At 40.4% G+C, this 142,953-nt stretch overlaps 8 protein-coding genes across 13 annotated transcripts in view; 5 read left to right on the forward strand and 3 right to left on the reverse strand.

The window, feature by feature from the left end:
- Window positions 1-39,114: 39,114 nt before the first annotated feature.
- LOC138215804 (gamma-crystallin M2-like) lies at window positions 39,115-41,135 on the reverse strand. 2 transcript variants are annotated; one of them, XM_069178209.1, is made up of 3 exons: window positions 41,109-41,135; window positions 39,484-39,726; window positions 39,115-39,393 (listed from the first exon to the last, which is right to left on the reverse strand). In XM_069178209.1, the coding sequence occupies exons 1-3, from the start codon at window positions 41,133-41,135 to the stop codon at window positions 39,115-39,117; spliced, it is 549 nt and encodes a 182-aa protein (XP_069034310.1). The 2 variants fall into 2 exon arrangements, with proteins under 2 accessions (XP_069034310.1, XP_069034309.1); XM_069178208.1 differs by lacking the exon at window positions 41,109-41,135 and adding an exon at window positions 39,821-39,853.
- A 155-nt stretch (window positions 41,136-41,290) lies between these two features.
- Window positions 41,291-49,519, forward strand: inpp5e (inositol polyphosphate-5-phosphatase E). 3 transcript variants are annotated; one of them, XM_069178204.1, is made up of 11 exons: window positions 41,291-41,373; window positions 41,946-42,808; window positions 43,904-44,027; window positions 44,142-44,239; window positions 44,326-44,450; window positions 45,837-45,956; window positions 46,118-46,225; window positions 46,458-46,619; window positions 46,726-46,841; window positions 47,032-47,168; window positions 48,402-49,519. In XM_069178204.1, exons 2-11 carry the CDS (start codon window positions 42,012-42,014, stop codon window positions 48,532-48,534), a joined length of 1,920 nt encoding a protein of 639 aa, XP_069034305.1. In that variant the 5' UTR covers window positions 41,291-41,373; window positions 41,946-42,011; the 3' UTR covers window positions 48,535-49,519. The 3 variants fall into 3 exon arrangements, with proteins under 3 accessions (XP_069034305.1, XP_069034307.1, XP_069034306.1); XM_069178206.1 differs by lacking the exon at window positions 45,837-45,956; XM_069178205.1 differs by lacking the exon at window positions 41,291-41,373 and having other exon boundaries at window positions 41,796-42,808.
- Window positions 49,520-49,567: 48 nt separating this feature from the next.
- pmpca (peptidase, mitochondrial processing subunit alpha) lies at window positions 49,568-56,858 on the reverse strand. Its single transcript, XM_069178207.1, has 13 exons — window positions 56,780-56,858; window positions 55,506-55,711; window positions 55,331-55,410; window positions 55,161-55,243; window positions 54,962-55,056; window positions 54,788-54,888; window positions 53,466-53,729; window positions 52,253-52,345; window positions 52,048-52,166; window positions 51,870-51,960; window positions 51,579-51,641; window positions 51,347-51,491; window positions 49,568-51,260 (listed from the first exon to the last, which is right to left on the reverse strand). Exons 1-13 carry the CDS (start codon window positions 56,824-56,826, stop codon window positions 51,091-51,093), a joined length of 1,557 nt encoding a protein of 518 aa, XP_069034308.1. The 5' UTR covers window positions 56,827-56,858; the 3' UTR covers window positions 49,568-51,090.
- Window positions 56,859-61,986: 5,128 nt separating this feature from the next.
- Window positions 61,987-78,444, forward strand: LOC138191462 (uncharacterized). The gene is made up of 19 exons (XM_069138304.1): window positions 61,987-62,073; window positions 65,166-65,322; window positions 66,095-66,246; window positions 66,791-66,944; window positions 67,271-67,463; window positions 67,725-67,819; window positions 68,005-68,191; window positions 68,403-68,500; window positions 68,590-68,743; window positions 68,825-68,943; window positions 69,827-69,994; window positions 70,175-70,288; window positions 71,742-71,788; window positions 72,084-72,198; window positions 73,214-74,336; window positions 74,446-74,600; window positions 75,301-75,373; window positions 75,472-75,673; window positions 76,954-78,444. The coding sequence occupies exons 2-19, from the start codon at window positions 65,178-65,180 to the stop codon at window positions 77,443-77,445; spliced, it is 3,786 nt and encodes a 1,261-aa protein (XP_068994405.1). The 5' UTR covers window positions 61,987-62,073; window positions 65,166-65,177; the 3' UTR covers window positions 77,446-78,444.
- A 3,902-nt stretch (window positions 78,445-82,346) lies between these two features.
- On the reverse strand, window positions 82,347-94,892 carry ptgs1 (prostaglandin-endoperoxide synthase 1). Of its 2 annotated transcripts, XM_069139052.1 has the most exons (11): window positions 94,810-94,892; window positions 94,639-94,716; window positions 92,533-92,649; window positions 91,901-92,041; window positions 91,205-91,348; window positions 90,954-91,135; window positions 90,695-90,778; window positions 89,031-89,277; window positions 86,558-86,844; window positions 84,579-84,726; window positions 82,347-82,897 (listed from the first exon to the last, which is right to left on the reverse strand). In XM_069139052.1, exons 1-11 carry the CDS (start codon window positions 94,814-94,816, stop codon window positions 82,548-82,550), a joined length of 1,785 nt encoding a protein of 594 aa, XP_068995153.1. In that variant the 5' UTR covers window positions 94,817-94,892; the 3' UTR covers window positions 82,347-82,547. The 2 variants fall into 2 exon arrangements, with proteins under 2 accessions (XP_068995153.1, XP_068995154.1); XM_069139053.1 differs by lacking the exons at window positions 94,639-94,716; window positions 94,810-94,892 and having other exon boundaries at window positions 91,901-92,036; window positions 92,533-92,574.
- Window positions 94,893-109,046: 14,154 nt separating this feature from the next.
- On the forward strand, window positions 109,047-118,870 carry lhx6b (LIM homeobox 6b). Of its 2 annotated transcripts, none has more exons than XM_069138253.1 (9): window positions 109,047-109,223; window positions 109,853-109,983; window positions 110,589-110,720; window positions 110,995-111,116; window positions 112,882-113,099; window positions 114,734-114,834; window positions 115,018-115,113; window positions 116,098-116,269; window positions 118,688-118,870. In XM_069138253.1, the coding sequence occupies exons 2-9, from the start codon at window positions 109,981-109,983 to the stop codon at window positions 118,768-118,770; spliced, it is 927 nt and encodes a 308-aa protein (XP_068994354.1). In that variant the 5' UTR covers window positions 109,047-109,223; window positions 109,853-109,980; the 3' UTR covers window positions 118,771-118,870. The 2 variants fall into 2 exon arrangements, with proteins under 2 accessions (XP_068994354.1, XP_069034671.1); XM_069178570.1 differs by having other exon boundaries at window positions 109,049-109,223; window positions 112,879-113,099.
- An 8,245-nt stretch (window positions 118,871-127,115) lies between these two features.
- Window positions 127,116-134,787, forward strand: krt1-c5 (keratin, type 1, gene c5). The gene is made up of 9 exons (XM_069178538.1): window positions 127,116-127,187; window positions 127,820-128,226; window positions 128,604-128,686; window positions 129,590-129,746; window positions 130,691-130,855; window positions 130,942-131,067; window positions 132,346-132,563; window positions 133,617-133,645; window positions 133,738-134,787. Exons 2-9 carry the CDS (start codon window positions 127,828-127,830, stop codon window positions 133,851-133,853), a joined length of 1,293 nt encoding a protein of 430 aa, XP_069034639.1. The 5' UTR covers window positions 127,116-127,187; window positions 127,820-127,827; the 3' UTR covers window positions 133,854-134,787.
- Window positions 134,788-137,388: 2,601 nt separating this feature from the next.
- The window catches only part of LOC138191584 (protein shortage in chiasmata 1 ortholog), a 16,739-nt gene continuing 11,174 nt past the window's right edge, over window positions 137,389-142,953 (forward strand). The window contains exons 1-11 of the mRNA XM_069138479.1: window positions 137,389-137,411; window positions 138,253-138,328; window positions 138,454-138,583; window positions 140,517-140,607; window positions 140,694-140,869; window positions 140,974-141,136; window positions 141,227-141,341; window positions 141,405-141,546; window positions 141,624-141,704; window positions 141,923-142,052; window positions 142,375-142,469. Of these exons, the coding sequence (XP_068994580.1) occupies window positions 137,389-137,411; window positions 138,253-138,328; window positions 138,454-138,583; window positions 140,517-140,607; window positions 140,694-140,869; window positions 140,974-141,136; window positions 141,227-141,341; window positions 141,405-141,546; window positions 141,624-141,704; window positions 141,923-142,052; window positions 142,375-142,469 (1,222 nt within the window). The remainder of the gene's footprint in view (window positions 137,412-138,252; window positions 138,329-138,453; window positions 138,584-140,516; window positions 140,608-140,693; window positions 140,870-140,973; window positions 141,137-141,226; window positions 141,342-141,404; window positions 141,547-141,623; window positions 141,705-141,922; window positions 142,053-142,374; window positions 142,470-142,953) is intronic.

The raw sequence follows: 142,953 nt of genomic DNA on the forward strand, positions 1-142,953 counted from the left end.
GTCTCATTAGTTGGACAGGATTGCTTTTACCCATTAGAGCTTAAGGGCTAAAATACTTTGAAGACATAAACAGTGTGGTGTCCAGTATATAATCCAAAGGATCTGGTCCATAAGTATATAGTTTTATTATGTGTTTATTTTAACATCATCCCTCCTCTGCTGCATATATTTATGTTTTATGTTGTTGGTATGGTGTTTAAAGGTTCAGTTTGTACAAAATAGGCAGATCCATTGGCAGAAATGGCACATATTATATGTCTTTAATAATGTGAAAACATCTGAAAGTAAAATTCAGTGCATTTTTGTTACCTTAATGAGCCCATTATAGCTACATAAGGAGCAGGTGCCCTTCCCTGACACACACTTTTTTGTGCTGCCATGTTTCTATGGTCGCCCAGAAGGGACAAACCAAACCGTGGCTCCAGAGAGGGCCTTTTGCATTTGAAGAGACTTTGTGGCCACCATAAATTCTCTTACTTGCTTGGAAGGTAAGGTGAGGAGTATTCATTTAGTAGCAATCGCTAACGTCACTGCTGGTTATCACTAAATCCTTCACCCTGTTCCTTTTGATAGTGAAGTTCAGTGAAAGTGGTGTTGGCTCAAAGGACATCTGACGTGGTGTGCACATTTAAAAAAAGAAAGCCCATCCAATCAATAATTATTTCAATTAAAAATGGATGTATGAATGTTTTTTCATGAATAAAAAATATTAAAATACAATAATGCCAAATAAATACAGGGTCATATGAAATTGTTACTACCAACAAATTGTTGAATGAATGAAGAAAAACTGGAACTGAATGATGTCAATCAGGCAGTTGGCGAGCATCATGACGCAGTAGCCAATCTCAGTCATAAAATATACAAGGCATTTAGGTTGACTGCAAATGAATTGCAATTAAATTACACAATTACAATTATTTTCATAAACCCATCTTCTAATTTTCTGTTGCTCCGACTTCCTCATTCAGAGTTACGTCTGCGCATTTGTTCACAAAATATGAAACAAGGTGGCCACACCTCCTTGTGCCCCCATCGCACCTGTGCACAGGAGGTACCCGCACTGTGCTGAGGCGGACGAAAATAGGGAAACAAGTCACTTCGAATTTCCGCTCCAATTGAGTTTTCATCCCATATCCTAACATCAACCCCTTAAACACCAATGCTTAGAGAAATTTGAGTGCATTTTTTTTAGTGGTAGTCTGAGGCAGCGACTGTATATGGAAAGTGGTCCTTAAGGGCACCAAATCAGGCACACATAAGCAGTGGGCTTAACGTCATCATTTTTAAGGATCTTCATATTTTTTCCACTTATTAGTACCAAATTCTTGAGCAACACTTTGGCTTTGATTTTTGTCTCAAAACATTTGTCAAAACTTGTCTTAGCTGGTCATCATCGATTCTATTATTTATCCTTTGATTGATAAATCAGCAAATACAGAATATGAATTTCCTGCACAATGAACTTGACAATACGAAACATGCATTATTAAACATGGCCAGCGGCTGTGCTGTGTGAAGTGATGACTCAGTTTATGCCTTCTCTTCCTCCTAGAAAATCACATTGTTGGAGAAGAATTGTCTGCTGAAGCTCGATCAGCTCTTTTGTCTGTATTTCCTCTTTCCCAGACAAAACTGGTGTGTTCAGGGCCATACCTTTAACACCAGTAAAAAAAAATCCACCTCACATCCAGCACAGACAGTTCGCACAAGCGTTGTGTCCAAAGCATACCTGAGGGAAGGAAAATAGGCCATTGTATTGCAGTCATATTATTTCCTTAGTGTTTCAAACATGGATTGATGTATCCTGGTGTTGCTGTATTGTTCTTATCAGGGAGGAGGGCTTACTGGCTTTAAAGTTGAATTGTAGATTATGTTGCCCAATATGAGGAAATGCAGTCGAGGGTCCGTGGCTCCTGTTTTCCTGCAGTAGTAAGGATAAGGGAAGCTGAGCGTCTAGTACCAAAAGTATTGATGGGATAGTTTGGAAAACTCTGCTCCAACATACAATCTGAAGACTTTATGCGGAACCAGCAGGTGTAAAATCAAACGTAGAGGCAAAGATTTTATTTTACGGTCATAGGAGACATAAATCATTTTTCGAAGGCTCTCAAAGCGTTAATCAGCACACTTAATCAGCGTCAAAGTGACAACTTTTCTACTCATAAATTGCCATTACATCGAGTCCAAGTTGTGTGGGAAAAGCTCATTTATATATGATTTGGCAGTTAATAATACAGAAGTGCCTGAAAACGAGACACACATCAAGTCTACTGTTCACTGTAATTAAACCCAATCAGGTTATACAGTCAGTGCACAATATTTTTTACCCTCATACAACTGTCTTGAATAGACCAGTGACACAATTACACAATTAGAAGGAAATGCTTTTCATCTCCATCACTTTGATGCCTTTATCTCAGGAAATGCAGATCAGTTTGTTGTTGTTGTTTTTTTACAATGAGATTGAAGTTAAAACCTGGCTGTCACATCCTTCTTATTTTTTTCCCTCAGGTACAGATGCCCGTTTTCTCTCAGTCTTCTAATCTGTCTCTTGTCAATCAACCATATCACAACCAGGCATTTGGTCACTTCATGACAACCGAATCCATCTCTGACAACTGAGCAAACTCCATCCAGATGTAACGATGTATGTTGACCTTGAGGTAAATCTATTTTGTCAAACAGTTTTTAAACAGGTTATTCTTAAACATTTATTAGCATTATGTAAAACCTACAACGTGTAGCTAGAAGTGCTGCTCATTGTAGGTTATGAAGTTAGAAAAAAATGTCTTGGAAGGGGGGAGGGACATTCCTCCAATTTAAATGTGGTTGTCTCATTTGTGTGATTTGCCAGTTGAATTTTTTTTTACCTGTCAATAGCTGTCTGAGATTGCTCTTCTCACCACTTCCTGTTTGATGAACCGTTGTTTACTCTGCAGTCAGCAGCAAATTGAGATTTTTGATGCTAAAGATCATCATTATTTTGTACCAAACTGCAGCCTGATAAGTGTTGTGTTTTGTATCAAAAGCAACTCTACTATAGTAATTCATTTGTTTATAGATTAAGGCCTCACATTTAAAAGATATGATCAGTTTGTAAAATATGACTCTTTGTTACATATCAAACTGGTATAAACTACCAGCAGATCGAGGTGCGATCAAAATTTTTTGAGACTTTTCCTGTTGCTCCCGAACAGACAATGTATACAATGTAATGCACATTGAGCAGGAGGAAGTGATAACTTTCATAAGTATCCGGAGTTATGTCACTTGATACACATCACCACCTATGTTACATGTTTTTGTGACCACTGGTACAGGTGCATTCCTGATTTCACCACGGACCCTAGGACTAGGACTAGGGCATCACGTTTTTGGGGAACAGGAACAAGTTGCAGGGAGCCAGATCTGGTGGGAGTAACAAGTGTGTTGTTTTCCGAGCGAGAAACTGCTGTGAGAAGGTGCTTTGTCATGTTGGAGCCCAGCTGCCACCACGCCACAGTTCAGGTTGTTTGCACCGTATGATTTTCCACATGTACCTTAGAACGTCACAGAAAAACTTGCCGTTCACAGTCTTAACCTGGAGGATGAATTCACAGTGTACAACGCCCTAGGAACCTGGTTTTGCTCCTGACTTGACGTGCCCCCTTCAGTCTTGTACAGTGATATTTCTGCCCCTCATAAAACGTCAGTGACACTCAGGGCACCTTGCCCGACTCATCATTTCATTGCTGTAGATTTTCTGTACCTGTACCATAGGTCACGAAAACATGAGTAACACAAATACTGATGTTGATCAAGCGACATAATTTGGAATACTCCCTGATGAAAGTTATTGCTTCCCCCTGCTCCGTGTGCATTACTGTGCTGCGCTCCATGTGTGCACAACAAGAACAGTCTCTGAACTGTTTGTTCGCACCTTGTATAAACTATAGTTCGCAGCACTTCCACCAGCCACATTAAGAAAATGCTTCGGTAAGGATTAATATCTTTTGTACACTAATGGGGACCACTCTGCTGCATAATGAGTACTTTTTATACTTAAAGTACATGTTGTTAATAACCTATTTTGTACCACAGACTTCTACTTGTAATGGAACATTCAATAAGAAATCCTTGTACTTCTCCAAATGCTTCCACACAAATAAATTCCAAAGGATAAATGTGATGGTGAAAAAAGGAACTTTTGATGGCTCAACTTAGAACTGGACAAATCTTTATCACTGATCAAATTAAATATAGTTGTTATTCCCTCAAATCTTTCCACCTAATGGGAATATGGCCAACCTGTCACAGCTACTGACCCAGCAAGTTAAAGTGCCATTAGGACTGTTTCCTCTCTTACTGCTCATTAAGCTAATTACACTAATGGTAGCTGTTCTATGCCATTAACAACATACATTTGTCACTTTTATGTCAGCTGCAGCTGCTTCCCAGTATTGTGGCGCTCTGGCCTCGTAAGCACAATGTGCGGACAGCTAGATGCAGTGGGTCAGTGGTTCTCCGGCCCTGAGTAAAGAGTCGTGTGAGGTCCAGAGACCCTGGTTCTGTTTTTGGACACATAATCACAAACAGGAAGTCCCTCCAAACTAGTCACACAGCACCACTTCCTCCCTTTGTTTACCAGAGGGAGGGGGCGGGGGTAAACTCCCAAAGACAAAGTTGCACCAATGTTTGCTGCTCCAGCTCCAGTTTGCCCCTACTGCTGTCTTGTTGTGTCTGAACTTGGTTTCTTTGTTTCACTATGAATCTCTACTTTTTTCTTCACCCAATCAGCTCTTTGGCAAAGTCCCATTCAAAATAAAGATAAAAATAGAGTTGTTTAGCTAGCAATGCCAGAGTCACAGTAATGTTTTTTATGTCAGTGGTTTAAAATTTTAATATTTCCCATTCAATGAAACAAATAAATAAAAAGTGAAGCTACACAGCCATAACCAGAACCGAAGAATCTTCACTGTCTTTATCTTTATTTGAAACATTTGTAACTTTATAAGCAAAAATCTACTTTTTCAACTCTTCTCATACCTAATAAATAGTAAAGCATTTTGTTAAGTTATAAAGAAGTTCTTAACATTTGCAGTACCACTGTGAAAAGCCTGAAAGTGCTTTGAATAAATCATAGCAGCTCCTGAGCGCATTTGTCAATAGAACTTAAAAAAAAAAAAAATACGCAGCATCTCTTGATACTCCAGAAAAAGCCAAGAAACAGGGACATTACTTCCTGGATACTTTGGTCAAATTATTTATTAAAATTGGAAAATTGTGTATTTTAGATGAAAAATCTTGAAAAAAGTAATGCTCAAAGTGATTAAACTTGACAAAAACACCAGTTTCACACTAAACGTTACATGTTTGTGTGGTAGAGTGAACTGAAGCACAATCCTAGGATACTTTACATCTGGATCCAAGATGGGACTGGAGACTACAGTTATAAAGCTTTTCATTTAAAGATGTAGGTGCAGTCAATGCCATCGAACGAGACTGTCCTCTTGAGAAAAACACCAGCATCCATGATTTCTGAAAATCCCCTAAATCTACCAAAACAAAGTCTTCTAGTTTATACAGACATCATGAATCGAGTCTGTCGGGAGCAGCAGAGGAAGTTGGGCTGAAGATATTATAGAGCCACAAAGTCTGCAAAGTGAATAACTCTGGGCTTTGATGGGTAAACAATACACCAGACTTTAATGAGGGAAATCAGAGTTAAATACGCCAACATTCAATGGTGGTAACCATGACAATGATACTTCCCTAAACCTAACGACGCAGTAATTTGAACCCTAAACAAATTGCTCTTGTACCTTAAAGCTTTTAGATCATTTTGTTTTAAAGACTTGTTGGAGAACTCAGATGAACAAAACCTTGCCTCTACTCTTCTGTGGTCTTGTCAAAACTTTAACTTCATGTCAGAGCTGGAATGTCATTGGACATTTGTATCAGAGGTCAGCATGTTTGGATTAAAACAGCTTAGTCAGCTGCTTTGTGCAATGCTGCCACTAAACACTTGTGTGAAATAAGTTATCATACTGCGCATCTTGCATTCAACTGCATAGTTATAAACACTTGAGAGACCTTAAGTGGAGACAGCAATCATATCAGCAGCTGAAACAACTAAAACACTCCAGAATCATAATAATACACCGTACAGTTCACTTGTGAACAGCTCCTCTGGCAAAGGAATGCATTTATCTTGTTGTGGTTTAAGAAGAAGCGTGACACCTCCGAGCCACAGTTCCCAGGCGGAGAACACAATTCCTTTGTTCCCCAAATATTTGATAACTGCAGGGCGAGATCACACTCCCTCTACATACCACCCTGCATTACCTTAATGTGCACCATCTACTGTGAAAAATATTTCTCTGTTTGCATCGTGTGAAGTCTCAGACTTTATTCAAAACTTTATTTTTGCAAGAACATGCAGATTAATGAAAAAACAAAGATCAGAGGCTGTTTTGAGGATGTGAAAGCTTCTCAAGGGGATTATGTGTTACTTTAAATGTTAGCTTCCCAACATTAGTGCAGCCAGGAAAAGTCTGCGATTGAGTGAGTTTGGGAACTACGTGGCCTTTCCCGTATTAGGATTTCACAAGGGAGTGTAATTCCACTTCTCCCCCATCCATCGCTTCATCCATCATTCATATTCAGTTTCTCCCTCTCACTTATAATCTCTTTTACCTTTTTGTTTCTGCCTCTGCCACCTTGATGTCATTCCCTCTGCCCGGCCTCACCCCTTCTCTCCTTTTTCACTCTGTGTTTTCTCCTTTTACATGTCAACTTCCTGCCAGCAGTACTTCACTCCCACACACCCAGTGGCCATGCCATGTGTCAGAGGCCCAGCCCTGATTAAATCCCAAAGGTGATTTCAGAGACTTTAAACCACTTTTCTCGCAAATGAAACACAAAGCTTCCAATGAAATATAAAAATAGATTACAGATGCAAAGAGATATAATTAACAAGCACTGAAAGGCCTGCTTTGTTGCTTAAAAAGTCCCAGAAAAGAGCAATGGCATGTTGGCAAATATTGACAAATTTAGAAGTCATGCACCCACCCTCAAACGATAATCCTGATTAATGTCATTGTGGTTTTGATCGTTTGCCAAAAAAGAACCCAGAAGTTACTTTTGCTGCACAAAAACACATTCAGTGATGCCAAATTTTACAACATGATGTCATCAAAGGGCACAATACTCTCCAACACTGAATCACATCCTGAAGAATGACGGCCACCACCTCAAATTAAAGTTAGGTGCGTCAGCTTTTCCCAGTCGAAATCCATTTCTCTCCAGTTCTGGCATCCTTACTTTTCTTTTTTACACAGCCCAACCCCTCTTGCACACATTTTTGAAACGTTAGACAGAGAAAGGAAATGGAGCAAAGAGAGGTAAAAGTATAACATGAGCCGCCAGTGGAACCTGTCTGCTCAAAAGTCAGGGTGTGGTTCATCACTGCAACTTAAGGACAAATATGGTACGAATGAAACAGCCTTCATTTAAAATCCAGATAGTGTTTGTATTTCTAAATATAATATTTTTAAGGTCGAAAAACAAATAAACATGTAATTTGTTCTTTGTTTACTTCAGTAATAACACCCCCTACTTTAGTGCTCTCTTGGTGTTGTGATTTTTTTTTTTGTTACAGATTAATGCTATGATTAAGGTAATATATGCCTTTGACACAGGAATTAGTTTATGATATCACTTCAGCTCAGGTACGCATACAGTCACAGGCAGCCTATTACCTGAAGGGGCGACACTGCACCCTACTCACCTTGTTGGTGTCTTAAAATGGTTTATTGAAACAGGATCAAGGCTTTGTGCTTTCAGTCAAATTGGACTCTAAATTTAGCCAGGGAAATCCAAAATATGGTGGCAGAATTTTCACTTAGTCCAATGAGTGTTAAGGGGTTTGAGTGCTGGTCCATCCATCCACCCCAACCTCCTCCTTATGAGGTTTAAAACACAATGGCAAACTTTGTGTGGACTGAGGGTATAACGTGCATGCCCACCTATGTCAAGTGTCGTTCACTACAATGTACAGAAAATGTACAAAATATGGAAATGGAAATTACTGTGGTGACACAGTAAGCAAACCAAACAAACATCACCAAAACAAACACAAATAATTTCTGTCTACAGACAGGACAATGATAAGATGGGCAAAAATATGAAGTGCCTTAAAGTGGAATTATTTCTCCATCCTATTTTTGAAGATCACCTGTGAGTTTATGTTGAAATGTACAGCAAAACTTTGTCAGCTCTGCTGTCAGCCATAAAGATGTTTCTGTGTTTCTGTGCAGATTTAATGAACAAGGTAGCATATGACAAAATGCAGTCACACGTCAGTCATCAAGATTGGAGTTTATTATATGTCCAAAGCTGTTTTTCCTCTTTTGATAAATGAAAAATATCCACATTAGCTGCAGTATTTACATGAACAGTTTGATTATAAAGTACAGTTTTTAATCATTTCCCCACCCTGCCTCGTGCCATCTTCTCTTGAGCATCAGCACCTGCCATCAACACACTGACAGGTATCGAATGTGATAACTGCTCTCCTCTGATGTAGCGGTGATACGGGGGGATGTGATGAGAGAGGCCAAAGTATCACCGTGCAACTGGGACAGACTGGCTCCATGACCCTGTGGGATTGTGGGTAAATATCTGCAGCCCAGTCATGGGAATGAAATAGCTCCATGTCAAGTTTGTGAGTCGGGGTTACTGATATGGACTTAACCAGTACGAGGTCACCGCTTTGGCCGAGGAGGACTTTCTGTCCTTCTCTCATTAAGGACTTTTGAACTATTTCCTTCCCCGTTTCTGTCCCCGGAAAACAGATACATTTACTCCTTGTGTTCCTTTCACCGTTTTTCCCACTGGAGAGCTTTATAAGAAAATATTTGCTGGGAAATTACTGTTTACATGAGACTTTGATGCTCTCTGGGTTTATTATTATAAGATTTATTGTCTCCTCCAGACCTCAAAGTTTGGACAATATAACTGCAAGTCCCCAATAATGTGCGCGAGTGTGTGCGCTGCTTGTTTGTGAACATAATCACTTAATTACAGTTTGTGTGAGAGAAGTAAGGGTGAGGATTAGAGCGGCTCAGTGTGTCACTGTGTAATGTCTGCATGGGAGCACTGTGGGAGCTCGTGACACAGTGCCACACAAAGAGCGAGGAAACCCGGAGTCGTGTGGGACAATGCAGCACCTGAGGGGTTTGGCCCGACACTACGGAGGAGGAAGTGACAGAGGGAACAAATTCACACACCTCTCATTTACGTATAGTATAACACTTCTGAGCTGAGTGAGGGGGCCTTTGTTGCCGTTCTTTTTTTTTAAATAATGGCTGCTAAAACATCTGGATGCTGATTGGCTGGAGGGTTTGGATTAACTTTTAGTAACTGCACAGTTTAACCTATGACCATGGTGTTTGTTTGCCATTATGAATTAATGCGACAGTATTAAACTGTAGGTCCAGAAATTATCCTTAACTAAAGAACTTAGAACTGGAATTATGTGTGTAACCACAAACAAAGACTGAACAAAACCTTGATCGAGTCTCAGTGAGAATTTAGTTAATGTAATTTTATGTGTGCCATGTTTGAGTGAATCTGGACATCAAGACCAAGGGAGGAGGAAAGATTACTTGAGGCTGAAGTTCAGAATGTGTGACTTGTGTGAAAGCTGCATATTGTACAGTCTGTGCTGTACAGGCGGACTCTGGTTCAGATCAGAGGTACTTGGGTGTGGTACAAATCAGGAGTTAAGTAAAATACAAAGCGTGTCCGTGGGCGTCATGACGTCTCCATTACTCAACTGTCTGTCACTTTTTAAAACATGGCCATCACTAACAATAAAGTTCATGAAACATTTGGAAACACAAAATTAATTAAACTGCACATGAGCAAAATACGGTGTGAGGGCCAAAACTGGCCCACGGACGTTAATGAAGCAAAATATGAAATGAAAATGAGTCTGCACTGCTATTCAACTTGATTTCAATGGTGGGCACACTGATGCAGGAACTGACAGTTTGTACCGCAACAACTAGACGAGACAGTGTAACATTGCTGTAGCAACAATTTTCTGTACTTCTGTTATAACTGACAGATTTTCAAGCTTTTCCTGGAGCCAGATATAATTTGTAGCATCTAAAAACATGAATGAGAATAGTCTCAGACAACCTGAGTCACAGGCGACTGTCAGCTGGCTTGACTCCACAACTTTTCCCCTCCAGTGTTCTAAAACTGTTTCATCTCATCATGAATTTTTGGTCTGAACTGGACTTAATGGTAAATATCAAATTGTGAAAAATTGTAAATCGGTCTGCTTGACGTGTTTCATCAGTAATCTATGCAGGGGTGCATATCAAACAATTGGTTAGATATAGGCTACTTTAAAAGTTGATACTGCATTTAAGTGGATTGTTTTAATCTTTTCATTGTAGCCTCAGAGTCACCAGATTGACATAGAGCTGTAAAATGTAGCCTGTGCGCTGACTGAGGCTCATGGCTTCAATTTTCTTTGCTCTGATATCAGTCTGCTAACTCTGCTCGTATTAGTGTTTTTACAGCCACTCCGAAGGGCGGACCAATCAGCGTCGGTGGTTAACCGCAATAGTCCTGCTCCTCCTTTACTGTGATTGGACGACTGGTGACAGTGACAAAGCGCATTGGTAATGTAATTCAAAGCTCAATAACCGGGGCAAAAATTTGTATTACATCAAATAGAAAAATAAAAAATATTCCATTAAAAACAAAAAGGCCGGCAGTGATTAGCATTGTTGCCTCACAGCAAAAAGGTTCCAGGTTCGAATCCGGTCCTGGGCCTTTCTGTGCGGAGTTTGCATGTTCTCCCTGCGCCTGCGTGGGTTCTCTTCGGGTACTCCGGCTTCCTCCCACCATCCAAAAACATGCACCTCAAGTTAATTGGTGGTTTTACAAATTGCCCTTAGGTGTGAATGAGAGCGTGAATGGTCTTTGTTTCCGTCTGTCTATAAGCGTTGGCCCTATGATAGACTGGCAACCTGTCCAGGTGAACCCTGCCTAAAATATCGATAAGTTAGTTCTTGTACTTTGACACAATGACCCAGGACTTCTGGACTGGCAAACAGCCTGTTGCTTGTTTGTCATTCCTGCCAAATTCATGCAGTTTAACACAAGTTAACACTGAGTTCATGTTTCAAATGAATTTTCCAATGTGGCCCTTTACTTACTTACGTCAGATTGGCCCTCTGGAATAAAATGTCCCCCACCCCTGAATTAGACGTCATAGAGGTCATAAAGTGGGTCCAGTGTCCTCCCTGTCTGTGCATCCAAAGCAAAAACAGCAGCGTCACATACGTCAGCATCAGCTGAACTGTGTTAATAGGATTTAGCACACATTGCTACTGTGTGTGTTTGTTGCATGGGTGATGTAAACGTACTCGGGCATGAAGCATTGATGGATGGAACATTGCAACGAACGTCAGTAAGTTTTGCACATTTGGCAGCTTCGTTCTGAACTGCCTGAGCGGCAACTTCCCAGCACCTCCCTCACTACATTGTCTTATTTTGACCTTTTTATTTTTTTTTTTGGCAGATGTCTATTTCATTAATAATAATAGTGAAGACATTTTGTATTAATATAGAATTATACAACATAATTTTGAAACAAATAAAAAGTTATATTTCAAAAAGTACTAAATACAGTATACATACACGCTACTTTTGTGATTTTCTAAAATATTACATGTGTTGGATAATATAACAGCCGGCGGATTCTTTTGACAAAATGGATGTCAAGCATCAACAACATGCCGAGCCGACAGTATCGCCTAACGCGTTGCTTTTCCCAGCAGCATATACACACGTCACAGGAGGTAAATGTTGTGTTTTCTGCGATTAAGCGCCTTTGTTTCTTGTTTGAAACAGGCTTTCTGTTCCCGGTCTCACCTGCAGGTCTGCAGGATCAAAGATATCGCATGCGTTTGTTCAGATTTCCCTTTTCACTTCCAAAAAATTCAGAAGAACTTACATAAATTACAGACTACAAACTGTTTGCTTGTGTACTTAATCCTGCTCTTAAAAGAAAACAGCTATTTGAAGCTCCCTTGCAATTCACAGGCTACTTAAATATCCCTTCCGCCTAAACACAGATGAAAACAGTTGTCTGTATATTTAGACCTGGATGTCCCCGGCTGGTGCTAATGACAAGACAACCTTATATCGGTGGGAAATTTATTTTCCACCTGGGCTCCATAATTGAGCGGCATTAAGTCTTAACCTGCAGCTGTGAGAAAGTTCTGGAGAAAAAAAGCTTTATTACACCTTTGGACTGCTAATGGCTGTAAATTGCTCGTCACTTTCAAGAAAACTTGGACGACTGGAACACAAAACAATGCATCATTGAAAAGGATGGAGTATTTTCCCAACACCATCCTTCATGTCTTGCACTTTCCTTTGTCACTGAGCACTTTGTTCAAAAACATCAGTAATTATTCCCTGAAATGTTTGTTCTCTTGTTTTCCTGCTCAGAGAGACCTGGGGCCTGTTTCACCAAACCTAGATAAGGGATTAAGCCGGGATTTTCTGGGTATCCTTAATTAAGCCTTGGTTTGGTTTCACAAAAGCAGTGGCTCATAAATTACCATGGAGATTTATTATATGAAACTAGCCTGGTCGAGACCAGGCTAACAGTCAGGCTTACTTCATCCTGGTGCCTTTCAGTCAGTGTTTACTCTGATCAGAAACCAGTTTCTTAGTTATTCCCTGTCAAAGGGAAGTTTTGCTATAAAATAAATAATAAAAGAAATGTCCCTTTATAAAGACTACTGTTTATATTATTACTTGAGGTTTGATTAATATTTTATTGCAGTTACTGAGATGATTAAAAACAGATAATAAAGTTTCACAGGTGTTTTGAATTAAGTCATGAAGGCAATAAAGTATTAAAACATTAGTGTTTCTCCCTTTACAATCGCTGTCCTTGATGACGTCATCGATGATAAAACACATGCGGGCTTTCTAAAGGAAAAGGTTTTAGCCTGGATATCTCAATTCTGCTTTTGTGAAACAGGCCCCTGGATGAAGGCATTAAGACCTCAACATGAGACCATAAATACGATTTTTTAATTCTAATTCTGTGGTGACTTTTATAAAGAAATATGATTTAATTATTATCTGGACTTTCTGGTGTCCAGAGCTCACTTTGACAACCATGTTTGTGGCTGTTTATTCTTTGAATTTGTTTACATAACATTTTTATGACGCAAATATAAGATACATACTGTACAAAACAAATTTTTATTTTCACCTGAAAAAAAGTGATTTCCAGAGTTTTGATTTGTAACCTCTGATCATGTCCGACATGCTAATCAAGAGACAAAATTTGTAAGTTACTCATGAGGGTTAAACCTTCCTCCTGCTCCATGTACGTCATGAGCGTCATTCGCATGCAACAGGAGTAGTCTCAGAACGTGTTGATCCACCCTCATATCGATGAGGGATTTTTAGGGACATGTCGGGTTTGATCGACATACCTCTGGGCTGCAGTCAGGTTGCCGGTGTAGGTGGGCGGGCATATGTGTCCTCGGGTTACCAGGCAGATACACCACTTGCTCTTCCAAATATGATCACCTCTGGCTCCTAAAAATCAAGATGGCGACAGCTGAGATGCCAACCTTGAGGTTTCAAAACAGCAGTTCACAAGCCAATGAGTGACATCATGGTAGGTTGCTGCTTGGTGGCACCGCCTGGATGGAAAGTGTTAAAATGTATTTTTATCTTGATTGACTGGTTTAAGGAAACCAAGTGTACATAAACTTACAATGAATAAACAAAGACATTTCTTCTGGGTCGATAACCCTCTCACAGTCACACCTTTCGTTGAGCTTATATTTGCATTTCATTTATGTTAGTCTAGTTTACTTACACTTGGTCACAATGCATCCCACATTCAAATATATGACACATTTCTTAGTTTAGATATTTTGTTGGTTTCTTTAGAATGTACTATTTTTTTGGTATAATTAGATTTGGAAAATATTAAAATAAATCTGTCATTCCAGGATTTGTCCGGTTTTAATTAGTTGTAGTTCAGCTGGTAGCGTGGTGTTTGAGTGTTACCCCTTTTGTTTCGAAGTGGTCTGATAGCCAGTATATATGTTCCCCAATTTGTCTTGTTTATCAGCTCAATTGGATATGTTAAAATTATTGTGTTGATGTAGTTCTCTTTAGTTGATCTCTTTTATAGTACCAGAACTTTGGTTCCTCTTTTGTAAATTGTTTCTTTTTTAGTGTAAATAAAACCTATTTTTTTAGAGAAAATATCTATGACTTATCTTGCCTGCGAGCTCGGTCCCTCACGTTGTAGCTTCAGTAAAATGTTTTAACTGATCATAAACTTACAATTTTTAACGTCAACTGTTTTCTGGAGAAAACTCCTAAATTACTTTTACACAGATGAAACACGTTTGATTGTAAGGACTTCAATGGGACTCACTGTGATCGTGCAACAGCAAACACCACTGAAGAAGGATCTGGACAGGTGCACAGTGTAAATGAAGGAAAAGAAGTTTTAAATGCACCGATAGCTACGGCATGAGAATTTTGTACTTGGAAAGATCCACTTGAGCTGTGAGTTTAAAACGTGCTGCTCAAGACACTTATGTTAATTCACTGATTGATTGATATAATCGAATATTGTTTTGTTTTTGTCAACATTTTTTCATTTGGTTTCTTAAAAAATTATGTTTCAGTCTTAAATGGATGCTGAAAAGTGATAAACAAAACTACAGATTATTTTTCAGTCATCTTGTTTGTGGTTGTTTGGTCCACAGCCAAACAACCACTGGCATTTTTTTCCAGAGATGCTCATATGACCTCACATATGGCCTCAAGTCCCTGGTTGACGTGTCGAGTTCACATCGCTGCGCAACATCTGCAAGAGGCTGGAGGTGGAACTCAAGTCTGGAATGAGCTGCAGGGCAGGAAGTGGGCTTATTCCCAGCACAGATCTGTGATCCATACAGCACAACACAGCAGCGCAGAGAGGTCAGCAGAGGAGATTCCAACCAGCTCTACAAGACAACAACTATATGTTATTGCAAACATATTTTAACTATTCTACATGTTCATGGCTGATACAGTTAACTGCTAACATCAAACCCCTCAGGTCTTCCAGGTCCAGGAAAAGGTGACCGTGAGATTTACACCTACAGCAGCTTCACAAACTCTTATCAAGCCTTTCATCAGTTTCCCACACTGCGTCCGCTGCTCATGACGTCCCCCCCCTCCCACTCTGTTTGTGACTGTGGTGTAAATGCTGACGCTGTGTGATGGAGTGTTTTGCAGCCTGCATGAGGTCAGGAATGCTCTGTACTTTCTCCGAGCCCAGGTACATACGGAGACCGACACACTCCCGCTGTGTTCATCTGACACCTGTCGTCCTGTTTCATCCCAGTTGACGTTTTGTTTCCCCTCTTCATTCCTGTAGCACAAAGGAAAAAAACCCAGAAGGTTATTGACTATTGTTCACCAACCAAACCCATATCTTTTTTGGTGATATTTTCTTTTTTAAGGGGGACAAAATTCCCTCGGAGGCAGCCTGGGAAAAACTACCAAATGAGGAAATAATATTCATGCTTGTGTTCACAGTGGTTTTCCTGTTTCCTATGGAGGTTTGGGTTTCACAGTGTCTTGAGTCAAACCGTTCTCCTGCAGAAATGGATTTAGATTTTTACATTTTGCATGACAACAAGCAGATATTTATCATTGATCGCATTCTGTCAAATCCTGTCAAAGCATGCATTTACACATTCATATGGTTTCGTTTGATGGTGGTAAAAAAATAAGGCAGTTGATGATGTCATCAAGCAGCTGGAGGTTTTGCATAACATAATTTCATAAAACTGTTATGTGTGTATGTAAATATTTTGATTAGTATGTGTTTGTGTAGCAACAGAACAAACAAACCCTCAGCCCCTTAACTGCAGGGCAACAAACTCATAAACAAAGAGGGCTATTTTTACCTTCTGTCTGTCCATTCGGAGTCACTCAGCTGGAGCTGGAATGTCCAACAGGAACAGATCAACCCTGCAGCACCGACAGTTCAACCCATATTTACTGCTGAAGGCTCAAATCACCCGTTTTCGATTTTATAGTATCTTTACTTATGACATCATTTCTACAAATTAACTTCAGTCTACCGTTGTTGTCGTTGCATTACTTTTTTCATCAATCTGATCTTACAACCGCTTTACATAGCAACATGAACGAATGCAGACAAGCAGATTCAAGAGTCTAATTTATTTCCATAATCTTCGAAAAGGAATTAAAAACTGATGGCAGATATGGTTGGAAAAAACACATTCAGAAATCTAAAACTGCCCAGCATGCAGTCAAAGACTGCTAGCAACAATGTGAAGGATCAACCTCTATTTCAGTGGTATTATGAGCTAAACTTTGTTGGCTGCACTCCCCTAAAACCCCAAACAGAGGCCTAAATAAATGTGAGGCCTCCTTTTGGTCTTGGTGAACCGGTCATTGCGTCTGTCTCCACCTGCTCTCCTCTGGGAACAAAGGCTCTTATTGTGCATGGATAGACGATGTTGAGAACAACGAGGCGTCTGCACTCTGACACTGTCAAGCCGACGATGGCGATGGCCACACAGGCTGTCGTCCTTTCATCGCAATTATGTTCGGTCCTTCTTCCTTTCTATCTTTCTCTCATCCTTGTTAACACTGTCTATTTTCTCTGCCCTCTATTTTTTTTACGCTGTTTCTCTTTCGATCTTTCAGCGCCTTTGATGCCCCTTGTTGTGTTTTTTATTGTATCCCTTTTATCAGTTTGCTTCACCCTTCCTCCTGTGTGGGCAAAGAGCACATGACTGAGATCAACTCTGCCTCCTGTATCATTCATCACAGATATCAGCATGAGGCCCATCTGCAGCACGATGCCAATTAAACCGGCTGTGCAGTTAAAGGGAGATTCAATAAATTTTCCTCTCCAGCTGTCGTCATTGATTCCCAGCAGGTTTGATCAGGCAGCATGGGTAATATTGTTCACCTGCTGTGTCTCCCATTAAAGCACAGAGAAGTACCGGACTTTAATAAGATGTTGGATTCATTTTGTAACAAATGAGAGATTTATTACCTGTTGTGCAGTGAGTTAATAAAGCCCGCAGATTCCCAGAGGACAGATGGAGAGAAACAGTGGTTAAGGAGGTTGTTAAGGAGGTTTGGAGACTCTACCTCCACTCAAAAATAGTTTTTTCTTTTTGTTCCTACAGTTGAATGTTTAATCTTCACTGTAAACTATGTTCACTGTGTTTGTAGAGTTTAAAACTAGAAAGCTGTTTTCACAATCATCTGCTCTGGGGGAACGTTCCTCTGTGCTCAGTGAAAATCTGATTTTGCTTCAAGATCTCTGAAGCAAAAGAAACCTGAAAAATAGTTTACATGTATAGTGAAGCTTTAAAGTCTCAGAGGAGTGAGTGTCTCTGACTTCAGGCTGTGTTGCAGCTCAATCCAGTAGGGAGGAGCAGCTACCGGAAAAAAATTCAACCCGACTTCAGACTCGTCTCATGCCTAGAAATAAACCCAATTTTCGTCAGTTCCACTTAAAGTTTCCGTTCCACTGCCGGTCAGAGAGAAAAGAAGAAGAAGTAACCGTGTAATTACATCATGGCAGATGTGAGGTGAACCTGAAAGACGTCGTCGAGAGTTGTCCAATCACATCAGATAGAAAAGCGTAAAACAACACAGATTCGCTGCCAATAAAAGTGGGAGGGTCCATGGCGCACATCTCTGCGACCTGTGAAAAATCTGAAACAGCCAATTGAAGAGCAGCCTCAGGTCACATGGTTGGCAAAAGTTGACGGACTTGTAATCACTCTCATTTGGCCGGCGGCCCGCACAAGGAAGTATATGTATTTATACAGAAATGAACTAAATACAATTTGAAAACTGTTATTATTGAAAGTTCACAGGTGTTAACAGACAACCAGGAGCATATTATGAGAAAACCTTGATTATATAATCAATTTATGTTTTGCATGTTAAAGTAGTATATTTTTTCTGTCTACATTGGTGGGGGTGGTGCCCCATATTAACAAACCGCCACTGGACTTGGTCAGATTATCAGCTCTAAACTCAACCAGAGGTGTTAGCAGATTTGATAGTAAGGTCTTACAATTGAAAACAGGTATGCAGCTGATATCATCATAATCCACTGTACACAGTACAATGTATGAGGTTTTTCTGTGTTCTCAATGAGGCGCTGTTTCAGTGTCAAAATTCAATGTTAATGGGAAAATAATGTTCAACATAAATTTTGTACGACAGTCTAACCAAATTCCCAATTTGGACTGTTAATTGTAAATAAATTAGGTGTCTGTTTTAAACATGGATAGGATTGGAAACGTCAATAGTTCTTGTGAAATGAGTTCAGAACATATCCGTTTTAAATAAAACAGGTTGGTCTGCAGGTTACCAAAAGCAGCTGTACTGTGTTGAGGACTTGGTTGGATTGAGGTATCATTGGTATCGATAGCATAAAAATAGTCACTACATTAATGATTTGGAAATTATATCAAGTTGGGCCTAATATCAATCCCTGAGGAACACCTTCATTGACAATCCTGAGGATTTGTTTTATCAGCATTTCTGCTCTGAACTATTTCAGATTATGTAAAATGTCTGTACAATCTGCCCTAATTAAATTTTCTCAAGCAAACAAAATACTATTCTATCATGTTCTTATGATCACTAGTTGCACTCAATTATATAGACATGCCAGAAGAGACCAAATGGACTTAAATGTAAAATGATTTGGTTTGGCTCATAGCATCTAGTTTCTTTGTTTCACTGTCATGATCTTGCATGTGCAAATAAATAAAAATCTAATGAACACAAATAAAAAATATTGTTGATTGTTGGCTGGTAGAGGCACGTCATGCCCTTCATCCACCCCAAACAAATTCTTCTGAAGTGTTGCTGCTACACATTTCATGTGGGGATTCATCTGCCTCGAGAGGATGAAGTGTGGTCGCCAGAAGGTTCAGGATTTATTTTATGATTAAGGCTTGGTTTTAGTGATAAAGTCATGGTAAGTCATGCTGAGTTGTTGCTATGTTTAGGGGAAAATTATATAAGTCAATGGAAAAAGTAATTGTACCTCTCAAGTAGGCCTGTATAAGTATAGGTCTGTGTGTATGTGCCTGCTTGTTGTTCCTGCACCGGTTCCTTGTATGTCGGCGACCTGAATGAGGACATTGTTCCTGTAGCGATATGGTGTAATTCAAGCTTGATTGTGTACCAGAGTAAGAATCTCCGGAAAGTATATCGTTTGTTCCCCCCCATTGAGATCCCGCCTGTCAGGGGGAAGCCAAAGTTGATTTTACTGCCAAACGGTGGCAGACAAAAAAACAACACTGAAGATAAAAAAAGCTAGACTTGAAGTTGATTGCATGAGGTTGGTTTTGTAAAGTTGTGAACAGTGCCTGTAATTTTTTTCAATGTGATCCACAGTAAAAGTATTGTAAAGTGATTTTACTTTGCAGTTTTAGGAGTTTTTACAAAGTCACATTGAAGCACACCAAACAAAGAACCAAACAACAACAAAAATCATAGCCAGGTAATATCTATAATGCTACTTAGCATACAGCAGGTATAAAAAAAAAAAACCCAGAAGTTCTATATTTTGTCTCAGCATGTTCTGATGTGCAAGAAAAACTTTACAGTTTTTACTTCAGAAGTTTCTAAAATCCTGAAATTCCCAGCAAAAATACATGTGACTTGACATCGGTGGCTTCAGAGTTACAGCTCTGGATGTACAGTCCCACTCTGTGTTACTAATGTCTCTCAAACAGCAACCCTTAATAACTGACGTCAGGTCAGACGTGTCAGATCTGGCAGCAGCGCTCGACTCGGCTTTATACCGCTCAACACATCATCTGTCAGTCTCCGACTAAATGCCACGAATGGCTGCTATGACAGACATAAAAGGGACCAGAGATCATGTGTGTCGTCTGCAGACGGACTGACACGGCTGATTGGTCTTCGCATTTCAAATCACATATCTCAGCGCTCTGTTTTGAAGGATTGGTTTGGCTCAGCTTTGTCTAATAAAAAAAAGAAAAAGAAAGATCATTGTAAATTTGATACTTTTCAGTCAAATTCACTCACTACAGGAAATATCCATCTCACAGATACAACTGGAAGCTCCAGTAAAAATAAGCTTGAGATGTATTGTTATTGTTGAAACCCTCCAAAAGTCAAGAATAAATTGTAATCAATCAACACGAAAGCAAATATGTCATTAAGAAAGATTTTGTGATATAATCAAAAGCTCCAGAAGAGCTATTAATCCTAAATGCAAAGCATGGTTTGAGTTTTCTTGTGTAGTCGTGTAGTAAATTAATCTTAAATGGTTATATTTTGGTGTTCTTCCAACAAGTGAGTTGGTTATTGCATGACATCTTTTTGAAACTTGAGCCATTCAGAGTAAAACCTGCTCTATGAGACATGAGCCTGATTGGTTTTAGATATCTCCTACATATCTCCTACATGTAGCAATAATTTCACTCAAAGTTTAAAAGTATTAGTTAGTTAATTCTAAAAATGATTAAAGTTTGAAATGAGTCTGCCGGTCCCAGACAGACCATGTGTTAACTGACTGTGACAAAACACACTTTGGCATGTGAGGCACCGCCTGCGTATTCCCCTGACTGTGACACGGATGAGCTTTGTGAAATCTGAGCGAGGACAAGCATGTCTCATCTATTTGATGTTAATTTGCCATGGGTCCAAGAAGAAACACTATACGTTTATGAAAAATCAGCTGTTGTTGCCCAGCAGTGCAAGGCATTGGGGGTTGCGGTGCTGTGGTGGCATGGTGGGGTGACACCTCTGATGTGATGTGAGCTCGTTCACCTGACCCTTAGAAAACAATAAATACAAATGCCAACGTCAGTGGGCTCTCCTTTCTTTCATTTTTTAAAAATTTCATTTACAGAGATTTTCTAGATTTTCTGGGATGGTAATGGCTCTGTTAATATGTCCACCAGCAAAACACTAAACAAGAAGTTGATTATGTTAGTTTTGCTTTCTCACCAATAAAATGTTCCCTCTTTCACTTTTACATGATGCTCACTCTAAAAGATAAAACACATTTTGAAAAAGTTGCCCTGTGCTCAGCATGTACAGCCCACTTGATACTCAGATACTTTTGGCCAAAGTGTGAAGTGGCGCGCGTATTGTTGCAATAATATTGACACGGTGTAAAAGAAAGGCAGCAGTTAGCTGTGAACGTGTGAAGGCGGCCGTGCTGCTGTGAGCTTTGGGCAGCAGCCGGACAATGTGTTTTGGCCACCGACTGGAAGACATACATGATGCCGACAGCTGCTGCACATGCATGTGCGCACACACTCGCACACAGAGGTCTTAACACACACAGCATGCCATTGTTAACAGCTGGCAGGGGTTTAAGTGCTGCATTACTCCAGACACGCAAAGGGAGGGGAGATAATGTGGCGTGGTAACCTTGACTGTCAAAACTGGGATGTAAATGCAACAATGTAACACAAATGCCCATTTTGTTTGCAACTGATACCTATAAATCACGTGTAATCGTGTAATCCCTGTGTAACTGTGAGGGAGTGTTAGAGCACATTCATGCCAACATGTTTGGAGAAGTGTGCAAAAAGTTGGCACCATTTATTTATGTGTTTGGAAAGAAGCCATTTGAACTTCTGTTGAAACATGAAACACAATGTATGTTCAGTTTGTTGTGAAGATGAATGTAACACACGAGAGTATACAGGAAACAGTAACTTCGAATACGTGTCATGACAGTTACAGAGCAAAAGAGCGCAAAGCTGAAGTCAAGATAATTTTACGGAAAAGCAGGTTTAACTGATGGTTTTAAAACTGTTTCTACACCTGTTTTATCTGCTGTGAAAATCTGATTATGTAAATTAAGGAAAAGATCCCAGACAAGTCCATTGTTCTTACTTAAAATTATAGAAACTCTAACTGGACTTTAATATGAGTATCTCTTTCTTTTTACATCATATTCTGTTTTCCAGAGGTCAAAGCGTTTCTGCAGCAGCGAATGCAGCTGAGCAGTTTAAAACAAGGTTTTAGGTTGAAATAAGACTTAATTTTCCTAGAAATCATAGTGAAGAAGTAAACAGCTCTGTGTGACAGAGATTCAGATGCATCTCTACTTTATAAATAAAGCCATGACAGTATTGAGAGGGGGATGGTGAGTGGTTGATAAGACTGGGGGGGTAGAGACACTCAGAGAAAGACAGAAAAAGATTAGGAGGCAGGAAAAATATAAAAACAAACACAGTAGTGTGACAGAGTCAGGGAAACGAGTGGGAGAAGTGGGGTCCCAGTCAGGCAGAGCGGGTCCCAGGCCAGCGGAGGGACCAGTCAGAGCATCGGGGGAGGGCTGGGTGGAGATGAGTGAAGTTCCCATGCCCTGGAGGCCCCTTGGGAGAAGTGGTGGCAGATGTGACGTCTGGGACCCGACCACCCTCCTTTCATCTCTGCCTCCCTTCCTCCCTGGTCTGGACGTTCTCCTCTCCCCATCCTGGTTTGTATGCTGCTGCCCGTCTACTGTGGACAGGGTACTCGAATCCATCATTCGGCCTTTTTAACTCGATAAATACATACACAACAGACACAACTCTCATTCTTATTGGACAGGAGTGAACACCACCCTGGATGCTTGTCCAGTCAGAAGATATCGGTCTCCTTGTCTCTGAGGAATTGATCCAACAAAAGGGTCTTATTCATTTTTCTGTTCTGTTTCACTACAAGACTGAATCATTTATTTTAATTTTTTATTTTCATTCAAAATAACATTGATTGGTAAAAATCTATTGAGGCAATCACGTAATTGGGATTTTTAATTTACAGAATTTCAAATAAATGTGTCAAAGGGAAATATAATGGACCTTGTAAAATATGTCTAATATGTTCATTATGTTGTCTGTTGTAAGTGTTTTTGTTTTTGAGACTTTTTGTATCACTATTAACACCTTAAACGATAACTCAGGAATATTCTTAAATGAAAAGATGAGCCAACTATTTTTTTAAACTGTCATAAAACCAATACAACCTGTTTAAATGCAAATATATGAGTATAGACTTTTAAATATGTTCAATTACATATGGCCCATCTTTTAATATGTAAATTAGGGGAAGTCATTCACACTTCATAATACAGAGACCGATGTTTGTTTCCTATTTCAAACCCGGCCCAGCATCACACCAAAGTCTGTAATACACCCGTCAGTCCACGAGAGGACACCGTGTTAGTGTGATGTTTTGCCGTGAAAATTACACACATGTAAGACCAGGGTCGATAGAAGGAGGCCATGTGATGGTGGCCATGTGATGGTGGTCATGTGATGGAGGCCATGTGATGGAGGTCATTTGACGAAGTACAAAAGTGCTAAAGTCTGAGTAAGGAAGCAGGTTAGATTAATCAAATTCAGGACTTCAGGACTTCAGGACAAGAGAAGGGGTCGAGTCTGTGAGAATGTGACATGGATTTCTTGAAAGAAATAATTTTCTAACTCTGTAGTGGACTAACAGGTGTATTTCACACCTTTTGGTGTAGCTTTGCTGTTGCAATATTGCTACATCATAAAGTTTATCTGTGGCTGACAGACAAATTAAAAATATGATTGTTTAATTTCAAGGGCTTCTTGGATTTTTATATTAATAAGATAATATTGATTAATACTTAATTTGATGATTAATAATCTAAATTTAAAAATGTTTTTAAGCTGTTCTGAATCTCTCAAAGCCCATACCTGAAGAATATCTTCAATTGATAATTGAAGGAAACAAATTTTAAATGAATGGTTAAATCCAGGTGTAAATTTACACTTTAAAAGGTAGTTAATTAGTTACTTTCACATGTTTGGAATTAAAAGACAAAATAAGGGATTTTTAGCTGCCAGAGAAAGAGGTTTCATAGTGTTGGGTAATTCTCTTGTCTGAGAAAAACTGGTAAAAATTGCAGTGAAGTGAACAGAGTTGTGAACCAAGAGCATGAGGAGACCGATGATAAAAGAGATCAGTGGCTAAAAAGAAGACCAAGCTCAAGAGTTTGAAAGGAAGTGTGAGGCTGCAAAGACACAGACCTGTGGAGAAGATACAGCAGTAGAGAAGGAAAGGATCAGTTTTTCCAAGAGTCTGTCAGCATGAGACAGCTGCGAGGAGAGGCCTTTATCTCACTAATGCACTGTATTACAGAAGGCCTCTGGAAAAAAGCCCTGTGTCTGTGCGGCTGGATGAAAAAGATCCGGATTGGATGCCCCCCTCCTCTGAACAGATTAGGACCCAGAGAGCAGTCACACATCTGTAGCCGCCACGATGCTCTTTGAAGCCCCGCGAGAGGCTGTCGACACCCATCAAACATGGCAGCAGGACTGCGGCCTCTGACGCCGCATCAGGGGACAAAATCTGTGGGTTTGAAGACCGCCAGCCGGCTTTCTTTGAGGCCTCTGATGATCTGTAAATAAACACGTTTAAAGTCCCTGGCTGATAAGTGCCAGCTCGCTTTGTGCCGGGTTTTCTCTGGGAATTAGAAAAAAAAAAGGAGAGGAGGTGATGGAGGCATAACAAATTAAGCGAGGACTTCCTGGATGGTTGGAAAACAAGTGCCGGGCCATTCAGGATGATAGCATCAGGAATAACAAATAGGAAGTGACCTCAGATCCTCTAGGAAGGAGTTACTGTAAGACGGATGCTTTCGGGTCTTGGGAGACATCCTCCTTCTAAGACAAGGATGTGAGTTTGTTTTTAATCCAAGCAGGAATGTATCAATGGATTTACACACGATTTTTTAATGAATATAGGCCTACTACATCTTGATTATGATAAGATAAGAGACAGAAAATTGAGTTGGTAGTTAACTCCTGACAAAATCACCTTCATTTAATGTCAACCAGGAGCTTTTGAAATGATCATAAAGTCTTCATTGAGTTAAAACCAAATAATCAAGCTCAAGGGAATGCTCACAATTATGGCTTGAATATCGCCATGACAACTGATCATACTGCTGATTGATGGTCTGATAAAAGCTCCAGAACAAGATGTAAGGGGACCCTGAGTAGAGATTGATTTATCAAAAGGTTGCTGCCACCATAAAAAAACATGACTTGAAATTTTTGTGGCAGGAAACTTTTTCTTTTTAAATTCAAGAACTAATTAGAGCATTGTTGAAGTTTACTGTAATGGTTTGTATGAGAAATTTACAAATATTCTTCAGTGAGTCAGGCCACACATGAACACATTATTGAGGTGATTTTCATTTTGACCTGCAGGTTAAAGTAGGTCAGCAGGTAATTAATGATTCACTCTGGGATATGTTAGTCGAAGCAAAGAAGGAATCTTTTTTTTTTTTAATCAAGAGGAGAAACAGGGGCAGAAGAAAATTAAAGAAATTGCTGGATTTTTTTTACATGAAATTTGAACATTAGTAAGGGTTGCAGGCTACTAAATGTTAGTTAATGTCATTCTGCCAAATATTAATTTAATATGTACAGTCAGAAATCGGTGAATCATTTGTGACACCGCTGATTATGACCTCTGATTATGAATCCAATTTATAAATTTACTTTAAAAATGTCAGTTTATTATTGTAAATTTTTCATGCATCTCCCTTCTTTACTGTGGCAACATATCTTTATTTTACAAAGACAAAAAGAGTGGATGTGCTGCTGAGTCTTTGTTGTGTTCACAACAGGTGCTCTGAAGGAGTACTGAGCTTATTCCGTCTTGTGAAGGGCTGAAATAATCACAGTCCAAAATGTAAACGGCCTTGAAAACAATTAAAGTCACACATGTCTGATGAAGGTCTGATGAAGACCTGTGTGGGTTGCAACACATCGGTCATTTGAAATACATATTTCCACACAAAATAAAGGGATTAAAATTTTTCACAAACCCTACAGTGTGCCTCGGATTGTTTCGAAGGAGCATTTACATTTTGACTGAGACCATATTACACACATGCAATGAACCCTTTTCAAGATGGAATAAGCACATCTTTATGTTACCAAGTGAATTCAACCTTGATGTATAAAACTAAGAAAAAGAAGAGTACCAGTGCGTCAGGCGGACGTTTAAAGACAATTACCTATTTTTTGCTGCTCCATCTCCCTACTGTGTACGCTGTATTGTCATGAAGCATCCTCTCTCAGGTTTTCTATTCACAGGCCTGTAAACTGTGCACCACACAGAGAGCTCTTCCCTATTGGCCCTCGGGTAAGCCCCGTCTCTACAACACCTGTTACACTTTCCAGGGAGGATGTCCTCTCATCCCCCAGCCCCTGACCTGCACACAACAATACACACAACTCTATACGTCTCTGAAACACAACACAGGAATATATAGTGTTAAATTTAGATCTCAGAGCGCTCGTCCCTGTGGAGCACCCATCTGATACCATTGTCCCTGGGTATATTAACACCAACACTCACACAAAGCTAAATCTGTGTGCACTGCTGGGGGACAAGGTAAAGGGGCCAGACAAAGGGTAGTTTCTGCACCATGGTGCCTTCCTCTCTGCCTATCTGCCTACAGGGCATGGCTTCCCTGTCACTGAAACTGTGATACCAGAGCAAAGAGAAAGATCCTAGCGGCGTCTCAGATCTGTTGTCGACAACGGGTCAGAGTTGGACTGATTTGTCAGGTTTTGTTTGGCTTTGTGAGAGCGATCTGGTGAGTGTGCTGTAGAACAGGAGAGTTTAGAGAGTGAATAATAGCGCCACTGCCCCCCTCTGATCAAGACAGGTAGTGAATAGACTGCTGTTGCAGTGGTGGTCAAAGTACTCAGATGATGTGATTTACTTAAGTACCAATACAACAATGGAAAAATAATCCAATAAGTATATATTTCATGCATTTCAACTACTAAAGAAAAAAAAATGCATTCATAAAAAAAAGATGTAAGCTATCAAAAGTAAAAGAATTCACGTGACTGGTTTATCAATATGTATGACATCATTAGATGATTACTACTGATACATCAAAGTAGTATTTTACTAGTATTTAGTAGTTGGTGGTCAGCCAAACGGTCACGAAGTAAATCTGAGGGTTCATAAGGTGATTAATGAGAGTTTTGAGAATTTTTTGGACTTCTAATTCAGAACTATTTAATCTTTAATTACTCTGTAAGATGATACGTTTACTTCCTTGAAATGCCTTTTCATTTAAACTGACATCTGAAATGTGTATTTTTTTTCTTATAAGAGATCACAAGCTGAGAATTTTGGGAATGAATGTTTAAATTATTGCTAATGTATCATATCTATACAATTATTTCATGTTTTTTAAGGTAAAATCTCACAAGTAGTCACAACATTGACTGTAGCAGCAGTTCAAAGTAAACAGTGCAACATTTCCATCTAAGATGTCGTACAGCAGAAATTTAAAGCAGAATGAAATGGAAATACTCAAACAAGTAAATGGAATTCTGCTTTTGAAAACGACACACTCCAACAATGTTTTTCAGATATGAAAACTGTTCCAGCTCAAACAGAATATCCGTCATAAAGTCTCTGACATTTTCCTTCTCAGGTCAAAGAAAGTTAGACAGGCTGCTTTCATACACTGGGTGGAAGACAATCTTTCCATTCGCTGTATTTTTCAAGAAGCTATCGGGACGGCGGGCAGCAGCAAGGTGCATCCTGGACACGTTAGTTTACACCCAGACTGCAGCTGTGTCAACAACGTGGCCCACGCCTGATACTCTTAATCTGTTAGTGTATTACAGAGGGCAGAGATAAGACAAATAACAAGGTTTTAATATGTGCAAACTCTCTCAAACTTGAAAATCTGTGTTATAACATTTGCAAAATGTAGGCACAGTAGTACTTACAAATTACATATGTACGTATAACTGACAGTTAATATCTACTGTGATCATCATCATCCTCATAAGGGTTGGTATGTTCCATCCAGACGTAGGCGGAGGTATAATTAAATTACTTTAAGTGGCTCCTCTCTTTAGACCATATGGAACTGATCTGCTGGTTATATTAAAGGGCCTGGGCTCAAGACAGAGGTCAGAGGTGTGCCAAGTGTTTACCTTCTAAACTAGCTTAGTGGCTGATGTGGCAAAGGTCAGGGGTTGATCCAGTGAAGCAGACTCACAGGTCACACAGAGTATCCTCGGTTCTTCAGTTCCTTATTTAAACAAAGCCAGGGAAAAACGCAGTAATGCAAACAGAAAAAGTTGACATTTGCAAAAGTAGGTTGGTCAGAGACAAGTCCGGAAATAGCTCATCAAAATGCTATAATTAGTACTTTTATACAAAGAAAGGATATTTGTGACAAACCCACAGAGAATTATCACCAATAAACAGCATTTTAGCCCCTTTCAGCTCCCTGTTTTCATTTTACAGCCCATGACTCAACTGTTTTGGCTTCAGTCTTGTTTTTAAAAGTCACAGTATGCACTATACAGCAGCCACTGTTGCTGGTCAACATTGTGTATCTGCAGCTAAAGTGCCAGATATTTCCCTCAGGAATTGGTGGAAACCAAAGCTGAGCTAAAAGCAGAGTGAATATTGGACTTACATTCATCAGTTTGCCAGAAACTTCACTCTAAATGAAGGATAATGTTGCTCCATGTCAGCTGGATGACTGCTATCTCGTTCCCCCGATCAGCTTGAAAGGTAATATCATGTTGATGTTGTGTTTTGATTGTCCAAAAAAATTGTCAAACCAAAAATAAAGATCATTAAAGAGTTAGCGAATTATTAAACAGTGACGTAATATTCTTAACACAATAAACGCTTAAGTTACAAATGTTGATTTTTACTTTTTTTTATGTTTATGATGAACAATCCTTCATGCTCAACTTAACTATTCATGAAACACCATTCAGATTTTCAGGGAAAGAGTATCTCTATAGCTAAAATAAAAATCTGCATGTGAACAAAAAAACTAAACGAACAACTTTCCCTTCATTTTTAATACGTTAAACACTATCAGCCTTTTTAATGTCGGTGCTGATATCACACTGGACCTTCCACTTCATTAAAAAGTCAGCACTCAGAGTTCAGTGTTTGACCCTATACTGCTAACCAGTGCAGTGCAGGGGGCGTGTGTGTGTGTGTGTTGGTGCGGTTATAGTGTACAATACAATACAATAGTCCTGGCTTTCTCCCACTACTGCCACATCCACTCTCCATTCTCCACTTCCTGGTGTTACGAGCAGACTGGAGTCAGTGTTTGTTTCTCTCCCAAGCGTTCCAACTGCAACAAACACACGGACGGAGCCAGCGAGGGAAAACACACGGAGGGAAACACGCCACGCCAGAGCTCACATTCCTCCTGCAGAGCTGACTTGTTATCAGCAAGGGCTGGAAACAGAGTGGGAGATGGTTCAGTGAGGCACAGGAAGTAGATTTGGTGTTGGGGTGCGATTGTAGAAAAAAACCTGAGATAAGTCTGAGCAGAGTCAAATTCCAGATAAAAACAAAAAACTTATCCAAACTGTTCAACAGCTATAACTGTTTTGGGAATTAGGATTTTACATAGAAAATACACTATCTGACCAGAAGTATGCAGACACCCAAATATGGCAACACCCAGTAACAATGATGTAATATAACCGTGTACATTTACTCAAGCACTGTACTCAAGTAAAATATTTAAGGTACTTGTACCTCATTTTATTTTCATGCCACTTTATATTGTGGGCTTCTAATCATCTACACTCCAGTATGAAATACTTTACTCTTTGCTCTGCTACTTTCTTTTGAAAGCTTTAGTTTCTAGTTTCTTACAAATTAAAGAAAATGTTGTGCGTTGTTATAAATTAAACTAACAAAGGGTATAATAAATGCATGAATAGAACTGAAGAAAACTGCCCATCCATAGATGAGTTGTTTTGAATATAAAAATGTCCAAATGGGCCATTTTCCCTTCAATTATTTATTTATTTGTTTATATTATTTTGACGTTTTTCCATAGTTGAACAAAGGCAGTGTTGTGAAAGTGTCTCTGTGACATTGATATGATATGATATGATATTGTCATGTTGAAACAGGAAACAGCTTTCCACAAACAGTTGCCACAAGGTTGGACTATTGCACACTATTGGGCATGGTGGTGCAGTGGTTAGCATTGTCGCCTCACAGCAAAAAGGTTCCGGGTTCGAATCCGGTCCTGGGCCTTTCTGTGCGGAGTTTGCATGTTCTCCCTGTGCTTGCGTGGGTTCTCTCCGGGTTCTCCGGCTTCCTCCCATCATCCAAAAACATGCACCTCAGGTCAGGTTACCTGGCGCCGCGCTAGTGGCAGCCTGCTGCAGCAGCTCCCCCCTGAGAGCCCCCCTGCTGTAGCAAAGAAATTTCCCCTCGGGGATTAATAAAGTGAAAAAAATAAAAAAAAATAAAACATCATTGTGCGCTCTGGCAATAAGATCCCTCATAACTGGAAGAAAGACTTTGAGATAAGATTATGAAAAGTAACCCCAGATACAAAGCTGGCAAGCTTCTATGTTGGTTTTATTACGTGTGTAATAGAGGGTTTTGTATATTTTTTATTTTTATGTTTTATATATCTTATGTTCATGTCTGTTAGTGTTGGATGACAAAGGAAGCTAACGGACAGCCTGTGAACATAACATTGTATTACTTTATAATTATTATTTGTTAAAATATAAAATGATCAGTTGTAGGATAATTTCTGAAAATATACGATGTTATAGTTGTGACCTTGGAAATAGCAGATTCTAGTAAGTGTTCCTTGGTTTAAGATTTCTTTGTCAAATCAAACTGTTAGTCAGCTATATAATGAGATTGTTGCATGCCTTTACATGTTATTCCATCATTCATAATAATATTATTTTGTATAAATAGTATAATCAGGAAACTACATAAGTTATTTATTCTGTACTTTTACTTTGAAGGTAACTTTTTAATGCGTGACTTTTTCTTGTAATGTAGAGCTTTCAAACAGTGTTCGTTTTACACCAGTAAAGAATCAAACTAGTACTTCTTCAATCACTGCTAAACTCTGTGCTTGTGCACATAAAGCTGTCCAGACGTAAACGGTAATCTCCTCTTTTACAACAAACAGAGAAGACGGTTGTCTGCATGTTTATTCCCATATGTGTTCATGATCCCTCTTGCAGTAATCTGGATGTGTTCTTACATGTGTACAAGCCTCCACTCAGCCTGCTGCTGGAGTGCCTGAGGCCTGTAACATGTGCCTGCTGTCTGTTGGTTGGAGATGCTATCGTGTGATTAGTGAACAGTATGTTTGTTGGCACATGTCCACTCTGTGTCTGATAGCAGTTACAGTCGTCACAGCTGTGAGCTGCCCTGAGGAGAAAACCCCTGCACCTGCCTCTGTTTCTGCCTAATGTAAACAGGTTGTGTGAGCAGGAGTACATGCAGTTATTTACACAGATGAGATCAAGTTGTCAGGGCACGCTGAGGCCATTACACCAGTGGACAAAAAATACTTTTTCCTGATCAGCCAGTCACATGGGATCACTGATGCAAATGTGTGTGAAATGAGGCAGGAGATTGGTGTGGATTACACATGGCATGTTGGATCCAAACATCGTCTCTGGGGAGGATTCAGACGCTGTGACTTATGGTTTAAATGACAATGAGGTCGACAGGAAGTTTGTAATTAATGACCAAATACCTGAAAACTAAACCTACTCTAATCAGCCTCAGCATTGTTTAGAGTCAATTGGCAAATATGATCATGTTAACCAACTAAACTAACATGGTAAACATTATACCTGCATGTCATTCAAGCAAGTTAACAATGCTGACATTAGCATTTAGCTCAAAGCTGGCACGTGTTGACTCTCATCTGGTTATGCCTCTCATTTTCATATTATAAGTTTATGCTGTTTTTATGTTACTGTATCATTTATTATTTCATATTACAGACTGCACTACTGTTTGTCTAGATAAAAGCTTTAATGTCAAATTTAAACTTTACCTTGTAGGAAATGCTGCAGGTCTTTATATTTGAAACAGATACCGGAAGTCGTTCAGCATTCAGCCGACCAACGGTGTAATTTAATCACTCAGTTACACAAACTGTATCTGATTTCAGATACATGCACATGTAAACTGCATTTGTATAGTGCAGCGTTTGCAGCAACAGCAGCAGCTGCCATTTTTTATGATTTTTGAAATAGGTTGGTGGTCCCTCCCCTTTAGATATGGCAAATATGGCAACCGTTGAGGGTGGGAAGTGTCCAGTGATTCACACTAAAATTAGTTTTACCATAATGAGTACAGCATCCAGGTGCTCATACACTACATACATGCAATATTTAATAATTACGTGTGAAAAAGTACACACTCAAAATAGGAAGTGCAAGTATGGAAGTACACAAATTGAGACACAAAGGGCCTGAATTTACTAAGACCTCAAATAAAGGGTACTAAATTGGTGCTTGTTCAAAAAGTTTGCACATTTATTTTGTTCCTGTTTTGCGGGTGATTTACTATAAGAGTAATTGCGTCTTTGATATCAGGTGCAAATCGCTGTATTTAAATGAGAGGTTTGCTGTGTTAAAGTGATTCCACCCGTTCGAAGAGAACAACCAGGAAGAAAATCTGATCCATTTAAATTAATAAACATAAATAGGGCCTATAACAAGCACAAAACGCTATATCGGAGATTATCAGTGAGGAAGTCAATGGGAATAACAAAAAGATCCATAGATGAACTTATGAGAAGATGGCAAGATATTAGGAGGGAAAAAACGGCTTATGATAAAACGTCAGCAAATAAAAGAGGAGGATGAGATCAAACACCAATCAGCAGGTCCAGATCTTTCTGTGATGAGCACGTGACTTTTCATTCAGGGCCTCGCGAGTGCTCGTGAACCTCATGAAGACCTGTAAATTCTGCAGGATGCATTCAGGACCTGTGACAGCACACTTTAATAACGGGACTGGGTGGGATATCCAAGCAGCGACACGCTGGATGGACCCAAAGGAAAGTAAATGCAGCGTCGTAAGGAGTTTTTTTTTAATTGCTGGTATTGTGTGGCTCCTCCTCTTGTTGGCTGTCAGTCATGATTCAGTTAATCCAATCACTCAAAAATGTCATCTGTGGCCAGACGAAAAGTCTAAATAATTTTTCCGTCTTTTAATTTTTTTCCCCCACGAGTGTAAAACACGTTCTCCACGTATTCTTTAGTTTCTCTACGTCTCCTTCTCACCACAATAAGAGCAGCCGCGTCTCCTGATGTGGCCACCTGATTAATACGTTCCTTTCAGTCGTACTAAAATACATTCAATCACTTCTCCTGCTTATACTTTCAGGTTTAGTAAATATCATTGCGGGTGCTAAGTGTATATATTTGCATTTCCCCTCTCAGTATTTTGCACCTTCAAGTAAAAACGCCCAATATTACATATGCATTCAGGCAAACATGCAAAATGGACAATGTGTGTTAAATTGCACATTTGAATGACACTGTCCTCACTGCACGTGGTTAGTAAATCAGCTGGGAATTTTTTTTGCGGGTGGTGTGAAGTTTGCACGTGCTTTTACACACGCAAAACTTTAGTAAATCAGGCCCTTTTACTCATTCAGTGACAGACATTTGCATTTCTAAGACCAAAGTGGTCACAGACAGACAGAACAAAATGACCCTGCTATGGTGGTTTAAAACAAGGGAAACATCAGGCCTCTTATTGCCTGAGTTTCTTTTACAAGTTTCTTTTACAAAACTACAAAGAGCCCTCATTTATTTTGCATCATCAAACATAAACTCCATTCCTCACAACAAGAAAATGCCATCGGTGCATCATTGGAGAAAACATTTAGATTTTTTCATCTCAAGATTTGCGCTTGCTGTGTCAAGCGATTTTCTGAATCTCCGCAGGCCAGAATCAGGCAGGAAAAATGGAAACCTGCCAAACAGAGGCTCTGATTTTCTGAATTCTGCCTCAGGTTAAAAGACAATGAACTATAGCAGGCTTTGATCTGAGTTCATATCCAGGCAGAATAACGATGACTCCTTTGACCGCAGCTAATGATGTCTGTGGTGCGTTAGCCCACTGCAAAGGGGGATTTGTAACCACACGGGCACCTTTAATGAGTTTTATTTGTTTTGTTTTATCCCCCTCCACCTCCTACTCACCTCAATACACAGAGTAATGATGAGGGAGGGGTAGTGCTGGTTAAGAATCAGCCGTCTCCACACCTTCATGGGGCTAATTATACAACCCTCTGGAGGATCATCTCACAGTTTCACCTAAAGGAAAAGAGATTCCTCCTCTTCTCTAGGCTCATAATTCTGTATTAACCACCTTTGTTAGTCTAAATTGGAGTTTGTCTGTCTGCATGCATGTTGTTCATGTGGATGGGGCTAATTTTGCTTGGCATTTGGATGCTAACTATTCCCATCCACATGGCTCACACCAGTGTGCTGCTTTATTGATGCACTGGTATGAACACAAGGTAGAAGCTCAAGACATGCAGCAGCCATGAATGTTGCACTCTGATGACACATTTGTTTAACATCAATAATGTTAATTAAGTCCAGTTTTCATTGTTCATTTGGTTCTTCTGAATAACTTGTTGTCATCAGGCAGTCTCATTGAGATCAAGATCAAACCAACCAAAACACAAGATCAACACAGATGGAGCAGATGTGGCTTTATAGGGCAGTTTTGTTAACAAATTCTTTAGCTTCTCATCTACTTTGGCTTTTCTCAGCTTTGTTTTGGACAGGAAGTGGATGATCAACCTGTCTGAGCTCATGAGCTAGAAGAGGCTGCACATTGTTTTTTATTGGGTCTAGATGAGAGCTGGAGAGATGCAGGTTAACCACCACAGTTACCTGGACGCTGCTGACTGAGCTGTTGATTCTCAGTGGGATCAGCAGGATGAGCTACAGTTGACCCTCTGTACGAGGCTCATTTGATTCACATGGGATTCTGTTTAAACTGTAGTTTTTGTTGTGAGAACAAGTTTTAAAACATATTACATCCCTACAGTCCACCTGCACTGATATTTTCAACCTCTTCCCAAGGCTGCATGGCCATGTTTTTTTAAATTCTCGTTAGCCTTGTTGCCCCCAATTGAGACCTTTTATCTGTTCTTACAGTTTAGTGATATCCCGCACATCACTTTCAAAGCACTAAATGGACTCGCTGCAAATTACATTCAGGATTAATTGACCCGGTCGTGTATGTGGCACTTGCTAGGTCTCATTTGGCATCAATGGGATGAAGGCCGAGTCTATGCAGTGAGATGTCCTCCAAAGTCATTCTTAAGTTATTCTTTTATAGAAATACGATTTACTAATCTTTCTTTTGATTGTTTCTTCGTATCCAGCCAATTTCATATTTGATCAAATTTCTAACTCTGTAGTGACCTTCAGATCATGTTCACATCATTTGCCCTTTTAATGTCTTATTTTAATTTGCCTTTTATTTATTTTTTTGTAAAATACTTTGGTACCTTGTTTAAAAAATGCAATACAGATCGAGTTTATGATAGATATTGGATATAATGAGCCAGTTTAATTAAAAACACCTTTGTAGTCTGTTGATGATTGTCATGGCCGATATTCTGGCGGTGGCTCAAAAGGTAGAGAAATGGGTTTATGACAAGGAGGTTTGATAGATTAATCCTTGGACAATTGAGGATATAAAATACAGCGTGCACTAAAGTACTTTTACAAAATATCCTTCGCAGTATGAGTATACTTTTTGAAACTTGAGTAAAACTTTTACAACTTTTGTGTTAATGCTGCATGAAACTAAAACACAGCTTCAGAAAGTCTCCAGGGCTCAGCATTAAACTTTAATCCATCTGTCCCACTTCAGAGTAATTTTCAAACACTCTCAGAAGTCATAATTACTGACACAGACGTTGCCTGGAAAGTGTGTCCTTAAATAGTATCGGTCAAAGCACTTTCTTCACACAATACTCTCCCTATCTCGCTGTCGGACGGCAGGTCCCAGTCCATCCCCTCCTCATTAAGCATATGTCTCATTTTCCATTTCAGACATGAGATAGCATAGAAGTGCACACAAAAGCACTATTTTCAGGCCCTTCTGCTCATCTCGTCTGAAAGTCTAATGAGAGCGGATCAAATATAACTGACACCGAGGGGAGACAAAGGGAGACGTAGCCCTGGGTGAGAGATGAGGCGAGGCAGAACAATGGACCTGAATGTGCCGCCACTGCGGCGGTACTGAGCAGGACTGGAGAATGCAGATGATTCTGTAATGAGGGATTAAGTGGTGGATTATGGGTCTTTATTAAGATGTTTCTGATCCTCATTAGGCTGAATCTTGTATCAGAGCATCGATTCCCTGCTCGCTCGCTGGATTGGCTGTTCTCTGGAGGAAGAGGAGAGAGGAAAGAGAAAACGAGTGAGAAAGAAGGATAGAGAGACATGTGCTTCCAATATGCTCCTCTGAGCCATGGAAACTATATATAAGAGATAGGCACTGATTTACAATTATATCTTCCGAATGTATGCGTAAACTGTCTGTATTGTGAAAAAATGTTTTGGGCTATTTTAAACCAGGACCCACACAGGTAAAGAAATGCAAAAAGAATGAACCAAAGTCTCCTGAATATATGAGTACGTCATTATACAACCTACAGCCAGGATTTATGCTCATAACTCCAACTACATTCATAGTCTACAGGCATACTGACATTTCTTTGACCCTGTATTCAAGCACAGTGGTGGTTGGAAGTCAGTGTTGAAAGATAGTACTGTATTTGTACGAGGTTTCAGGTTAGACTGCAGGTCAGGATGAGTGATGTATGCAAATTATATGTAAATCATTTATCCATTTTATTAAAAAATACAAAAAAAATAACGTCTCCCCTTTAAGCCAAATTAGTATCATAGTTCAAACTGAAAACCACTGTCACTAAGTAGAAACAGCAGAAAAGCAGAATTGTAATATAATGAAATAATAAAATTGCAAGTTCACAGTCAACCAAAGATAAGTAAATAAAAAGTCAGAGGATCAATGTTGAGACATTGTGACTAGTTTTGAGCCAACTGTTCAAATTAATGTTGGAATTTTTCACTGAATAAGTGAAATATATTTGCCTACTGATATCATTTATGAAATTTAATGGGAAACAAATACATGCACGAAATTTCATAGCAATCTGAGATACGCCACAGAGAACCATAAATGTTGAAATAATGACAGTGGAGGGAAACAAAGACATCAAAGTCAATAGGATTCATCGTCAAAGCAACATGAATGCCTGCACAAAGTTTGATTGTAACCCATCCGATCTCATTCAGCTATTGTGTTGGAACAGGCCAACTACGCTGCCAGGCCGCCTCCTGGTTGTTTTACTGCACCAACCGGTCAAGTTGCAGTTTACATCCACACCTGTCCATAATCATGTAGTGAAGACTTTGAAGAAATATTTTATACAGTATGAGTTCACATGCTTGATCAATATTGCTAATTGACAGAAGACAATACTTCATTCACCCAAGATTAATGTCGCTGCTTTAGTATCCAACCAGATGTGAAATATGGTCAAAATCTCCCCTTCTGTTCCTCAGTTATATTCAGTAATGGCTTTTGATGTCACAGTGAAGTTTACCTTTGACTTTTTGGAAATAAAATGTCATTACTCCATTATCTTATCCTGTTAGAAAATTGTGTAAATTATGTCATTATTAGCAAATTAATTCTTTAGGAAACAGGTTTTGTGTGGTCATGGTGACCTTTGGCCACCAAAATGGTATCAGTTCATTCTTGAGTTCATTTGCATTTTGGGGAAAAAAAACAACTTGTTTTGGGGGTGTGTCTGTTTGATTGACAGGCCTGTGGTGCAGTCAGGGATGTAATTTTGTCGGGCTTCCATTCAGATTGAGTCAGATTCACTGTTCACGCTGTCTCAATTATTCCAATATTTATGTGACAAGAATGGAGACACAACAGTTTGAATTCCACTCACATTTAGACTAAACTTCCTCCAGCTTAGAGCAACAACTATTACATCTTATTATAGCAAGAAGGCAGCAGTTGGAGCAGCATGTCGTTCTCAGCTACAAAACAAAAGGCTTCACACAGCCAATGACCAACTTCTGATCACTGCAGCCAAGGAAAGCCAGGCTTCTCTAAATGTTATGTCAAGTGAATGTGTGGTGAATGTGTGGCGTTTGCTTTCCTTGGTAATTTTTTTTTTAAATGGTTAACCAATCGGAGTAGCAACTTAAAATTAAATCTGACATTAGCTAACACCAAAACTAAGGCTTCACATAGTGAGGAAAAGAGAGATTTGGATTTTCAGCGTGGAAAATGATGTCCACGCGGCAGCAGAAGCAGGTTCATATTGTGGCAGCTGGCTGTGACATTTCTGGTAGCAACTCCAGCTGCCACATACCTAAAACCTTGTGCTCTCTGGGGCAATGCATCATCTTCTTACCTGCATCCATGTTTAACTGGGAAGGCCAGAAGGTTCAAGAAAGCTCGGTCCAGCAACATGAGCTGATCATTGATCCTTCGGACCTTCAGCAGCCTGACAAAGAAGAGGTACAGAGACAGAAATTAGGCTGGCATTAATTTCTAGCTGGATGGTAAAAACCACAACAAAATGTCTGTACATGAATGTGCGTACATTTGTGGATCAGCCGCTCCAAATCATCAGCTGCTCGGCAGAAGCTGGCCAGTGCATGTTTTAGTGGTTCTGAAACAAGACACAGCTCATTTCATCCTGTCTAGTTCACCACAAGGATCAGAAACAGATCCTGCTTCTGCTACATAAAGCATGTTGGTTAATATTCTAGACCAAGACAGTGTAACTATAAGTATAAGAGTATGTATTACTTGGCCCAAGATGGCACAATGCCTGGCACTAATACTGACAGTTTGACTTTGTTCTCGACATTTCTACTTTTTTTCATAAAATGCAAGGTGCCTCTAATTTATTTTCCACCATGTGGCCCTGATACGCAGTTATAGCCTCCAGCTATTCACCCTGTGATTTACAAAGGAAGTCGACACTGACCATCTTTGATTTGTGTAAACTGTGAATTGGAACAGAGCAAACAATGACTTCAACACAGCAGCAGTTCAGTTTATGACAGCTTTATTCAGTGCAGAGAGAGTCTAGTAGCAGGAGTCGGTGATGCGCCTCATGCTCATGAACCTCATGCCGCTCATGCCCATGTTCATGAAGTTCCTGTACTCGCCGGGCCTCATGTACATCATCCTGCCTCTGTAGTGGGCCTGCTCGTACATCAGCCAGTGACCGTCCATCACGTTGCAGGACATGCAGTTGGACATGCGGTAACGGTCCATGATGTTGTCGCAATCGTCCATCAGCTCATTCATCATGCCTCCGAAGTTCTCCCTCTCGTAGATCCTCATCCTGTAGGATCCCCTGTGCTGTGGAGCAGAAGACAGAGCGGGTTCAACACAGAACATTTCAGTGTCAGGTGTCATCTACAGTAAATCTAACCAGGCAGGAGATCTCACCATGGGGATCATACGGCAGGACCTGATGCAGTCGCTCATGCCCATCATGCTCATGTAGTCAGCGTACTCGCCCCTCCTCATGAAGTACTGGTTGCCCATGTAGTTGTTGCGGTCGTACACCATGAAGCAGCCTCTCTCCACCCTGCAGGAGTGGCACCTGCTCATGTAGGAGGACATGTCGGGGCAGTCGCTCATGCACTCATAGGAACGACCCTGGAAGTTCCTTTCCTCGTAGAAGATGATCTGTGGGAGAGAGACTTTGGTTAGCAAATGGATTTGGTGTCAGTTACAGCACCAGGAGCCACAGCGCGCCGAGGTTTAGAAATGGAAAACGTACCTTGTTCATGCTGTTCATTCCAGTGGAAGTCATTTTGCTGGTAAATTGACTGTCGCTGCTGCGGCTGCTGCTGCTTGTGATGCTGCTGTTCTTGCTCTTGCACCTCTCTGTACCTCTACCTGGTTTAACCCTTTGCTTTTATACCTGACCCACGGACAGGCCCTTTGTCCAAATTCCCGAAGCCAGCAACAATGCCATCGAAATTCACAGAATATGGAGGGATTGTCCACATTTCCAGGGGCCAGTGAGGTCAGGGAACCTTTCAGTGGCTATTTCTCATACAATGAGGGGTCAGAGGGAGGGTGAAAGGGTTAACAATCAGAGGGCACACCTTGATAGGGTTCACTCAGTGCGACACACACTGGTGTGTCAGCAACAAAATTTGTTCCTGTTGTTTCTTTGTTCCTGACACAGTGTGTAGCATGATGGAGTGCCTGTGGAAAACGTCTATGGTTTAATTAAAACACGCAAGGAAACTTTTAAAATGAATGAGGTATTTATAGTGCAGGAGGGCAGGGTTGGTGAATTGATTGATTGAAGTGATGTTTGGATCCATTAAACAGATGTCATGCGAAAAATGTAAAAATATTTAAATTATGGTACATAAGTGTGTGTGTGTGTGTGTGTGTGTGTGTGTGTGTGTGTGTGTGTGTGTGTGTGTGTGTGTGTGTGTGTGTGTGTGTATTGCTATCATACGTAAAAAAAACATATTTATGAGGACAAAGACTTTGTGAGGACATTTAGGCTTGTCCTCACTACTTCAAAGTGCAATTAGAGGGTTGTAACTTGGTTTTAGGGTTAGTGTTAAATTAGGCTAGGGTACGGGTTGAGGTTAGGCATTTAGTTGTGATGATTAAGGTTAGGGTAAGGGGCTAGGGAATGCATTATGTCAATGAGTGTCCTCACCAGTATAAAGAGACAAGCATGTGTGTGTGTGTGTGTGTGTGTGTGTGTGTGTGTGTGTTTGCAAGTGTCTGAAATTCATCATTTATTCTCTAACTTTTATCCTCAGACTTCTTTTTTTCCCTGTACATTAAAAGTAAATAATGTCATGGACGGTGAGGTTTCTTCTCCATTAATCCTGACAAATGTATGACTCCAAACACTGGAATTGAATTAAGAGAAGCAAAAACATAAAACAGTCACATTAGGAAGGTAAAGTGGTAAAATATTTTATTGGGACGAAGGGGTAACCTACGAAAATGCAGCCTGTGATTTATTCCCTTATTTTGTTGTATGAATCCTATCAAATACTAGTTTAACTTTCATAATACAATTATGTACCAACAGGCGCCTTTAAGCGTTTTATTGCCATGAATCCAGTTAGTCCATGACGGACGAAGTGTTCAACCTGTACGTATTCAGTTTTATTCCAGAGGTGGGCAATAAACGCGTTGGTGTAATTCCTCCTCTCGGCCGCGGGGGGCGCTGTGAAACCTCGCGGACTCTCATTCTGACTCTCTTGGTTACAAACTCTGTGTTGTCAAACGTTGCTAAGGAAATCAAAGAGCTACTGATTAATTAGCCACTCCGAAACCAACAGTTCACAGAAGGTAACGTGTCTTCAGGCTGATGAAGGTGTAAGACGTCGTTCGTACAGAGGAACAGGAACCACCGACATCACCTGTTCATTAATACGATTATTAAAACGCTCGCTTTACACGTTAGTTAGCGCGGCTAGCTTCTTTGGGTCTATTGCTACTGTTTTGATAGCATTTTAGCACCGCTAAGTTAAATCAGCGTGTTATAATGAAAACTTATTGTTTAAAGCAGATGATGAGTTAGTTAAGAACATGATTCAACTTGTGTTTGTTTGTTTTTTAGTTCTGCGTCTAATGTATACGTCTAAAGTTCACAAGAATCCAGACAGCTCATCTTCAATGATCTTTGTTCGCATCAGTATTCAGCTTCAGTTAAGTTGTGATCTCATCACTCGTGTTTCATGATTCGTGTTTCATGATTCATGTTTCATGATTCGTGTTTCATGTTTCATGTTTCATGATTCATGTTTCATGATTCATGATTCATGATTCATGTTTCATCGTCGCGGTGTTTGTCGTGTCTGATGATGAAAGAGGAAACACGAAGGCCTCCACGTTTCACTGAAACATATTCAACTCTGCAGGTGTTCAAGCCGCCGAGCGATGACAGCTTGGTCTGAGACATGAGGACATGAGGACATGAGGACAGGATGACGGAGAATGGAGAGGACTGCGCCCTCCTCCGCGTGTCCCGCGGGGCTCCTGGTGAAGGAGACTCCGTCGTCAATGACGTCAGGCCACCCGCGACCTCCCTGCTAGATATCAAATCCCACAAGGAGCACGGCGATGACCTGACGCTCACTGCTCGAAACGCGGGGGGGGAGGTCAGTCCGTACCAGCCTCGGCCCCCCTCCGTACCCAGGCTGTCCAAGTCCGGCAGAAGTGTCTCCGTGGAGGAGACCGTGAGAGCCAGGAGGCTGAGGAGCAGCCAGGAGAGTCTCAGTGACCCAGCTGAGACCGGATCCTCCACAGACTCGCTGAGAGAGGACCGAGCGGTTCCGGCTCCAAGCCGGTTTGTTGTCAGCGGCGCCGCCGGCGTCAGGAAGGACTCCAACGCGAGACCCCGGTCTGCTGCTACGAGAGGATCCCCGGTCTTCAGAGACAGAGGGAGCAGTCTCTCTGAGTATGAAAGGAGGCCGCGCAGCCAGCAGAGTGACCCCACAGACCGTCGGGGGATACCCGGCCTGTCTCCCGTGCAGCCCTCGGGGCCGCTGCCTGCTTTGGAGAGGAGCTTTGCGTCAACCACTTTGAGGGCAGCTAATAGGATTGACAGGGATTGTTTGGATTATGGCGTGTCGGCCAGAGAGAAGCTCGGAAAAAGACTCCACAGGAACCTGAGCGACAGCCGGCTTCTGGAGAACATGGGTTCGGACAGTGTCTCTGTCAACTCCATGAGGTCCACCTACAGCGTGCTGAGCCCCATCAGTCCCCAGGATGTGAGGAAAAGGTACAGTAAGCATAGGAGACCCTGGAGATGATGTAATCCAGTTGGGTATGATGGCTTTTTTTGTTAGGCTTACTCCCTCTGGTGTCTGAGGGCTATAAGATGCTGGTCTCTTTTAAAGGGTATAGACGTAGGCCAGTGACGCCGTGAAACTAAATTTAGAAGTCAATCTCCATATTTGTATCCTTTGAAACTATAATACAGTCATGCAGTAGCACATATGTCTTAATTTGTGTGTCGGGATGAGATCTGCCAGGCTTCTATTCTCTGCACATGTACGACATGAGAATCAGATATGATATCTCATATCCACTACACTCCACTATATTAGTTTTTTTTTCCTCTGGGTGGGGCCGAGTCGCATCGCACATTTGGGTCAAAAGCAGTAGTTTGTGTTTGAGCTACGCCGACCGTTCATTTTTCCAGAATCATATCCTCCAGACAGTTTTCACTTTGAGCCTGTAGGTTGCTCACATCTTCAAGAGAAACAGGAACATAGCAGCGTGGAGGACGGTTTACGAGGAGATGCTCGATCAGCACAGGTTTTGACCAGACGGAGGACATAACTGGTCCTCTGTCTATAGTTTTAGTACGATACATCTCTGGTCAGCCCCGAGTCACTAAGTCACATTTTTACTTTTAAGCAGCCTTGATGTCTTTCCTGCTGTTAATATTTGATACACACGTTCATGCTCCCCGCTGATGAGTTTTTTTTTATGCATTGAGTTCATGCCTCAGATTATGGATGGAGGTTATGCAGTAGTTTATGCACAGAGTATGCTTTGGTCTGCTTTACATTTATGAATTGAGTTCATGCACTGCGTTCATGCAGAGTTTATGTGCTGAATTTATACACTGAGCGTATTCACTGTGTTTATGTGCTGGTTTAATGCATCAGCTTGTTTTACTGTATTAGATGTATTCAGGTTCTTTCAGTTTGCCAAGGGTTATAAAATTACAACTATTTGAATACTCCAAATCTAATTAATGCTTCTCTCATATTCTGAGAGTCAAGAAACAGAGAGCGCTGAGTCCAGTTTGTGTCCTGTGTCATTTAAATTGCACCAGGCTACACATTTATTCATTTCATTCCTGCAGGAGCTTCCTGGAGGGCAGCGTGCTGGGAAGCGGTGCCTTGCTCGGGGCTGAGGAGCTGGACCGCTACTTCCCCAACAGGAGAGTGGGGATCTACATCGCCACTTGGAACATGCAGGGAGAAAAGGTGGGAGGAGATCGGGACTCTGCAGCGTCTCACAGACCAAGAACCATTTAAAGTCTAATCACTGTAAACGCAAGCTCAGACTACAAGTTGTAACCAAGTTTCTGTGGTTTTTAGGGCCTTCCATCCAACTTAGATGATCTCCTCCTTCCAACAGACTCTGAATTTGTGCAAGACTTTTATATTATTGGGGTCCAGGAGGGCTGTCCTGACAGGTATGTTAGAATTAAAAGCTGGGTTGTTGTGATTGATTACTCTATCAGGGCTGTTAACTGGTATGCATGTGCCTGTGTGTGTGCAGGAGGGAGTGGGAGATCCGTCTTCAGGAGACTCTGGGACCTTACTACGTCATGCTATATGCAGCATCACATGGTGTTTTGTATCTCACTGTATTTGTCAGAAGAGACCTCATCTGGTTCTGCTCAGGTAAGTCAGGAATCAGTTTGGGATAAAATAAAGTCAGATGATATCGCTCCATTGTTTATATTTGCTTGGGGTAGTGATTGTGATGTATCTAATCCTAATTAATGGAAAGGCAAGTTGTCATTTAGATTCCATGAAAAAGACCTTAAAAACATTTTTACTGTAAAGATCTTTAATTTTTACGTGGATGATTATTTTCTCCGTTAATGAATTACTCATGGGCTCTGACAAATGTCAAAAAGAGTGAAAAGTGTTATCAAAACTATGAATGCTTTGTTTTTTCTGACCAAAAATCCATTTGAGAAGCTGAAACCTGAGAATGCATTAAATTTGCCACCATGTGAGACAAAAGCAACAAATTCTCCCATTTGAAAGCTGCAATCATCAGATGTTCTCCTGAACTCCAAATAACTGCATATTAAAGTAGTTCAGATATTTAATTGTGGATTCATTGACTAATCATTGAAGCTCAGACTATAATATATAACTGGGAAGTACTCAAAAATACAAAATACAAATTGCATAAATGTTAATAAATCCTTACATTTAGTAACTAACTCTTCTCTTACCAACTGCTGTTCATTGATTTATTTAATACTTTGGATGGAAACGGGTTAAATTGGATTTTTGTCGTATTAGTCTTAAATGTAATATGGTGAACCTGCAGAAACCCTGTTATTACATACAAGGTGCGATCAAAAAGACGGTCCTGCTGTGCACGAATGGATGGAAGCCCAGCGATGTGAACAGAGCAGGTGGAAGCAATAACCTTCGTGAGCGAGTATTTCAAGTTTTCCCTCCGACGCCTCATAAGGTCGCAGCAGAACTCGGTGTTGACAGACGAACCTGGGCGTTAAATTCACGGTGCCCAACCCTGCTGATGTCAAGAAAAACCCACCCAGTTTCATTCCTGACCTGATGCACTGTTCCGGTCTCGGGCAGGAACGTCCCGCCCCTCTTGAACCGCACATCACATCACACAGAAGAGCTCACCAGGCTCCTTTCTTTTATCGCCGCAGGCTATCTGAAGCATTTCAAGGATCTCTGATGCTGACTTCCGGAGTTGGACACACAACATTTGATGTGAGCTCTCTGCTCACGTTTTAAGCCCACGGTGAAATGTGCACGTACCACAGGTGTTCATGTCCATCAAGCGATTTCATTTGGAAGACTTTCTCCGTTCGCTCTCCTCGTTCACAACAAGATTGATTTCTGATCGCACCTTGTATGTTAGTAATCAGATGCTGGATCATCATCATTGGCTAAAGGAGTCCGACTCATCCTGTTGCTCTTCGTACTCTGCACATGTACATTTGTTCTGTCAATCACCCACCACAACACATGTTTTGTTGACCCCCCCCCCCCCCCCCCACCCCCCCACCCCCACAGAGGTGGAGCACGCCACAGTCACAACCAGGATCATCTCTCAGATCAAGACTAAAGGGGCTGTGGGCATCGCCTTCACCTTTTTCGGCACCTCCTTCCTCTTCATCACATCCCATTTTACCTGTGAGTAGGAGGTTTCAACGGTCAGGGAGGCGTCACACTGAGGGAGTGATTTTTCAGGAAGGTTGTAGCGGTGGGGTCAAAACCTTTTCACACTGGTTTTGCAAAGATGCAACACAAACAGTCTCTCATGTTTCTGATGGGCTTTTCTCTTCTTCTCTCAGCTGGAGATGCCAAAATTTACGAGAGAATACTGGACTACAACAAGATCGTCGAGGCTCTAGCTCTCCCGAAAGGACTCCCGGACACCAACCCGTACCGCTCCACACCAAGTAAGACTCCCTGGAGTTACGTTGTGGGAAAGAGGTGGAAAATGAAAACAATCAGGACGGTTGCTGCACCGAACATGCAGCATTCTGTCAGTGGGATGTATATTTTTAGCTTTATGTCAATGACCATCTTTGTCCAAGCAGTGATCCATGATTCACCGAGCTGTGATTAAAGCTTTGATGCCTGAAAGACTAATCTTTGATAATAAATGAACGATGGCTCTTTGAATCGCAGCTGACGTCACCACGAGATTCGACCAGGTGTTCTGGTTTGGAGATTTTAACTTCCGGCTGAGTAAAGACCGGGTTGATGTGGAGACCATCATGAACCGCACGGTCGGTAGCGACATGGACCCTCTGTTGGAGCACGACCAGCTCTCCAAGGAAATGAAGGACGGTACGCACGTAGGAGGCTACAGCTTTGACATGTAGAAACGTTTTTATAGAAGTAGGTCGTTGTGTGTGATTGATTCTCACCCTGCGGATTGTTTTCTTCCCTCCAGGTTCAATCTTCAAAGGCTTCCAGGAGGCACCGATCCACTTCTTCCCCACGTACAAGTTTGACATCGGCTGCGATGTCTACGACACGACATCCAAACAGAGAACTCCTTCATACACAGTAAGAAGAAGCAGAACATCAAGCTGCACATGACTCAAGATAATCAGATGCTCTGTTATTCTAGCCACCAAAATAAGACATCCAGGTTTTTTTAAAAATCATTTTTAGAGACGTTTCAGTTTCTCTTATTTAAGTGTAAACTTGACTGGTGGCTCTGAGCAGGGTTGAACCTCTCTGTTTGTGTTCCCAGGACAGGATCCTGTTCAGGAACAGGCAGGCTGATGACATAAAAGTCTTCAAATACAGCAGCTGCTCGAACATCAAGACTTCAGACCACCGGCCCGTCGTCGGTGTCTTTCAGGTCAAACTCAGGCCGGGAAGAGACAAGTGAGTCCCGCTGACACTCTAAAACATGCCTTAAAATATGTTGACGGATCGGAGGTCACACAGGCCCTGTTCATACCTGCTATTGTCATATACGTCCTGGGTGATCCGATCACAAGGGCTCTAAGTACGTCTGATCACAGCTGGTGTTAGAATGTGTCTCCATGTGTTCATCGAGTGACCGCTTGCGATCATGTTCCACTTCCCTGCTCTATATGCAAATGAACACCGACATCATGTAAATAAACAGGTGAACCTGTACAGAAATGCAAAGAGAGAAGAGTCAACGCAACAGGCAGTTAACACAGTGAGACATCTTTGCTCACTTGAGCCTCATTTTAATGCTCCGTCTGTTAGAAATTTGTGGCTTATTTTATGTTTGTACATGTCTGAACACTCAAGTTTGTAATTTACAACCTGAACCGTCAGGCTCGGCCGGATCATGTCGTTTAAGGCTCTGTGCTGCGATGGATAGATGAACTGTGCGAGTGTGCGGGGCTTTTCTACAGCAGTAGAAACAGAAATGAAAAATACTAAACCCAGAGGAGGCGTTGGTAAAACAAGCGTCAGGTGGACAGCCTCTGTTTTTATTCAGTAAACAGCTGTTTTATAGCCACCAGTTCAGTTTTGAAGGTAAATCTTTGACTTTTTGTCCAGTTCAGCTGCTCTTGGCAGAATCACTCAGGATATTTCTTCTGTTGGATATTATTTCTATTGCTGAGAGAATGACATTTGAGTAGGTGGTCCTTAGATGTGGCCCAGGACACACATTCGCGTTCACACTGCTAAAAGGTTGTGGTCACACGTTTCCCCGTCCACCTGCGGAGGTGGTCTGAACAGATCGGATCTCAATATGTTCTCAATGCATCCTGGGTACCTGGGTATGATATCGCCAGCTGGGAACAGTGCCTGTAATGATAAACAATGCACAGTGGTATCACTTTCCTTTAGGTTGAGGTTGAGAAAGAGTAGAGACTTTCTACAAATTCCAGTGAACACGGCCGCTTTGCAGCTACAAATTATATTGTGTTTTAAACTCCTGCAAATGTGGGGTTTTTTTGTTGCCATTTTCGTAATGGTCGTAATTTTTATGCATTTTCTTAAAATCCTAAAATCACAAACTTTCTGCATTGTTGTGTATTTCCCTCTGTGTGTGTGTGTGTGTGTGTGTGTGTGTGTGTGTGTGTGTGTGTGTGTGTGTGTGTGTGTGTGTGTGTGTGTGTGTGTGTGTGTCAGTATTCCTCTGGGAGCGGGACAGTTTGACCGAGGCTTGTACCTGGAGGGCATCAAGAGGAGGATCAGCAGGGAGCTGAAGAGGAGGGAGGCCATGAAGAACGAAAGCAGCAGCACCATCTGCACCATCTCCTAACACATTCAGACGGGCACTCCAGGCTAGACCACACCAGGCGGGGCCGGATCGAACTGTGCCAGAAACGGGGGAAAAGGACCAAAAGGAAACCAGAGTTGTCTTAACCACACTGAGCCCGGTGGTGGGCGTGGTCACTGAGCAGCACGGTGTCCTGGCCAAGCTGGCTGTACTTGAGGGCAGGGACCTTGAGGTCAGGCAGACAAGAGAGGTTTGCAGACACAGCAGTAGTCTGGCCTTTTATTTATTCAGCCCCCTTTACTCAAACATGACAGGGACAGGTTGGGAGGGGGGCCGCCGTCGTGGCTTACCGTTCAGTCACATGCTCAAGTGTGGACTGATTTAACCTTACAGACTCTGTAACTGCATCCATTTCCTCTTTATTTTGTAAAAGCATCATGTCTTGTAATGTCATGTTTTTATCAGTGTTCGAATGCCTTGTGGTTTTATCATCAGATAGCGCACTAAACATAAGTTCAGTAAACATTTAGGTGTCTGCAATTGACCTGAATTTTGCTGGGTTTTTTTTATAGTCTGAGCGGGTGTCGCATTATTTCCATCATGAGTTCAAATATATTGTGTAGTTTCAAGAGCAAGACACTAATGAATGTGGTTACATCTTGTTAGGAGTTACTGTTAAAATTCAGGGAGATTCAATTTATTTAACGCTTTCATTACGTTTCTTTAAGGAAATCACACATTGTATTTATACTGTAAACGCCTGTCACAAATATTTCTCCTCTTAGGCCAAGTGATCCTTCGCAACAGACTAACTCGATGCCTTACCGTCCAGCTCACTGTTGTCTAAGCTCATAAATCATCCATGTACTGTATGTAACACATTACTGAACTTGCATTCCCAGCATGAGGAGCGGTCTGCTCCTAAAAAAAAAAAAAAGTGCCTGTAGGTCTTGTTTTCATCTCATCAGGACCTCTCATCTTTTATGTCACTTAAGAAGTAACAGCCCATAATAAACGTTTTAAAACATACCTGTCTGTTTTCTGAATTCTGCTCATGATAGTACAAAACAAGACCTTTAAAATATACTATTTTATTCATGTAATTACATTTATTTACCAGGTGGCATACAGATGCTGAGAGTTCACGTGTACATTTACTGCAGTCAGAAGCCGGAGACAAACCCTTCAGTGTGTATTACATGTTTTCAAATGTCTCCTATCAAATGACATCCTCCAAAGTCTTGTTTGTGTTGATGCTGCGTTCAGGTAACATTGTGAAAACCGTCATTGAAAGCGGAACAGCCTGTTCTCAAATGCAACACAAAGCAGTTCCTCAAAAATAAACTCAAAACAGTCGATTTAAACAATTGTACAGGACTTATTCACTGTTTATTTGTACAAACAAAACAAGCTCATTTAGGCTGTTTAACTGGGGGTGACTACCCGGTTAGCTATTTCGCGACCCACCCAGGACTAATGTACAAACACTCATCCAAGTGTGGGTGATCCCCCCCGCCCCCCCATTTCAACGAGGTTACGTGAATGCAGCACAACAACGCGCCGGCAGCTGTTAGTTTAGCACAAACAACCCCACGGAGACAGCTGGCCTGCTGGCGCCCTCTTATTGACACGTGATATCCTTTTGGATAAAAAAAAAACAAAAAAAAAAACGACAACTTTACGCTTGATGAGGGTGATGAACCCTTATACTTAGAATTTTGCACAGAATAAACAAAAAGCTGTTTATTTGTGAGCTCTCCAGATGCGGGTGGACGGACAGGATCAGGCTGAATTCTTCACTCCTTTTCCAGTCTTTACGCTAAGCTCATTGGGCTCGTGGCGGAAACACCATATTAGTGCAGCGGTGGCTCCTCCCACTCCGGGGCTGTAATTCAGGTCGTTTGCAAGAGCACCAACACGACCATAAAACACCGACATACCGACTTTCTCTTCAAACTTTACATTGAACAGGAAACTTTGTCACTGATCCAGAATTTTCTTAAGTCATTGCGATTCATCCGATATTTGGCTGCGCATCCCTGAGAGGACATTATTAAACACCGTCATATAATTGTGACTATTTTTTTATTTGGCGTGGGTAAAAGAGAGGAATTTTTTTCAGAGCTGACAAGTCTTTAAACTGAGGAAAGTAATGCAGCAGTGAAAAGTCTCTTACCTACTACAAAACATGTTTTACTTTGAGGATTTGCGGTGTAACACCATTCATTTATACAGGAGAGGTTGGTGTTGGGGTTTTGCAATGAGCGACTCGCATGACAATTGTGGCTTCGGGGTGAACTGTCCCTTTAAAATCGAACTCTGCACACCAGCCTAGAAAATAATAATGTATGGCTTCCTGCTCATAAACAACAAATACAGATTGTCCATCTGTATGCAGACTAAGATTACTGTAGAGCACAATGTATAGTTTCTTTAAAATCCCCTCTGGCGGAGGTCCGGGTCAGAGCCCAGGTGTTAGTGCCCCCCCCCGAGTGAGCTGTGCCGAGTCCTGCGTTGGGAGGGAACACTAGTGTAATCTTCAAGTCCAGTTAATTTACAGTGATGTTAGCCGGTGGCGGCTGAATGGCGACGGGGTGTCTATCGGAAGAGGCGGTACATGCGGGGAAGACGTCCGTCCTTGCTGGACAGGGCGGCCTGGATGTGTTCGTACGACGGCAGCTCCGTTAGGTCTCCGAGAGCCGCGACCGCCGGCTTACTGCGCAGCATCTTGGTGGTCACTCTCTTGATGTCGCTGGCTGTCACTTTGCCTGGAAACGATTCGATGATTAATTAGCATCCCAACGACTTACGATAAATCACGAAGAAACACCACGAGCGTTCTGCGAGTTCTTACTTATTAGATCACACAGCTCGTGGGGCAGCTTCCTCTTTCCCGTGGAGAGAACCTGCCGACCAACATCTTCAAATATAACCGGCCGCGACTCCAGGTTCATCATCAGCATGGACTTGAGCTGAGTCTTGGCCCTCTCCAGCTCCATCTGGGGAAACAATATGTCATACACTGTACAAGTTGTTTCAGGTTGATTGTGCAGCAGCATTAAGAGCAGAGCTGTGGTGATCGTTACCTCTCCTGCGTTGACAGCCATCTGAATGAACTCTCTGGTTATAATTTCCACCATGTCCCGCACCTGGAGAGGAATGTATGAAAAATGTATGGACCAACCATTCAAAAATAACTGCTGACATCACTTCCTCTGCTTGTCTTTTTTGTTGTTGTTGTTGTTAGTGAAAACCAGTCCGCTCCACCGTTTCAATCAGAGCTCAGTGAGTAAAGAACATAGAGCCCTCGTTTCTTTTTGCTGAATCAGCGATCGTTTTGAATTTGTGGTTCGCTGCTGTCCCGAGTCTACACCGACCTGTCTCGGGTCGGCACTGGCGTGGATGCACAGCAGGCCGCTGTCCTCGTAGCTGTGGTGGTAGGAGGTGGCGTTGTACATCCAGTGATGCCTGCGACAAAAATGTAACAGTCAGTGAGCACTAAACAAACCGCTGTCCTGAATTACAGCGACGGAGGATTGAGGCTGAGACTCTCACCTGTTGAGCACGTTCAGGTAGAGGCGGGTGAACATGCCTTTCCCCGGCCCTCCGGCAGAGAACGAGCCGCCTCCACCCATCATCATGTTGAGAACTGCGAATGGGATGAAGTCGTCCTCCTGTGAACGGAAAACATGTTTTTTCGTTTACTTAGCATGCGTCGGGCACCCGGCTGGAGACTCTCCGAGACTCTCCAAACACCCACCAGGAAGGAGCAGCTCTCCAGGCCGATCATGATGTGGGTCAGCTCTGGGATCGGGGTAGGGCCGAGGCTCACGTCGGACATGTCCTTCTCCATCTAACGGATTAAAAACATCATCATTATTATCATTCGACCTTCAGGATGAGCTGCTGCAATGCTCATATAGCTCCAAATACTTCCAATCAAAACGTTCGGACGAGGGATGCCCTGATGTCCCGAGGCGATGTCAAGGACCGGTATCGAGGTCGATCAAAACATTTTCAACTGATCGTTAGCAGCTGTACGGAGATATATTTAGACCCTTCTTTGGTTGTACATCAACTGTTGCAGGGTGTCATAAAGAAGAGCAGGATTTGTGGGAGGATGCAGAGCGTACGCTGGCGTGTGGCGTACATGCGGACCAAGATGTGTGCAGCGTGGAAATGTTTTAAAATCAAAAGTAGCACAACAGCCTGTAAAGTCAAAGCAATGTAGCATTTTGGAAGACGGTAGCAACAAAGCTGCATTCAATACTAAAAATCGGATACAACGCCTAAAAAAATAAACTGAAATTAAATACAGCGAGTTCACTCGGGGAACTGTGATGAAGTACAATTGTGATTTTTGTTTGTTGTGACTGTAAACATTAAAGCTAAAACACCAAATTGAAGTAGAATTGATTATAAGACAATCTTATGACAATCCTGCACTAAATGAAATTAATAAGAACTATTTATAAAGACATCTTTTAGTTTGTTTACATGGTTATTTGGTTAAAATAACATGAAAAGTTGTACTGCACTAAGTGGAGGTCTGATAAAAATGTTGATGTTTGTTATTTTGAGTAAAAATATGAATAAAAAGAATTGGAAAAAAAACATTAAGGAGCAGCTTGGATAGATATCATTTTTCTACATGCAATACAGACCTATTCAATTGTCAAGCATATACATTGGATTGATTTGTAATAATTTATCCTGACTTTGTTTCCCTAAAAAAAAAAAAAAAAAAACTTGTGTCACTCTTTCACGGATGTTAATTCAATTATTTTTTTGCCAACCGTGACTTCAGGTTAAATGCATTGAAATCACTTCTATAGTTCTTCTGCTGCTTCAGTGAAACCATAATTCTGTAATTATGAAAATGCAACATGGACTCTTTCACCATCTTCAATCCTGAAGAAACATTTCGGACCAAATCAGCAACGGAGACCGAACAGTTGTAAACATGAAGTGACCTTGATGATGCCGCCGGTGTACTGAGCCACAGAGAGGTCCACGTTGGGCTCCATGCTCGTCCCCCACACTGGCTTCACATCCAGCAGGTATTTCCTGGCGCAGTCGACCAACTGCTCGTGCTCGATGCCCACTCCGGCCAGCACCATGCGCTCAGGACAGTAGTAGTTCCTCAGGTAGCCGTGAAGCACCTTCTGGTCGATCGTGTCTACGTTGTCTGCGGGACAAAAGCGAGGGAGTCCGACTGTGTTGCCTCGATATGCAGCCTAGAAACAAACACCGAACAGTCACGTACTGCATTCATTCATTCAGTCAGTGATAGAGAGGGACTCAAACACACATTTATTTGTAGGAAAACCTTGAAGATTATTAGTTTAAAGATTTAACTTGATATATTTCTTAGGATCACTTCAATTTGGTCAATTATCAAGCATTAATGTTAACATTAAGATGAAACTGAGTCCTGTCCAAATTTCTGACATTTTATTAGTCATCAAACTACCAAAGTTTTGTGTCCATTACCAATGTCTTGACTCTGATACTGATTCCCGAACAACACTTTTCTCGATAACAATTTAATGTGAAACATTTTTTTCAATAAAAGAAAATTACATCACGCATTATGCTACACATCTTTAGTTTTCATGCAGTTTGGAGAGGGCAGTGTCTTCTGTAGCTACAATTAACATATGTCCCCTAAACGCCTCACGTGCTGTCAGTAGACACTGACTGGAGACAAACTTGAAATTACTGCAGCGCAAAACAACTCAGACGGGCATGTGATGGATAATGAGTTTGAAATAAGATGTTTTAACGTGAGATTTACTCCAGTTGAAACCGAAGGATTTTCTCTATGAAGGCGGGCCGACCAAGCAGAAGCTCCGTATGCTGGATGCTGTGGATGTTGTGGACGTTGTGGATGCTGTGGATGTTGTGGACGTTGTGGATGCTGTGGACGTTGTGGCTGACACGCTTGAGGTTAACTCCTGAGTAAACACAGCAAAAGCTATGCATTTTAAAACAAAAGCATGTTAATGGAGACGAAGGTTTCAAAATGTGGTACCGAATGACAAGGCACTTTCTGAAAGTAGATAGTAGAGAAGCAATTTAGTCGCTGCAATAAAAGTATTGCAGATTGGTACCCAGCTTTACAACAAACTAATCCCAAAAAGAAATGAGCACGTACATTTTTTTGCTGCAGCAACCCGACATATCAATGCTCACCTGAGGCTAAAACACTTTGACACGGGTCACGGATTGTTTAATGTGAACTTAAGCTGATATCCGGCGTTTGCGGTGTTAAAACCAACGAGGTGTGACTCACAGCGTGGATCATCTCGGTGAGTAACGGCTCGGGGTCCGGCCTCATGTTTAGATCCTCTAACTCAAAGCGCAAGGCCATTCTGGTCATCTCGATCTCGTCATCTGCGTGAAAACGAACACAGTTCAGCTCACTGCTGGAGACGCCTCGCACCCACCTGAAGAGAGACGGACTTACCGAGCAGGCGAGGCTGGAGAACAGCGTCGGAGAGAAGACTGACCACCGTGTCCAGACCCTTCACTTCAGCAGACACGGCATACATGGTGGTGTCTCTGCACAGCAAAACCAAACAACGCGCCACAAAAACAATCAACATACTGTTCCACAAACAATCCTTAACATTTTCTGAGACTGAGACAGGAGATGTGTTAAATACCTCGATGTTTGGCAGTCACATATCCCCCCGTGTTTTTCCAATGTGAGAAGTATTTCATCTTTACTACCGTACTGCGCTGTGGACTACAGATAGAAATGTTGTCAGCGTTACTTCACACACCGAAACCTTCCTGACGTTTCATTTTACAGCGTTTACCGTGTTGTACTTACAGAAAAGGCAAGTTTCTCTAAGAAGTGTGCGATTCCACTCGGGTACTTCGCTTCATGTCTTGATCCAGAATTTACTAAAACTAAAAAAGAAAGAAAGACACATTTCATCCAATTCAGACAGACGATAAAGGGAAGTCTAGATGATTATCATTTCCATATCAAAGCCACAACTTACCGCCAACAGTGCAGAATTGACCAAACTTGTTTTGGGAGGCAACTTTCAGGCCATTTTCTAGAGTAGTGATCCTGGTCTCGTATTTTTCTTGACCGTCCACAGACGCAAACACCGGTTTGGGGATCCCAGGCAGCGGTGTGGAGAGCGAGATGTTTGGGTATCTGCCGCCGCTGCTGCTGTACTTTCTGTAAGCTGCGATCCCGAACCTTTGAGAACAGTGAAGCAACGTTGGTGGTGGCGGAGAATAATCTAAACAAACGTAATACTTCGTATGGCACCTGCTGAGTGAAATAGGGCTTTGCTCTGCGTCTGAGGTGCACAAGGGGGGGAAGAAACAAGTTTCCACAATGTCATAGTAGCTTACACGTGGACATTTTCAGTGTGTAGAAATATGACAGCAGGTGAAGTCACCGTTCACAGGGACAACCGCTTTTTAAACCGCATGTCACTTTCCGTAGACATAAATACTGTAAAAACACACACAGAAATAAAACCTGTGAGTCTAAAAACATCAACTGACAGCACAAGGTCACACACACACACACACACACACACACACACACACACACACACACACATTCAGAGCTCATCCTGGTGGAAACATCTGAATATATCAGACACTCAGTTTATACCCGACTCACGCAGAGCATCAGTCAAACCAGAGTTCATCCGTATTATTGATCAGGCAGAGACCTGATGGGTTTTTTTGTTTTTGGCTTGAAAGTGATCAAAATAACGTGACGGATGTTCAATCCTGAACTCTTTCTGCCGTCACCAATCCGGACTCACATTTAAAACACGAGTTATCTCAGCCATACCTCGATGATGAAATACATGTATTAATCTGTACCAAAAACATCCTTCAGTTTCAGCCCATACTTACTGAACTAAAGCAGAAACATTCACACCTTTTAATCCGAGTACTTATCAAACGATTTAAACTACAATCAAACATGCTTAGCTTGTAGCTGACGTCTAACAAAGAGGAAAGTCCACACGAGTTCACCAGCATTTCAAACTGTACCGTGTTGATGTGTAACACTGAGCTGTCTGAGTATCACTGAAGTGTGAACCTCCATGACGGATCCCTGATGTAACATCTGCCGAAGTCTCCCTCGCGGCTAACTCCTTAGCACCGTGCTAACTGACTTGAGGAAGACACACGTGACGACGCCACGTGGCGCGAAAGATCCCGGATGCGCTGCTCACACTGTTTCTCCGTATCAAAGTCCGGCCCGCTGTCAATTTGTGAGCATTTATTTTAAACGCGTTACCTTTGAACGCGACTCCAGGTTCTGCACCTCGACATGTGAGTCGCCATCTTGACTTGCTCTGTGACTGGAAATCAACCCGGATGAAGAAGAAGGTTTCCTGAAGCAACTTCCGGCGCGGACACGCACACCTGCAACAGGGGGAGGTTTTCCACTCATGTTTACTCCTGCTCGCAAACCTGAAAGCAAAAACTGTTGCACTGCTACTAATAACAGACATGACACCTTCACAAACAATATTACACTTTGGAGAAAAAAAAAAAAAAAGGAGATCAAGACAAAACCTATCATACAGCAATACTACATTTTATGTTCTTCTAACGAGCATAAGAGATCTTATTATACCTGAAGGGAACACATTAATATCTATAGTGATCATCTCTGTCATTCCCAAGTTGGGATATTACTGTGGACCGTTAGTATGACGTGAACTATAACTGACTCTGGATAAGCTGCTTGCAAGAAGCTCTCCTGAACTCATCTCTCTATTTTCTGAAACTGACTTTCTCTTTTGACTTCATAATGTCGCGCTTCCTGTTATGAAGCTATAGTTTCACCTAATAACTCACTTGTGAGGACGGGTTGGTATAGATACCCAATATGCCTATATGCATTTTGTATGGCCTCTTTTAACAATTAACGACTTAATCAAAACTAAAACCACACATCCCTGTTTCTTCATTGCATCTCCAACAGCTATCATCATCAGCTATCATGAATTTACTGCTCTCTGATTTTCCAAGAGCTTTTTCCATATCTTTGCAATAACTGCTGAATAGGGCAAGATTCTTCTTTATACCACTATTTTGAATACATTTCAAAAATATCCTTCGTGGGTATGTTATTTTTAGACATCAGCTGTTAAAAGGAGAGTCAATGTCAATGTTGCATTAATATTCCTGCTCTAACACAATTTTTCCCACATAGTTTTTTGTTTTAATTTTTAATTCAGACTAAAATCACATAAAACCAAGTCTCAGGAAAACTACTTTTACTAACTATTTACTTACTAACTAATTGTTAACAACATTTCCTCTAACATTTCACCCAGGTTCGCAGGTGTTTTTTTTTTTTGTCTTAATTCTGTTTTGTGTCTTGTAAATGAGGACGTAAATTTATTAACTCTAAAGCAGCTCTATGTGTTTCTCTGAGATCCAAAACAGAACAATTGATCCTTTAAAGAGGGCCAGCAGGCCAAGAGCATTCATGCAGCCATCACTGAATCAATTCGGACACAGAAAGAGGCGGCTCTTGAATAAAGTTCACACTTTCACCTGACTTTGACGCAGTGTGGAGCTGCAGAGGGATTCAACAGGACTGCAGCAGCAGCAGACTCGACCACTTGACCAACATCGAGTCTCCAGTTGCTACTATACAATGTTCTCCATCTTGCGAGTCACAGCAGTGTTTTGGTTGATTTCACACTGCAGCTCAGCCTACGAGCTCCAGGAGACCATCCACACTCTGAAAGAAGAAAACCTCCACCTGCAGCAGCGGCTGGAGAACCTCGCTCGAGCTCTAAGAGATCTGAAGCACCTTCTGATTGAGCACTCCAAAGGTTCGAGCAAAGTTTCCTCATTAGAAATGAGTACATTTTCATAAAGGTGAACTTCTGAATAGCCATTTGTTTCACATTTAATGCAGCTTCTGGGGGGAAACATGACTCTGAATATCTGCACGCCTGGAGGGAGTGGTCCCAACAAGGTAAGATGTTAAAAGGAGGTTTTATGGCACAGATCCTCATGTAGCTCATAGACGTCTCTGTCTCAACAACAGCCTGTCTTATGTCTTCCAGGCATCAGCGCTGAGACTCACCAAATGTTGGAGCAGGCCTTCTGTTTAACCGAGCTCCATGGTGCTGCACACCCCATCTTCATCAGCCCGGGCTTCCTCCTCCTCCTCTCACCTCTCATGATTCCTGCACTGCTGTCATGATTTCGACCAACAACCTTCAGCTTAGAAATTAAAAAAGAAGTCAGATTTATTTATTTAACGTTTCCATTAGTCTCAGTAAATGTTTTCACCCCCAAATCTAATGTAAACGTGTTTAAAAACAAATGTTGTTTTTTAAATCAGAATTAGGCTTAAAAACTCATCTTATATAATATTATAATAGACTAATATGATATTTTAATGTCATGTAACCCTCGAATTACCAGAAATATTTGAAAGTGTCTTCGCCGTTGGATTACAAATCTGTATGGAATTCATATTGTATTTCTGTCTGAGTGGGTATTTTTACAGACGTACTGTGTTTCCTTTGTTTTAAACTGAAGAGAAGATATTGTTAAGTGCTATCACTGTCAATAATTTTAATAATAAACGACACAATATACTCTGTCTGTTGCTTCTGCGACATCTAAAAATTATTTGTTCATTTCAGCCTCATTTTCATGCAAGATGGAGATCCACGATGTACAATGATGACTGAACGTCTCATTCTGCAGCTGCAGAATCAGCTTGAGCTTGAACTGCTGGGAGAAAAATCAAACAACGAAGCAATGATGCCAAGGTGCCAAAAATAACGTTGAAAGCACTTTGAAACTTCCAAACCATCATCAAAACTGAACTAAATATTTATCAATATTAATTTACTTTCATTAATATGTTTAAATAGGCAGCGTGTCACATTTATATTGTTTGATTACAATCCAGAAATTTACTTGAATACAACATGAAAATGTGTTTGTTTGTGACATTTCAATCAGTGTCAGAGAATATTTTCTCCATCGAAATCAATAATACACAGCCTGTCGTATCTTTGCATTTAATAAATAATAATAATTAGAGAAAAGAAATCTAGTGGCAAAAAAATAATAAAGGTAAAACATATGTCCAAAGTGCAAATGCACAAAGTGCAAAGAGGAAATTCATCATCTTTCTGAGGGAAAAAAAAACATACAATACTCACCTCAAGATATCAACAGTTAATTCTACATCACACAATTTCTCCGCGTTGAGAAAATTCAGTGGGTCTTTTAATATCTACATTAAACTGTACTCTCACACACATCTGTCGGGAGAACTGGGACTCTACGCCTCCTTTGGTGGATTTATGTGTTTGATGTTGTCCTGAATCCAACAATGTTACATTTCGCCTGCTATGTCTGCTTTGTCCGCTTAATTAAAGTGACCCTTCCTGCATAGATTATAAATCGGTGCATTTGTACTTTAATTTCCATTTGATTATGCTGAATGGATTGCCAATTTACATTTGCAAGGACTTCATCTGGCCCCAGTAGTCTGTTAGCTGTAGCCATGTCTGTGTGAATAAGTGAGACAGAAGCCACTGCATGGACAACGCTGTTTTTATGTTCTCCTCTCCCCATTTAACACTAAACAAGGTCATTTAATGCTGAGGAGAGATTCAGAGTCTTAGCAGCTCTGTGACACTCGTGGTCTGACCTTAATTGCTAATGTCAGCATGCTAATATTGTCTGTGTACCTTCTTAGTTTAGCCTGCAATTATGTTAATCAGCACCAAACACAAAGTATGCAGGTTTCGCTGAGGCTCCTAGGAATGTCACTAGTCTTTCAGGTAATGATTGGCAATTCATCCAATATTTGCTATATATAACCAAAAATCTCATGGTGGTGCAAAAGGGAAAGTCAGGGGATCACACAAACAAATAGGAATCATTTGAGAAACCGTGAATGTCTCTATAAAATGCTGTTTAGACTTAAAACTTCCATCAGAAACTCAAGAATAAACAAACAGACTTCAAGCTGTGGTTGGATTATCTGCAGCTGAACTTAAAGAGGGACATGATCTCTCCTACTGGCAGGAATAAAAGTTGTAACACGACTCCTAGGATAGACAGTTTTACAGTAAAATCTTTACAGTTACTTTAAAGAGCCGCCTTCCTAAATGCTTTTTGCTCTAAGTGAATTGATTGAATGTTGGTACAGCAGCCATTGTTATCCCCCATTAACCTACATTTAAGAGGAAACAGTTCAACCAGCACTTAAATGTTCACTTTGGTAGATAAGCTATGAAGAGCACATCTTTAAAAACCCTAAAACATATGCAGAAATTACCTTTTTTTTGCATAGTTACAAATTTATAGGCGTGTGCAACGATGTGCACATTAAAATAATAAAGCATCTTTACATTTATAGTGTAAAGATCCAGATTCATTCTTATTCCAGCATGAGATTCAACACGTCATCTCCCATAAAATGTGACTCTGTCCACATACTTTTGTGCACTTTTGCAATGTTGTTTTTCATCATTATTTGGTTCCAGTAAAAGTAAATCATTATACTTCTGCACACACATATTTCATACAATAGTGTGCTTCAGTGGAGCACTGGGGTATTGAGATTGACTTATCCAGTTTGATGTGGAAGAACGTGGCTGGCCTGCACCTTTGGGATGAACAGAAAGCCTCGACTGCGTCACCTAACCAGGTGACCCAGATAGACTTCATGTTCAGGTGGTTAAATGGGAGCAAATCCCTGCAGCCAAATTCGTTCAAAGCTTATTGAGATCCTTGGAATGACATGTTAGGTTAGGCTAGGTTAGGTAGTTACTTTATTAATCCCCGAGGGGAAATTTTTTTCGCTACAGCAGCATACAGAAGCAATAAGATAATAATAGAACAATAGAAAAGCAATAAAATAGCAGTAAAAAAATATAAAATGTAAATATAAAATATAAAATGCACAGTGTATACAGTATATACAGTACAGTATATATCTATATATATTATATACAATCAACAATTACATGGGTATATATTTTGTGTGTCCATACACCCTTGCCCTTAAACTGTAGAATCATTCTGTGCATCAACGACTAGACACTCAGAGTATCGTACCATTTGCTAATCATATTAGACAAACTTCAATTTGTTTTCAAGTGACATAAGTCCTTGAAATCCATTTATTTTACAATTAGTGGACACTTGGCAGCACATTGTAATTTACTGCTTTGTAAGGAGTTGTCATGTGTAGAGCATTTTTGCTTCTGTTTACTGTCTAAATAATGGACACACAATTAAGGGTTTTGTGCTTCATTACAGCTGTTGGCTTTGAATGAGAGTGTGTGTATGTGTGTATGTGTGTGTGTGTGTGTGTGTGTGTGTGTGTGTGTGTGTGTGTGTGTGTGTGTGTGTGTATGTTAAGGAGGGTGGAGGAGGTCCACTACATGTGAGCAGCTTTTGCTCGTTGTTCTCTCCCAGCTGGAGGCTGCATCAGGAGAGGAGAGAGCAGCCGACAGAGACACAGAAACTCATGAAGGGACTGAATGGGCTGATCGCTAAGCAGAGCAGAGACAATCCTTGGGCTCGTGTAGAGTGAGTATCAATGCTCTCAATGATCTTTCAATGGCACCACATAATGGATAATACACAACCATGTGATATACATCTTCTGCTTGAGGTGCATTTATTTGTACCTTTAAATTTTACTGATCATTCATTTGTTCATATTGAAGCACATGAAAATGCATTGAAGTGTGTATGCGCTGAATTTAAATGGCTGCGGTTATTTACTGAATGCATGCGAGCAGTTTACAATGGTAAATGTTGGTCTTAAGCATAGAAATATAATTACAGACAAGGTGTACAATTAATGAAATACCTAATATTTAAAATTCAGTTCCATTAACAAATATAAGTAACGCTATAAATTGCCAAATAATTCTTAGTTCCAGTTTTGAATCCAGTGCAAACTATTTTTGTTTCATCTGTGATGCACCAAAAACAAGCAAAAATAGAAAGTGAAACCTTCTATAAAATGTCACTGAAAGAAAAACAGGAATGGAGATCTGCTTTTAAAGTATTATACGTTTTTTGATTTAAACATCAAAAAATGAAATATACTTCTCAGGTGCTGGATGTGTGGTTCAGATCATGTGAAGTCAAACATAAATTACAGCTGAGGCCCATCGCAGAACCATTTAAATACTTGCGCTGTGCTTGTCCATTTGATGTGGCATGAAGTCACCATTGTTTGGATGCTATAGCAACATTTGGAGAATGTAAGCATTGAGTTTGTTGCATGTGCAGGACCACACCATGCAATGCCAAAAAAAGCTGCTGGATTGCGTTTCAAAATGAGGGTCACTCAGATATAATTCAGCATCCCTGCTCTCTGTTTAATTTAATCTGGACACTGAAACCGGTGAATATTACAATGAGCATGGACTAAAAGCCTTAAAACATCTTAATGACATGCTAAACTGTGTAAATGATCTGTTGTGGGCCTTGTGAGTCAAACAAATACACACCCCCGGGCTCTTAGCATTATGTGAGTATAAGCAGCCATTAGCCCTGCTGAACCCGAGTAGCAATTCATGGCTGCATTTAGTTCAAAAGTGGTGACTAATGTACTAATATCTTCTTTTTTTTCATTGGTTCAAGGGTGTCATCACCGGTGATTCCTATTATCTTCTGAAAGCATTTGAGTAGGACCAGGTGACGATTAGAAAATTAATTTTTACTTCAATATCAGTAATAGGATGCCATTTCTGGTGGGATTACTGGTAATATGAGACAATTATATGATTCAGGTGTCACTGATCATGTGTAGGAACAAAGTGTAATGTCTGATTTTATTTAACCATTTAATATCAGGAAAAGACAACATTTAAGTTGTATGTCAAACACATTTCCCAAGTGTGTTTCCATCCACCTGTTTTTGTTCGCAATTACAGTAATATGAACAAAAAAAAGACAAAATATTGCAAACACACACAAGCAAAAATAAACACAAACCATTTCCCCCCCCTCGTGTTTCCACATTGTACATGTTGTCCACCATTTGGTTTGGCTGACTCTTTTATTTCATCTTGTCTTATTCTTCTGTAATCCTATAATAGCACTGTGCGGGATAATTAGCACCATCAGGTGTTTTTTTTTTTTTTATCAATGTACAGAATTTCCAAATATTTGCATAACTGTAGGCACATTAATGTGCAATTTTCTTACATTGACTTTCTGGAAATTGTAGTGAAATAATGTCCAGTCTTCTTTTGATAATACATTGTCTAAAAAAATTTAAAAGTTTAACATGTTTTGCATCAGCTAAACTGATTATTTGATACAAAACCTTTTTCTATTTCTTTCTGTTCCCTGTGCGTCGGTCACATTGTTGACCTTTCACCTTTGTTACTACACATTCAGTTTGAACACTTTATCCATTCATAATTCCACTGAGATCAAAACCACATCTTTTGCACTTTTACTTGTGCAACTTCAGCAGTGCATAAGCAGCATAATGCATCACATTCATAAAATAAAGGATGACTCCTTACATGGCCATTCTGAGGATCATGAAAGCCTATATGATCAGACGGGTAGCTGTCCTCGCAGGGACCAATAACTGATCTTCACAGTACAAAGCTCCGCAGCCTCTTTTCATGTCACTTTCATTGAGTGGAGGGCCACAGTGTGAGCTCTATAAAGTGGCTGAGCCCATTCAAGGGACTAAAGAGGACAAAGCTGAGCTCGCTGCGGTGCCACAGACTCACAACCAAAATAGGAATGAAGCAAAGGGAAAACGGAGGGGGGGGGAGGGGGGGGAGGCGCCGAGAGAAAGAGAGGCAGAGAGAGAGAGATGTTAAATTCATCTGCTGAATATATTTGCTGGAAAGTGATCAAAAGTGGATATATGCAGAGGGCAGGTTCAGGGTTTGTGGTGGAGAAGTGACAGCTTGTGAAGGACAAAAGATGAAGTCAGGTTATTGAAGAAGAACTCGAACACATGTTCACATCTTTTTACTGCACTTAAAATCAGAGTCACTGGGTTCAAATGAGGGTAAATGTTGTGAACATTAAATGCACGTGTCACTGTTACAGATTGATACTGTTAAGTGTTGATTTTGTCATATGCACACAATAAATTTGAGACAATTTCAAGATAAAACTTGTTTCATCAAAAACTGGGTCACATTAACTAGTTTTTATTTTGGGTAAATAACATTAACATATAAAAAAACCACGCATTTTGTGGTAATGTTAACCTGTTATTAATCTAAACTGGCTCAATTTAAGCCGATGATTTTCATTGTGTGATAAATTATTCTGACCTTAACATCTTTGATTGCTTCAGTAGAGCGTGTGGCACTAAATACAGCACTATCGAGCTAATGAAGAAAGAGTGCTCCATTAAAACAACACAACCATTTATAGTCATGCTTTGCTTCTGTCCCTCCTCTGAAAATTAACCCTATGCAGCAACATCACGTACAGCACTTTATTATAGACACGGTTTGCATGTCTCAGGGTTAATTTTTAGCGTCAGATTGACAAGTGTACTACAGAGATGTCAGAAAGCTCTCTGCATCAACACAAATGATAGTTAGTGAAGAGAAATAAGAGCCTAATGTGAAACTGAGCACATTTCTAACTCAAACCCGACCTGTCTTGTGCACACTTTCCTCCAGCTGACACCATGGATGAAGCTGCATGTCGGTTTCCTGGCGCCTCTCAGGGAGGTCTGCAGTAGGATGCAAGTCTGTGTCTCCATCTGTCTGCTCCCACAGATGACTTCTCACCTCAGCCTACTCATCCTGTCCAGCTTGGCGGCTTCATCCCAACTGGGTGAGTCCATGTACTTCTTATTGTGTCACTGAACACCGTGCAACCAGAGGGATTCATGGTTGTTGAGAATGCAGGTAAATGCACCAAACGCTACACTGCAATGACTAAATGTCCAAGTCAGAGTCTGCTAAATTCAGAGGTGCTGTGCTTAAACATAAATTTAAAGTACTTGTACTTCACTTGAGTATTTTACTTTCATGCCGCTTTATACTTCTGCTTTTTCAAAGGAACATATTGTACTCCACTACATTAAAAGCAGTAAGATGGTGCCATTTTTTTGTAACAGTGAGGACAATCTCTCACTGGTCTCTAAATTCAAACCAAACCAAACCAAACAATCGATCAAGGAAATAAACAACAGATTGATCCAGTAAGAAAATAATAATTTATTTATTACGTTCTCCTCAACCAGCTACAGCAGAAAAAAAGCTGCTTAAACACCAACGAATCAGCATTAATCAAACTAATAATACTGTATATAATTATATATCAATCAGAGTTTGGATGTTTCTGCATTGTGTACTTTACTTTTAACGTTTTAAATACATTTGAGTGAAAATGTATACATACCGTTTTTCTACTGTAAGGAAAATTGTTATACATTAACAATTTGGTAATTAAGGTTTTTACAGTACTTTTACAGTATATATTTCTTGTTTAATGCCACCATACCGATACTAAAATTACATATTAATTAAGTAGTGATGACAGAATGTATTATGCAATGTGACTGTATGTACCATCCATTAGATGTTCATACTATGTGTTCCAGGTTTGGAGGATGTTTTCTTCAGTCCTCAGGACCAGACAGTCAGAGAAGGACAGGGAGTTTTCTTCCAGTGCGTATCAGGGGAAAGTTCACCTCCTGCAAGCATCACCTGGCTCAAAGATGGAGAGGTGGTCAAAGGAGGCCGACAGATTCAGGTGAGCGCTGTTATAAAAAAACAGCTTTAGATCTTAATGTTTGTGACACACAAAAGATAGTCTTTCTGTTCTCATTGGATCATTCTGTATGAATAAAGGGTGAATGAATCTAGATGAGCCACTGTCATGGTATCACTAAAACACCTGTGCTGTCCCTGCTCTGACAAGTCAAAATGTTTCCTGTAAAAAAAGTCGATTAGCCGTTCAATTTCCATGGCTTGTTTTAAATATTACCCAGCATTCACTGACATGGCAGGTTTTTAGTAGCTGAAAAGCCAAAGAAAATCTCGTGTGACTGCAGAGTGTGCACACGAATGAGGCAAATGTTGGTTCAAGTATTCACAAACTTCAAGGAGCCTCTAAAAATAATCCTCCGATGGAAACAGAGTAGTCATGCTCACTATTCATGGTTGCTAACATTCACTGAGCCATCCAATCCCTTTCTTCAATCAGAGCAAAACAAAGGGAGAAAATTGTGGTGCAGGATTTGACTCAAATATATATTCTATGTTTAATATGCTTTCAACTGTGTTTTCCTGTGCAGGGTGAGTTTGGAGGTGGTCACCAGAGGAAAACTTCAGGCACTCTGCATTTTGTCAACGTAACATTCGAGGATGATGGGATGTACGTTTGTGTCACACACAATCCTTCACTGAACATCAGCAAGAAGAGTAAATCAGCTAAACTAACTGTGCAGGGTGAGTGTGCATACATTTGATTTACTTTTACATTGTTAGAATCGACTTAAAATCAACACTAATGCCACTGAAGAAAAGTGAAAACTTGCTTGTCTTTTAATAATTCCTCTTGTTTTAGTTTGAAGTGTTACAGTTTTTGTTATTACTGACGCTGCTTTCATTGAAAATATCACTCCAGTTCTTGTAATTAGAACCACAAGAACTTATCCATTCACCAGAGCAACGTTAAACCAGTATTCAATATTTCTATATATATACTGTATGTATATACCAGTATATGAAAAGAACATGTTGTTAATACCTCACAGTGTCCGTTTTTCTTGCAGGGGTCCTGAGGAGGCTGCAGTTCATCCAGGGCCCTGACAACATCACTGTTGCTGTGGGAACCGAGGTCTCCATGCACTGTGCTGTCCGCGGTTTCCCTGTTCCCATGGTGCACTGGTTCAAAGACGGCTGCCTCCTGATGAACTGCTCGGCCTCGTTCAGCCTCCAGAACAATGGACAGCTGCTCACATTCAGGTCCAACACCGCACGGGACGACAGGAATATTAATTCTTCATTTTGCCAACTGGGGGGGGGGACATTTTATTAATACAGCCCAAGATGTACAGTGTGATTTCACTGTATGAATCAGTTACCAAACTATGAACAAAAAGGACATTTCTATACATAAAGTAATGTGCAACAGGTTGTGATCCACACTGTCTGGAGATTTTTATTTTTTTTTAATGGATTTTATGCTCACATGAAGAAGAATTTAAAGTCTCGTCTGTTCCCCAGAAATGTGACCAAGGAGGACGAGGGATTGTATCACTGCGAGGCATCCAACCAGAGAGAGATGATCAAGTCTCAGCCAGCCCTCTTACTTCCAGCTGGTACTGTATGCCAACATCGGCAGTGAACTACCTGACTCAAATTAATCAAAATGCTTCATTAAAATCCCAACAGACACCTCTCCTTCAATTTCTCTTTCCGTTGCTTTAATGTTGTTCAAATCTTCAGAAAGGCTCATAACACCAGATTTCGGAGCAGTGATGTGACTTACACCTTGTTTTTTCAGATATGGACTGGAGTTTTGTGCAGCAGCCCACAAACCTGACGGTGAAGAGTGGAGAAAACGTCACAGTCATCTGCCGGCCTCCGTACAGCAGACCAGCAGCTCAGGTGTCCTGGTTCAAAAACAACCAGCTCCTCGCTCTCACAGCTCATGTGACTGTGCAGCCCAGTGGAGACCTCTTCTTCCGCAGGTGAGTAGTATTAGTATGGATGCATAGTGTGTGTTTTTGGATCATCTAACATTTAAAAAGTGAATGTCTTTGTGTATATGTGAAGTTATAACAACCAAGACTTATAATACTCTCCTGTTAATGATACTAGTGTCCTGTAAAATCATTTAATCATCACTATTTTGTTAACCAGAATTCAGGCTTTCAAACGTTTCGATATTTTTCTCTGTAGTGTCCAGGTGAATGACAGTGGCAGCTACTTCTGCAGGGCCTCAAACATTCACCTTCAAAGATTTCTCACTTCTCGAAGAGCAACACTGATCGTGCTGGGTATGACATTAGACCAACGGACATTAACACTGTTGTTTCATATAAGTGTATAATGATGACTCAGAATCGTAACAGTCTCTTCCTGGCAGCCCCTCCATCAGTGAAACTGCGGCCCCAGGTGTTGACGGTGCCTGTGGGTGCTCGGGTGGTGCTGGAGTGTCAGGTGTCCGGTCACCCTTTACCCTCCATCAGCTGGGTGAAGAGGAGCCACTCCAAGCAGACTGGTGGCAAGATAACACTGGGGTAAGTTACTGTGTTGTGACTTTATTCAACATTTAGAACAACAGCAGCTGTCTCGTGATTGTTAACATCTTTCTCATTCAGACTGCGAAATGCCACCCTTTACATCCAGTCAGCCAGGAGCTACGATGAGGGGGTGTACGTGTGTGAGGCCTCCAACACACTGGGTCAGAGCCGCAGCACAGCACTGCTCAGGGTCGCTGGTAATTACTGTTGTGATACTCACCAAGCACAGATGAACTGACTTCTGCTTATATCTTTTTTATTTTAACGTCTCTTCCTGCTGTAACTGTGGTGACTAAGAGAGCAGGGCAACTATGCTGGAAAAAACTAAAAATAATAAATAGATAGACTGTGCTAATTCTTAAACAAGTTTTGAAATAAATGTAAAGTGCACTTTAGACTTATTTTCTTGTGAAGTGTAACATAATTCAAATGTGTTACATTTCCCCAAATATAATTCAATACTGGGCCTCACAAAGACAATATGGCATTTTGTGAACAAAACAATGGTTACATAAAGTACAAAATGCTTTCAACGATTAATCTCTGAAGGAGCCCCGGGGTAAAAACGTGTTGTTTGGCCCCTTTTGACCTCCATGTTTGATCAGTAATTGATACTGTTGATGGTTACATCATTTTTACAGGTAAAATGACAAAAATTCACTGATCCCAGTTTCTCAGATGGATATTTACATTTTTAAAGCACTTTTCTCTGATAGTAAACAGAAAGGCAATTTGAATATGTTCAGGCTTCATAAGGAAATTATGACATTTTTCCACTTTGGTAAACAGTCAATAAAATATTCAAGAAAACAATTTTAGACCTATTAATAACTAAAAGATATTTGATGGTGGCATCTTCTCTGTATTCCTAAAGCTTGCCTTGCAATATAAACAAAAAACTTTTGACACAGATTCCCTTTGTAGGAAGCTGTAGGATAGAAGAACCGGCATAGTTGATGTTCTGTTTTTGGTGCAAATGTCTTTAAAATTTGCAATCAAATTAACCAAATAATGTGGGTGTCCAACATAAAGTGGGACATGATGGTGCTTCTTTAGCCTTTTCCATTTTTCTCCTCATAGTGAGCCCCGTCATTGTGACCTTTGTGGCTCAGGTGAGCTGCAGGATCGGGGCTTCAGCGGTCTTGCCCTGCAGAGCTGTAGGGATTCTGCCCATCACATACACCTGGACCAGAGGCAGAGCAGAGACACAGTCTGACATCAGTCCCACTAAAGACAGACACCTTGATGGTGAGTCCAAGGTGTTTATTATTTATTTTCATCAGGTTTTCCACCATGTTCTCATTTGAAGTGGTTTTCAGCAGCAGAAGCAGAAACACACATGACAACCTTCACCTAACAATACCTAAACTGGATGTGAACATTTTAGCAATCTGTGATTTATGACTTGTTATCTTATGGCCTGTGTAGAAGATGGAGCCTTGCATATTTCCAGTGTGCAGCATTCTGATGCAGGGGAGTATTACTGCACTGCTGAGAACAGAGCTGGACAACATCAGAGACGCACCGTCCTCATCGTCACAGGTATGTCGACATCTGTTTATCGTTGTACTGTTACTTCTTCTATAAGGCAGAGTAACACAGCCTGACATTACCTGAGCCAAATTCACTGGGTGAATATATGGGTCTGGACACGGTCCATTGAGGATACTTTCCAGTCGTTGCATCCTGGTGGGTATAGATCTGACAGCTATATGATGTATGTTGTGCGCTGAAACTCACCAAGCTGTAAACAACAGAGACCCTTCCCTAAAGTGAATGCAACACCATGTTGGTAAATCACCACTGCACACTTCTTAAAAACATTTTTCAGCATTGCTCCTGCTCCAGCTTCAGATCATTGATATTTGCAACAACCGTTTGGAATTACATTTAGAAACAAACGCTTGACTTCACCGTGAAATTGACATGCCTGTCCATTACAGCAAAATGTGAGATAGCCACCCTTAGGGCTGTCTAGGCGTGACAGTTACGTGTTTTGTAAGCGTGAAACTTACACGCCCGTAAATGTCACCTGACGAGGGATCATGTGTCCAAGGTACCACAACAGACGTATAGAGACTAAGTACAAAATACATTTTTCTGCCATCTTTGGAGGCAGGAGTTGTGACTTGGTGGCATTAATCACAGACATACAGCATGTAGAGGTTCAAATCCACGAGGTGACAATGTGGTTCTTCAGTGGGTTTTTTTCCAAACCCGAACCATGTGGTCATTTCCAAACCCCCAACCATGTTTTGCCTAATAGTTGTTTTCCCTGTAAATCACATGGTTCAAGGCATGCAGTAGGTTTCATTTTCGTCCACTACAGGAAAACGTGTAACTGTCTCGCCTAGACAGACCTAAGTGTGACTATCTCATGTTTTTCTGTAGTGGACGGCCGGGTCTATTTCACGCTTTGCCTGGTTGCAGTCTTAGGCGCCCTACTAGTTGTGGATTGGTGCACCCTTCAGAGAGGCTATGCAAACCCTAATGTGAACTGAGTTTCCAGACTTTAATTAGAGCTAAAACTGAAGCTGGGAGCAACATATTCCTTTTCTTATTACCAAAAACCTACCTGCACTTACACTAAGGTGAAGCTTGCCACAGTTCTTCTGTGGATTTCATTCCGGACTGACCCCGTGATGTTGAGATCTAAGCTCTGTGGGGGCCAAACCCGAGCTAAAGACAGGTCTATATGACTTGGGCTGTATTTCATCCTTCAGAAAGAATTTGGGACCAATTTTTGTGAAGTACTGTGTATTGTCTTAGTATCACCATATATGCAGTTTGTCTGTATATGTGGTATTTTGTCATTATACAGAGTATTTTACAGGTACTTTAAGTGATGCTTTTATTCATGGAATCCAGAGTGAACTACAATCATAGTTATACAACCAGTTATAGTTATACAACAAAATACTTCCTTAACCCAACATGCACAAGTTTCCTTTTCTTGCTGATTGTCTTTCATGCTGCCTTTTGTCCTAAAATGAAGATCATCCAGCTGATAGAGGCAAGCAGACAAGACTGGTTTTGTCTGCTGTGAGTAATGACATTGTGAAAATCTCTGCTATGGCTTGTTTGGTGAAACTCTTCCAAATGAATGTGCCGTCTCTTTATTCCATTTTCATGTGCAGCTTCGGCACAATTATTCTTAGCTGCGTGCACTCATAACAACTTTAAATGTGGTGACTTTTCTTTGGCATTGGGTAATATTGCTGTTCTGATATTTGTGGCCTGTTACCTGCTTATAACTTGTTTTGTGGCTTACATCATTTCTGACAGTGTTAAATGTGTCTGTCCTGAAATTAAAAGTCTTTGTTTGGATATTTTCTAGAACACCAGTGCTCGTAAAGAGGTGCCAGTTTCCTACTTGAGTGACTCTGCAGCTCAGCAAGACCTGAAGACAACACATCATCCACGTGTGCAGGCACAGCATAAGGAGACAAAATGTATGTACTTCAAGAAAACCTCACATTTTCATAGCTCCAGTCATCAGTTCTACATGTTATGATAACTTTCAGAGTCAATGCTGAGCTCCAGTGACAACATCAGTAAAAAGAGTGACGAGTCAATCATATAGGTTGAAACGAGGATGTACGACCTGCTATGTGAGAATCGTAGGATAAAGAGAAGCCAGCTAAAGGTATATGTTGGTTGGCCAAGTAAGCATCAATCTTACCAAGCTGATATGCAAACAAAACTATTTTCTGTGAGCTATTACAACATTATCTTCTGGATTTAATTTGTCTTTTCAAAAAAAAAAAAAAAATCCTACAGCACAAAGCGACCAAATTTAGCCCTCAGTTACTGTTGCTCCAGTGAGTATGTGACCCTTCCCTTGCAGGGTGTAATCTCCAAGTTAAACCTTGTACAAATTGATCACCTAGTTCAGCATTTACCAGCTGTACTGATCTCAGATGTGAACAGTCGTGGGTTTCTGGAGCACTGAGGGATTAATAGCAACATTTTAGGCACATTCACTTTAAAGATTTACATCCAAATAAAGAGATACCTAATCTGGCGTGATTGTCAGCTTGTTTTTTTTTTAGATTTGACCAGTGTCAAATAGAAGTAAATGCTAATAGTTAATATAAACATGAAATGTACAGTATCAATCTACACTGATAAATCCATTTTAACATAATTGATTGTAAAAAAAAAAAAAAAGGCTTAAATTATATTTTTGTGAACTTAATACTACATCATGAATAAGATACAAGCAATATGATTTTAAAGTATGACTTAAGCAACCATATATGAGTTTATTAATATGCAACTGAGCTTGAGAAATGGCCCATAGGCTTCATTTGGGTGATGTGCTAACTAATAGAATGGATGACTGAAGCTGCATAAGCTGAATAAGTACACATGATGAAACACTAGCTGTAATACAACATGTTTTTCTTTGTATTGGATATATGAAAGGAAACAATGATTTAACTACTTCATGCTCTATATTTCCAGACTCCAGCTCCACCAGTGCGACCACACTTCCTACATTTTCAAGGAAAGCTGTAGCTGAGCTGAGGATGCCATCGGGGTCACTCAGTCATGTTTTACAGCATTTGAATCAGCCATCAACCAATCCAACCCAGCCGTTCGTCACACAGATGCAGCCTCCCATGTTACCACCTCCTCCCCATCCTAACTTCCAGTCAGTAGATCTCCACGCCCAGCTGCAAGCGACCAGCGATCCTCTTTTCATTTCAAATAGTCATCCACCAGTAACACACAGCCTGATATCAGCCACCAGTAAAGTTGTGGGTGCGACTCTACAATATCTACTCACTGAACATCAATCCCGTTTGAGACTAACATCATCACATCCACGATTTCAGCATCAAGTCAGTGAGAAGTTGTTTGCAGAGCCCCATTCTTGGGGCTCTAACATCCAGGCTGTGAGTCAAATTACAGAGACGTCCGCATCTATACCATCATCAAAGCTTCCAGTGGGTGAACACTTTGGCTTCATCAGGTTGGATTCATATTTGGCAACACCAACTCAGGGGCTACAAACCCAAACTGAAACAAGACACTCAGGTTCAGTAGCTTCACAAACTGAATCACACCTATCTCAAACTCAGAGGCCTTTTTCTCAATCCCACCATGAGACATTTTCTCAAACTAAGGAAACTCATTTGCAGGATTCATCAACCCAATACACACCTGCATCTCAAACTCAACCTCAGCAATCCTTTACACTAAGTTTTTTACCAAAGTTTCATCTTGAGCTTTCAACAATCCAGCTTCATCAGACTTCTTCAATCACAAAGCCTCAACCTTTCCAAGTTCATGATCAACCTTCACCAATAACTTCACCTATTTCTAAACCTCCTCAAACTGAACCTGAATCATCTCCAACGCAGCATCCACAGCTTTTATTCTCAACCGTCCGCCCTACTGATCAGACCTCCGACCCTTCAGTGTTGGATCCTGAGGTTGTCCATCAGGTCAACAGGTCTGATCACCTAAACGCTACTCAGGAAAGTCCTCCTGTTCAGTCAGGAAAATCAGGCAATGACACAAAGCTCACAGACTGGCTGAAGAGGAACACCTCCCAGTCACCTATGACCAGCAATGATCCCAGGTAGGTACGATAAAAAAGACCGCTACAGAGTTTGTGCTGTGTGTGGGGGGGGGAAACATCCATGCAAAGCAGCAAGAGGTCACATATATTCTTCACCATTCTTCTTCAGGGTGACGCAGCAGTCACCGTCATGGCTGCCTGTGCTGGAGAAACATGACATCCCCATCGTGTTGGGAGTGGGTGTCTCTTTGGCCTTCATCTTCATCACAGTTACTTTCTACTCAGTGGTCCAGAACAATGAAGCTGCACCAACCTGCCGAGCAGGTCAGAAATCCTCCATATGTCATATGTCAGCAAACCTGTTTCAAATTCTGAGCATGTTAAACTTCTGAAAGTCAAAGCAAGGGTTTGACATTTTGGAAAATATGTCCCTTGAATAGTGAATTCTCTGTTTTACACTTCTGATATAAGATGATAAAAAAGTTTTACGGGTGCCATAAGGGAGCTTTCTGGTTGCACGGTGGTGCAGTGGTTAGCATTGTCACCTCACAGTAAAAAGTTTCCAGGTTCAAATCTGGGCCTGGGGATTTCTGTGCAGAGTTTGCATGTTCTCCCTGTACCTGTGTGGGTTCTCTCCTGGAGAGTGTGATGGTCCTTGTTTGCATCTGTCTGTGTGTTGGCCCTGTGATGGACTGGCAACCTGTCCAGGGTGAACCCTGCCTTTGCCCAATGTGAGCTGGGATAGGCTCCAGCCCCCCCCCCCCCCCCCCCTCCCCACCCCCCCCATGACCCTGCTCAAGATAAAGCGGGTATAGATAATGGATGGATGGATAAGGCTGGTTTTAACATCAGACAGAGTCCCGCTAGCTGTTTCCTCCTGTTTTGTTTTGTCAATTGAAGCTAGTTTAGCTTAGCTTGGCTGCCTTTCAACAGATGATCAATGTCCTTATCACTCTGTGCCAGAAAGGATATAAGTATGTTTACCAAAATCTCAAACTCTTGCTTTAAAGTCAAATGTCTTTAGCAGCTCAGAGGAATCTAGGTGTCCCCGTACGACATGGTGAACGTCGAGCTGCAGGGCGTACGTATGAAAACAGGTACGTACACTTCTACACAGATCATCAATCTGTTTGAGACAAGGCCCTCCAACTGATCTTTTTGCATCTCATACGATAGTGTTGTGTCTCTCGCACAGAGCTTTCGAAGACGATGACTGTGTTGCAGTGATCGAGCAGAGCCCCAACACGTCTGACACCCGAGCCCGACCTCCAGGACCCAGCCTGGTCACAGTGCAGATGGAGCCCACGTTTGAGGATCTTCAGGAGGACACACAACCTGTTCTGGACAACCACTCAGTCACTGTAGAGACTTATCCTGAGCCCATTGCTGACACAAAGGTCTGACAACACAAACACACATGAACATGACACAGTTATCCAAGGATTTTATGACTATGATTAGAAATCTTTGACATCTGTAGTCCTGCAAGTACAGTAGAAAACCAACACTCACTAATCAATTCATAGCAATATATGTACCTGATTTGATTACAGGGGAAACAGCCAGATGTTCCTGGTCTTTGGAAGTATGACTGCGTATGTGGAAAAAGTTGTATAAAGCCTCAGCTCCAGAGGGAGCTGCACGAAATCGATGAACTGCTTTAAGTAATGCCACTTGAGTCAGTGTTGGTTGTGGATGAAGACTACAAATTTGAAAAGGAAAAATTAAATCTGGGGTGTGAAGTTAGAAAGAAGTGAGTTTACCAAATCTGTTGACCCCACTTGTCATGTCTGCATAAGACCTGAGGCTCAAAGCAAACTTAGTCCAGCAGTGGTTTGTCTCAAAATCATGGGGACGCACAATCAGAGGAGAGGATGCTCACTGCAGAGCCAACGTGTGGAACGGGACCTTGTTCATTGCAAGGTTCAGCCCAGTAGACCTCTTTCCTCACATTCAAAAATACATGAAAGGGCAAACTGATAGATGACACTTCATATAACTGCAGTGGATTGTTCAGTCATTGTACAGCCAGTGTTGCCTAAAGGAACAATAACTGTCATCTAGTGGTGGGATTATTACATGAGGTAACCAGGAATGACCAAATTATACAAAACAAAGAGATAACGTCAAGTTAGCTGGCTGACTGAGGTTAATTTTCCCTTTGACAATCACCTTAGCCTTCATTGCAACAACTGCTTCTCCTGAGAAATTTGCCAGGTGTAGACACTACAGCAGCCTCTACCAGCGTAACAAACCTAAATCTCTCACCAATCTTAAATTGAGTTGCATTTTGGGTAATGTAGGCACCAGAAAGGCTGGATTACCAAATAATTTAAGTCGAGACAATTTATTTATTCACACATTTGTTAGAAATTTGCATCACCTCTATCCTTAACCACGTTTTGTGTAAAGACTGTCAAAGTCTACTTAAAAGACCTTATAGACTAAATTGTGTTTTGTTAATTTGCTCACCTATAAAAGTTATTTCATTATCAATACATCTGATAATTATTCTTTAAGGTTAGTCTCGCCACTGTGCAAAGTTTTGACAAATAAGACAGTATCTCTTCATTTGCTGCAAACATTTCTGAAGCTCTTTTGTTTTAACTGCACCGTTTATGATTTTATCTTATGGATTTTGATTAAGTTACCATTAAGAGGTGCGCTCTTCTTTCAGATCGACCCCTCTCTGGAGGAGGAGAAGGGCTGTAGTTTGTCGCAGCCCAGCATCCAGCTGCAGTGTGCTGAGGATTGGACCAGTAACAGAGGAGACAACCACAGCCCATGCCAGGACGCCTTGCCTCCTCCGTCATCCTTACCCTCCCGTTCTCCTTCCCCGTCTCCACCATCCAGGCGTGAGGAGGGGCTGCACTCCTCTTTAACCCTGCAAGGCGCTGAGCCCTGTGTAGCACCCATCCACCACAGCCTCAGCATCTCCCACGGCAACCCTCCGCTGCTGCTGTCTCACCACGTCTCTCTGGGCCTCACTACGGTTGCTGTCGACGTCCATTTCTACCCAGCGGCCACTTCTTCGATGGCAGTAGGCGCCAACACACACATCAATTCGGTCTCAAATTCCACGTCAGTGACTGCGCCTCTGTTTAGTCCCCCGTTAGTCAACAGCCAGGAGAGCGACCAGTCGACAGCAAGGTTTCATCAGTGTAAGTAGCTCCGGACGGACGTCGTCATATGACCAACCATCTCCACTGTTACAATCATGAGGAACGTGTGCCTCCTAAATTGGTGTGAGAAAGTATTTAAGGGAACAGTTCAATATTTTGGGTCCACACAAGACCTGCTTTGTTTGATGAGAAGGGAGGAATTCATAAATTAGATCCCAACCGCATTCCTGAGATATGTGAAAAGAATTTTGACCAATTGAAACACAAACACACCTCCTTCACGGACAGGAGAAACAGAGAGCTCATGTTAAAAGATGGCAAATCTTTGCCACATGACAGATAAACAATTAGCACAAGGACACAGGATTAAAATGGAATCAGAGCCAGGAGGCAATTAGCTTAGCTTAGCATAAAGTCTGGAAGTCGGTCTCAAAAGGTCAAAAGAAATCCGTTTAAAGCCATTATCAAAATATATTCAACTTTATTGAATCTGTATATCAATAGAAATGTGAAAGCATTAATTTGTGGTTTTAAAGGCAGTTACAGTATAAATAGATCTCAATCAAGCACCAATGTATTCCTTCACTGAGCCCATATTTGTGCAGAGTCTCTTATGTTCCCAGCTGTGGGGTAAAATTGTGGTTAACTCACTGCACACTTGTTGTTTTTGCATTTGTCTGTGTACAGATTTAATCAAAATAAGTTTCAGATGTGCTGGTACGGCAGATCTTTGAACGTACAGGGCCAGGCTAGCTATGTCCCTCTGCTTCCACTCTTTATGCTAAGCTAGGCTAACTACCTTCAGGCTTCAGCAACAGGCTAAATGCAAAACTATGGTCTCAATCTTGTCATTTCAATCTCTGCAAGAAATATAAGAATATTTCTCCAAAATAAAACATTTAACCATGGGGCTAACTTTCTTTATTAGTATCCACATAGCATTTTTTTTTTGTTACTGTGTATTTCATGGCTTTAGCGCAGCACTTTCTGTGTCACTCTGTTCTGGTTACATTGATTACTTTTTGTTTCCCTGTTTAACAGGCTAATGCAGCTTTAATAGTAAGGATTTCTTTTGTTTTCAATCTTTATTTTATTATTGAAACATGAAAGAGAATGTATACATGTGTATAATTATGATGTAGGTTTCATTTGATTCACGTTATGTCGCTGTTTATAGGTTTGTTGTGTGTCTTCTTTAGTGAAACAGCCAAGGATACATTACTTTGCAATTTTTGTGATCGACTGTACACTATTTGTTTGAGCTCCATCTCTTATATCAAGGTACTTGACTGTTACACCTTTGTTGAAACTGTGGAATATTTTTCTTGAGTAGACTAGTCACAGATGAGGCTTGTCTCCAAGATGGATTCAGAAGACTTCTTTATTGGACATGCAGCATGGTGAGAAGTTCACAGCTTGCTGGGCTGCAAAGTTCTCCAACTTCTTGAGAAAAACGTAAAGCCTTTATACACTCCCGTTTTCATAGTAGTGTGGTGGGACGTGCTGTTCAGTCACACCCCTATCTTAGGTACAATTGTTGTGCTCCGGGTGTCAGCTGACTAAACAGAGGTCCATACATGGATGTCAGCTGGCCAGCCGTATGTCCATACATTTAACAAACACCCATTGTTGTGATATCAATACATTACACAAAACAACTATCATTCACTCCCAGAATAGATAATAGTCCATAGATAAGTACAGAGCACCTGCACGCAGGCTGCTTTCAGTTCTGCTTTAAGCAACACACCATTCGTGTCATGTGATCAGAGTTCCTCTGTGAATGTGTATACATTGTCAGTTTTGCAATCACGCGTATAGTGTCGCAACAGAGTGTAAATACTAATAAGTTTTGCTGAGACTGTTCATAGGCTCCTATAGTATTACATATAATGTTATCAATCCTAACATGTATATACAGGAGATATGAGCTATCTCCACAAAACCAAAAGAAGGACCTTGATATGTCAATAAACACACTTGACATCCCTCCTAGACTGAATTCACAGTTTTTGGTAAAATGTCAGTCATTAAAAAGCTCTAACTGTCACCATCTGCTCCAGACCTACTGAGTCTCGATCCTGTGTCAGTGTTGACGTGGTACTCAAACAGGCTTCTGGTGTTTCACATCAGAAACAGCTCAGTGGGAATTAATGTCAACCAAAAATCTCCACTGGAAGACAATAAAGTTGGGCAGTTTTCATACCTTTCAGCAAGGCAAGGCAAATTTATTTATATATAGCAACATTGAGACACAATGAAATCCAAAGTGCTTCACAATGACAAAGAAATAGATTAAAAAGAATATATGAATGCCCTGCATTCAAAATTGTACCCAAATAAATTACAGATGCATCATCAGCAAAATATAATAAGTACTCATAATGATGTTACTGATCTTAGACTCTAAATAGTTGTTTTCTTGCCCAAAAGAATATACAATTTTGGATGCTTCAAGGTTATGGCAGTGCAACAAGTGGACAATCTGGATGCAGTGTTAAAAACACAAGTTGAAAATGTTGTTTTTGCTGCCATCTAGCAGCTGAAGTGTTCCCATCATACAGCAGTCTTCAAAATGTAGGCTAGACGTCAGTAAAACCAAACTTCTCTGCCATTACAACTATCAGTGTTTGACATTAAATTATTACTTAGTTCATTCACCAGTCTTCAGAGGACTGTTGGTGTAGTGGATTGATTCAATGAATGGTTTTATTTGTTGTGATATTATTAGAAGTGCACACTGTACTTCTAAATGCTATGGTCAGCATGATTTCCCTCTGTGACATGCAGCAGTTTTGGTTTCAGTGCACATGGCTGAAAGTTGCAACTGCTAAATTTACACGAGGCACAGAAGTAACGCCGGCTGTCTTTTAATATCTCCAGATAAAACCGCATGTCTCAACACAGGGTGTGTGAGTATTTTTCTCACAGGGTAACACACCACCTTCTGCATCCTGCCAGCCAGTCAGTGTGAACACTGCAGCCATTTAGTAATTAGATAATAAGATTATAGAAAAAATAAAAAGAACAGAATACAATCATGCACTGTTTTTACATTATATATGTACACATGCAGTATGTTGTAATACAAAGTGCATTTCAAGGCTTTCAATGACACAGTACGACCCTGTTATGGACTGATTCCATTTATGTCCTCATTTAGATTTACATTTATTTATATTGCATATTTTCTTTCTCAGACAAACCATTTAAATATAAAAAAATATATATTTGATATGAATATTTGCACCATAATACATAATGGATTATAGACTTGGAATTCTTCTGTAAAAATTATCAGTCAAAATATACATTTAATTTGAGTTCTTATCTTTATAGATTAAATATAGATCATTATAATGAGTTACAGACATTATTAGTTATATACGGGGTAAGACAAATTTGAGCATTACCAGGAAATGAGCAGAAGACCACAGAAGGAAATACAATTTTTCATATCAGTATGCACAGACTTTCAATGTGATGTCAAACTGTGTTGACAATGCCTAAAATATTTTTCACTTGAAGAAAATGGACGGGGAAGAGTCATTAGCTTATGTGGAGTTGATAAATCATTCATCTCACCTGGTAATTGATGTTGTGAGTAAGGGGCAGGAAGGATAAGGTTTTCTTCTCCTCGGTTCTTTTCACTTAAACGAATGTGTGCGAATTAAATAGTAGTAGTAATTGTTCACAAACCACTGTGCAGTGAAATTAAATTAAATAATAGAGATTAATCACACTAATTAATCACACTGATCAGTGTTTTCTTTTTTTTATATATATATAACTAAATAACTAAATCCTTACAGAGAATAAGAATGCAATTAAAAGTGCTCTTTAAATGAATAAAACTCATTGATGAAGAACATGCACTACTGTGTCCTGTAAGACACTCCTCAGACGGCCATGGTATAAACTATTTAGGTTGACATTTGGGACAATAAAGCTCCCTTAAGAATACTTGTTGCACCTGACATGATTTCATTCAGTTGATCCTGGTTCGGTATTTCTCTTTTTGAGCTGTTTGCTCAGCCACACTGTCTTTAGACTGCTCTCCTGTCTTTAGTTCAAAGCAGCTGTAACCTGCAGTGAGGTCAGACAAAAAATAAATTGCAATTTGGATTAAATATTCTTGAGGATACTTTACTGACTGTATTAAGATGGTTATTATATGTAAAGACATGCTAAACAATATGCTAGATGGATCAGTAGTAGCCAACACAGTTGGTATAAAATGGAAATCGTAGTGTTCTTCTGTCAACATGTTTTTAGGTTAAGTTGCACTTGCAGAGCCGGGGTGGGTTACCCTGTGATTAGAGAAGAGACAGAAAACTGCAAATGGTTCAAAGGTGATCTGCAAAATGAAGCTGCAAGCAGCTCTTCATTCATTGGTTGGATTCAAAGCTATAAAGGTAAGGCAGAAGATGCCAGAGATAAAAGTAGATTTACATTGTCAATCAGAGGGATGAGCAGTCAAACATCTGCCCAGGCATCTTGAAAAGTTTGTTATGAAAGCTGGAAAAGCTGGAAAGTAAATCACTTTTAATACACAGGTAGCCCTTTTATAAATATGCTTTGTTGTTGATGGGGACCTGCTGATGTATCAGGAGCCCTTGATACCCCTCAGACACTGGGGTCCACCACTGGGCAGAACGCCGGGGACCTGCTGCTGATAACTGTGAGCAGAAAGCACTCAAACACACAAGAATGGGTTTATACTGTCCACCTGCAGCTATACCAGTCAGTGAATCCGGTCCTGGTCAGCAAACTATAGACTCCGACTTATTATGACTATTGCTGGGATGTCTTTGAGCAAGGTACTAAACTGTCAGACTGCACCAGTAGAGCTGATCAGACTTTTTTCCCAGCAGACATTATGACAGATATGTAATTAAAAAAAACATACATACACACATAAAAGTCACTGAAAGAAAATTATTTATTAATTTCCTCATAAGACAAAGTGATTTGTCAGCTGTATTTGTGGAGGTAGACCTGCTTACATGTACTGTGTCATATACTGCTGGCAGGATTAAACCCACTGAAGTACCACTTGCAGTATTAACATCACCTTTTCTCCCCTGAGAGCTATAAACCTGGTCTGAGTATAATATGGTATACATGTAATATAGCAGGTGGTTATTCATCAAAGTTCAGTGGATAGTTTCCTCGGTTTTGCCTCCTCTTCATTTCGAGGAACATGGAAGTCCACGTATGGACACCACTTGGTGTTAAGACACACTAGCTTCTTCAAAGTGGACGTTTTGACAATACTGAAGCCGGTCTCTCCTCCGAAGGTGCTCGGCTTCCAGTACTCGGGGGAGCAGATGGGGTTTCCCAGCAGGCCTTTTAGGGAGAATGGAGCTCCCATCTCCACCATGCTCTCACCAAATATGCTGTTGGAACGAGTTCTCTCCAGCAAGATGCCGGGGTAAAACTCCAGAGCGTCGATATCTCCGTAGAGTTCCTCTAAACCTCGAGCCATATCTGCGTCATCTGTTTGGAAAAGAGGAAGAGCAGTAAATTAATGTCAAGGTTCTTGATGAAAATGATATCACTCATTAAATGTCCAACAAGCAGTGTTTTTCTGTTGCATCACCACTCTCACTCATTTTAAGTTCACCTGCAGTATGTTTTGATGCTAGTTGTGTCAGTCAACCACTCTGGTCTCAGTAACTGCTGGTTGTGTTGCTATGAAATGTTGTTCATGGTGCCCAGAGGATGAACCCCTCTAACTACTGTGATCCCCCTAATGCCACCATGAGGATATTTCTGGTTTAGAGTAAAATCTATTGAACAGATTGCTGTAAAATTTGTTGCAAATTTTCATCTCGCACCATCAGTTGAATGTGCAGCTCAGTGTCAGCAAAGCGTGGAGTACATCCACAAGGCCACTCGAGGGCAGCGTGTCTTTGTGAGGTAGCGTCGTCTTGGTGTGAGAAAAAGACGCTCACTCGACAGACATCAGGAGACGAGGACAAACACTGTGAAGACCTTAGAGGGAGGCTGGCAGGTCATTGGCCCCAATGCAGGAGGCCAGGGTCAAGTCCGGAACAAGACGAGATGTGTCATTTTTTGTGTTTTTGTGTGTTTGCATGTTGCTCATCCCTAACCTTTATGTCTTTTTTTTTTTTTTGCCTCAACCCCAACCATGTGTTTTTCCACTTGTTTTTGTTTTTTTAAACCACGTTTTTTTTTTTTAAACCTCCAAAGACAAAGCAGTGACACTGACACAGGACCCTCTAGTGGACATGCAGGTGTATTACATGCGTTGTCCTGAGACCGAGTTGTATGCTACATTGTTGAATGGCCCAAACATCTCAATACACTCCCACTAGCCTCAGCTGTACTTTGTTTTTATTGTTAAACAGCAAATGTTCACACACTAACATGCAAACTGAACCTGGTAAACAGGAAGTTGCTCATTTAAAGGACTTCTTCTTCAGCACTGCTGCCGTGACCTGGACAAAACATGGGTTGAGTGATGAGTGGTCTGGCAATCTGTTACAAAAGAATGTATTTCCCTTTATGTGAGATACAAAATATTTCATTTCTTGGCTCAGTTATCACCACATTCAGCCAAGAGCAAAGTGAGCAGATGTTTCAAAGGGCGCCATGCATTTGTTAACAATAAACCATCAATTTACAGAATAAACAAGCCTGTTACCAGGGAAACAGCAAAAAAGTGACTTTATCTTTAAACTGGTGATAGTATATGTTAGTTCCTAAAGTTACTTCATTTCCCACTAAAATAAAAACATATACATGTTTACCAGTGAGCAATCTAATTATTTTTAGTCTTTTATTTTCCAATATATTTTGTGAGTCTCTTAACCTTTTTGTTAATTTGCTGGTTTTACAATCTGACAGTGAGACGCTGTGTGGCCCAAAAATTATGAGGATATTAACGAGCATATTTGAATCCTACTAAACACACGTGAATTGTCTTTCCTGCCTTTAGGACGGGTTTTTTTTTGTGCCTTTTATCATTATACAGCATTGTTACTTTATTCAAAAAAATCTGTTTGGATATCTATGGTTATCTTTTCATGTATTCTTAACAACTCTTGTGCTGAAAGGTCATGAAATGTTAAAACATTTATGAAATTATACTTTGACCTTAAATACATTTGTATCAAAAGGGGAGGAGGCATATGATTATATCTAATCTGCTTACCAGTGAATTCATAAAAAGACGTGTAGGGCTTCAGGTTGAACTTCTTCCTATATTCATTGAAAGGCTGCATACGTGCAACTCGGGATTCTCTGATGACCATTTCTGCCACTTTCAGCACCATTTCATGGGAGTTGCGACCTCCACCGATCTGAAAGACACAAAAAAAAGTGACTTCAATGATATGATGAACACTCAGCCAACAAAAATAACACTTTGCGAATATTTGTTAATATTTTCTCTCATTCAATTTAAGGAAGTGGTTATGAGGGGAAGTTCACTGTAATGTGGTTGGATTTGGAAACAGCAGGTTAGATATTGTGAAAATGTGTTATATCACGTTTCCCAATTGCTGCTGTCTGCACGATAGACTCTCCCATAGTAATTCCCTTTTTCATAAACCAGTGAATGCAAAAGTGTTTCATTTCATTTATATAAAAAAAAAGCAACTTACAACACACCAATGGTACACCATCGGGAGCAATTTAGGGTTCAGTGTCTTGCTCAAAGACACTTAGGCATGTGGACAGGAGGAGCTGGGGATTGAACTACTGACCTTCTGATTAGTGTGCAACACGCTGTACTGACTGAGCCACAGCCTTCCCTGTTTCCTCCCATAGTTTACAGGATGCTTTGTCTATATACCCAAGTTTATGGTACAGTATAATCTCTAGTTCCTTGTTTATTATCCTTAAGGCTGCCAAATGGGCTACTCTGACATGTCCTCATTGGTTGTGTGAGAGGGAAAATACTTACTGAAGGATGTTTTATGAAAAAGGTTTGCATGCAGCGGTCTAAGCAAGTTAGCGGTGAGGCTGCAGGCATCATATAACACTGTCACAACATATTTAAGGCAAAAGTTAAATACAGACGATAAAGAAAAAGCACAACTTTCTCTGTGACACTTCCTGTCATATATCTATGTGTCTATGTGAAAGATATTGGCTGAATGAGTAAAATTAACATTCTCAGCAGTCATTTTGCAGTTAGAGAACAAATACAATTCACCCACCTTGAAGTATTCAATTAAGACCACATTTTATTCAGTCATAACATTAAAATAAGATGTTTTTTGAATGTATTATATAGCTGCTAGACAGTTCAGAGGTAGAGCTTCCAAACCGATGTTGTAACAAACTACTGTTTGAGATATTTGGTGGTGAGATTTAGTGCTGCAGCTGGTCAGCTAAAACAAGATGTGTGTTCATGCTTGTAAATTAGTTAAGAGGGAGACTTTAGCTGCACCTCATAGTCTGCACCTCTTGTGTTGCAGGCTGCGGTTTGTCAACAGGTGCATTTCTCCATCATCCTGTTTTTATGCATATTTTCAATTTGAACGTAAAATAACCTGAATGGAAACACCAGGAATTCAAAGAAAGCTGGTTGAGGTGATTTATCCATGAAAGCATAATGTGACAAAGCAGATGGAAACACTTGCTTTGTGATGTAGGCTACATGAGACGCTGATTTAAATGAACACTAAAGCGTCAGCTCTACCAAAGGGACGAAAGATTGCAGCAAATAAAAGCATGAAATCTGTTTGGAGCAATGATGAGACTGAAACCTCCTTCCCTTTATTATAGGAAACTAACTGAAAAGCCATATTTTGATTATGTTTTCCATCATTGTTTTAATTTGTTTGACTGACACTCTTTTAATTTTGTTCTGGAGCATTAGAGCCACCAACTGTTTATGGTAGTGGATGCAAACGTGCAATTGCGGATTTTGTGAAAATGTATTTCAAATGTGAGCGAAGAAACTCTGCTTTTGTGACCATGTGCCTATGATATAAGGCTGATGTGGCTGCTTTTTGCAAATATGGTTCAAAAGTGATTTGGCTGCCATGGAGCCAAATGATATATAAAAAAGAAAACGTTCTCTTTATAGTTTCTCAGTTTTTTCTCAAAGGTGGAGATTTGTATGTTATTATAAACTCCTGCAGCTGCATTCTTGAACACAGCTACAGACTGTAATTCCTCTACCTGTCCAGCAGGCTGTCGAGAGAAAGCATCCACGAGCTTCTCCACGCCGTAATGCATGAGGAGGGAGGTGTTGTACAAAAACTGGGAGAAGGGGATTTCCTCTCCATCGATGAGAAAGCTGTCCGGCATCAGCGGGTGCCAGTGGTAGAGATGGCAGAACTCCAGGGCGATGCGGTTGCTGTACTGGAAACGCGCTTTGAAGAGCAGGGAGGGGTCGAACTTCAGCTTCATCAGGTAGCCACTCAGGTGCTGCACGTACTCTTGTATTATGATGTTGATGATCTCACCTGGAGGCAAAAAATAATATCAGCTGATATCACTTACTGTATCATCTGATTTAAACAGATAATTCAGCTGGTTTGTACTTTTTTTTTTTTTTTTTAATTTTTTTTAATTTCACTTTATTAATCCCCGAGGGGAAATTTCTCCGCTACAGCAGGGGGGCTCTCAGGGGGGAGCTGCTGCAACAGGCTGCCACTAGCGCGGCACCAGGTAACCTGACCTGAGGTGCATGTTTTTGGATAGATGTATCCAAAATTGGATAGATGGATAGTACTTGGTTAGATGGAAGAAATATTAGAAAACTGTGCACAATAAGGAAGAAATGGAAGGATTCCCTGAATACCTGCACATAAGTGTTGTATCAATGTTTACAATAAACAACTGGCAGATGTAGAGAACATTTTCTACAGTTAAATCTGAAACTTAAACAAAAATAATCAGGCTGCAGGACGTCACAGATGTCACTTGCAGCCTACATTAAAAAAAAAAAAAAAAAGGTAATTTTTCACACTTGGATAACAACAGAATAGTGCATCCAAAGTTCTTAAACTATTTAAATTATTTTTATATAGGATTATTTCAGGAGGTAAATGTATCTTTTGAGTGTGTTTCACTCTGTCCAGCAGGTGGAGCTGCAGCCTCCATAGAAACACCTTGCAATGTAATAACAGAAGTGAGTCACTCCCTGTTTTGTTCTTAAAACATTCAACATTATGAACTTAAAAAAAAAAAATCAGTAGTTAATTCAGAGCTGGGTGATTGGATTGTATTATATCGCAAAGGGTTCCTCTTACGTTGTCCACCCCCTTCATAGGTGGAGTTTAGGGATTCGAGGGATGTCTACAGCTGTTCCTTTCCTGTGTCATCAATGATTAGTCAGTTCAGAACAAAAGTTGTACACATTTTTTTTTTATTAAATTCAGAGTTCTTCTAAAAGTCTGCTATGTCAAGAACATACATACAGTAAAACAACCCTGGGGTGTTTTGGTGGTGTTAAATGTAATTTAAACTTGTGACACAACCACTTATCATCAGATAAGGACAATGAAACTGCTAAATTTAAATATTTCAACTGTTCTAGTTAGCTTTGAGGAACCACAATCAATTGGAAACATTGATCACAGTCAAAAGTCAGGAATCTCCTTTTTAGTCATGTTCAGGAGTACATAGCACTGAAACAATGAACACTAACAGGTTCAGGATTGGTTTGTTGGTGACTGGATGGACTAATATTGAATTTCTGGTGGTGATTCCTGTGGTCTCATGAAACACAGTTATCTGGCACAAAGCTTGTTTGGAAAGTAAAAGGTGAAGCACTGCAACGGCAAAACAACTGTACTTTGAAGCTTGAAGCATCAGGAAGAAAACCTGAAAATTACAACCTCAAACCATCAGCCCACAATTTAAAGTAGTACGCTGGCCAGAAATACAAATTAAAACTGCTTTTAGTATGACTAGATCTAATAATGTAATGGCCTGTAATAGTATTCTGGAAGTATGTGGCCTTCACTCTGAAAGAAAAACAATAACAAAATGCTTTTCCAAAATACATCTCTGCAAACATACACAGAATAGGGTGTTTTATGTAACTGTAGGTTGCAGACAGACAATCACTTAACAACTGGTCTAAGTAACTGGTTGATTTGACTAGTATAAGAAGGCCATTTCTGAACGCAAACAAGTCTGCTTTTATTTTATTTGCTTGTTACTCATGTAAGCATTTCATACTGTTCAGCTGCTTTCGGTCTTTGCTCCTTTTACTAATGCTACATGCTGTTGTTTAAATTTGGCACATTTATAGTGATGCTAATTATTGTGTGCTGTCCCTGAATAAACAAATGAAACAAAGTATTGGACAAGGTAGAATCTGACTTGCCAGGACATCGAGTCAATGTTGTAAAACTTTACAAAATAAGTCACAATTTTGAATTGCGGTTGATGATAGAGGAAATCTGTACAAAAATTGCACCACAATCTGATCAGTAGATGGTGAAATATTTCAGTCTGGGCCAAGTGGTGGATCAACCAACCAACTGACTTTGCACAAGAGCTCCAGGTATCTGCTATTAGCATATTTAAATGGTTAATAAAGATTAACAGAAAGATAAGGGACATGCAACCAAATTGAAGGTGTTAGTTCTAGTCATGTCGAAAAAAAAAATTAATAAACAAATCATGGCTTTTTACTCACCAATGATGATGAGTCTGGTTGTCTGGAACAGCTGCTCATCGTCCCAGGTGGGATGTTCTGCCTTCAGGATGTCACAGACTCTGTTATGTTCCCTCAGCCATATGGTGGCGTACATGGAGAGACCCGGCAGCATACCAAATACCTCCTGACCGATGACCAGACGCTGCTCAGCGGGGAAGCCTTCAGGGTACACCATGTGCACAGGGACCTCAGACACTGTGGGGGGGTACATCTCATCATTTACCACCTGCGGAAGATGAATCATGAATGTTATTAATGAATCCATATTATTTTTTTGTACTATATTTCAATAAAGTCCTTGCCAGAGTCTGCTTTATTGTGCCCCAGTGTAAGTAATAGCCTATGAATCTATGATCTAATGGGTTTTATTTAACAAGCAGTGTTCCCTCTTAAAGCCTGATCACATGAAGCATGTCAAAGGAGAGATAATTTGTTGCCAGCTGTCAGCAATACACAAAATGATGAGTGATTGTCTCACTTCTACCACTATCACCATCATCAGGAAAGTGTATAAAGACATTTTCAGAAGTTAACGTGACACTGGAAGTCAAAACTATTTAAGGTTGGCCCTCCCTTGAGATGCACAAAACAGCTCATTGAGTGAGCGGAGTCATAACGTGAAAAAAAATTAAACATAACATGGTACCTGAATTATATCCAAACCTTTTTTATTAGCATGCAATTTTGTTGAGAGCATTTGAAATAACAATTATTTTCACGTGTCACTTTTTTTTCTTTCAAAATGCATGATATGTAAATAAGTAAATGGAGCAAATGTCTTAATATGTTCAACTTCATGGGAAATATGTTTATCTGCTTTGTTTGATGACAAGATTAGATTGACACTCTTGTTTCTATTGTAAATAACTTAAGCTACAGCCGGCAATCTGTTATCTTAGCTCAGCTTTACATAAACACTGGAAACAGGGGTAGTTAACCCTGCTCCCTCCAAAAGTTACTAACTCATCCTTCCAGCATCTCTACAGCTCACTAATTCAGACATAGTATATTTTTTTTTAAATACTTTTTGTAGGAATTTGAATGACCAATTGCTCCCTCTTTTCACATATTTACAGTACAAGTATGTGACACCGACCTTCTTATTTAACTCCTGCCAAAAAGCAAATTAGCATATTTTCAAAGTGTGTAGGTTTTTCTTTATTTCCTGATGTTTTAGCACTGGGGTTATAAGAAATAGTTTGGCATTTTAGGTAAAAGGGTTAAACCTCCAAAATAGTAATTTTACATCATTGCTTTTGGCCTGTATCAAACTTTTTACACTCTTTATGCTAAGTTAAGCTAACCACCAGTTGCCTCTATATATGTAGGCTCTTTTATTAGAAGTTATAAGAGAAGGGCACTTAAGTTTATAAAGGAAGAGTTTGACATTATAAGATAAGCCTTAGCTTAGCTTCAACAAGAAATATGTTGCCTTTAAGTTGGGTTGTGTTTACTGTAATTTTGTTACATTCAAAGCCAACATGTTGTCTTAACTATAACTATAATTATCTTGATACAAACAAAGGTTGAATTCAATTTATGTTATTACTATTTTAGACATTTAAATTTGAGAAAAAAAAAACACAACAATGAGAAAAAAAATAGAACCTGGCTTAAGTTGATCCAAAATGTCAATTTTTTACCTGATATTTCAGCTTTCCATCTTTATGAAGCCGAAGATGAAGCTGTCTCACGAGGTTGTCTCCGTAGATGTTGCTTGCATCTACCTGGGTGAGCGAGACAAAAATACATATTTATTACTAAATTCAATGGGTCAAACACATCCACAATCAACACATGAAAGACACGTAGTGTTGAAACACATGTTTTAACAGTTTTTTTTTATGATAATTACAAATTCTGTTTCTACCTGGCAACACAAAACATCAGTGTGCATCTCACCCCGTGTCCCAAGGCCTTGGTGAAGCCCCCTCGAACTTCACGGTTTGTTTTGAAGAACTGGTGGGTGAAGTGTTGAGCCATGAAGGCAAACATCAGATTGGTTCCCTGAGGATCTGGCCTAAATTTCTGTCTCTTGAAAAACCTCTGAACCAACACTTTGATATCAGGGAGAACAGGTTTACCTGTAGAGAAAAATACATTTGAAGCTTTCCTGCAGGAACACAGCTGCCTGTTTATTGTGGAGGTCTCACCTTTAGTTCCCGTGGGCAACGGGCAGTCTTCAGGTACAGGAGGGAGGAGCCGGGTGTAGTAGGAGATGTTGTAGTAGGATTCCCAGTTGAGGTATCCATATTTAGTATTGTACGTCGGGGGGCTTGGAATCAGGTCACTTCTGACTTTAAGAGGAGGTGACAATAAGTCAATTCATTACTGTTTATTTGACATGGTTGCTGACTCAGAACGTTTCACTGAATAGTGTAGCTGGTGAGCCCAAAATAAGACTGCTGAGAGCCCAGAGGAGTGGATGGAAAGTTCAGCTATTCATTTGGTGAGTCAACTAATTCATATGCCGAATTCAGTAACCCATTAGTGACTTTGTTGTTCACTATCATCCCGTTGACCAGCATTACTCAACTACTCATTTGCGTCACTAAGAAACATGAAAGTCCACATTGATTAAACCCAAAAACCTCATCTCTTTTCATCAAAATGACATTTTTTTTTTGAAGTTTTCTCCAAGATACAAACCCTAAATACCTTCAAGGTGTCTTTTTAATAATGTGTTGTTGGCATGAATTTTAAAATGAGCAGATATTTTTGAAAAAAAACAACGTTTCTCAGCTTTAACATGGGATGTGTTGTTTTTGGTGAGAAAGAGTCTTATTTTCTCTGGTCTTTGAGTCTGCTGATTGAGTGAATTGTTTGGTGGTTTTAATCGTTTCTCCTACCTGTCAGCACTAATCTCATGAAGATGTCCTGCAGGAAAGAGTTGTTGACGAGGTCCCAGAACCACTGGAAGTGAGTGAGGATGAAGTGAACCATTTCGGGGCAGGGCTTCAGCATGAGATAGAGTCTGGTCCAGAACTGCGCTACAGAAAAAGATCAAGAATAAATGTGTTTTTTGCTGTGTGGCAGATATCACCAATAGAGTCCACAAGATTAGTGAAATGCAACGGTTCTCAAACGGTGTATGGTGGCACACCGGTGGTCCGTGTGGTAAAATTAAACTTGCTATGAAATTTTGAGGAATTATTTTCATACAGGCTCATGTCAGCTAATAGTATTCCCAAGTATAGCAATGGCACTGCTTATTAATTAAGACCATTTGTAGGTAGCCTTTTACAGTATTGACAATTTTTACAATTATTTTTTTTATCTAAATGGCCTTTAATCCCAGTCTCAGTTTGTTTTTGTGTTTTTGGGTGCGTGTCTGCTTGATTGACAGCCCTGTGGTGCAGTTAGGTTACAGCTTTTGGAGGGAGGGACGTAGTATCGTCGGGTCCAAACCAGAAGGTTGAAAGCCTTTAGTGCAGTGTTTGGGTTACAGGTTAATTTGCCCTAAAGTTTTTCTTGTACTTACGATCAGTGCAGTTTTGTCCAAAGAATCCAGTACGAGTGCAGTCACATTCGTAGCGGTCGGTACCAAATCGCACACACACTCCTGAGTTCTGACAGGGGTAGTAACAACAGGGATTCACTGAAAATCAGGAGAAAGATTGTTGTAATTAAATAACTTGTAGAATGTAGCCCTTCTATATAAAGTCACTGTTAACATTAATTATAAAAAGTCAATAAACAGCAATAAAATGACCACGAACAGCTACAAAGGGACATGAAATAACTACAAGGATTTACAAAACAATTACCAAAAGATGCAAAACAGCTTCAGAGAGACACAAGACAAAAAAAAACAACCAGAGATTTAAAACCATCAAAACAAGATGCAAAGCAAGAAAATAAATATAAAATAACTTAAATGATATACAGATGACAACAGAGATACACAAAATGATGACAAAAGACACAACTGTGTAGTCTGGATTTCTGACAGTGTTTACAGTTGTTGAACCCGCTGATGAACCCCCTGACTCAACAGATGATCTAATGATTGTGATACCGAAACACAAAACCAAAGACAAACACAGACAACCTGAGAGTTAAAATATGATTGTGTTTGTGCCGTTTAAATAGTTTCATGTCCCATTAAATACAAGCTATTAAAACTAGTGTAGTCTTGTGTTAACTCACCACCCCAAACATGTGATGTAAAGCTAAATAACCTCCACTGAGGTGAGCGAGACTCTGGTTAGGGAGTGTATTACTTATAGCTTTTGGCATCGAACACAGTCTTTTCACAGGAACTTGTGAACTATATTTTGACTTGACTTCTGGGCAATAAGTTGCTAATGTCTGTTCCAGCTAGCCCAACCACCTCCCCATATCTGTAGCACTCTGTTATTCAGCTTCCTGTTTTCCCCTCATACTTGCAGATGCTCAATGAGATAATGTGACACTGCAGCTGTGAATGAAAGGGTGTATTATCATGTCCACCCTCCATGAACAACAAAAAGATGTAGGTTTGAGTTTCAAATAATATTCATGTGTTGATTTTATGAATGTCTAACAAAGAAGCCCAGGAAGCAGACGCGGACAGACCCAGTTCAAGTCAGACAGATACTTTAAAGCAGAACAGCATGAGTATTTTTAAAGTCAGTGTACTTCTGTCTGAATCTAATATAGATTATAGTATGATCAGCAAAGTCCACTCAGTGGTGTCTTAAATTATTCCTATTTATTATTCCATCCATTCAGGGATAGAGCCAAAACCATCAAATATGGCTGAATATATAACAAAATATCTGATTTAACTTGAAGGAAATGACCTGAACTTAATCGTAACAGATGAAACAGTTGTTCCATTGACAGCCTCGCATCATATTGATCCTTATAATTAGAGTTTAATTACAAGTTAGACTGTTCTAGAGCCACTCCTTTCATCTGGGAAGATAAAAAGGTGTCAAGAAAGATCAGGTTCAACTTGAGTTCGACTTCAACATCTCTATTTGTCTAATAACAAGAGTGGGATGTAACTAAATATATTTATTCAAGTACGGCACTTGAGTATAATATTGATATGGCCTCCAACACTACTAATGAAGATGTGTTCCTCTACTTTAGAGACACTAATATATGCCCTTCTGTTATTCAACTTTAATCAATGAATCAGCTCAAACCACACAATGGCATTATTCTTTAGCTAACAGACAATGTTCACACTTGGATCTTTTAATTTCTTATAAGAACTCAACTGGAATTGATGAACAACAGAAACAGAAAATAACAGTTTATGACTGAAGATACATCTGTGCCTAAAACCAGGACACTGGAGCATGTATCTTTTAATGATGACAACACATCCGTTATTATCGAAGAACGAATGTTGTTTAGAAATGGAGAACTACTCTTTTCTTTTTCCTCTTTAGGGGTCAAAGAAAATCACTCATTACTCTTTATTTCAAACTTATGTGACAAACATTAAAAACGTTATCCTTAACGGTGATGTAATTGGCAAATACATACTGTATTTTGTGGTTTTGTTCTATAATAAGCTTTATTGTACTACAAAATTATCACATCTAAGTGCTGAATATTTGTCATGTTGTGATAAATAACATCATCTTCTTACCAACACTTGAGTCACCAGCACATGAAGCAGTCTCCAGCAGCAGCAGGTTGATAAACACCCCGATGGAGAAGCTAAACTCTATATAAAAAATTTAAAAAAAAAACATACATTAACATGCAAAAACATCAAATTCAGAAGGACTGTGTTTAGCAAAATTATTTTAGGACTCACCTTTCATGTTTATTTAAATTGATCTTAAAAAATGTTCTAGAAAGATATTTGAGAAACAGGGGTAGGCTGCTCTCTCCATAAAAACCTTTAGGCTTACTGATGGTATAACTGACCTTATAACATATCGCGAATGGGCGGGAGCAGTTTCCTCAACTTCCTCCATTTAACCTCAATAGATCTTTCAGAAAACATTTTGCAGCAAGCCTCAGAGTTTCTTAGTTTAATCCTTTTAACTGAAACTAGTGAGTAAATTATTCTCAAGAACATGTTTAGATGCATTTAGTATGCATTTTATTCAGAGTAAAAAAAAAATTCTCAACCTTTTTTTTATTTTGAAAATACCATTCTAATCAATAGTGAGAGGAAAGAGCAGGTTGAGGCTGGAGGAAGATTTCGAAGGGCTTTATCTCCACCTACTGGCAAAATAATCTAACTTCACTTGCTGTAACAAACTTGCTGAATTAAAGGAAATGCATTCTGCAAAATCAACACAAATTAATACTAACATGTATCAATTAAACACCTCATTACCCTCCATTACAGTTCTGTGTGTGCAATATAGGGACACTTAACGGCAGCTCATCCACTGATCTTGACTTAAACCAGAGGAATATTTGCATTTTCTCACTTGCATAAAAAATTGGAAATTTGATAAAACAACAGCGTAATTCCACGTAGAATACAGCAGTGAACAAAACATAAAATAAGTGACTATCATACCCACAAGTGCAATAATAATCCAAGTCTTACTGCAGCTGAAACAATAAGGACACAAAACTGCAGGAAATATTATAACCGAACCTCTTTCATGGTTTTGGTCTTGTGCCTCTCAGATATCCATTTGTTCCCTGTATCACTTTGTTCACCCACCAGGGGTCCCCGTTTTGTCTCGCTCTATATATTGGCCCAATCTCCGGCCTGCCACGCCCACCTCACCTGTTTCAGCTCCCCAATCTGCTCACTGGCCACTGTGCAATCAACCCACTCAGTATATCTATTCTCAGTCTGCCATGATTACGTTGCCAGTTTGTAAGTCTTTGTCTTCCTCAGTTTACTGACCTTGGGTTTCCTTGTGTCCTGTTCCTGTTCTTAATTATGTTCTTGTCACCCTGGACCCTGCTTGAACTTTCAAATCTGCAGTTCATCTGCATGGTCTTTGGATTTCACCAATTCTTCCTGAGGGAACATCACCTTTTGAACATTTCTTTCAAAGCCAAACAATGCAGATTCTGATCTCTGATATACTTTCCCAGCGAGACGTCATCCGAACAAAATCTGTGAGATTTTTGGCTGTTAAAGTAACTCTGCAGCATAATTTCCTGCATACTGTAGCAATTTTAGGACTACAGTGTCCTTGCTCAGATGAGTTCAGTCTTGACCAAAGCGCTAATTCTTTTAAACTTTGTAGACCTCTCAGATTGTGGTTACGAACCATGCTGTTGAAGTTAAACTGAGTCTGTGTCAGAAAATAAGTCACAAGTAATTTGTTTCTAACTTCTGTAATTTCTAATATAAGCATTCTAAAGATATTTGTCCTGTCCAGACTATAAATTGAGTGTGGTCCAGACCTTTTTTTTTCTTTTTTAAAGACATGATTTAATGGGGATGTTGATGTTTGTCACTGTCAATAATAATGTTGCATGTTCCCCTGTTTATTTTTGTTTATCATGAGTACGTAACACATTCTAGAGGTTTAGATAAAGGTTTATTATCTGCTTTCTATAGAATTTCACCAAGTAAATGAGCACTGCAAGAGCATTGTCAAGAAAAATAACATCAGGCATATATGTGAAAAAATTGGGAGCACTTGAACACAGCATATGATCTTTACTCCTCCTACTACTTTAACAGAATGCTTTCTGGGAACTGTAGGCTTTAAATGCAGAGAACTTTTTTTTTTTTGTAAAACCTCATTGGAAATCAGAACACTTCCAGTCCACAACATGTAAGTTTCACTCTGAACAAACATGAGCAGAGTTACATTCTGTTTCCTGCACGATCAATATGAAGAAGAATGAGACGCATCAGGAACTAATTACCAAATCATCATTTCCCGCCTTACAAGTGCCTGAAAAGGACTCCTATCTGCACAGGGCTCGTAGACGTGTCGCTGGTTGCCATGGTGCTGTTGGCGCAGGCTGCATGCCGAGGCTCGCTGCTTCCTATAGCATTCCTGGTAATTGAGATCAGATGCTCCTCTGAGTGGAACCTGGACTTGGAGTAACCTGGAAGCATTTATTTTATGGAGAAGATGTTTAGTTAAGCCATGCTCCCACTCTAAATGAGCCTCGGTGCGGCTCTGGTGATGAATACGATTGGTGAAAGCACTGAAGGTCGGTTCCTGACTTCTTCCTTCCCGCGGTTCGGGTTACAGATTAGCAGATTTCCCGTCCAGTTGTGGAACAAGCCAATCCCACTGACGGAGCGGCAAGAGGCACACAGGCGAGGGCATCATGCTTTATCTCAAGGGGGTTTCTGACAGAGCCACACAGTGGTGGGTCCTTATAGTATCATTTGTTAAACCTGTTAGAAGAAGCAGCTGATTGTGATGGAGGACAGGCCTCCTCTGGAGTCAGCTGGTGGTCTGTATGTACTTTATGTAGTCACTCAAGTAGTCCAAGTGTACCTAAAGCTGCACTAGTAATAGATTCAATGTGAAAGATGTCTCAGGAGTGACAAACCCTCTGCTGTCCCCTCAGCTTTTTAGCAACTGTTTGGTTCACTGTTTTGTCTGTTGTGAAAAAAGACTAGCTACAAGCTACGCTGTGTCCAAAAAAACACTCTCCTTCACTCGCTAAATACTCCTTAGATAAATAGCGCTAAATATTTCACCCAAAAATTAACAGTAAATTAAAATTTCATACAACTAGGCTACTAAGCATCTTTATTTTGTATCAAAATTGACAGAAATTTCCATATATTTTCTTCCGCTTATCTGGGTTGGGTCGCGGTGGCAGCAGGTCAAGCAAGTTAGCCCAGACTTTCCTGTCCCCGGCAACATTTTCCAGCAAATCCTGAGGGATCCCAAGGCGTTCCCAGTTCCAGATGAGATGCATATAATCCCTACAGCGTGTTCTAACCATAGGTCTCTTCCAGGTTGGGCGTGCCTGGAAAACCTCCAGAGGGAACTGCCCAGGAGGCATCCTGATCAGACGCCTGAGCCACCTCAGCTAACTTCTTTTGACACAAAGAAGTAGCAGCTCTACTCCAAGCTCCCTACTGATGTCGGAGCTCGTTACCCATCTATAAGGCTGAGCCTCGGCACACTGCGGGGGAAACTCAATTCCACCATTTGTAACCAGAATGTCATTCAGTCACTACCCAGAGCTCGTGACCATAGGTGAGGATCGGAACGAAGATTAACCGGTAAATTGAAAGCTTTTGACTCTGCTCATTCTTCAGCGCCCACTTTACTGCTGACGCTGACTCAATCCACCCGTCAGTCTCCCCCTGCATCCTACCCTCACCTGTGAACAAGACCCCAAGATACTTAAACTCCTTCTGAGAGAAATTTGCTCAACTTTAAATTTGGCGCAGAAAGTAATGTATGAGGGGAAATCAATAACTTCTGGGATTGAATGTGAATGGAGCACAGCACCGTTAATGTGCATGGAGCAGCAGTAAACTATAACCTTTGTGAGTAAGTATTCCAAGATATGTTGCTTGATCATCATCAACACCTGAGTTACACACGTTGTGGTGAGCACTGGTACGTGCACATTTGCAATTTCACAATAGACTTGAGCAGGGAGCGCAAGTCAAACTCAGAAAACCAGCAAAAGAGATCCTTGAACTGCTTCAGAAAGTCTACAGCAAAGAGGTGGGTTTAACATTTTGAGGGACGTTACTGAGGGGGAGAACGTCACAGTCCAAGACTGAGGAAGCCATGTCAGGTCAGTAGCGCAACCAGGTGGGTTTTCTTTGACATTTGCAGGGTTGTGCACTGTGAATTCATCCCCAGGGTCAGACTGTCAACACTGAGTTTTACTGTGACTTTTTGGGACATCTGAGAGAAAATGTTTTACTTACAAAACATACCATCATGATGACTTAACAGTACATGAGGTAAAAAATTATTCCCTTCTAAATTACCCTCATACGTTGCACTTTTGCAATCATTTTGAGTCTGTTATGATGTTGGCTAAGCATCCATTGTGTCCTGTGAGTAGAGTTAGGTTGGTCTCTGCTCGGGCCTTTACACTACATGCTGATCTAAGATCTGTGGGAGGAGCAAGAGTTGGAGTCATTCATCAGCTGTCAGGGAGCTGGCGGAGTTCACTGTAGAAAAACAAAGTTCCTCTGCTTACAAACCACATTGTAAGCGCTCACAGTTTCGTATGGTCCTGCCCTCGAAAGTTAAGGGTGCATGAAACACAAACTCCCTGTGTGTGAATATTACACTTGACCAGAAACTACCCCAAAATTTGAAAATTCATAATGTGCCACCAGAGTTTTTGTTTGACAAAGCTCACCTCTTGCTCTCTGCTTTATCACCTGCTCCTGCTCAATATGGTGAATGAGTACTCCAATCAAAACCACACTGAGGGAGTCCTGCTTGTGCTCTCGGTTATAGATCTTTTCCAGTGCTCTTTACTAAAACACCTCTCTGTTTCCTGTTCCACCTTCAACACTTCCCCCGGTTGATCAGAGCGTGAGCGTGCCCGGCACTGGTCACCTCTCCTTGACACAGCTCGACACCGGAGCTGCTGCGATCAACAGAGCGACAGGATATTGCAGTCGGCATCAAACTAAACACACAATGCGACCTGCACAAGTAATCTCCACGTTGAGCCTATTTGAAGTGACAGTTTAAACGCTTGAACTCGGGGCTGGCCTGTGGGGGTGTGGGGTGTTGGAGGTGGTTGGGTGGGCCGTGCCGGAGTGTGCGCGTGCTGACCTGGAGGGTTCGTGGTGATTAGGAGCACCGTTCACCTCTGATTGCTCTGGGTCACTGCAGGTGAGTGGAAGTGGTTGGAAGGAAGTAATTTTCCTTCTGGAGCTGGTTACCTGATTGGGTAAGTGGCTGATCTCTGACACTGACCCAAGTCCTCCAACATATTTAGAGCTCCGGCAAAGAGCTGGACCCTGATCAGAGGCAAGATCAGAGCTAAATTAGATGTGTTCTGCTCATGAAATTGAACCTTCTGTGTGTAGTTGTCACATTTTTGCTTTTACATAGAGAACTGTGAAATTAATGCGTCTGAAGGACCTATTCTACTTTTATCTTACTTCTCTCAAAGGCTTATTTTGTGTCACGACTAATTGTCAATGAAGAAAAGACAGTCTAAACTTTCTTCACACAGTTACAGTACATGTACATGCATAGATATATACAGCAGATAAGAAAATAAACAAATAATCTGCTCAAAGGCACCCTCTTCTTGGAGGTGATGAGTCAAGTGGTACAAAGTAGAGGTTGCAAATTTCATAATCAGAGATCCTCAGTATCTGGGTCACTTTGAAAATTGGAAGCTGTAATTTTAATACCAATGAGGTTTTTTTTCAGGATTTATAAAGCTCCTCCAGAGCAATAGAAGTTCTCAAAGGCTGAATATTAACTCCTCATGACAAGTAAACAGGACTTGAGTGCCCCTTTACTGTACTGGTCACCCTCATACCGTTGTTAACCAGGCAGCGGTTCGCAGAGAAAAACACTCTACAAACCGCCAGTATACAACCTGTCCATTAGACAGATACTGTAATTAACTAGCTAGTGAACATAGTGGAGGGTTCAGCCACAATAGAGCCAAATATGTCCAAAATTAGACTGGCAGGCAGAACCTTTATCTTTCCAGCTCTTTTCTTCAATTGAACCAGCTACTAGTCTGGGCTCGGGAAGCAGACCCTCTCTTTACTTGTAAGATTATAATTAAATTCTCTTCTATTCGATAAATCTCATTGGCCTGTGTTGTTACTCTTTTAACATTGATGTCTTTAATGTGGTTTTTGGTATTTGGTTTCCTTGCTGTGTGTTCTTTTGTGACTTATGTGTTTCAAGACCATGTAGGATGATTTTACACTTAAATGAATTTAGAGGTTGGTAAAGTCCCAAAATAGAGCTAAAAGAGAGTGAATTCTGGAGTTACTATTCACCCGGTGCAATGCTCATGAAAACATGAAGGACAATTTTGCTCCATAAATGCAGGATCTGTGAATAGAAACTGTGAAATGTGTAAATAGAAAAGCTGATATGTCAGAGTTATGTTCACAGCTGGTTTCTGCTGGCCAAAAAGTCAATGAGTGCAGGTTTACGTGCTACTTGTAGTTTGTAATTTAATTTATTAACAATGCAAGACGTGTTCTTTGTAAATGAAGTATGGGTTTTGGGATCATCTGTATCTCTGGAAAACAAGATGCGTTTGAGGATACTCCTAATTTTACAGTGCTCACTGGCCACTGGAGGGGTTCCTACTTTCACCTGGCAGACGAAAAACATCAGCTCCCTCCTCCTGTAGTGGGATTGATCAGCTGCTTCCTGTCTGTAAATAAAGAGGCATACTGTAATCCATTTGATAAATATCAAGGAGAATACGGCAATCAGCTGAAAGCAATTTGCATGTCTGTGCTCAAGCCAGCGGCTCGTGATTTTCTCTCCTGTCATCTATCATAGACCACACGCTCGGGCCAAAATACACAATACTCCCAAATTGCTGTCATATGGAGTGCAAGCCCTGAAAAAAGCCCTTCATTTTTCCTTGTCTGTACTTCAAATAAACTTGTATTTGTTAAATAACTGGAGAGGGGTTTTTTTTCTCTCCAATGAAACTTTTCGGAGAGAGGGATGGTGTAATGTGCCATTTCCTTTGTTTGTTGAAAACTTGGCTGCAGGACTGTAATGTAGATGGGTTTGATCTCAGAGTGTATGCAGCCTGTTGAACATTTGACTCTGTTGGATGGTGAGTCTTCAAACATCAAATCGATCTGCAACAAGCTCACAGGCAAACATTCACTGGCTGCAGGCCAGAGTCTTCGTTTTTCTTGTATTATTTACACATCTTCAGATCCTCGTAGTTACTCCCTGTTGAAAGTCTTTTCTTGTCTTGCACTCATCGCAAAGAAGGATTTACACAAATACCTGACGGACACATTTTCCTCTCAGCAATTGTTCCCAGCTACTTTTAGATATTTGTTTGTGCTTTTTACCTTTTAGCTAGCTACTTCAACTATTTATTTCATACTTTCGCGAACTATTACAGCTATTCATTTCCTGCTTTTTGCTAGTGATTTAAATAGTTTATTCTTTACTTTAAGCTCCTTATTTTAGCTGTTTTTTTCCATTTCTTTCAGTATTTTTTAAACGGTTTACTTTTATCTTTAACTTTTTACATTACTCTTAGATAAGTATTCTTTATAACTTTTTGGCTATAACTTAATTTCAGTTGTCTCTTTTTTTAACTTCTACTTATTCATTGCTTTTAGCTGTTTCATCTGTTTAATACAAATCTTTTTCTGTTGTCAATCTACTTTAAGATAACAGTTTAAACTTTCAAGAACAAGTAACTTTTTCAAAGATTATCACTATACCAGTTATTTTTTTGGTTATTTCACTTTCTCCTTAACACAGTTATCATAATGTATGAATTTGTCAATTTGAATGACAACTGTGTTTAGTTTAGAAAGTTTCCACACATACTATGGGGTCTGCAGAAGTACTGTACCCTCAAGGTCCCCCTACCAATCGATTTGAAAAGCAGGTTGACAACAACTGCAGCAAAGCCTATTTCAAGCCTTGCTCTCACACAGATTGACCTCAGGTCTTATCTCACACATGCAACAGTTTTCACATGGACTACAGTGGTCAGAAGTTCTATAGAAACAAGATAAGACCTTATGTGTTGCATTTAGGGCCGCTCCACCCTTCTCCAAACATTTTCCTTCAGCCAACATGCCAAGCAGAGCATCAGTCATCCCTGTAGTGTGACTTTGTGCTGGCTTCACTGTAACGTGCAACCACTTTAAGAACGAGGTATGAATCATGTTCATTGCATTTTGACTGCACCTCGCCCAAAAGAAAAAGGCCCACAGAAAACAGAGTTGGTGAAAATCATTAGCAGAGGCAATGGACTTCTACATAACACAAGACATTGTTCATGTGTAACTGTGTAATCCTGTGATCAAAAAATATATATATTTCTTCATACAACAAGGACAAGACATATAAACATTGTTAAATAGAACTTGTAATGCAAGATGTAACAAAGGGCCATTAGTGACTCTGTATTGTCTTTAAATTGAGTTTAAACATCTAAACAAGCTTACGAATAAAAGAAATCTGGGATAAAAACAACAGAACAGATGAAACAGACCAAATGATGATACATGTTTCTCCAGGATGTGTACTGTATGGACTGACCAGATGTATAGATGCAAAAGAGTGTGTGAATATTGAGCGGTTGTTCCACATCATTTTCACCATTATCATCCCACATTTCACTCTTTCAAATTAGTTATCGTGTCATTTAAAATTATGTTTTTTTTTTCTGTATTTCTCAAGACCACGGCTGATCTTAAAGTGGCCACAAACTGTCTTACTGTGGTTGTACATCTGAAGCTCTGTAGAAGAAAGACAAGTTTGGTTTTAGGTGACAAATACGTGGTTTTTCCGGGTCTGTGTATGGCTGTGACCACTTCCTTTTGTTTTTTTGGGCAGATTACAGACAAACTTTATTTGAGTTTAATCCATCACATTTTACGCTTGAAATATGCGCTACAAGCCTAAAATGGACTCACATTAATTCCCTGTACATTTTGTCATAATGGTCATAACAAGTCTTAAAGCCCCTGAAAACTTTTATTCAGATGTTGTGTATCTGTCTAATAAGGTTTTTGACCAAATATGCAACTAGTAAGAAGTTAAAGTTTTTGGATGGGAAACATTATGAGGTATTAAGAGTTTAAAAATTAAGATATAGTCTCCATCATGTGGGTTCGATATCTAATGGACAACCTCAGAAAACTAGCCCACAACTGTCATCCGATAATTCAGTGTTGTTAAATTTTGATTGAAATTTAGTTTTTGTTTGTTTGTTTGTGTAATTTGGCAAAACGTCCAAAATCACCTTGAGCATATTGTAATTTTAGACCAAGCAAAGATAATTTCAGAGAAAGGGGCGTTCCTGTTGGCATTTCTACAAATGCAGATGTGCTTACTTCTGAGCAGCTGGGAAGGACCAGGTGTCATCAGATGTAGATGCCACGCCGGCCTCCTCCAGGTGAGCGGCTGCGGACGGGATTGACGTGAGGCCTCAGAAGAAGGTGTAGGCCGACATCTTGACAACCAATCATTGAAGGCGGACCAGGCGAGGTACCCCTCAATGATCCAGAGACAAAGGAGAGAATAGCTGCTTCCCCAAGGTCAAGTGGGCAGGCAGCTATTGTGCGCTGTGTCTGTGAAGTGCATACACCCATACTTGTCGAAGGCCTTAGGACAGGGAGGGCAAGAGGGAGAGCTACAGGAAGGCGGCTGTAAATCCTGGTGTGTTTTTTTTTTGTTTTTTTGGGAGGGGGGTGGGTTCCCTTAGTATATTACAGAAAACTACCTGCCACAGTTTTAAGATTCATTTTTGTTGCGTTAGCACTAACAGCAAGAGAGGGTGGTTGTAATAAAAGATCAGAAAAAAATCGTACGATTGTTCGGCTGCCAAGTGACCAAAGATTTTAAGTTTTCATCCTTCAATTCATAACCTTGGTGAGCAAAGGCCGGTATGTTACACAAGCATTGTTATTCAGCTATGACAAAAGGACCCGCCTTGATGACGGTTGCTTGCCAACGTTCAGCTCTGTAAACAATATTTTGCCCTCGTGATCCCCACTGCCCCTACAAAGCGAGCGGACGACACACGTCATACGTTGTTGACATACCAGCCATCAAACAGCCCTCTGGGACCCATTGGATGAGTGTAATAGCTTTAGCATGTGCTTCTTGTTTTTATTGTGGCAGTAGTCCTGGTCGCTTATTGTTTGACTTGCAGCAGCGTTGTGACGTCCACACATCCACAGAGCTGCACAGGATGGAATAGGTGACCCATCCTCAGTTATTAGCATTGTCAAGAGGTTGCTGTGTATTTCATGGTGCCAGACCTACAAGGAGGAAATTCTGAAGGGGTGAGGTGCAGGAAAAATAAAATGAGAACTCACATGTAAAAAACTTGTTACATAATACATTTTTTCTGGGTAACCTTTAATATACGGGTTGACTTTAATTCTTGAACAGCAGCTGGCAAAAGGAAATCTCCACTAAAAGTCCACTTTATTGATTTTGATCACATCACACATCATGTTTACTGTCATGAAACTATCTATGCTCAAGATTTCCATTTAAAAAAATGATAACAATTAATAATGGAAAGTGTTGAAAATGTAATTTCTGAGTAAATGACAATCAGCGACCAAGGTTACAAGCTCCGGAACAAGTGAGTAGAGAGCAGCAGTGAACCTTACGCAATCTGTTTAGGTAACCAGATGACACTACGACCTAGTGGAAACCTGACTGTGCCACAGGACTGTCAATCAAACAGACACGCCCCCAAAAGGCCTCTTTTTGCGGCCTAACATCAAATTAATGATGCGATTATTTTCTGATTGACCGCAAGAAAACTAATAATAAGGAGCGACTTTAACTAGCAAAACCGAGATAATTCGTGGAGATATTTTATTGACTTGTCAGAATTTTATTAGACTATTTGAATGGGAGTCTATTGAGGAGGAGGCTTTTTGGAGCCAACCTTTGACGGTACTCGGTTGTGTTGCAGTTGAAGGTTCTTCTGCATTGACCTCATTTTTCAGACCCGGAAGCTATGTCCACTCTTTTATACAGTCAATGGTGCTGCTGCTGCCTTTGAAGTTAGACAATCAGAAGAAAATGGGCTTTAAGGGAGGGGGACTTTAAAGAGACAGGACTGAGGGGGCTTATAAAAGGATCCTGTTTAACTGTGGATCATGCAATGGTACTCTACTCATTAAAAAATAAAAGGAATTGTAAATGAGCATTATAGCTTTCCTTCAAGGTGTAAATAGTGATATAAATATAGTTTTAGAGGTGTTTAACAATCAAAAGCCTCATAAGGTGAAAATATTTACTACTCATAATTTGTTTTAATTGAAAGGGTCCTTTAAAATTCTTAGATAAGTTAATTTACCCTGAATCAACCACAGTCTCTGAAAAGGCCTTATAGTTTTTAATGTAAAAGAACCAAACCCCCTCTGTTCTGATCAAAAACTGGTGAAAACCAGTCAAAAACACAGTCAAAATGGTTGCTCCACATCATACCCAAAGAGCAGCAGTAATGGAGGTGAAATAACACTGTTCCCTCCTTTAAATCCTCCTGCCTTTTGACCAGTCCACTTCCAGCTGACCCTGCTCCTTCTGGTAATTACAGGTAATGCACAGAGCGGCTGGAGTGCATTACATTGATAATACAAAGAGACTGAGACAATGTAATCCTGCCAATAGAGATGTTTTTTAAGTGATCAATTAGAATTAAAGAGTCATTGATTTCATGGGAACCTTCACTTTTGGTCATTTTGTTCCCTCTCAGCAGCAGTTTGGAATGAAACCTTGTATACACAAGAAAATAATCTTCATATCAATTCTCTAAATTACTGAAACAGTTTACTTTGATACAGTATAAACCCACAATAACTGGAGTTCAGATGGTTGCATCATCTAAATTTAGGTTTAGCTCTGCTGTGTAAAGGCAAATACATTTCTTTCTAAAAAAAAAAAGTCAGGTTTTTTATCATTCTCCAACCAGGAGATATAATCAGAAATTAACTTTACTTTATAGCAAAGCCAATAGAACATGGAAGGTTTCATCTTCAGTCTCACTTAAATCACACAACAAACAAAAAACAATTCTCTTTCTGTGTAAAGAGGTTATTGATAGGGTGATAAAACAGACTTAAAGTGGATAAATGTGATCTTTTTTCATTTAAAAATTCACTCACCAGAAAGATTCTGTGCTTTTTGCCATTTCAGCATAAAGGAATTTACTTTTAACTGAAATAAGTGAACTGAGACATAAATCATCGTAGAAATGGCCACGGTCAAACAAGAAAACCCCAAAAGTATTTCCACAGGGACGCTAGACTGCATATAAAAGTGGACGTAGCTTCCAGGTCTGAAAAATTAGGCCAATGCGGAAGTGCCTTAAACTGCAATACCACCGAGGGCCACTAGAGGCTGGCTCCAAAAAGCCTCTGGCGCCATAGACTCCCATTCAACTTCTTTCAGGAAATACAAAGTCAATAATTTCCTTCCACAAGTTATTTGCTATTTGTTGTTAGCTAAAGTCACTCCTCGTTATTAGTTTCCGGGTGGTCCATCTGAAAATAATCCCATCATGAATTAGAAAATAAGCTTCAAAAAGCTGTGTTTTGGGGGGCGTTTTATGGACAATATTGTCAGGTTTCCAATCAGATAGAGTCAGATCCATCACTCGCTCCCCCGAGCTCACCCAAATATGGTCACTTCTGGCTCTAAATCGCTCAGGACTAGCAAGACGGCTTCGGCCATTAACCGAACTAGAGGCTTTACAAATGGCCGTTCACAAACCAATGTCCTTCAACATCACTGTTGTTTGCCGCTCAGGTCATATAAGCGCGAGTGCTTTACTCGCCGAGGCGAGTCAAAACGTGAAAGTGATGAAGTATCCTCTAGTGGACTGCCGGGTGTATTGCACGCTTTGTCGTAACACTGGGCTGAAACTCGTGAAGTTCAGACGTGTAAAATAAAAAATTTATATTTCTTATATATTTATATTTTTTTTCCAGGTGAGGAATCAAACTGAAGCAGATTAGCAGGTTAAGTCCTTTGTATAAAAAGCCAGATTTCCTTGAGTTGTATTCTTCCATTGAAGCAGCAATCAGATGACTCAGGTGATTTTATCGACTCACTCTAGGCTTGTTCAAGTAAATTTACTTGCAGCCATTGTTCAGCTGCAATAAATATGGCTGTGCCTCAGGCAGAATATTGACGGTGGGAAATATAGCATCCGAACTAAGAGAAGAAGAGGGTTTTTTTCTGTTTTGTAATCTGGACTGAAAGTTATTAGGAGGCATGCATTGCACATTAAAATACTGGCACCGTAGAATCCAAAGCACGATCAGGCAGACCGAAAGTGAGCACACCATCAGAGTATCAATACATTGAGGTCTGTTCACTGAGAGATAGAAAAGCAGCTTCATCCGAGTTGTCTAAATATAGAACACAAGTGTCCAATCAGCAAAAGTCCTGTAGTGGTCTCGAAGATGAGAAGTGGTCTCCAAACCACTTCTCAGGAGTGGAAACAAGGCCAAACACTTGGGGTGGAGTACAACATACTAACAGTGGATGTTTTTTTTTTTTAAAGTGCTGTTTACTGATGAATCCAAGTAGGATTTTTTTTTTTTATCAGTAACAAAATGGTGTGTGTGGGGAGACGAACAGGAGAGACAATAATACCACTGTGTATCAAACCCCCAGTGAAACATGGTTTTGGGAATGTTTAAATCTGGGTGTGTTTTGCTTCTCTGGAGTTGGACACCTGCACCGGATCGACTCCACCCTGACCGATAAGACGCAGCACTCCATCCTCCAGAGACCTGCCCCACCCTCTGGTTTGCATCTTTATTTGAAGAATTCATACTGCAGTAAGATAATGAGCCCAAACACACCTCAAAGCTTTGAAGCACTACTAGAGTAGACCAAGAAGAGCTGACTGTCATGGACTTTTCCTCTGCAGTCACCTGACCTCAGCCCCACTGAACATTTATGAGGCACTTGAAGAGTGAGAAAGCCAAACATTTTCAGGCTCATTGAAAGTGCACAAGGAAAAGTGGAAGCGACTGCAGACATTTAAGAATGTTAAGAAGGTCTATATGATGGATAATTAGCACTGTATACAACACCCACCATCATCTAACACGTCTTACCGCCATCACTCTGCAATCAGCGCTGATACAAGGAAGTGATTTGAATAAAGTGGCCTAAAATCTGCAACCATCATTTCCAGAGAAAGAAGTTCAGAGTTAATTGGTGTCTGCTTACTTATTTATTAATCTTTTTTTTTCTTTTTCTTTTTTTTTAAAATCCATGCTCTAAATCTAAAATGTCCTGTGAGAGAGGAGGGTGAACCCGCGGGTCTGCGGGTCCAGCGTGCAGCATCACATCCTGTCTGAGGGTGTAAACTCCGAGTCGAGGCGGGGAGAGGAGCAGAACTGGGAGTGTGTCTGAGAGGGACGCTGGGGCCACCGGTTTGACTCCCCAGTCCCCACAAGGTTAATGAAGGTGGATTATTTTTGCGTTGAGGACAGAAAATCAGAAGGAGAGCCGTTTAAGAACCATGTGCCACGGATTTATTTGGATATTTTTCCTGTGATGTTGTGGAGAAACCTTTACTGGACGATGTTTTCGCTGCTTTTGGGAGGCTTTCTATGTATGAAGTATATGTTTTTACATTCCTATAGGCTGTCTCGTTTCATTTCACTGCCTCCAATATTTATACCGTAGCTGCTAATTAACATAATCTTGCATTCCTGTTAATTTCGAGAAGTGAAGGACAACACGGAGTCCGGATTGCCACCCAAACGCAGATTTTTTTGGCTGTTTATGAATGCAGCTGTAATCACCCAGGGGAGCCTCAAGTGCTTAAATGGGTCCATCATGAGAAAGAGACAATCAGGCTCCTTTATGTCTCAAGATGAGCTGCAGTTTCTGCACATTGTCTGTTATGAATAGACCGATCTCCATTTGAGCCTCTTCACTTTGGAGATTTTTCGATTTTCGATTATACAGCTATTGAAATTAGGATGCGCCGCTTTTTTTTTCTCTCTCTTAGCTTGGTGGCTCGGTTGCCTCTTTTTTTGATTGACACGTGAAATTGACACTTGGATTGCCTCTTATCAAGGGAAGCATTTCAATCCACCGCTAATTGCAGATATAGTGCCATCCTTTCCTTTCACGTGCATTTGATTGAATACAACCTCCTATTGGGCACAAGAGGAATGATCGATCATGTATAGTTTTTTTTTTTTCTAATTGCATCAAAATGTCTTTTGTTGCCAGGGTTTAAATGCAGGAGAAACTGTTATTCGTTGTTTTGGACCGGATATAGTGTGGGTTGGGGCAGAGATGCGTAATGCGCAGAGCAGGCTCCGTCTCCTCTCCAAATAGGCAGCGTTCAAGACCCGAAAATGGTGAGTCACAGACATCAGGACGAGTTTGGTTTGCAACCTTTTCATTTCTTTGTCTTTCGGTCGCTTTTCCTAAACTTTTTTTCTTTGCAAAACGGGACAACTTTTATTTGGCGGAAGTACAGGTTTAATCAGGAGGAGATTACCGACAGGCTGTGTGTGTGTCTGTGATCAGAGATGGAGCGTAAAAGCCATCGAATCTCCGTTTACCCACTTTTCATTGGCGGATTGGGGTTCACATAATGCAACAGTTATAGGCGGAGAAAAATCTGTGATCAAATTTAAATTAATTATAAAAAATTATAAACCACATGTGCTGTGAAATTGATGGTGAAAGCATGAATAAAAAAGAGAGCAATCATTGGAAATCAAATCCAATTCTTGTTTTGTTTGATATCAGTGGTTCTTCCAGGGCTGGATCTTAATATTTGCGGCACATCTCTGGTTAAAACCTAAATATTATACCTAAAGATTTTTTTTTTTTTCAGTATGCTAACTTTACTGTTAAAAATAATGACCAAAAAAATGTAAAAGAGGTGATGAGATTAATTTACATATGGTATTAAAGTGCTTTTTTTTTTTTTTTAATTTATTTTCTTTTGGCACAGTCTAAATCGGAGGTGAAGAAGGAGTCCGGTGAGTCCAGCCCGTCGGAGGCCGCCTGTCTGTGCTCTCCTCCGGCGGCCAAGAACCAGTGCGCCAGCTGCGGGATGGAGATCCACGACCGCTACCTTCTCAAGGTGAGAAATAACCGAGACAAAATAAAACCCTAATATTTAACAGATTTGCCCTCCGTCCTGTAAATTAGGCACATTTTGCCAGAAAATAAAACATAATTTTCTCTTTTCAAATATGTCTCCATTTTTTTTTTCTTATCCTGATTTTAGAAGCATCTATTCAAATACACTGAAAACAAACTAAATCGAAATTGTTCGAATTTTTAAATCGCTGTTAAGCATCCTGATTGGTTGGTGTATTGGTCTCTGAGGTTGATTGTATTTATTATCTCCGCAGGTCAACAACCTGAACTGGCACTTGAGCTGTTTGGAGTGTTCGGTGTGCAGAACGTCTCTGCGCCAACACAACAGCTGCTACGTTAAAAACAAAGAAATCTACTGCAAAATGGATTATTTCAGGTAAGCGCCGCGGTGGTCTGCACTCACTGGAGTTTTCGAGAAGAATTAAACCGGTGACTGATTATTTTATAACGCGAGCGTTTCTATAAAAAATAAAAAAAATAAGTAGAATATTACATATTATTACTTTTTTAGACGTTTTAAATGTGAATAAATGTGAAACTTGGGTTGTTTTTTTCTCTTAATAAGAACCATCACTGAAAATAAAATAAATATAGGCCTACCTACATACGCTAAGGCCCAGTTACTAATGAATTAACATATTTTGAATGGAGCTTTCTGTCACGTACGGAAATGAAATTAATTAATTAAGCATTCAAGTTTCATCAAACGGTTATTTATTTTGAAATTAAATTTTATTCATCCTTTTTTTTAAGTCACTCAGTCAATGCACTTTATTCCGAAAAATATATTGCAATTTACGTCACTAAAATAATATAGCCTATTTTTTGGTTTTCTTTTCTACCAAACTGTGTCTGTGCATCTAAAATAATGATAATGATTCGTTTTTTTCTATAACTGATGCTTTTGATCCAATATATTAGGAGTAACATTCCTTATATATATATATATATATTAATAAGCAATCACACAGGCAGACTAAATGTGAATTTAAATATTGTTACATGTACTATTTTTTGAAAACTGAATAGAGGAGGGGGTGCTTTTACTGACTATATAAATTTTGTCTTTAATTTAAAATGATAAATATCCACTGAGGTGGAACGATTACTTAATGGATGAAATGTGATTTTGTCCATTTGATGAATTATTACACATCATTTATTTCTGGATGTTTTTAGAGCTCATTGAGTTTTGCTCTCCAAGATGACCTTTGGTCCCAACTTGATTTTGGCTTCATAGTCATGCTTGCAAAAATATGTTTTTTTGTATTCTAATGCAGAATAAATCATCAAACTACTAGAAAAACTGTGTTTTTCAAATAAATTCGCAAACTGTGTTTCTATTTGTTCACACTCCTCCGACCTAATGAGCACAAGCCTCCAATGGAAACAGCTCAATGGCCAACCAGCTGCCTGAAATGGCATTTCAGTTGGTTTTGATCTTTTGATCGATTGTAAATCTGAGACAATTAGTGCCACTAAATGTGCAGCATGAACAGCATTGGTAGATAATTGTGTTGCTCTTCCTCATAGAGCCAACCTGACTGTAATGTTGAGCTCACATGTTCCTTAATCAAGTAACTAACAGAAACGTCGGGTGGATCACTTTTTCACTGATTTACTGTCCAAAATCTACTTTCTTCTTCTTTTATCTTCTTTCTGCACCAACTAGCACACATGTTGATACACTCAACAAAGTTACCCTCCATTACTGCTCTGCCCTGGGTTTTACCTTCTAGGCTACATGCAGACCATGTGGTGAACCTCTGAATATGATTAAATGCACTATTGATTGACAGGAATTTGTAATTTCCCCAAAAAAGAGACAATGGATCAATCAAAGATACCGCAGTTAAGGACAGCATATGTTATTTTTCTTCTGTTGGTTCAAAAACTGCAGCTGAACTTTTTTCAGTTGAATCTGGAGATGAAGGGAAGATATCTGACTGCCGATCAAATCAGCAACAACACAGATGTGATAGAAAAACAAACAGTTCTGATTCAAACTTTCCTTGTTTTTCAGTGTGTAAATGAAACAAAAATAAACACAAACAAACATTGTTAGGCTTTAGGACATCAGGACATCACTTCTGTATCCTGCATCAGCCTTCACCTGCACCTGTCCCTCTTCCTCACAGTAGGTTCGGCACTAAGTGCGCCCAGTGTGGCCGGCAGGTATACGCCAGCGACTGGGTGCGGCGGGCTCGCGGCAGCGTCTACCACCTGGCCTGCTTCGCTTGTTTCTCCTGCAAGAGGCAGCTGTCGACCGGGGAGGAGTTCGGCCTGGTGGAGGGCAGGGTGCTCTGCCGCAGCCACTACGACATCATGCTGGACAATCTGCGGAGGGCTGCCGAGAACGGTAACACACACACACACACACACACACACACACACACACACACACACACACACATATACGCACACACTGAAAAATAATCTCTGATGAGGTTGGAGTACCAAGTTTAAATTCTGAGAGGAGAGATTTCTCCGTGACCCACATTGTGCATGTCAATATCAGACATCCAGAAATCTTCCAGTCCTCTTAGACAGAAAGTGGATTCATCAATTAGTTTACATTTTTAAAGGAAAACATTTCACAGATACCAGATTTTAAAATGTAAAGTTTTGTAGTTTTATAGAAAATTCAACATATCTGTATTCTTGACTGTTGGTCAGACACACTGAGACATGATGTGTTAAACAATCAATAACTCTTTTCTTTAACAAAACTTTACAACACCGGAAGGCACCAACATAGTTCATGTTCTGCATCAATGGTGCAAATGTACAATTCAGTGAATGATCATATTAACCGAACGATGTGGCGTAAATCGAGGAGCCTTTGGGCCCCTGGTATTGCTTTGCCCGTCTGGTGGTCCAGTTGTAGTCAGAGCCTCAATAACAGAAGTGGCTTTAAAGTTTCCGATGCTTTCTCCTTTATTCTGTAGGAGCTCAGTTCAGCTCTTTGTTGCAGCTCTTAACGACTGAAATATTCAAATTCAAAGAGGGAATGTTTTGTCATTATTGATGCATCAGGCATAAACTTCCACACTTGTGCCTTATTTTCAACATTTAATTGCCACATTTAATGTTTGTTAACTATGTGAGGGTTTGAACAGAGAAACAACTGCTCCAACATCTGTAAGGTCAAAGGTCAACTGAACTTGGGAAAGAGGGAGGGTTTGAGGAGCGCTAACAAAAATAATCACAGTTAAGGGATAATGAGCTACATGGAGGGAGGTATTAAAAAAACTGGAGCGCGGCTGATATATCAGCTCGATGATTTTATGTGCTGATATTGTCCTGTTGCAGATGTATCGGCATGTATGTTGGCCGAAATACAGCGATATGAAAAACGTTTTTGAAGAACATAATGCAGAAAAAGTTGGTTGTGGTAAATAAGAAATTGTTCTGTTTGTGTGCGTGTGTGTGTGTGTGTGTGTGTGTGTGTGTGTGTGTGTGTGTGTGTGTGTGTGTGTGTGTGTGTGTGTGTGTCTGTCACAAGTGTCAGAATTGCTTGATAACACATTTTAGGGATCATTGCAAAAAAATTAAGTTTATAAAAAAATTATGATCTATATTTATAAAGAATATCGGCCCATGTATCGTTATCAGATTTTTGTTTTACTCCCTAATATCAGAATCAGCATTGGGCCCAAAAATCCAGTATTGCTCAAGCTCTGAATATTTCACACAACTCAGGATTTCCAGCTCAAAAGAAATCTGTTTTCCTGCATTTGTCACATGCTGTGCCTTCAGTGAGAAAAATGTAACCCATAATGGTGTAAATACTTTGGACTGTGTGGTTGTTGGCAAGGAAACATTTTCATTATGTTACATGAGTTGTTTGGACAAATCTTCAGTTTCATGACACAGACTTTGTGGAGCTGCTTTTACTTTTAAGTTGTTTTGTGTAACCTCACGATCTGATGAGTGAACTTTCATTTGTGGATGAAGAAATGAAAGATGTGTTGTTTTGGTGTTTACCTTCAGGAACTGGACTGACTCTGGAAGGAGCGCTGCCCTCTGATCAGGACTGCCAACCCAAACCAGCCAAGAGGGCGCGGACATCGTTCACTGCTGAGCAACTTCAGGTAGAAGCTGCTCTGACGTGTGTGTGTCTGTGTGTGTGTGTGTGTGTGTGTGTGTGTGTGTGTGTGTGTGCGTGTGTGTGTGCGTGCGTGTGCGCGTGCGCGTGCGCGTGTGTGTGTGTGTGTGCAGGCACAGTGCAGTGTCAGCGTGTTGTTTCATGTGTGTGTGGCTTTGTGTCCTTGCAGGTGATGCAGACTCAGTTTGCTCAGGACAACAACCCCGACGCTCAGACGCTGCAGAAACTGGCAGAAATGACGGGACTGAGCAGACGAGTCATACAGGTAGGCCATGAAAAAACATCACATTAAAGCTATAGTACGAGTTTAGACTGTAAAAAAAACAAAAAACAATAATAAAAAAAAACCCACTTTAATACCATACGTAAATTAATCTCATCTCTGACATTTTTTGGTCATTATTTTTAGCAGTAAAGTTAGCATACTGAAAAAAAAAAATTCCAAGAATACAAAAGAGGTTGTGAGATAATTAACATGATCGCACATTTTTTCTGTTGTTGCGCCACCAAGCTACATTTATTTTGGACTTCTACAATCTTCTTTTTTGTAAAATACCTTTTATTGTTTTATCCTTTCAGGCTTCTGGAAATTGGTTGAATTGATCACAGTTTGTAGAGACATTTAACTTGTGATAATTATTTGACACTGCTTTGTTTTTAAGTGGTTATAAAACAGCAGCTTTGTATCTGTTTATATAGTATACAAAGCCTTTTTAAAAGCCAACACTGATCTCATTATTTTAGGATAAATATTGGCTGGAATAATCTCTAAAAGCTCATTTAGACTAGTAATTCCCACTATTATGGCTTGTAGTCGGTTAAAATGAAGCTTTATCTACCTGTGACCTGGTTTTCCTTCTGGAATTGCTTGATTTGATTTTTAGAGGATTTTTTTTTTAAATGATCAATGATCAAATAATGTGTGATGCCTAAGATTTGGACCCCTCAGATGTTAAGTAGCTACTGATCTAGTCCATGTCAAACACAAATGAAAATCGTTTTGAAAAACAGTTACCAGTGTTGTTGTACTTCCAAGTACGGCGAGTTTTACATAGTGACACCATAAAGCTGTTGGATAAAATCCTCCCGCACCACTGGAACCATCTCCTGGCTCAGATAAACAAACTGATGAACAAATGGGGTCTGTTGGGAGGATCGACAGTCAAACCTGGGCATTGGTCTGCTTAGTGTTGTTGTAGCCTACCCTCCCCACCTGCTGCGTGTTCACATCACCTGTACTGTTTCCCAGGTTTGGTTTCAGAACTGCCGTGCACGACACAAAAAGCTGCCGCATCAGAGCAGCTTCTCTCAGAGCGCTCCGCTGTCCAGGATGCCGCCGTCGCTGCCAGACGATATCCACTACTCACCGTTCAGCAGCCCGGACCGACCTCACCTGCTGGCCCTGCACGGATACCTGGACAGTAAGTGTCAGCTCTTTACTTCTTTACTTTTCAGCTTGAAATGCTTCCATTACAGTCTATATAATCATCTATTTCCCAATATTTAACCCCCTAAAATCACCTCCCTTTGTTTTTATATAAATTCAAGACTCAAAGGTTTTATCATACAATTTGCAGTAGTGGAAGTACAGTACATTAACGCATTTCTGTACAAGTTTGTGGTACTTAAGTGGGCTAATTCTAGTCTACTATTTAATGCAAATTGCTCAACATTGAAAAAGATATTGCACTTTTTATTAAACTACCTTCTGCAGTTGCTACTTAGACAATACACGTCAGTGATTGTAATTTAATAATATAATAGGGAACAGGAAGTCACTGTTATTCACCATCAAGTACTTTCACTTGAATACTTTCTTATGTATTATGTTTTGATGATCAAAGTTTATTTTGCTATATTTATTTACTATAATTCATAGTTTTACTTCAAAGAAATTTGCAATTGCGTGTGTTTATAATGTTAATTTTACTTCCTGTATCACCAGCTATATGTGTAGTGAAATACAGGGTTATGTTAAAGGACAAACAAATACAGTAATAATGATAAGTACAAAAAAGTCTCCAAAAAGGATCAAAATTCAACCATAAAAAAATTATAAAAGTTAGCAATATGATTATTAAAATGTATCGTGAAATGTGTTTTGGTCCGGTGTACAGGGCAGAAAACACACACCGTTGTGTTACAGCTGTGAAGCTTTACTGTAAAATTATAAGTGCAAATATGAAAATGTGAAGGCTGGTGCAAAGGATTGTGAGAGAAGGATCCTTTGGTGCTCTTTCTCAGTATTTTTTGTTTTTTTTCCTTGTCACAGAGTTTTGTTTTATTTTGGGGCAAAATTTAGGTGTATGAGTCAAACAGTAATAATATTTTTATGAGTTCCTACATAAATGTACACTGTACAATTACAGCTTGCTCACTCTGCTTAAAAGTTTATTGGAAACAATTTGCACACAAAAATTTAACTCAGTCCAGAACAGTCACCTTACAGAATTGAGGGCTCCTGACGCAAATGAACTGTCACATGATCTTCATCGCACTCAAAATTTCTGTTAATACAACAGAACGTTTTAATCACACAATAAATTAATTACTTTGTACATTGTAAAATTCTATATAGCTTCTTAATGTTTATTAAATTATATGTACTAAAAAATAAATTGTGGCAGTATCATGTTCAACATAAAACTGAAAATCTTGCCATAGTGTTATTCAGTTGAAAGGGATATTAAAGTTACTATGTAAAAACATTCATTTAGTTAGTAAATATATAACTTGAACAAATAAGGCTATAATAGCATTATAAATCTTGGTACAATAAACTCAAAAATCTAAATTGTTTCTCAACATAAATAACGATGTCAAGCTAACATGGGATGTGTGTTTGTGTGAAGTATACGGTCTAACTATGTTCTGAACATTTGTGTAGTATACATACGGTGTAGGTAGGAAAGAAAACAGGGACAGCTGAGGAAAAAGTAAAAACAAATCATAACCAATGTGAGTTTTTTCTAAATCCTATAAAGTGCACTTAAAGTGTGAAACAAAACCTTAGTCTGTTTCATATACCTTTACAGTGATTTTTCTGTACCCATGCAAATTGGTGGGGTGCAAGATACTGAAAGGGGCTTTTGAAAAAATATTTTATATAACTTACATTTATTAAAGAACCCATAAGACATTTGGTCACCAAACAACAGCAAGAGTCTCAGCAGTTGCTGGAGGACAGCAGTGGAGACATTTAAATCTTAGTATAATGAGGGACTTGTCAAACACTTATGTGGGACTTGACAGGTTTAACACCAGCCTCATCATATCCAACCAGCTAATGTTCTCCGGATTGATTACAGCACAATAAAAATAGATTGTTTTTCTTTTTGCTCATGGCAGGTATATATTATTTTTTTTACAAGTTGTACAGAAATGACTGTTGAAAACACTGTAAAACCTCAGTTTTGTTTCCAAGTGCTGTTTCGTTCTCCATTTAAAATGACAAGTTGTTATTTTTGAAAAGTAACAAGCTGTTACTTTTTCCCACTGTATAGGTATCAGAAAGTATTTCGTGATTTGGACAGTAAAACTATACTGGAAATGATTAGCTGTATTATAAAGTAGTTTTTCTCCTCTGAATCATCAGTCTAAGTCACATGTTACACAGACTATAAAATCCTTTGAGGAAAAATGTTGTATTTGTTCTTTTGGACTCTAGAAATATAAATAGCTTGGCTAAAGTTTAAACAAGTTTTGAATCTGCATCTCTGTGGTTTAACTCGTAATGCTTTAGGAGTTTTCTATCACTCATCAGTAGCATTGTCTTCAATTAAACTACAGTATCATGCTCATCGCTTTCCAAACTCCTGTTGTCTCTCCTCGCTCTGCAGCTCATCCCTTCTCCGTCCTCACTGCCCCGGGCCACTTGACCCATCCGTCCATGTCTTTACCACAACTTCACATCAGCCGCTGACCTGCTGCGTCTGCTTTTTCCATCATCACCACTGTGATGATATTGTGAAGAAAAAAGAAAATCCCCTGGGACGTCCTGTCAGCGGTCTGCTCCGTTTGGGAGTCGAGTGCTCAGGCGGCAGCGGGACTTCTGTTTTCAATCAGTCGGATTCTTCGTTGTGAGGCTGCTGAGCTAAACTGTGGTGATGCCTTCAGGCTAACACAGGAGTTACTTTTTCATTTCGTCTTGTTTCTTTCTTTCTTTTTTAAGATGCTGAGAAGAAGACCACTTTTATTTTCCTTTTTCATGGGGCACAAAACATTTCATCAGGTCGGGATGTGTTTCCTTCTGTTTTCCATTTCATAGAAGGTATTTTAATTGCTGCAACATGAGCTTTTTAAAAGAAGAAAAGAGGAGTGTCGTAGCAGTCTTACAGTAAAACCTCAAAAAAACAAATTATTTTCTATTGGCAATGAGCACATTTGCAGCTTTACTGTTGTTTGTTGTTGTATTGTTGTCAGAAAATGGAAACTCTTATTTATTCAGAGCAAAACTTTCACTTTTAAAAAGCACTTTTAAATGTGTCTTGAAATTGAATTATTCAGTGATTGTACATTGTAAATACTGCTATGGTTTAATAAAATGTATCAGATCTGTTATGAAGATTTTAGTGTTTTAATAATATGGGATTTGGCTATTTTAAAGAGCCTAAGGGAGAGTGTTTTTGTGTGGGGGAGGGAGCTAAAAAAAAGAAAGAAAATGTGAATCACTTTATATCAGGGGACTATTTTTCTAAATCCAAAGGTCGCCTGTCAGGGGCCAAAGTACCTGCTGTAACCTATTATTGAGAGCAATATCCTGCGAGAAACCTGCACATCATCTCCAATTTACATGCTGTACTTAACAGGAAACCTGATCAATCTTACTGTGAAAACGATTCTAGACTTTTCCACTCAAAGCGTGGCCATCGAACAGGCAGTTTGCTGCCTTTTATGAGCCCTTTTAACGCAGATTATCTACAGTTGTCGCATTGATTGACAGCACTTAAGATGCTATGACGGCAGGAATAAATGGGTTACTTTGAGTTAAAGGATATCGTTAGAGCTGGATTTTCCAAACTGGATCAATGTCCAGGTTTTTTTAATAGAGCAAGTTCTCCCAGTGTGGCACGCCTGTGTATTTTCACAGTCCTGTTCAAGAGTTTCAGAGAGCTGGGCCAAAACTGAAGCTTTACTGACACAAGATTTCTGCAGCTGAATATGAAGACTTGAGAGTTCAAAAGCATCAACACAAAGACTTTTGATAAGGAAAATTTTGCTTTTTGTGTGACCAGGATATGTGCTTAGTTTACAGTTGGAAAATAACTCTGGTGCACTTACTGGTGACAATTCTTCTTGACATTTTCCACATATCAGGCCCAAGTTTTCATATGAGTCATGAGTGGCATTTAAAGTTTCTGCTAAATAATGGTTTGTAAATGAGGAAACAACTCTTGTAAGTCAGGAGTCATCAGCACTTTTCCAGCCCTGACTCTAATTAATTAATAAACTTTAAAGACACCTTTGTTACCTAAAGATGGAGCCTTGCTAGCTGCTTCTTGTCTCTGGCCTTTATGCCATGCTAACTGTCTGAGCTTGACTTTTAACTGAGAGAATTGACAATGGCTCCAATTTCATCTTCTAGTTCTCATCAGGAAAGTGGATGTGCTTATTTCCCTCCAAAAAGATTGATTCCTTTAAAGGATTTAAGGGAGAAATTGAAGATGATTTAGGTTGCTGGTGATGTGCTCTGCGCTTTATTGGTTTTACTCAGGGAATTGAACATCTAATTTGCACAAAAATGCCAAATCAGTGGGGTCACATCTGCATTAACACAGTTTCAAGTGACAGCAGTGTTACTCCTGTTGCTGAAGAACAGGGAAGTGAGTTGGAGCCACACAGACAGCAGAACTACAGCAGATAAAAACACAATGGTTTCTTTATACCACTCGGAGATTTAATTAAAGATTCCCAAACACTGACTGGACCAGGTGTGTGTAAGGGTCTGATTTTTAGGTACATGTCTGCAAGACTTTATTAGGGAGTGAACTGCATATCTTTGTATGAGGAGGGTTCTTGTTCTTCCATGAACTACCTTTAAATCAAACTTTCTTCTAATCAATCGCTTTCAATCAATTCAATCCGGGAGGAAACCTGTTCAGGAAAGCGACGCTGCTCCTTGTGAAATCTTAGAACAAAAGCTGTCTTCATGCTGAGCAGAGATGATTATCAGGCTGACACAGTTTGGGCCACCTGCCAGCGCTGCACTGCAAAAACGCACATTTCTTTATTCTCTCAGATACGAGCGCTTAAGGCAGCGTTTAGGCATGTCTCCCTCCGTGCACAAGCATCCCCGAGCGTTGAAGCCGCCCCGTTTTGTCATGCTGTCATGCGTCCGCCTCGGTGATTGGCAGCTTCAAGTGGTTGCAGATGAAAGCGGGCCCCCCATGCTAATGAATAGGCGCCTGATTGCAGAGCTGCTCGCTTGCTGAATTACAGCGTCGGCCGCCTAATGAGCAGATACACTGCAGTGCCCCTCGTCTCCACGTATTCACATTTCTCCCCTTCACGCTGATGAGCTCTCCCCTGCACAACAGTCAACAAAACCTCTGAGGAAGATTGCAACATGAGCCATCTTCATCAGCCCCCCTCCTCCTCCTCCTCCTCAAGTTTATTTCAGATGCTGCCATATGCTGGCGGGGTCTTCTCATTTTTTTGTTAGGTTTTTTTTTTCCCCAGCTTCAACTGAGGATATTATTTGACTGAACTGATGATGCTATATTATGCAAAGTATCTGAATGGTTGATGAGTGTGACAATGTCTCAGTTTTAACACTTAAATAAAGAAAGCTGGATAATAATTTCATTCAAAGATGCTCCAAAAATATCTCTATGAAATAAAACAGACTATGAAGAGGAAGATAACGGCACAGAAAAGTTCTGTTGACGTACTGTGGACATGTTTAAGAAGCAAGATCTGAACAAAATCTGGCTGTATGCGAACGACACACAATTTTACATTTCGATTTAAGATTTACTGTTACAGACAACACAGATTACTGGAGTGGGTCTGAGCCTTGTGTTTTCTTTGATAAAACACCACGACCCTGAAGGTTTACCTGTTTTCTCCTCCCTCCCGTCGGCCTAGAAAAAAAAATGGAGACAGAATAGTTTTGGTACAACATCATGTATCCCAAATTAAACAAATAACTTAATGGATATATCTCAATAACTTTGTTTTTGTTTTTTTGTCATTATTAACTAGTCATGTAAATATTTGTCAAAAGAAGGCCGAAGTAAGTTTTCATTCGTTCCATCTGTGAAGTGCGGTTGAGCTGTTTTGTTTTTTTTGCCAATAACGATTCCAAAAGGGAAAATCAGACAATCTCAGTGGAAGTTTTCCTGCGGCTGCAGACAGACACCTCCAGGATGCTGCAGCACGAGGCGTCATGAACTGGAGCTCCAGTGCCAACACGTGTCCAGCAACCCTTCAGCCGGCAGCTCGGCAAACTTCACCGTCTGGTTCTTTAAAGTTTGCATGAAAACTGTGTCACGTTTTCTGTTTCTCAAAGTGTCCAAGAGACCTGGTTTAGGTGTCTCAGAAAATCGCTTTACATTTGACCAATATCTTACAAGTGTTATCTGAGCAGCCTTCAGGCTTCACTTGTCTTGACTGTTTGTTTGGAGTCGGACTCTGTATTTTTAAAGGGTTTTGCAGCAATGCAGCTACCTAGCTGCAGGTAAGAATTGAGAAATATAAAGCTGTACTTCCTTCTTTAATTATTTATTTTTCCATTAGTCCTTTATTTTCTCTCTATTGAGTTTTGAAATTTAATTTATATACTTTTAGAACTTTTTATTCAATTTCTTGTCAATGAAATTGGGCAGAAAACACGCTAGCGTGCTAGCTACATTGTGATGTCGGTGCAGTCGTTCGCCTGCAGACAACAAATTGACAATTGAAGGCGGGAAATGAAAATATTACTTTTGTCCAACGTTGTCAAAAATCAAGGACAAAAACAGCTATAAATTTAAAATCTGCCACTAATCCTTGTAAACTGCTGTGTGATAACAGAAAGCTCACCTGTAGAAATAGGGAGGGTTGGAAGCCATAGTAACAGTAACTAGGGAGGGGTTGGAAGCCATAGTAACAGTAACTAGGGGGGGTGGGGTGGAAGCCATAGTAACAGTAACTAAGGGAGGGTTAAAAGCCATAGTAAAAGTAACTAAGGGAGGCCTGGAAGCCATAGCAACAGTAACTAGGGGGAGGGGGGGGGGTTGGAAGCCATAGTAACAGTAACTAAGGGAGGCTTGGAAGCCATAGTAACAGTAACTAAGGGAGGGTAGGAAGCCATAGTAACAGTAACTAAGGGAGGCTTGGAAGCCATAGTAACAGTAACTAAGGGAGGCTTGGAAGCCATGGTAACAGTAACTAGGGGGGTTGGAAGCCATAGTAACAGTAACCAAGGGAGGGTAGGAAGCCATAGTAACAGTAATTAAGGGAGGCTTGGAAGCCATAGTAACAGTAAATAAGGGAGGCTTGGAAGCCATGGTAACAGTAACCAAGGGAGGGTAGGAAGCCATAGTTACAGTAACTAAGGGAGGCTTGGAAGCCATGGTAACAGTAACTAAGGGAGGCTTGGAAGCAATTGTAACAGTGGGACAAAAGGTAAAAGATAATTCAAAATGTGGTGACAGCACTTCTATGTTCTTCTAAGAATTAACTCACGATACTTCAGATGATGTTTATTTAGCTTCTAGTCAGCTGTAACCTTTTGTTTTGGACACGAGTATGATTTCATCTTTTTTTCTTCGATTTTCAGGCTCGTCTCAACCGACAGAAATAAATGTTCCATCCAGCTTCAACACACATGGTGAGTTTTCCTCCAACTAAAGCTGCTTATTTCTGAAAGTATCATATTTAAACATCTTGTCATCCAGCTGCTTGGTGTCACGTGTCTGACTGAGGGTGAATAAGTTTGTCGCTCAAAACATGACCAGCCTGTCCGAGGCTTCAGAGCTGGACCACGTCAACAAACAACAGTGCGACGGTTAACACTATATGAGTGAACATTTTTAGGTGAAACGTCCTTTCTTTAGGCAAACTGGACCACAGTGAATTTACTTTGTGGCTTCTGGTGTTTTGTTTAAATGTGGATATTGCACAGGCCTACTATTTAACCCCGGCTATAAAAGTTCTGCACAACTGGATTCAGTTTCAAGTTTCCAAACAAAGCCAAAACGAAGCAAAATGAATATATTTGACTCCAGACTTTGGGCCAGAAGAGTCTTGGTGTGCAATCGAAATTCGCAAAAATAAACAAAGAGCCTTTTTTCATGAGTAAACTATGACTCTTACAGTAGCACATGAGAGCAGGGCTGACGAAAAGCAAGGAAATAGCTGAAACTTATGATTCACTTCACCCAGGCTGACGGCCAACCGTGCACCATGCAAAAATAAACATGGGACTCCACGGCAGGTTCCCAGAATATGTTTATTTTGGGGGGGACGACAACGGCTTTTGAAATATCACAGAACTTCAGTTTGATTTATAAGAAGCTGGAGCAGGATCTAAATCGCTCTCCTGAGGCATGTTGGAGACAGAAAAGGCTACATGTCAGGAACAGATGGTGGCGCTACAGTACATCTGAAGGCTGACGGTTTCTTCTCCAAGCAATAAACCCTTTAAAATTGGGTTCAAATCAAGAAATCAAATTGTCCTGTACTGACAGAAAAATTGTAAAAGCAACCACGATACTGCCAATTTCCAGGATGGGTTTGGCATTTATATTAAAAAAAAAAATTACAAAATTAAAATAAAGTCAATTTAGTATTCATCTGTGTTACAGATATGATCTAAATAGACTGTCCTCTGCACTGAAACATTTTAGTGTGAGACACACTAGGCTATCCACTTGGGTGGGGAATGGAGCAATTAGCTGCTGATTGCTTGTTAAATATCATTACTGATGGATTATCAAACTGCGGTCTCCATTTTAGACACGTACATTTTCAGAAAGTAGTGAGTATGTTTTCTTCCATGTCTTTTGAAGTAGTATTCTTAGATTTTTCAGGAGTTATTGGAAACCAAAGCTACAGAAAAAAAACTATGAAATATGGGGCTTTTGCACTCCTGAAAACAAAATGTCAATTTTGAAATTAGAGGTCATGATTGCTTTTCTACCCATGACATGTCTAATTGAATCTCCAGGTTGTTTTAAAATGTGTATTTATTAACATGCACTGTGTGGAAAAGTAAGAAATAAGTGCCAAAGTTACAAAAACCTATTTAACACTTACAGTTTAATTTAAGGGTCTTTTGATAACTGGTGGACTTTTGATTAGTGGAGCAAGTGAAGATTTACTGACAGTGCATGTACACAGTTTAAGATCATATGCCAAACACATGGACATATGTCATGTGTAATGCTATAATGAGTGTATGTTAAAATATTCGCTGCGACCTTATAATACAGTGTAATTTTGCTGTATGAATCTAGAACATACTACTTACACATAGTAGTACATAATGCTTACAGTACTGAGTGAAGTGTGTGAAAAATGATAACAGCATAATTCTTTTGTGTAATTTACATGGAAAAAGGCACCAGATTACACATCAGCCCATGTATCTTATGTGACATTAAAATAATGATTACATGGTTTAATGTTTGAAAACTTTGCTAGCTGTCCACATGACAAAGATCCTCTTGTTATTCAGCACTGTAGGAATAAATACACCAAAATAATCTGTAAATCATGGCCTGTATTACAAAAAGTTATAAACTGTGGTGTAAACGTCTTGTTTCTGAATATTTTAACTTGATCATTAAACAGGTTGTTGGAGGTTCTCGGATGTAGTGTGTTTTTTACCCACAAGGTGGCGGTGTATCCATGCTACAGCCTGTGGTAGCGGCTCATAAGAGTCAGTGTTACAAACTGCTTCTTTTGTCCTCATCAAACTCTAACACAGATGCAAGGAAGATATGAGGAAGGAACATCTGCAGAAATTTATTTTATATCCATTTCCAAGAGGCATCTCCATGTATGCCATGTTTCCTATAATATGTGTATGTATTCAGTTGTATTACATTAATATCAGTAATACAAACGCAGCAGTGCTGCAATAATACCACCATTAAGACTGTAAATGCAATTTTCCTTTCGTTGTTGATTCAGCCTCACTGTGTGCTGAGCAGGTTAAAGTTAAAGTATTAATGTTATTGTGTCCTCCCCCTGCAGAAGCAGAAAGGTGATCACTTTTATATCCAGATTACAAACAGCACAAAAGATGCTTTGCACACCAAACAGTCCAAAATGTAATCGACCGGCACGGAGCAGGGCTGGGTGGAGTTGGGTGGTGAGATGTAAGGCACTAAACCAGGTCAGTGTCACTGAGCGATCTGATCCTCTCAGGAGAATAAAGCCAACAGGGATCAAGAATCATACATGTTTTGAACACATTACAGTAGCAGGGGATTACATACTGTATGGTATCAGGGCTCAGAGATAGTCATTACATGTGTGTGTCAGTCAGGTTTCCAGTTCAGCCAAACCTACGCCCTGCATTTCTCTCTGCATTTCTCAGGGGTCTTTACTTTCTTTTCATTCTGTCCTTCCATTGTTCCTGCTTCCTCCCATTTCTCCCCAACCTGCCAGGCGTCCTCAGGTGAAGCTCACATCGCTCCGAATGCATTGTGTCCACCCTTAATACAATCACCGAGGACACAGGCAGGTCCCTTTTTCCACCGGCACCGGTTTCACCAATCAGGTCAAACGGAGACCTGAGGAGGTTGTTGTCATTGTCTGGAAGGATAAGGCCAAATATAGCTCTTAACGTCTGCACAGTGCTGCTCAGGAGTGATGGGGATAACATCGTTTTTATTATAACATAAGAGTTACGCTTTTTTTTCCCAGTTAAGCTTTTTTCCAGCAATATGTTTTACTTTTTTTCTAATTTTAGTAGATCTAATATTTGCAGGAACTTTATTAGTATCTCCACATTTGGTAAAACTGACAAGGAAGGTTGAACTTTACTGACAGTAATAATACACACAATAAATTATTTGTAGTCACAAACAGAATGAACATATAGCCAAAAAGTCCAAATATGTGTATTTTGTTTTTAAAATTCTGACCAGCTTTTTTTTCCTTCTTGGAATTAACATTTCAATAAAAGGAGATGCTGATTCATTTTTACTCACGTGCACTTGAGTCATTTTAGTCTGTCTTTATGTGAGTACAAGGTGTCATGTTGCATCCTCTGGCTCCTCCCAAACTAGGATAGTCGTGCCTCTGCAGCCGGACTTACCTGTGAAATCTGGTCCAGCAACAACTGCCACTTGCACCATCAGGGGCAAAAACCTAAGCCAGCAGACCGACTGAAGACCTGACCTCCATGTAAGTATTTTTTGGGATTTTTCTCCTCTGTTCTTATTACTCAGATAACGCGGTAAAAATCATTGAATGAATGAATTCAGACAAGAAAGCAGATTTGAAACTCAGCTTTTCTGTCAGACACAGATGGAGGGATGCCTTGGAGTTTTCTTGATCCTCCTTTTTGCTGTTTTTAAATAACTCGCCGACAAGCAAAGAGTCATAATGTTTAGTATCCACCACTGTCATCAGTAAAGATGACAAATCATCTCACAACATGGTTCATTTCAGTCCAGAAGGTCAGGGGGCTCTTGTTTGAATGGTAATATTTATTGTTGGAAAGCCAATAAAACACCTACAGACACAAAATGACCACAAAGGGATGCAAAACAAATACAAAAAGATTACAGAGTGAAAGAGACAAAACTACAGATGCAAAATACCTGCAAAGATCTGCAGAACAACTTTAAAAATAGGCAAAATGAGTGCCAAAAACAGCAAAGTAATCTTAAAGAAACTTAAAAATTGTCTTAGAAGTTTAATTGTTTCATGCCTGCCGAGAGGGCTGTGATGTCGTCTGTCTCTTTGACTCAAAGGAGGACACATGTAGCTTAATGAGAACAAATGAGACTAATATTAATCTGACTCTTCTGCAGTGGACACCATGGCCTCCACCCTCTCCACACGCAGCTACTCGGTGCGTCAGCCCTCCTTCTCCAGTATGTCTGTGAGGGACAGTGGACGCAGCCTGCGCCCCAAGCCCTCCGTCTCCCCCCTGTCCGCCATCAGCACGCTGTCCCTGTCCCGCTCCCTCTCTGTGGGCAACGGCCTCCACGTGCTGGGCTCCAACCTTTCCTTCAACAGCCTCGGCCTCGGCGCCAGCGAGAAGGAGACCATGCAGTGCCTGAACGACCGGCTGGGCAACTACCTGGACAAGGTGCGGTCGCTGGAGAGGTCCAACGCTGAGCTGGAGCTGAAGATCAAGCAAATCATGTTGGACCAAACTCCAAAAGGGCATGACATCGAGGGGATGATGGCTCAGGCGCATGTCATCGGGCAGGAGGTCAGTGTCCAGTGGTTCTGACTTCAGAGTTCAATTTAACTGAGCCTTTGCTGCAGGGAGCATTCGGATACTCTGATTTCTGTGTTGACATGATCCTGTGATGAAGACAAGATGCTGAAACATCATAACTGTACTTAATTAATCGTCTTTTTTGGGAGCATTTGTTTAGTGCTTGGGCTCCTTTTTCTTGCAACTCTGTCTTTGACTTTTCATCTGCACGCCTGATATTATGTTGGGATGTGAGTACTTCCTTTGAAGAGTGCTTCCACACAAAATTATATTTGGGCACGAACACAAGAGATAAAGACAAACTACACATTACAAAAAACATCTACTGAAAGATCTGATTTAACTTTGCGCCACATTTCCGTCCTCAGATGAGAAAGAAGACGCTGGAGAACGCGCGGATCATGCTGGAGATTGATAATGCCAAGCTGGCAGCCGATGATTTTAGGGTCAAGTGAGTGTCACACAGAGATTCCTTTCTTTTACTTGCTTGCGAGTGTTCACATGGGAGCGCCAGACTGCGAAGCAATGTGAATAAATGAGCTTTCTGTCAGGCTGCGAAATAAGAGCTCCCTTCCCACGGTGCTCAGGCACCAAACAAGCGAGCCATCCGCGAGCGCGGGAAGTGTGATGGATCGTGCAGGTCAGAGATACATCAGCCGCGGTTGGCAAGGTGAAGCTGAGGGAGAGCTGGTAGAGTCAGGAAACATGCACTGCTGATGGTTTTCACAATGTGTTGATGGTTCTGTAGCATGATGTGAAGGAGTGATCCATCAATTGACAGGGATTTATGGTATTGGCAGCAAAGTGCATGTGGACCTTACATGCAGATCTCTGCATGGTATTTTGCACGTGCTTTAATTCTGGGATTTCTTGATTGGTTTCTACCAGAGTTTGTGCCTCTAATTATCTAAATAACTCAGTACATTTACTCTAGGATTTAATTTAAGTACAACTTTAAATGCCACTTTCTTTATATATTTCTGGGAAAATATGCACATATTCAACATTTCTGTAAATTAATTTGGCTGTTGTGGTGACTTGTTACTTCATAGATTAAAAACAATTATGTTTTGTTATTGATGAGAATACCAAACAATATATCGAGTGCATTTGTTGGTGCATCGTACAGATCGAGCAGAACATTTTGGATTAAGATGAATGGCATTTTTGGAAATCATGTTAATTGTGCAACAGATTGAATTTTAAATTCTGTATTGAAATACCCTTTGGCTCTTTGTAAAATATGCCATAATAATACTGTATGCGAGAGGGACAAACTGGGACTATTGTTGCACGTGTTTGCTGATTACTTCTGTTCCTCTCATTTAAATCCTCCACTGTGGTTTTCCTGCAGATGGGAGGCGGAGGCCACCTTGTGCCAGTCGGTGGAGAGGGACTGTCAGGCTCTGAGGAGAGCAAAGTCGGAGCACGACCAGATCATCGCCACACTGCGAGGGGACCTGGACAGCCTGAAGGAGGAGCTCTATTTCCTAAAGAAGAATCACGACGAGGTGAGATCCCTGCCGAGGCGAAGGTCGGGTCAGAAATGATCAATTAGTGTTTCCTTATCAATAGAATCACTATTAGAAGATGTCAAGTGTTGAAATGTCTTTGAAGCACAAAGTGTTGAAAGCCAGTTTCCTGCACTTTGAGAATTCAGCATCACAACTGAAGTGAGCTGACATGAACCAGCTCTGTGCCAGTGTTTTCTCACTCAGTGAGGCCACCAGGTTTCACAGTGTTCAGTACCTGAAACATGATCACGTTAACAGTACAGACACACCCTTCGTCTTTGGAAGCAACTTTAAGATAACACCCATGCACACAACGCAGGAGCCTTTGAGCCCATCCAACCACAGGGACTGTGTGTGTTTATACAGACAGGTGTGGTGTCCAGGATGTAGACTGACCACAATCAAAAGTTATAATATGTATCTTCCACATACCAAGGTTATTAAAACGTAGTACGTTTGTAGTTGATCAGGAACCTTTTCAGTCTTTACTGCAAGTAGAACAGAAAATTATTATAGTGTTACAATAACTAAGGTCTTTATTCTGAATAAAGAAATATGTAAAATAAAGACTAAATAAAGATAAAATAAAAGAACGAAGAAAACCTGAGGTGTGATTTGATGAAGTCAAGATGAAATCTAGTCTATAAATCTGTTAGTCAGAGCTGCTCTTTGGCCAAGAAGGGCTTAGCAAAGGGTCTATTTAACAGAAATCATCTCAAAAACAGTATAGCCCCCTTGAAATCCCTGTGGACTCACCTTCTTGTATGTTTAGACTAAAAGTAACCCAAGAAGACAAGTCAGATCAGATTAAATCAGATGTCACTCCGGCCAAAGATTCATGGCTTCCCATCAAAAGAGCTCTACCTTAACCAAGACAACTACAAGTTAGATGTCATACAAATAAATTGTGCTTGTTCTTTCCCCTCTTTGAATTATTGCAGGAGATGAGCTCTGTGAAGGCGCGTCTGGCCAACGAGCAGGTGAACGTTGAGGTGGATGCAGCTCAGGGTCCTGATCTGGGGGCCATCATGGCTGAGCTGAGGGTCCAGTATGAGGGCATCGCCCGCAAGAACAAGGAGGAGGCTGAGGCCTGGTACCTCAGGAAGGTCAGTCACTGCATGGATCAGCTCGTATAGATTAGATTAGATACGTTACATGTAACACAGCTGATTGTTTTGATGTGTGTCTACAGTTAGAGGCCATACAGTCGGAGGTCAAAGAAAGCAACGAGTCTTTGCGTTGTGCCCAAAGTGAGCTCAGTGAGAGGCGACGTTTCCTGCAGGCTCTGGAGGTCGAGCTCGACAATCTCCGCAAACAGGTACAGTACAGTTTATACATGTAAACCACTGTCTCCAGGAATAACTTAATCAAACAGACAGTCAAAGAGCTTTCAGCGACAAGGTTTCAGAGATAAAAGGTACTGAGAAAGCTCGTAAGATGGCACATAAAGGACCAGTCCTTGACTTCGCTGGAGTTCAACCATGTCCTCACCTCCTCCCCTGCGCTACAGACATGTCGGGGACTATCTATAGATAACAGCTGCTTGCTCTTCGTCAGCAAAGAGCTACTACTGTATGGAGCAGCAAGGTATTATGCTCCTATAATCAATCAGTGTGACAAGACATACACTGAAACAAGCCAATATTTTGTCTGTGTCTGTGAACTCAGATCAAGCAGCATGCAGAGGCGTTCAGTGGAGGCAAATATAGCTCTCAGGTGTTTGCTCAACCTGATAGTCAGTAAACAGGATTGACGGCGGGGATATTATCACAGTCTGGCGTATCTCTGTTCGAATGGTGAGGGTGTGAATGGATGAGCTCAACAGGTGAGCTTACCGAGCAACACTTGCTGGTAAAAATGGTGGACTGATGATGGTGACACCTTTTAAACAGTCTGAGTTAATCCAAAAGCTTTAACCTTTCTTCTTCATCAACCTTTATTGTTTATAGATTAGTGTAAAAAGTGAATGTTGGTCAGACTTTCATTAGATGGTCAGAAAGACAACTCCACGTGAATGTTAATGTCGATTAATTTCTGCTGGGTCACATGTTCACCATAACAACTACAAGGTGATATTATGGTATGGTTCACAACTTCTTTTGCTACAAATATCTACTATGCAGCTTTAAACACCAAAATATGATTGCAAATGCTCTGTAATTAGACAGACATGAGAAACTCTTTTTTTAGGGAATGAGGCCTTGATCGTTTTATAACGTCACACATGTCAGCTGCACACATTGTTACTTCTGTTTCTCAAGATGAAAACATCTGGCCTTTCAGCTCTATTCTTGATAATGTACTCTGCATTCTTATCGTAAATTGAAATTATGCCTATAATATTTAGCAAGTAGAATAAAGTTGAGAATTAAAGTATCACCTGTAGAGATTATTTAAAGGTGACAAACAAAAATGTTTAATGGTATTGTCTTGTAAATGTTGTGGAAGGGATTTATTCAGGATGCACCTTTAACACATGAAGGTCTGAAATGCTGTTTGGTGATGACATTTCAGAATCACTGTGCCTGCTTCACTACATTGTTTTGTAATGTAGAGGACAACATGTTATCTCATGACCTGTATGCTGTGTTGACAGGTTGCCGTGTTGGAGGGAAACCTGGGAGAAACGGGGTGCAAGTACTCTGTGGAGATGGACCATCTTCAGGCCACTCTGACGCAGCTGGAGGACGAGCTGTCTCAGCTGCGTTTGGACATGCAACGCAACAAGACCGACTACGAGCAGCTGCTCCGCATCAAGCAGAACCTGGAGATGGAGATCGCCACCTACAGGAGGCTGCTGGAAGGAGAGGAAATGTAAGTGAGGGCTGGACAGTCGTTACCAAAACTACATAGCTACGGCTCTGTAACAACTTCTCAGTGACTTTCTGTCTGAATGTATTTCTACAATGTTTTTTCTTTGAGTTGCACCAAAACACAGATGAGTTCTTAAGGGAAAGTTCCTGTTGTTGTTCCTACTTCCTGCTACTCAGGGGTACTTTGTGCATGGTCCTGCAAATTAAAGGAAGAGTTCCACATTTTGGAAAATACATGCATCCGTGTTCTTGCTGTAACTCTACCGGGAAACACCACTGTCATGGCTGTCCAGTAGATTAAAAGTCTACAATTTGCAGTTGATTAGCTTAGCTCAGGAGAAAGACCGAAAACAAGGGGAAACAGCTGGCCTGGCACTGTCCAGTGGTAACAAAATCCGCCTCCTAGCACCTCTAATGCTTTTGATAAACCCTTATATCTCAATATTTTAATACATTTTGACACATTTTGTCAAATGCGGACATGCATTAGCTTCATATTCATCATAAACAGGAGGGTGGCATCAATCATCTCAATTAACTCTCAACAAGAGGCATCAGGCTCCCCTTTCTCATTTAGCTCAAAACCCAAATATCCCCACTGCAGGGGGCGTTTGGCTTTGTAACTAAATCATTGATGTTTATGTGGATAGATGCTCACAGTCGGTCTTAAGTGCCCCGAGATATACAGTGGATGGCACTAATGCTTTATTCATGTGCCATTAAACGAAATGACATCATCCAAAGAGGGCCAACCACACATCAAAACGTGGAAAATGATGTGGAAATAGTGATGGACATATATTTCTGTTCCTCTGGCTGTCTTTGTACAGATGAATAGAAACAATTCTAACAAAGATGCTAAATGATTGTGATCAGCTCAAATCATCACAATCAGCATCTGATGTAATAATTGTGAAAGGTCTACAGCAAGAAAGAGAATGAGCCTATTACCCAAAATGCCAAACAGTTTTTTCAGTGTGCAGCTGCTTGCATCAAATATTGAGTGAACATTGTTTCTGCTTTGCTCATGTTATCATATCCTTTTGTCCTACAGGGTAAAGGAAACACCTCCACCTCCTAAAAGTAAGTTCAGATTATTTTTATTACTTTTCAGTGATGGTCCAACAGACGTGAAATATCAGTGTTACAAATCTTGTTTTACTAATGTGTTACAGAAGACCCCGAAGTAAGGACCAGGAAGATTGTAAAAGTCGTCACTCAGACAATGATCAACGGAAAGGTGGTCAATGAGTCCAGTGAGGTGGAGCAGATTGAGGAGCGCAAAAAATGAGCCAAAATGAGCCGAGATGCAGCAGAAATGTCTCTTAAATCCAAAGTGCCGGCTGACTTAGATCAAACTGTCTTTATGTTTTAATGCCTCAAGCTTGTCAAAGTATACTGAAATGGAACTAAAGATTAAATTACAACGTGGTCTAACAATTATTCATTCTAAATGCCTACTCTCCACGGTACTTCACGACAATTTTGAGTACTTTACTACACTGTTTCATTGATAGTTTCTACTGCAGGTCACGATTCAACATGATTTGTTTACATAATATGATGCTCTGCTCTGTTCTTTGTTCTGCTTTTCAAATAGTCCTTAAATGAATCCTTAAAGTCAAGTTTCCTAAAAACTATTTGAAAAATCTGTCCTTTTTTGGTGACTTCCATCCTCTTTTCAATGCAAATCAACTTAATTCTTTGAAATATCTTCTAAAGTAAAGTTTAATCATTCACATTCGTCTTGTTAAACAGCATGACACATTTTCACTTCCTTTAAGAAAATGTGTAAACACTATTCATATACATTTTCAGAATAACGAGTGCTTTTGCTTTTGATGCTAATATTATGTCTACTTTAAGTAATTTTACTTGTATTAGAGCATTTCTATAGTGTGCTATGACCTTTTACTAAAGGAAAGGTTTTAAAAATGTCTTCCACTACTGATGAATGCTCACACAGAAGAAGAAACTCATAATCAGCCTATGAAATGATTTAATGTTCTGTTATAGTAAAAGTCAGAAGAAATATCTGTGATATGACTCAGTTAAATGTCACTGTTATTTGATTCGACAAGGTCTCACTCTTCTCTGCAGATGGAGTTTGTTCAATTGTTCTCAAAATGTGAAGCATCCACAAAAAAATGTCTTCACCATATGCAAAGAAATGTTGGTTTTTGACTCTATGTGTCTGATAGTTTCAATGTAAAAAGCTGAGAGTATTGTTGTGTTGTTTCATTATAGAAATAAAATAATATCAAAGCACATAAAACAGTGTTTATCATCTGTTTCCTGGTCAGATTTGAGTTGAAACAGAAACTCTGACTGATACTCGGGGAACAAAACGGGAGGCAGAAACAAGGAAACCTGAGATTCCACACTAAGAGGGCAGAAACTAAGACTAAACCTGTAACCAGCGGTGTTGGGTAACAGCCTGCTGTGTGTTTTGTGTTTGTATCTGTCAAATAATTGGCACATGTATTAGTATAGGAATTCAAATAAACAAAAAATTTAGAAAAATTAGATGGAAACGACCAAAAACTAAACCAATAAAATTCTGCAGTGCTGCAAATCAGAGCTGGCAATGTGGGTCACTGTGATGCAGGAAAAGCAGGTCAGATGACAACACAGACAAAGAGCTCGCAGTCAAACAACAATACTCAAATATCGTGTCAGAGGTTTTTGTTTTGGGGCAAAAGATTTACAGGCAGCAACTTGGATTGTTCAGATTATTGTTGTTGTGAAACTTCTTTTCCTTCAAAAGCATGTCCCATGAAACTTGATAGTTTTGGGTAACAAAGTGCTCAGTGTGCAAAAATGCGGTCATTTGGGGATTTTAGCCACTTTGAGTTTTTTACCTGATCACTGAAGTGTTTTGTCAGTGAGACGTTTCTCAGAGTGGTCTGTGTTTGTGTGGTAGGGGTGTACACAGTATCACCGAAATTTGTAATAATTGAAAAATCCATCATTTTACAAAACGGTATTACTTTTAAGTACAACGTAGAATAGGATAAAGCAAACAGGTTAGACAATGAAAGATGATATGCTCAAAACCAACAAAAAGTGATCCTTCATTCGTAAAATTTCATTATCCTATTTTTAAATCTTTTGTATGTCTGTCTTTATTTCTTAATGACGGCTTTGATGGTATGGATGATACTATGAAGAGATATTCTGCTGTTTTTCACATTACTATTTCCACCAGGTTTATACTGGAGAGTTTGTTCAACATGATTCAAGTCAGGGGAAAGTTGTGTCATTGTTGCCGTGTGTTTGGCGTCATCGTTTTGTTGGAAAATTCCTCTCCTGCCATGCCTCTTGAGTGATCTTTTCATTCAGTATTTGGGTGCATTTAAATATAGTGCGATCAGTAAATGTCATTTCCCCTGCATCATGTTGGACTCCTCGTGTTTCATCTGACCAAAGGATGTCCTGCCAATATTCATCAGGCAGAGTTTAGACTCGCAATTTTGTGAGCAGTGGTGTTCTGCACTGCAGTGCATTCAGTGTATTTTGTGAATCCTCTGGTAACTTAGTTTGCAAGGTGCTAATTACGGAACGAGAAAGAAAACTCCTCACATTTAATGCAGTTACATGTCAGTGTGAACTTTCTGTATCTTGTCACTCCAGTGTGAAAACACTGCCAGAGTCAGCTGTTACTGCTGATGTCTTAAACTGCAGCCTGTGAATGATATTGTTTTGTCACCTTGATGAGAAACTAGTAAAGTCCAGACATAGATCTTTATGACTCTTTTAATTGCCAGATCATCCAATCAGGTCACACACACCATCTACAAGCTCAGAGCTGTTTACGGAAAGAAAGACAGAACTGTCCACACCCAGTTTTTTTTAGAAATAGGACCACAAAACCTCTTTTTTCTTCCATTTACAGAAATGTCTGTTATTCCTTTTTCTGTCAAGTCGGATGCAGAATGAAGGGATTTAGTCACTTCAAACTTTAAAACTTTGTCTTGCTGGTTTGAATTCATCTCATCATCCATTGTAGATTTTATAACTTACACTTGATGCATTGACAGACCTGCTCACATTCTCTGTAGCAGAATGTATTTGAATAGTGTGGTGAATGGTGCCTCCCGGTGGTGAAAAGCACTCAGTGTCCCTGCAACAAAAAACAAAAAACAAAAAAACAAAACAAAAAAAAAGCAGTAAGTTTGCCATTCACTGCCCTCTGAGAAGCCTTCAGTCTGTCCATGATTCATGATGAGAAAGCCCATCACACTACTGACCCCTTCACTTTATTCAGATGCCTAATTTCCCTGATATCACAATGCTTTTTAGTCACCAATGTTCTGCTGGAAACTTGAGGTACAACCATGTTTCTAACAAGTGAACAGTGGCTTCATGTTGATTCACTTGATCAAATCTCTGATGAGTCAAATCCGAGTGTCACCTGAACCCTGCTTCAATGGAAGGATTTAACTCGTGAGAATCAGAACCTTTTGTACAGACAAGTTAACATGGTTGATAACACAGATTTGTTTCAATTTGATTGCTAATCGTGAAATAGTGCAAAAATATTCCTTATTCACTTTATATGGCAGAAATGGTTTTTATTTTTAAAGTTTCTAAATCGTCAAACCTGCTGATTAATTCCAGGTTTAGATGAAAATATTACACCGTTTTGATGTTGTTTCTGACTGTTGCAGCCCTCTCTGCTGTACATATGGCTCAGATGCCTGATGTCTCCAAACTTGTCTTTACTTCAAAGACCACACAACAATAGGTTTGTTACAGAAGTCCTAAGTTATGTCGCTACTGAATCCTAGTAATCTACGTAGGAGTACAAAAAGTTTAGTGTATCCATGACCTGCAAACTCTTAAATTGGTAATTGAGCCATATTGTTTCTTCTTTTGTTCAAGGATCTGACAGTGTCTCATCAAAAATCTCTACACTGATTGTTGACCACTTGTTCCTCCGCCTTTTTTATTTTTACATGCTTTCTTTTGCATCATCAGAGCAATTAGTAAGTTTGTGTTTTTGTTGTTGTTGTGTCCTGTTTTGTTAATTTCAGGTTTTCAGTTTCTAATTTGATTTACAAGGAAATAAATATATGTCGTTTTTTTTAAACAACAAAAATTTAAAAAAAAAAAATTAAAAACGAATGTCACTCTAGTCTAATGTGACTATATTGTATAAACATATTTATTTAAAAAAATGTATGTATTATATATTCGAAACTATATCATATTATATAAATATGTAGGTTTTTGGTATTTTTAAAGCGTAACAATAAATTGCATTTAAAAGAGCGCAACCTTTGTTTGGGGAACTAAAGTGTCAAACAGCGCATGCGTGACTATTAAAACGTATGTTGGCGGCGCAGAAAATAAACTATGACGTCATCCTGAACTGACGACCTTTGACCTGAACTCTCAGTAACAGCAGCTCCTGATTAAAAACAAAACAAAATAAAGCTCCTATCATAATGTAAGTGTGATGTGAAGCGACACAGCGCCGTCATTGAAGTGTTATTTGTTAACTCTAAAGGCTGTAAACAACTATTATATTATATTATATTATATTATATTATATTATATTATATTATATTATATTATAACTGAGCTAGCTTACTGACGACATTAGCTCGATGACCAAGCTAACGTCGTAGTAAAGATTTGTGATTGTGACACGTGTGTTTATGTTGTTAACTTGTTGTTGTTTACAGGTGTGAAAAGGACCGCTGTGCTCCGACGGAAGTCTTCTCCGCCGTCAGATATAAAGCCCTCGACTACGTCTTTGAGGTGAGCGTGTTTTTGTGCTGTGAAATGAGAGAGTCTCGTTGTTGTTGTTGTTGTTGTTGTTGTTGTTGTTGTTGTTGTTGTTGTTGTTGTCCTGCCTCGTGCTGACGCGTCTGTGTTGATCTCAGACCAGCACCGGTGTGAAGGTGATGATGAACCTGCTGGCCCTGCCGACACCGTACCTCGCCGGTACCAGTGACCTGTACCCGCACAGCGGGAGGCCGCCCGAGGTCACCTACAGGACACCGTGGCTCCGAGGTAGGACACGTGTCCACAGAGGACACCTAAAAAAAAACAACCTCAGCGTCAACACTGAACTTCCTCCGTCGGTTTTCACTGGTGTGCTTTATCTTTCTCACTCTGGTTCACCTGCACGTTTCCTCTGTGGGTTTCTGCACACGACGGATGATTTAAACCTCTTCCTGCTCGATCCTTCACAGCTTCACAGCATTCAGTCGTTTGTGTTGCTGCAATCAGCAAAATGCATCCACGCAAAATGTCCGAAAGGGACTGAGCAGTTTGTTTATTTTATCACAAAATGTGAATCATAATGTATAATAATACGTACTATACGTAATATATGTACGTTATACTGCTATACCACTACACCCTCTTAATGCTGAGACCGTCAGGTTTTTGAGACTTTCCCGTCAACCATTATGATGTTTTAGTGGATCAAGAAGAATCCTCTCATTAGAGGCTGTAGATTACAGCGACAGACTTGTGCTATCTGATGTACAAAACACATCTACTTTAAAGTCTTTCGTGTGGTAAACTGTGATTCAAGAATACGATGCACACTTTAAGTAAACGGCACGATGAGATCACTTATTGAGTGAGCCGAGACTATTCTTGTTCTCAGGGTGTCAAATCATGTTGTTGTTGACGTCGGAGCGATGTGCACAAGGTGCCTAAAGTCTCATCCGCTGTGAACAGCCAGGTCGAGGAAGGTGGTGATGAAGTACGGCGGGTGGAGGTCAGGGTCCATGACAAAGCAAAAGTCAATGTGGATTTCTTAACATAAGTAAAAGTACTTAATTGAACCCAAACCTTTTCTGAACACGAACTAACCACGAATGTGTTGTTGTTAATACAAAAGGCAACCTGTGCGTCGTTGTGGAAATGATGTATTTCCATGTGAGAAATGAACAGATAAACAAAGATACAATGAACTATCTTTTGTCAAGTTAATAAAAAGGAGAGAATCAGTGAATCACAGAGTCAATCTATTTTCAGCTGAAAAGGACGGGCTCGTCCACACAGAGCATGATGAGTCTTTTACAGGGAAATCTGTTGTCAAAACAGCACAAGGACATCTTCCACCAAGAGATTGGACTGTTTGCCTCTTCACTAGACAAAGCTAAGGGGCTCCTCATACACCGATACATGTGTTGGAGGTGAGCTGGAAAGTTACAGAGAATAATAATAGCATGTAGGTTATTACATACATATGGTAACGATTCATTTTGCCCCGACATGCGTCAAGAGGGGATGTGAACGGCTTTGATAAACACCAGTGTTTGACTCCCTCACTCTTCCTATCCACTCACTCCGCAAGTCTACCGTCAGCCTTCAGCCTTCAGCCTCCACACTGAAACTAAAACAGTAGTCGTGCCTGAAACTGTCCAAAAGGTGACGTCCTCGCTCTGCAACACAACCGTTGACAAAACCTTCTGTCCTTAACTTACAGTTACCAACACAAGTGTCTTTACTCTGTCCTACCCTCCCACCGACGGCTCAGCGGGCAGCTGCTGCCTGTCAAACATGCATTCACACTGACCAGCTGCCTGCCTGTGTCCTAAACCCGACTGCTCTGCCCAGCTGTGTTTTCAAATTGACGCATGACACTAAAATGACTGCTCGCCCAGACCTGCTAAATGTCGGGAGTAGCAGTGAAACCGATGAAAATGTTCAGTCGCACTCTGGAGCTCTGGATATAACCACTGAACAAACCTGAGGTCACCTGCTCACCTCGTATCTACCAGCTCAATGAGTTTTGGCATATAAACACAGTTTCTAAAATAAACATCGTGTCTGGTCGCTTTATCCAGATATTGTTCAACATTTTATTACCACAGGTTTTTCAACTGAAACAGACGCTACTCCTCCTCTTCAAACTGTTCTACGCTGCCGTATAAAACTTCATGTTCAATTTTTACTTAGGATTTGTTTATGTGAACTTCCTTGACAGGAAAGGTGATTTCTACCTGCAAACTCTTCGTCGGTGGTTCTGTGCTCGACGATCTGGGAAGAAAAACACAGCCAGTTAATTCACCTGAAAGGTTCTGTGACTGTGAAACACAATAAGTTCATCACTTTAGTATTCGTGGGGAGCATTGATTAAAAAATATGTTTTGTTATGCTTCAGATTTAACGTGAAAGAGGACATGGAGGTGATACCGAGCTCTAATCCTGACTCACTGAAGGATTTACACCAGGATCTGTGTGTCTGCCTTTTAAAAGAGCCACATATCAATGATCCATGTCAGGAATCATTTTTTAAGTGGACAGGTGACCAGATGAAAACTGGAGATATGAGCAATGGTAACTTATTTAATTTCAGAGTTCCCTCTTACACTATATTGAAACAAATATTTGACTCAGGGAAACCAGTCCTGCCTAATAAAACATGTTTACATCTGTCCAAGATCTGCTCCTGCCAGAAGAGCTCATAGCTGTTGATCCGCTGCCACAGTTTAAGAGACATTTACCCACACTGAAAGCCAAACTGTCCCGACTGAAGACGCTTCCTGTGGCCGACCCTCTGCTGAGCTCAGCAGGAGACGCCATCTCTGAGGACACCGTGTTCAGGTGTTTGTGTTCATACTTTTGTGATCGAGTAAACCATCACTGTCTTTATTGTCCCGCGTAAACATGATGTTAAAACCTGTTGGATTACAGCTGCTTCAGGTGCTGTGCGTCTTATGAAAAACCTCCAGATGTGGACTCCAGTGACTCTCGGATGTGTGCAGATGTTCATGAGGAGTTTGTCAAAGAGTCGCCTGTGAAAGAAGAGGTAAATAAAACTAAACTGTCTGATTATTGGGTTACTTTTTTGCTGATCGTTTTTCCTGTGTAGTCGCTGCTGTTGCCTGTCGTCGTGGAAACACTTCAGCTGACCACAGAAAGCTGCACCACCTTTTCAAGCATCTGTGCTCGCATGAATGTTTCTCCTGAACTGCTGGACGAAGAGTGTTCAGTCCTGGATGTGCTGCAGGAAGGTGAGGACAAGATAAAAGCGGTTTTAGATGCAGTAAAAATGCAGAAAAATAAACTGATATATTTTCCTTTTCTTTAGCTTCCCTTTCAAAGGCAGCAGTGGATATTTCCCAGTATGATACACCGGAGGAAGCCGGCAAAGAATGCAAGATGAATAGAGGTCTGGCAGAGTCCAATTTAGCAGGTCCAGATTATGGAGAGATGTGTGACCTGTTAGTTTATTATTTTCTCCAGAGGCTGCTTTAAAAATCAAAGTCTATGTCACTCACACTGTTTCAGTACCCAGTTGTTTTTATCAAATAGAAACTCTTCCAGTACCAGCCAGATACAGGACAGTGTAGATACAGTTTGTGGGCTTAAATTCAATGTTTCTCTCAGGACGTCTGGTGCTTCCACCTGAAATGGAGCTGGACGTGACTCTGAGCCCGACTACCAAGACGAGTCCAACCCACATCTGTCTGTCCACCTCTGCACTCCAGCAGGAAGAGTCGTCTCCTCCAGGCAGACTGTGAGTCATGACATCAGGTCACGCTGTAGTCCGACTGCTAATTAAACACTAACCCTGATGAAGTTTTGTTTATTTTCACACGTCAGTGCATCGGAACGTGAAAGCGAAGTGGTAACCATGGCGATAGCACGTTTTAGTGGAGGTGAAAGTGTGTTGCTATTTTTACGACCGCATTGATGAACACAATCCAAAGTCAGCCCACCAAATTTAAAAGTCACGCAGAGGATGAATCCTCACCTGCGGCTGCATGATGAGAGGATATGACTGATGTGAAGTGTTAGTGTATGTGGAAGCTCTTGTAACATTCATAATCGTCACGCAGGTCTTTGGTGTCGGCGAGAGCTCAGACAGAAATGATGACGGGACTTTGGAAGGCAGAGAAGCATCCGACCTTCGTGGTTCGCTTCCTGTTAACAGGTAACGGCATGTTGAGCTTCACTGCTTTGTTATCAAAGGGACACGCCACCAATTTTACACAGTTTACTTGCAATTAGTGAACGATGCACAGGTCAAAGCCGTCGCTGGTGCTTCAGGAAGTGCTTCATTCATGTAATAACGAAGGAGAGTAATTAAAAGATCCAGTCATGTTTATGGGAACATTTCCACCTGATACCAAGTACTCCTGAGTACAAATAACACAAGTCCACAGAGGAAACTGGACGCAGACATGCAGACTTTTAGGAGAATGTATTAAGCAGTTTGCAAAACAATGTGTGCATCATTTACTGCAACACTTTCTGAACAAGAGGCTTTATTGCAAACATACAAGACTGTGACTAAACTCAGTGAGGCGCTGCAGTGCTTTGGCCTGTGTTGAAGAGCTGCTGTGAGCTTCGCAGACCACCAGATGTCATCGTACATCCTGAGTTTAAAGCCTCAGAGCTTCACTCATTGTCGTCCA

Source organism: Embiotoca jacksoni, unplaced genomic scaffold, assembly GCF_022577435.1.
Source record: "Embiotoca jacksoni isolate LCO1_2020_lvr unplaced genomic scaffold, fEmbJac1.0.p SCAF_8, whole genome shotgun sequence".
Taxonomy (NCBI): domain Eukaryota; kingdom Metazoa; phylum Chordata; class Actinopteri; family Embiotocidae; genus Embiotoca; species Embiotoca jacksoni.

What these genes read in the sequence shown, in the direction of transcription:
- LOC138215804 (XM_069178208.1), bottom strand. Translation starts at nt 39,853, where the DNA reads ATGACTTCCACTGGAATGAACAGCATGAACAAG. An exon ending in GAATGAACAGCATGAACAAG is followed by an intron (nt 39,727 to 39,820) that starts GTACGTTTTCCA and finishes TCTCTCCCACAG; the next exon opens with ATCATCTTCTACGAGGAAAG. An exon ending in CCTGCCGTATGATCCCCATG is followed by an intron (nt 39,394 to 39,483) that starts GTGAGATCTCCT and finishes TCTGCTCCACAG; the next exon opens with CACAGGGGATCCTACAGGAT.
- inpp5e (XM_069178204.1), top strand. Translation starts at nt 42,012, where the DNA reads ATGACGGAGAATGGAGAGGACTGCGCCCTCCTCCGCGTGTCCCGCGGG. An exon ending in CCTCATCTGGTTCTGCTCAG is followed by an intron (nt 44,451 to 45,836) that starts GTAAGTCAGGAA and finishes CCACCCCCACAG; the next exon opens with AGGTGGAGCACGCCACAGTC. An exon ending in CCCGTACCGCTCCACACCAA is followed by an intron (nt 46,226 to 46,457) that starts GTAAGACTCCCT and finishes TTTGAATCGCAG; the next exon opens with CTGACGTCACCACGAGATTC.
- pmpca (XM_069178207.1), bottom strand. Translation starts at nt 56,826, where the DNA reads ATGGCGACTCACATGTCGAGGTGCAGAACCTGGAGTCGCGTTCAAAG. An exon ending in TCAATTCTGCACTGTTGGCG is followed by an intron (nt 55,411 to 55,505) that starts GTAAGTTGTGGC and finishes TTTCTTTTTTAG; the next exon opens with TTTTAGTAAATTCTGGATCA. An exon ending in CCAGTGCCGACCCGAGACAG is followed by an intron (nt 51,642 to 51,869) that starts GTCGGTGTAGAC and finishes ATTCCTCTCCAG; the next exon opens with GTGCGGGACATGGTGGAAAT.
- LOC138191462 (XM_069138304.1), top strand. Translation starts at nt 65,178, where the DNA reads ATGAAGCTGCATGTCGGTTTCCTGGCGCCTCTCAGGGAGGTCTGCAGT. An exon ending in AGCAACACTGATCGTGCTGG is followed by an intron (nt 68,501 to 68,589) that starts GTATGACATTAG and finishes TCTTCCTGGCAG; the next exon opens with CCCCTCCATCAGTGAAACTG. An exon ending in GGGCGTACGTATGAAAACAG is followed by an intron (nt 75,374 to 75,471) that starts GTACGTACACTT and finishes TCTCTCGCACAG; the next exon opens with AGCTTTCGAAGACGATGACT.
- ptgs1 (XM_069139052.1), bottom strand. An exon ending in CATGAGATTAGTGCTGACAG is followed by an intron (nt 91,349 to 91,900) that starts GTAGGAGAAACG and finishes CTCCTCTTAAAG; the next exon opens with TCAGAAGTGACCTGATTCCA. An exon ending in ATGGAAAGCTGAAATATCAG is followed by an intron (nt 89,278 to 90,694) that starts GTAAAAAATTGA and finishes CATCTTCCGCAG; the next exon opens with GTGGTAAATGATGAGATGTA.
- lhx6b (XM_069178570.1), top strand. An exon ending in TGCAAAATGGATTATTTCAG is followed by an intron (nt 111,117 to 112,878) that starts GTAAGCGCCGCG and finishes TCTTCCTCACAG; the next exon opens with TAGGTTCGGCACTAAGTGCG. An exon ending in TCACTGCTGAGCAACTTCAG is followed by an intron (nt 114,835 to 115,017) that starts GTAGAAGCTGCT and finishes GTGTCCTTGCAG; the next exon opens with GTGATGCAGACTCAGTTTGC.
- krt1-c5 (XM_069178538.1), top strand. Translation starts at nt 127,828, where the DNA reads ATGGCCTCCACCCTCTCCACACGCAGCTACTCGGTGCGTCAGCCCTCC. An exon ending in CGCATGTCATCGGGCAGGAG is followed by an intron (nt 128,227 to 128,603) that starts GTCAGTGTCCAG and finishes TTCCGTCCTCAG; the next exon opens with ATGAGAAAGAAGACGCTGGA. An exon ending in GCCGATGATTTTAGGGTCAA is followed by an intron (nt 128,687 to 129,589) that starts GTGAGTGTCACA and finishes GTTTTCCTGCAG; the next exon opens with ATGGGAGGCGGAGGCCACCT.